The 127,851-nt window shown below is 39.2% G+C and overlaps 7 protein-coding genes, 3 long non-coding RNA genes and 2 pseudogenes across 19 annotated transcripts; 5 read left to right on the top strand and 7 right to left on the bottom strand.

Annotated features, from left to right (window-relative positions):
- Positions 1–5,931: 5,931 nt before the first annotated feature.
- Positions 5,932–6,717, bottom strand: LOC121051162 (secreted RxLR effector protein 161-like). Its single transcript, XM_040513219.1, has one exon. It carries the CDS (start codon positions 6,715–6,717, stop codon positions 5,932–5,934), a length of 786 nt encoding a protein of 261 aa, XP_040369153.1.
- An 11,736-nt stretch (positions 6,718–18,453) lies between these two features.
- Positions 18,454–41,041, top strand: LOC112183601 (annotated as a pseudogene).
- A 9,500-nt stretch (positions 41,042–50,541) lies between these two features.
- LOC112183600 lies at positions 50,542–51,330 on the bottom strand. The gene has a single exon (XM_024321973.1). It carries the CDS (start codon positions 51,328–51,330, stop codon positions 50,542–50,544), a length of 789 nt encoding a protein of 262 aa, XP_024177741.1.
- An 11,057-nt stretch (positions 51,331–62,387) lies between these two features.
- LOC112186052 lies at positions 62,388–62,932 on the bottom strand. Its single transcript, XR_002930610.2, has 3 exons — positions 62,860–62,932; positions 62,554–62,649; positions 62,388–62,475 (listed from the first exon to the last, which is right to left on the bottom strand). It is a non-coding gene; the product is annotated as an uncharacterized LOC112186052 (long non-coding RNA).
- An 8,283-nt stretch (positions 62,933–71,215) lies between these two features.
- LOC112189807 lies at positions 71,216–74,517 on the bottom strand. 2 transcript variants are annotated; one of them, XM_040514800.1, is made up of 7 exons: positions 73,882–74,517; positions 73,167–73,695; positions 72,777–73,040; positions 72,574–72,665; positions 72,382–72,474; positions 72,206–72,273; positions 71,216–71,673 (listed from the first exon to the last, which is right to left on the bottom strand). In XM_040514800.1, exons 1-7 carry the CDS (start codon positions 74,389–74,391, stop codon positions 71,490–71,492), a joined length of 1,740 nt encoding a protein of 579 aa, XP_040370734.1. In that variant the 5' UTR covers positions 74,392–74,517; the 3' UTR covers positions 71,216–71,489. The 2 variants fall into 2 exon arrangements, with proteins under 2 accessions (XP_040370734.1, XP_024184935.1); XM_024329167.2 differs by having other exon boundaries at positions 71,216–71,653.
- A 12,113-nt stretch (positions 74,518–86,630) lies between these two features.
- On the top strand, positions 86,631–87,872 carry LOC112183599 (annotated as a pseudogene).
- A 3,560-nt stretch (positions 87,873–91,432) lies between these two features.
- Positions 91,433–92,470, top strand: LOC112183598 (serine--glyoxylate aminotransferase). Its single transcript, XM_024321971.2, has one exon. It carries the CDS (start codon positions 91,433–91,435, stop codon positions 92,468–92,470), a length of 1,038 nt encoding a protein of 345 aa, XP_024177739.1.
- A 1,195-nt stretch (positions 92,471–93,665) lies between these two features.
- Positions 93,666–96,283, bottom strand: LOC112183597 (disease resistance protein RPP2B-like). Its single transcript, XM_024321970.1, has 4 exons — positions 96,182–96,283; positions 95,936–96,083; positions 95,429–95,502; positions 93,666–94,772 (listed from the first exon to the last, which is right to left on the bottom strand). The coding sequence occupies exons 1-4, from the start codon at positions 96,281–96,283 to the stop codon at positions 93,666–93,668; spliced, it is 1,431 nt and encodes a 476-aa protein (XP_024177738.1).
- Positions 96,284–105,790: 9,507 nt separating this feature from the next.
- Positions 105,791–108,900, top strand: LOC112189745. Of its 8 annotated transcripts, none has more exons than XR_005806064.1 (6): positions 105,791–105,869; positions 106,437–107,408; positions 107,500–107,658; positions 108,148–108,274; positions 108,381–108,503; positions 108,627–108,900. It is a non-coding gene; the product is annotated as an uncharacterized LOC112189745 (long non-coding RNA). The 8 variants fall into 8 exon arrangements; XR_005806070.1 differs by having other exon boundaries at positions 105,794–105,869; positions 106,802–107,408; XR_005806065.1 differs by having other exon boundaries at positions 105,810–105,869; positions 106,236–107,408.
- Positions 108,901–112,399: 3,499 nt separating this feature from the next.
- On the top strand, positions 112,400–114,446 carry LOC112183595 (protein FAM9A-like). Its single transcript, XM_024321969.2, has 4 exons — positions 112,400–112,634; positions 112,720–112,851; positions 112,955–113,089; positions 113,459–114,446. The coding sequence occupies exons 1-4, from the start codon at positions 112,437–112,439 to the stop codon at positions 114,389–114,391; spliced, it is 1,398 nt and encodes a 465-aa protein (XP_024177737.2). The 5' UTR covers positions 112,400–112,436; the 3' UTR covers positions 114,392–114,446.
- A 557-nt stretch (positions 114,447–115,003) lies between these two features.
- Positions 115,004–118,299, bottom strand: LOC112183539. The gene is made up of 4 exons (XM_024321924.2): positions 118,231–118,299; positions 117,325–117,477; positions 116,331–117,055; positions 115,004–116,138 (listed from the first exon to the last, which is right to left on the bottom strand). Exons 2-4 carry the CDS (start codon positions 117,465–117,467, stop codon positions 115,078–115,080), a joined length of 1,929 nt encoding a protein of 642 aa, XP_024177692.2. The 5' UTR covers positions 117,468–117,477; positions 118,231–118,299; the 3' UTR covers positions 115,004–115,077.
- A 3,249-nt stretch (positions 118,300–121,548) lies between these two features.
- LOC112189528 lies at positions 121,549–123,938 on the bottom strand. 2 transcript variants are annotated; one of them, XR_002931957.2, is made up of 5 exons: positions 123,684–123,938; positions 123,563–123,595; positions 123,446–123,478; positions 121,928–122,131; positions 121,549–121,756 (listed from the first exon to the last, which is right to left on the bottom strand). It is a non-coding gene; the product is annotated as an uncharacterized LOC112189528 (long non-coding RNA). The 2 variants fall into 2 exon arrangements; XR_002931956.2 differs by having other exon boundaries at positions 123,570–123,595; positions 123,684–123,936.
- Positions 123,939–127,851: the final 3,913 nt, after the last annotated feature.

Below are 127,851 nucleotides of genomic sequence, written 5' to 3'. Positions count from 1 at the left end.
TGTATGAGACAGAATATAACTGTAAAACCAAATGATGCAATGAATCATAATTATAACATATCAATATCAAGTCATGAACTAATCCACGAGAACCATCTCCAGCCTTGTCTTAGGACATTACCATTGTTGTGAAGATTAATGCTGTGTCCTGCCATCTTAGCTATAACTTCAGCAACTAGTATCCTTCTTTTTTTTTTGGTCAATAATGAAATTTCATTAGGCCACACGGGCAAAGGAAAGGAACAATGGGAGACAGCAACTACAAACAGGGAAATCCAAATTACAACAGAGAGCCAAAAGAAGAGGACATATCCTCATAACTAGCTACAGGGAGGTCCTGGAAGACCGTCACTTCTGAGAATGGAGACAATAGAGGTTGGAGGCCTGTTGGCCCATTCCTGAGAGCGCAACCTCAATTTGGCAAGCTTAGCCGCTGCATCCGCAACACGGTTAGCTTCACGAGGGATCCAATTCCAATTGATCCCGGCAAACAAAGTTTTTAAATGAGAGATCTTGTCGATACTAGGGGATATTCTCCAGTTTGGATGGCAGGATGAATTGTTGAGGGCAGTTAGGACTTCATTGCAGTCCCCTTCAACAATGATCTTTTGAAGATTCATGTGTGCAGCGAGCTGGAGGCCTTTAACCACTGCCTCAGCCTCCACTTCAATGGCAGAGTTATGGCTTCCGAGGATGCTTGCTCCAGCCATAGAGTGTCCCCTGTGATTTCTGATAATGATTCCAACCCCGCTATGATGACTTTCTTCATCCCATGCTCCATCCACATTAACTTTTACAAAGGGGGGGTTGGAGGGTTGCCAACCAGGGTGGGGTTCTTGATTAATCACACCTTGTTGACTTTTGGTCAGCAAGCTTGACATGTTTGACCATTCAGAGATGCTCCGTTGAATATTCTCAATTGTGATGAAAGGGTTTGGTTGGCCATGCTTCATAACAACCTCACACCTGTGCTTCCATATTTCCCATAAGTGAATGAAGACACAATTCAACAAGTACTCTGACTCATCAGACAAGAGGGCAGCTTTTTGAGATATTTCCAGTAGCCATGCTTCCAAGGTGGTGATTTGTTGCTTATCTGGTTTGTATCCAATTGTGCCTCCAAACCACACTGTCGTGGTCCAAGGACACAAGAGTAAACAGTGCTCAACTGTTTCAGGATATTCACCACAGACTTGACAAGTGGGGTTAAGAGCCAGCTTCCTTGAGAACAAATTCCAACTAGTGGGAACGGCATTCGAAATAGCCTTCCAGAGGAAATTTGAAATCTTTGGGATGGAATGAGAATGCCAGACCAGTTTCCAAATTTTCGGGTTGACTTGCTTGGAAGATGACGGCTTGCATTTTGTAGTTGGTTTGAGAGAAGTCTTCAGTCTTTGGTAGCCACTTTTGACTGAGTAGCTACCATTCTTTGTATGCGGCCAGATAAGTGTATCGGACTCATCTGCACGTCCAATTGGAATGGCCTTTATATTCCTGATATCAGACGCTTCAAGAAATGGCTCAAGATGGCAGATGTTCCAATTTCTGTCCTCATCAATGATCTCTGAAACCAAGAGTGGAGTGAATCTACTAGAAGTGATTGTAGGTTTGATCAAACCCCCATTTTTGTTCGGAACCCATCGGTCACTCCAGACATCAATTGCTCTTCCATTTCGTACCAGCCATAAAGCGTTCTCATTAATTGTGTCTCTCCCTGCCAGCAGACTATTCCAAACCCAAGATGGACGGGCACCCTTCTTAGCCTTTAAGAAAGTGGTATTGTCAAAGTATCTGGCCTTCAAAATTTTACTCCAAAGGGAGTCCGGGTTTTTGATCAAACGCCAGCATTGCTTCGCCAAGAGAGCTTTATTATACGTCAACAGCTCTTTGAAGCCTAAACCTCCCTCCGACTTGCTTTTGCATAGAGAATCCCAAGCTTTCCAGTGGATTTTCCCTTTGCTCCCATTTGATCCCCACCAAAATTTAGCGATATCAGAGTTTATCGCCTTGCAAAGAGTGCTAGGCATCAGAAATACGGACATCGGGTAAGTTGGGACTGCCATTGCCACTGCTTTTATTAAGATTTCTCTGCCAGCTTGGGATAATACGTCCGCTTTCCATCCATCCAACTTCTTCGTGATTCGATCCCTGATGTAGGACAATGCCTTCTTTTTGGAATTTCCCCAGTGGGTTGGCAGACCAAGGTAAGTGCCAGGCTCCTTCGAAATAGGTATGTTAAGCACAGCAGCAATATCATATTGAGTTTCCAAAGGAGTATTAGCTGAGAAGAAGATTGAGGATTTTTCATAATTGACCGACTGCCCCGAGGCTACACAATAGGCATCAATGATTGAGCACAGGGATTGGCAGTTGGTCGCGGTAGCCTTCATGAAAAACAATGCGTCATCCGCAAAGAATAAATGTGATAAACCTGGGCAATTTCTACTGAGTTTCAGACCTTGGAGAGCGTTGGAGGATAAAGCAGTAGAAATGTTTCTAGAAAGGACTTCCCCAATTATAAGGAATAGATAAGGGGAGAGGGGGTCTCCTTGTCTAATGCCCCTGGAGGGATGAAACTTTTTGCCTTGTTTTCCATTAATCAACAGAGAGAAAGAGACAGTCGTCACCACATTCATTACCAAACTCACCCATTTAGAGTCAAAACCAAATTTCAAAAGAGCTGCCTCCAAGAAGTCCCATTCCACCCTATCGTAAGCTTTGTTCATATCCAGTTTCAAGGCAAGCTCATGATCAGATTTTGAGTGTTTCAACTTCAAATAGTGATACGCTTCATGAGCAAGGATGAGATTGTCTTGAATTTGTCTGCCCGGGACGAATGCGTTCTGGTGTTCTGAGATAATAAGTGGGAGAATTGGCTTGATCCGGTTTGCAAGAAGCTTGGAGAGGATTTTGACTGGGTTGTTGCAGAGACTAATGGGTCTAAACTGGTTGACTGATTCAGGAAGAGGAACTTTTGGGATCAAGACAATATTTGTTTGGTTTAGAATGTCCACAGAGCAATCCCCACTGTAGAAGCCGGAAACAGCTTGATTTAAATTATCTCGAACAATCTCCCAGAATTTGCTATAGAATAAACCAGGGAAGCCATCCGGTCCAGGTGCCTTGAAGTTTCCAAGCTGTTTAGTGGCCGTATGAATCTCCTCAAGTGAGAAGGGCCTGGTAAGGTTTGAGTTTTGTTCTGAGGAAATCTGTGGGACCACATTATCAAGAGTATTTCCCCAATTCCTTGGGCCAGAAGAAGAGTAAAGAGTTCCAAAGAACCTAGTGAACACCTCCCGGATTTGACCCTCCTCCGAAATCCACACATCAGAGTCAATACACAGACTGCTTATCTTGTTTCTTTGCCTTCTGTGTAAAGTGGATACATGAAAGAACCTTGTATTCCGGTCCCCCTTCAAAAGCCAATTGATTCTTGGCCTCTGCCTCCAGAAACTCTCTTCCAATTTCCAAGTTGTCTCTAATTCAGCCACAATCTCCTTCTCCCTAGTTTTCGCCTCGGGAGAAACATCTCCAGAATGTATGTCACTCAATTCCCAGCTCAGCGCATTGATCAAGGCTCTATTGTTTGGGTATTTTCTTTTGCTCCACTGCACAAGACTCCTCTTGCAGGCTAGAAGATTGGAGTCCCAACGAATGAAGGGATTGGAGTTGAGAGTAGAGGCCCAGTTCATATTGACTATTTCCTCACACTCCGGGTCATCCGCCCAGGTTGCTTCGAAACGGAAGAGTTTAGGGCCTTTTTTAACTCGAGGGTGAGTATACAGCACCAATGGACAGTGATCCGATCCGACTCTTGGCTCATGGTGGACGATGGAGTCAGGCCATGTGCTTACCCATACATTGTTTCCAATAGCTCTGTCTAGCCTTTCACGGACAACATCATTGGAGTCTTCTCTCTTATTCTCCCAAGTGAATTTGGGTCCCCTGAATTTCAAGTCAAAAAGAGCATTTTGATCCATAAAGCTTTTCAAGTACCTGGGTCGATTCCAGTGCCAGGGAACTCCTCCCTCTTTCTCGTCAATAGAGATCATTTCATTGAAATCACCAAGGCAAATCCAAGGAATATCCAGTGGATTTGAAAGAAAGGATAGAGATGACCAAAAACTATATTTCTCGTCCTGGTAAGGAGGGCCATAAAACCATGTAATTCTCACCCGAGAGTTCAAATTGGTGAAATTAACAAAAGTATCAATAATGTTCTTATCTTTAAACAGTACCTCAACCTCCACCTCGGGGCGCCACCACAGAGCCAATCCTCCTGCAGAATTAGGAGATGGATCTATGGTGGTACCTTTATAGAATTTGAGTTGGCGTCGAAGTTTGTTGATTCTGAAGCTTGGTTGTTTGGTCTCACAAAGGAAAACCAGGGACGGGGAGTGGGAGCGGATGAGCTCCCCTAACTTCTGGACTGTCAAGGCTCGCCCCAAGCCACGACAGTTCCAGGAAAGGAGTTGACTCATGACCTCCTTGTGGCTGTTGGCCAGCCACCACCGCCCTGGAGTATGGATACTTCCTCCAGATCCTGAGAATCATCTTGAATATTAGCACTGATTTCCGAAGAATCCTCTAGAATTTCAACTCGGATCTCCTGGACAGCTCCAAGGTTGAGATCAATGCTTGGGTAAGTCCCAAAGGAACGCTTTCTTGTTCCAAACCTGCTTCCACTTCTGCCCGAACTTGTCCCTGGGGAGTATGATTCAGGTCGTCCTCCTCTTCTTCCTCTACCCCTTCCTCTGGGGCGACCTCTACCCCTAGATTGAGTAGCTGAGTATGGGATGGGAATTGGGAGAAAGGTGTCACCCCCTCCATCTTGAGTAAGGTTGTGAGGCTGTTGGGATATGAGTCTGGTTTTGGCATGTCGGGGGCTTGTAGATGGGTCGGTTGATAAAGACAGTAGTAGCTTGACACCACAGCAGCTCCAGAAAACTCGAGCAACACAAAACAAAACAGTAAGGGAGAAGATCTTCTATGTTATACTACAAGAGCTTTCAGAATGGGACTTATCTTAATGCAAGTCGTAGTTAATATAGGGACTTTTCCTGATATATATAGAGGCCTAAACTGACCTTGTGCTCATCCCATAAAGAGCCCAAGGTTTGCATAAGAGTTTATCAGCAGAAGCTTAATGTTTATCACATACACTCGATGTCAATCAGGTTATTTGACAGATAAGATTCCTACTTCAATCGAGAGACATATACCTTAGTTTGATAACAGGATAGAGTCCTAGATATGTATTTCTATTGTTCAATTTCCAGATTAAATCAAAGCTTATTAACTTAATGCATTTTAGATAATGACAAGTCCAAAATGTTTTCCAACATTCTCCCACTTGGACTGACAGTATCTTTATGCACAACATTTGAACCATAATGAGAAAATTAAACAACAATGAAGTGTGCACTGAAATACAAGAACAAAACTCATGTCTTATCCAGCTTGGTCAATGCAAAGAATTAATGTAGAATCAAAAACTGATTTTGATCATAACAATCAAAACTATTGAAGATCACTCACACAGATTTCTATACATCACATAAGCTCAAAATGATAAACCAAAGAGCAATTAAAAATTTAATATGTCTACCTGCAAGTTTCATTGCTTAGAGTCCAACAACATGATTTTGAAGAGTTTCAAAATCTCATCAGCAAGTACTTGAAAGTGGTGAATCTCTTACTTGCTACTTCACCTGAAATCGATTCACTTTATAATACACATAATCAATAACTCAATAATTCCAGAAAACAGAATTTTTGTACCAGAATACAAGCCATAACTGGAAATCTTACTTTTATAAATAACTTACAAAACAAAATTACAATAAAATTGATAATTGGAGAAGTAGCTATGAATTGAAAGTTTCTTACAGAATAATAAATTCTAAAAATGAGAGGTGACTCCCACTAAGCTCAAGCATCCAACTGAGATAAAATTCCCAAGTTCTTGATGCGTTTTTGAAAACTTGCAACTGTTAAAGCTTTAGTGAATGGATCTGCAAGTTGAGCTTCTGTATCAATGTTCAAAACTTCTATGTCACCAAAATCAACTCTTTGTCTCACACTATAGTACTTGAGATCAATATGCTTAGAATTATTCGATCTCTTGCTGTTCTTTGCAAAAAAGACAGCAGCCTCATTATCACAGAATATTTTGAGTCCTCCTGAGACTATAGACTTAAGGACTTTAGTTTGCATCAAAAAATTCTTGATCCATAAGCCTTCACAGACTCCCTCATATACAGCTATGTATTCTGCTTGCATTGTGGAGGTGGCAATTAATTTTTGTTTCATGGTTTTCCATGCTACAACACCTCCAGCAAGCATAAAAACATATCCACATGTGGACTTCATAGAGTTGGGATAGTTACCTACAAAATCTAAATCAGTGTAGCCTAACAGCTCCAAATTTTCCACTTTCTTGTAGACTAGCATGTGAGACTTAGTTTTCTGTAAATATCTAAGGATCTTCTTGCCTGCAACCCAGTGTTGGTCAGTAGGGTTTAATTGAAACCTTGAGAGAATGCCTAATGCAAAAGATAGGTCGGGTCTTGTACAGACCTGTGCATACATCAAACTGCCAATAAGCCTAGCATAGGGTCTGCTTTCCATGTCACCACTCTTCCCCCCATTTTTAGAATTCTTAGTAAATTTATCTCCATTAGACATAGGGACCTCACCAGTTGCACAAGATTCCATGCCAAATCTCTTCAAGACTTTACAGATATAAGCATGTTGTGACAAACCTAATAAACCCTGTTTTCTATCCCTCTTAATTTCAATTCCCAAAACAAAAGATGCTTCACCTAGGTCCTTCATATCAAAATTATTTGACAAAAAAGCTTTAGTGTCTTTTAATAATTTGATATGAGTGCTAGCTAATAGAATGTCATCTACATACAGTATAAGGAAAATGAAGTTATTTCCAACTGTCTTTAAGTATACACACTCATCTACAATGTTTTCTGTAAAACCAAAAGATGAAATTACTGAATCAAACTTTTTATACCATTGTCTAGAAGCCTGCTTAAGTCCATAAATTGATTTTCTAAGTCTGCATACATGATCTTCTTTTCCAAGTTTTACAAAGCCTTTAGGCTGTTTCATGTAGATTACTTCATCTAATTCTCCATTTAAAAAGGCTGTTTTCACATCCATTTGATGTAGTGCCATATTATAATGTGCTACAAGAGCCATTATAATTCTGAAGGAGTCTTTAGTGGAAACAGGAGAAAAGGTTTCTGTATAATCTATGCCTTGTTTCTGTGTAAAACCTTTAGCTACAAGTCTAGCTTTATGTCTTTCCACATTTTCTTTTTCATCTCTTTTGGTCTTGAACACCCACTTACAGCCTATAGCTTTGTGTTTTGGATCTGGTTTCACTAACTCCCACACTGAATTTTGACTCATGGAATCCATTTCGGCTTCCATGGCCAACTGCCACTGCTGAGATTCAATGCTTTCAGCAGCTTGTTTGAAGGTAGTTAGATCATGATCCTCTACAAGAATATTATCAGTTTCTTGCAAATACACAACATAATCACTGTTTTCTACAAAAATGGGTTTTCTTTGTCTTTAAGATCTCCTAGGTTGGGGGTCATTAAACTCAGGTTGTTCTAAAACTGGATTCTGATCTAAAACCATGTCATGGGGCATCTCAGCTACCGGTTCTGCTAATGACTCATTTTGTGGTGCCTCACTTATTGGAGCAGCTAGATTTTGATCTAAATCTATATTTTCTATGGTTTGAGCAGCCACATATTGGTTCTGTAGTAAGGGTAAAAAAATTTCTAAATTCTCATCAACTGAAATTTCATCAAAATCTGCAGACAAGTCTTCAAAAGATGAATTGCACGCTACTTTATCCAGGAATTTTGCTTGATGTGTCTCAAAAATCCTAGGTGATGAGTTGCATAAAACTTTAAACCCTTAGATTTTTCACAATATCCATTAAAATTGCAACTCACTGTTTTTTACTCTAATTTCTGTGTTAGTGCATTTGGTGTTTTTGCTTCAGCCTTGCATCCCCACACATGGCAGTGATGCAGGCTTGGTTGCCTACCACACAAAATCTCAAATGGTGTTTTCTTTACAGCTTTGCTAGGTGCTCTATTGCAAATGTAATTTGCAGTTCTTAAGGCTTCACCCCACAAAAATTTTGGCAACCCTGAGGTGCACATCATGCTCCTTACCATGTTTAAGAAAGTTCTATTTTTTCTTTCTGCTACTCCATTTTGTTGTGGATTATATGGAGTAGTATACTGAGCTTTAATGCCTTGTTCCTGAAGGTATAATGCAAAAGGACCCTTTTGCTGGCCTACCTCAGTATACTTTCCATCGAATTCCCTACCCCTGTCAGATCTCACAATCTTAATTTTAGTTTCCTGCTGCAGTTCCACTTCAGTTCTAAAGATTTTAAAAGCTTGAAGTGCTTGTGATTTTTCTGACAGTAAATAAATGTAACAATATCTAGAACAATCATTTGTAAATGTAATGAAGTATGAGTTTCCACAGATAGTTTTATGCTTAAAAGGTCCACAGATATCAGTGTGTATAAGTTCTAAGAGTTTTTGACTTCTTACTGCATTTTTCTTTCTTGAGTTAGTCAATTTTCCCTTATAACATTCTATACAGTCTGCAAGATCATCAAAATCTAGTTCTGGTGAAATTTTGTTCTTAATGAGTGTCTTAATTCTTTCCTTAGAAATATGCCCTAGCCTTCTATGTCACAGGTATGTAGACTTGTTATTGAATAATGATCTTTTGACACCAATAACAGTGTCAGTACTTAAGGAATTTTCTCTATTTTCAATTAGCATAATTTCTAGTTTTGCAATAGAACAATTTAATTTTAAATAGTCATGCATAAAAGTACCACATCCAAGATAATCATGTCCTTGAAAAACTTTTATTCCACTAAAGTCCATAACAAGTCTGCAACCAAGCCTAACTAGCAAAGAAACCGAAAACAAGTTTCTTTTCAAAGAAGGAATGAAATAAACACTATCTAAAACCAAAAACTTTCCTAAACCTAAGTCCAACTTTAAGGTACCAATGGCTTTGACTGCTACCTTCATGCCATTGCCAACATAGACCGAGTCTTCATGCTTCCTTGGAGCTCTCCTCCTTGTTAAACCCTGCAAGGAATTGGTTATATGAATTAGTGAGCCTGAATCCAACCAATAAGTATGTGGTTCAACATTTATGAAGTTAACTTCCAAGGAAAAAACTGAATTTGGAAAAATAGAATCTGAATCAGAAAATAAATTCTTACCCCCCTTTTTTATTATCCATTTCTTGAAACCCTCACACTGCTTCTTCATGTGCCCATACTTCTTGCAGAAGTAGCACTTGATCTTCAGTAGCTTTCCAGCTGCAGCCTTTTCAGTGGGTGCTTTAGTGATGGACTTCTTTGGTTTGAGTTTGTTCTAATATTTCCCTTTGTTTTTCCCCCATTAGGTTGACAGTAATAGTGGGTGTACTCTCCTTCTTAATCCTCTCTTGCTCATCTACACAGATTGAGATAAGCTCATTCAGTGTCCATTTTTCCTTTTGCGCATTGTAGGTTGTCCTAAGATGGTTGTAGGCATTTGGGAGGGATTCTAAGGCCACATGCACCACCTGTGCATCATTCACTCCCATGTAAAGTTCTCTCAGCTTATTGTTGATGTCTATCAGCTCCATGATATGGGTCCTTACACTTCCATTTCCACTGAACTTAAGGTCATTGAACTTCCTAGAGAGTCTGGCACCTTCAGCTTTGTCACTTTCTCTGAATTTCTGAGCAATGGCTTCCAAGAAGTCAACTGCATACTCAGGTTCTTCGATGCAACCTCTCACTGTATCCGACATAGTAGACCTGATGACATTTTTTGCCATCTTGTTGGCTTTATGCCAGTCCTTATAGGCTTTCTTGTCATCTTCAGTGCTTTCTTCATCCAACTCATAAGGTTGTTCATCTGTAAGGCATAGGTCCATGTTTTGGTGCATAGCTAAGTAGAACTCTACTTGGTTTCTCCATTTTCTATAGTTTCCTCCACTCAGCACTTGAATCTGCCCTAGGGTGACAACTTCAACTCCTAAAGCAAAACAGAAAATGAAAATGTAAGTACATGTGTATTATTTATTCTGCAGAAAATATGTGTATCAACCATCAGTAACAAAATGTATGGCAGAAACACAACTGAAGCAATCCCACGTTCTAAAGATATATCAGATAACACCTTTGTGGCATAAAACCTGATAACTAGATTACATACATCATTATCCAATGTTTAATAATTTTACATACATATATTGAAAGCAGTCAACATCTTTGGATATAGAAAAGTTTCAATATAACAAAAGATAAAATTATTAAACACATATAGTGTTGTTACTAATTTTAAACTTACATACATGAACACTCCTTTGGGAGCCAAAATAATGCAATTTAACAATAGCAACACAATTTGGTCTTGTTAGGCATTTTCTAGAACCAATAGTGAAAAGTTACTTTGTGTAACATAATCGACACAATTTCCAGAACCTCATATGACCATAAATTAGAACTGTAAGTTCTATTCAATTTCAATTCCACTGTGAAAATTAATAAGCCTGCAAGATCTAAAAATGGGAGATATAGGTGCTTTGTCTAAAATCACAGTATCATGAACCACTAACATCCATACATGTACGAGTTCAAATGCATAACCAAAACGTGTGTGTGTATATATATCATATACGAGTTCAAATACATATCAATCAATACAAGTTCCAACAATCAACAGATACCAATTTGAATATGAATTCTCACATAATACTTTCCATGTGCAGATCGATGCAAGTTGATCAATTTATTCATAGGATATATATATATAAGTTTGCTCAGGTGCGGATATCCGCACCGAAGAAAAAGGTGCGGATTTCCAGTTTTGACCCACTTTCCGATTACATTTTTACATCGTAGCCGTTCAGTTTTTAGATCCTAATGTATAGATCATCTCTGCAAAATTTCAGCCAATTTGATGATCGTTAAGGCATCCAAATTGCAATTTACACGAACGGACAGAATCTGTCAAACTAGAACCGTTCGTATTTATAATGGTAAATTGCAGTTTTGGATGCCTTAATGATCACCAAATTGGCTGAAATTTTGTAGAGGTGATCTATACATTATGACTTAAAAACTGAACGGTTAAGATGTGAAAATGTGATCGGAAAGTGGGTCAAAACCGGAAATCCGCACCTAAGCAAAAAGTGCGGACGTCCGCACCGGAGAAGCGCTGTATATATATATATATATATATATATATATATATATATATATATATATCAATACAAGTTCCAACAATCAACTGATACCAATTTGAATATGAATTCTCACATAATACTTTCCATGTGCAGATCGATGCAAGTTGATCAATTTATTCATAGGGTACATACCTGGGCCTTTCCAAGATCAGCACAGATTAATAGCGGAAGCAAAAAGAGAATAAAACAAACAACAATCTCAACCCTCACAGATGAACCAAAAACTGAAAAACCCCAAATTTTAGAATCATTCTCAGCCAAAGACTAACTCTATCCGATTTATAAAATATGTCTTTAATTTATTTTATTTTTATTCTGAATTCGGGTCTTGGGCCTGGGTTAAAATACAGGCTAAAACTAAAGGCCCGTTTTACTGAATATTTAGAAAACATTTAATTTTCCAGAAAATGGTATTTCATTTTGTTTTTCCAAAACCAAATCGTATGATATGAATTTTATAAAAACCATGCTCTGATACCATTTTTGTAAAACCAAATGATGCAATGAATCATAATTACAACATATCAATATCAAGTCATGAACTAATCCACGAGAACCATCTGCACAATCAAAGAACTTGAGTCTCCAGCCTTATCTTAGGACATTACCATTGTTGTGAAGATCAATGCTATGTCCTGCCATCTTAGCTATAACTTCAGAAACTAGTATCCTTCTTCACAGCAAGATAAAGATAGTAGTAGCTTGACACCATAGCAGCACCAGAAAACTCGAGCAACACAAAACAAAACAGTAAGGGAGAAGATCTTCTATGTTATACTACAAGGGCTTTCAGAATGGGACTGATCTTAATGCAAGTCGTAGTTAACATAGGGACTTTTCCTGATATATATAGAGGCCTAAACTGACCTTGTGCTCATCCCATAAAGAGTCCAAGGTTTGCATAAGAGTTTATCAGCAGAAGCTTAATGTTTATCACATACACTCGATGTCAATCAGGTTATTTGACAGATAAGATTCCTACTTCAATCGAGAGACATATACCTCAGTTTGATAACAGGATAGAGTCCTAGATATGTATTTCTATTGTTCAATTTCCAAATTAAATCAAAGCTTATTAACTTAATGCATTTTAGATAATGACAAGTCCAAAATGTTTTCCAACAATAACACTATAAGAGATCAAATGCAAGAAAAGAGACATCATAAGATATGCGTTTTGTCCAATCACTCTTGTCTATATGTTTCTCAAGCTTGAAGCTTGTACTTAATGATCTTAAAACTCGTCTAAATCATGTAGAAATTTGCTCCTACAAGAAGAGATCTCCTACAATAGCAGCTGAATATTTTGTATGAAATGGCTTCCTTCAGAATCTTACAGAAATGATTTTTAACTTTAAACGGGAGAAATATTATTGCTCTCATTTTCCTTCAAACATCCATTCATTTAAGTCTAAATCTCCCAAAAACAATTTCAAAACTTGAATTTAATGAGATTTTAGCATCTCTATCTTTCCTCTCTTTCACAAGAAAAGGATGTACCACACTGATCTATACAAACATTAATCCTGGTGCTGTGGTTGTAGACTTCAAGCATATCCAAAATACGACCATGATAATTTAACATAGAAACTTACAGAGTATAAGAAATTAAGAAATGAAAGCATCGCCTTCATTTCTTAATACCCTCAAAGTTATACTACAAGATATGTAAGGTTGCTAAGGACACTAGAAAACTAGGAAAGTTAAACATGTAACCATCAATGGATCATTTGTAAAAGACCAAGAACAAAGCCTAAAGAAGAGACAAAAGTCAAAACAAAAACAAACCCCGAATGAAACTTAAACAGAAACAACAACCACTTCCCTTTGGAGTTTGGACTTTTCACAACACAACAATGACAACCGCATCCAGAAGGCTCAAACATAGAAAATTCCTCTCATATTCCTCTAGTTTCACGGAGACTAACCAAAGCACATACAAGCAGATCCAAATTTCTGATGAAGTTGTGAGCTTTCTGTTCTAAATATCCAATACAAAAGAACCTATATATTTGGGGTTTGTGTGCATATTGAATCATTAACAAAGAAACGCACCAGCTAATAATTCTCAAAGTCAAGTCTTTATTCAATAAGAACTAGTAATATGCTAAGCCTAGCATTTAAACCCGTAACCCGCAAACCCGCACTATACTAGCACAAACCCGCCCGTTTATTAATCCGGGCTAAAAAAAGCCCACACGCAAAAAACCCGCAAATTAAACGGTTTTGCGGGCTAAACCCATTGGAACCAGTTGGAACCCGTTAACTCAAAATCCTTCCTAAAAACCCATTTCTCATTACCCATACGGGTTCCCTTTTTTTTTTTTTTTCAACCAGGACATTTTTATAATTTTTCTTATTCCCCATGAGGATCCGACAGTTGGATCTTCGTATAATTGTGAAAAGACGATTCAAAAGGAGATCCGTGAGGATTCGACTGTTGGATCGTAGTATAATTTTGTGCGGATGATTTTAAAGGCGATCTGGGACGATCCAACCGTTGGATCTCCGTATAATTGTGCAAAGATGATTCTAAAGGCGAACCGTGAGGATCCGATGGTTGGATCATCATATAATTTTGTAAGGATGATTCTAAGGGCGATCCAACTGTTGGATCTTGGTATAATTTTGAGAGGATGAACCTAAGGGTGATTCGTGAGGATCTGACCGTTGGATCATCCTATAAATCGGTAAAGATGATCCTCTAGGTGATCTGTTAAGGTCCGACCGTTGGATCGTCGTACAATTGTGATTTGTGAATTATTTTTTGTCAAAAAAGGAAAGGAAAAAAAATCTAAAAAGATAGAAAATAAAAAATTTCAAAATAGAAAACCAAAAAAGTTCATATAGAGAAAATGGCAAATGAGGGGTTATGTACATAACTCTTAATTGGTTTTAGTTGCTTTGATAAAAAGTTTTTAAAAAAATTAAAAAAAATGTTTACGGGTTTTAACTGGTTCCAATGGAAAACTCGCAAACCCGCTGGGTTTGGCCCGCGAAACCCGTTAAGCTAACGGGTTCCTATCGGGTCGGCCCGTTAAGAACCCGCATTGTACCCGCACGTTGCCAGGCCTAAATATGCTAAGCAACCAAGCAAGCATCAAACTATTACCCCGACCCCAACCAATACTAGCTACTTCCTTTCTTTCTTGTTTCAAATCTCACTTGAGCCTTTCTGTATAATATGGAATCACTAACAGAGAAAACCCACAAGCTAGTAACTCTCTTAAACCAGGTCTGTATCTAACAGATACGTCTAACATGCTAAGCAACCGATAAAGCATAAAACTTTTAACCCAAATCCCAAAACCCAATTCACTAATTCAGAAAACCAACAACACCAAGCAATCAAAATCCAAATTAATTCAAAACCCAACAAAGAATAAAGTACCAACTAACTTACTTGGCAGGAAAAACCTCCTCAAGCTTGTCCATGGTGCCCAAAGGCTCTTTCAACGAGCTCTGAACCTCAGTCTCCTCACCCTTCAACGACCCATTAGACACGTCACTGTTATTACCAACCGACGACGACCTCGAGCGACTAAAGTCCTCCTCCAACTCTAAACGACGATCCTGACCAAACCCTTTAGGATTGTAGATCAAAATAATCCCATGGATGAACGTCCCGGACCATTGGATCATACCATTCCCACTATTCCCATTTCTGTCCAAAGCAATAGACATAATGTGGGTTTTGGTTCAAAGTTGAGAGCTTCGATTTAAAGACTGAAACTTTGGATTGAAAAACAGCAAAGAGAACAAAATGAATGGAATTGGGAACTAATAGCTAGTTTCAAAGATTGAGAGAAGAGAGAGAAAAAAAATGACTGGAATTGGGTATTAATAGCTGGTGAAGGAGAAGACCCACATGTTTTTTTTTTTTTTTGGATAAGGAAAAATGAAATACAGAAAAGAACTTACAAAGAATCTTCCCAACAACGACCTAACTCATGAAAATTAAAATTAAAAGCACGAAGGACAGTAAGAGGAAGACCATTGTTCCAATTGGATACATTTAGTACTGTGAGACCCAAATTAGCTAGTGCATCCACAAAAAGATCCACATGGGTTGGAGACTTCGAGTTTTATCTGAATCGAATTCAAGGACTTTAAGGTAATAAGCAAAGAGATAAGATCATAAGAGGAAAAGAAACACTCAAAGGCTGTGTTTGTTTCACAGAATCTGGACATTGGGAAAGGAATGTCATTCCTTTCTTTCAGTTTCCTATGATTGGGATGACAAAGGAAAGGAAAATGATTCCCAAATGAAAGGAAAAAGAAGAGGAAAATGGTTCGCCTCCCACCCATGCACCCCAGGAACCAATTTCCCTATTAATTTCCTGCATTTATTACAACATTATATGACTAAACTACCCCTGCTCAAAATCATTATTTGCTAGTTTTATCTATTCTTCTCTCATTTATCGGTTAATTGTATATGATATATTCATGTAAATTCATCTCATTTCTTTCTTCTCTTATATATATATATATATATATATATATATATATATATAATAGGAAGTTTCTATTCATACCTCCAAAATTGGTATTTAGACCTCCAACTTAATTTTACAAATAACCAATATGCTATCTACACCTCCCTAATTTTCCCATAATACCAATCATCCAATAATATCAATAAAAACCTTTTTTTTAGAGTGTTCTAGTCATATACCTCCAAAATCGGTAGTTGGACATCCATCAATTTTTGAACATGTCACAATATTATTTTACTCTTGATACAACTAAGCTGAAAAAAAAAAAAAAAAAAAAAAAAAAAAAAAACCTTTCAATTGATAGTCCCCCCTTCCCCTGGGGGATTTCTTATTGTTGTATTTTGTAGGCATATGCATCTTTAGAGGCCAAGAGCAGTTCATTTCTTCAACTTCCTAAGATTCCCTCAGTTCATATATTTGCTCGATGAGAACAGTACACTCCAATGGATAAGTATGATTTTAAGAGAAAGTGGTCTATTGGTGTTTTGGTTAGAGAATATTGCATATCCGAAATTGACTCAAGGAACTGTAAAGTAAGGAATTGGTCTGTTGATTTCTCCCCTGCTTGGTAAGGATGAAGACCATAACAAAAGCAAAAGGGAAAAAATGGCATGAGGATGACCATTTGTTGATTTCATGACCTCTAAAAGGGAAAATACTTATTTTATTTTATTTTTCTTATGTGTCTTTATTGGTAATTTGACATGAGTTGACAAAGTCAACTATCACTTGAAAAAAGAAAGAGGTCCAAATGTCAATTTTAGAGGTATGAATAAAAGCACCCTATATAATATGCAGTGTGCGTTTAGTTTTTGATTTCATCTGCTTTTAATTATTGATTTCATTTTTTTTTTAACTTGAACAAGATGGGCAGTTGCTAAATTGATATAGAATACTCCATAGATGTGTCGTCATGATATACATTATGGAGGATTCTTCTAATGCTGGACAATATTAAAGATTTACTTAATTTTGTTGCCATGATATACATTACGATGTATATCATTGAGGAAAGACATAATTGAAAGATACTCTACAAGACTACAAAAGACCAATTGAAAGCCCCAGTATGAAATAAAACTTATAAAAGAAAGAAAAGAAGGTAAATTTATGAATTTGAATATCAATTTTGATTGTGTTCTAAGTTTTCTCATTAGTATGAGGGTATTATCGAAAAATTGATAGGATTTGTTTTATTTCCTTACAAGAACCAAACACTGCAATGGAAACTAAAAAGTGTATTCCGACTACATTCCTAGTTTTCCCAAACATTGGAAAGGAAAATTAATGAGAATTGCAATTTCCCATGTCCATGGAAAAAACAAGGAATTGATTTCCTTTCTTTCCTTTCCGCAAACCAAACGAGGCCAAAAAGGTTAAAAGAGAATAAATTTGGGGAGGCCAAGGCCTTATCCTGGTTGAACCAGGATAGAACTTAAAATATTCAAGTATGGCCTGTGTAGAACAGTAAACTAAATTGTCTGTTTCTATTTTGCTTTTATCGAAATTGTTTTTTTTTTTTTCCCCTGTCCCGAATCCTCTATTCCTTCCCAAATGGGCACAGGTGATTTCATCCCGAGGGTTGGTACTGTGTGTGGGGGTGGTCCCGGGGAATGCTGTGGTTTGTTTCCGAGGTTGTACAAGGATTTGGTCGAGTATGAATGTGAATTGTGATGGGGATGTTTCCTTCTACTGGTGATTGCCCTACCGTAAGGGAAAAAGGACGATAATGGGGTCCCAGCCAGGCTTATCATATTGTGTTCCGTTTATGTTTATTTGCGGGTTTCAGAAATCAGAACATGGTTTTTCCATACCATAATATCTACGATCTTTCTGGATTTCTTAATTGGCAGTAGCAAATGTCTCTGACCTAGTTCAAGTGCAAAATATTAAATGAGTTCTGAATATGAATATCAATCCGTAGCCGTATATTTCACTTAGGTTGTTGAGTTATTCTATGAACATTGAATAAAGTTCGGAATATGTATATAATCCATAGCCGTAGGTTGTATTTAGGTTGTACGTTCTATAAGAGCAGCTCCACGTTTTTGTTTAAATTTTATGATGAGAAATAGGTGGACTGAAATATTGCATTTGGAGAAAAACATACAAAAAGTAAAAGTCAAATTTTTCTCTAATTTTATTTGAAATTTTCTCCGGCTAGATAAGTGGTGACGTATGATAATTTTAATTGATTAAGATGTTTATATCGGTGAAAATGTACTACATCTCTTTAAACTCTCCAACTAGAGAATCCCAATATGGGATCAAAGTGATGAGCAAACACTAAACCCATTTCATATCAAGCTTTGGGGAGACTTGGTTTCTAAGGGGGGTGTATTCATTTAAGAGTCTACAAGATTTTTTTGTATTTTGAAAGTCTATGGGTATTCAATTCAGATTTTAAACAATTCTTTAAAATCTTGATGTATTCAATTCAGATTTAAAATTATCCATTCAAATATGCAGATATTCAAAAGTATACGGATTTTTAAGAATTTCATTAAATGTTGGATTTTGGAGGATTTTATAGTGTTTTTTATACATATCAAAACTCAAAAACAATCCAACCAGTTTCCAAGAGATTTTGATGGATTCTTTCTCACTCAAAAAATGAGGAAGCTCTTCACCAAAGTTAGCCTCAATGCATAACATTACTAATCTGGAGATTGAATCGGATTCGGCTGTCCTGGTTCAACTTATGCAAAATTCTGACAATTCTCTGCATCCCCTTGGTTCTATGCTTGCTGGCTGTGATCTACTGATGGCCAAGTTTCAGAATGTCAAGCTGACTCACATCTTCAGAGAATGTAACAGGACTGCTGATGCCCTTGCCAAGAATAGCATTTTTCATGAACTTGGATTGGTCACTTTTGACAATCCCCCTGCTCATGCTGCCCAAACCTTCTTGGATGATTTGTCTGATGTAACTAGAGCTAGGAGGACTGGTTTTTGTTCCAGTTCTTAGTTTCTTTTTTTGCTTTTGTTTGGGCCTTTTAGGTCCCGTTTGTAACCAAAAAAAAAAAAAAAAACAAAAGAGAAGAAGAAGAAGAAGCAGCTCTCAATAGGTAACACTCATCAATTTTGTTTTAGACCTATCTTCCCACTATCCTCCTGTGCCTCTGCCCCAAATCTCATCTAATAATTTTTTTTTTTTTATCACTATAGCTCTGGAAGCCTTAATCCTTCTAGATAATTAAGCTCACTTTCAATGGTATTGTTAAGATGATACATACACACATGTTTCTTTTTTTCTTTTTCAAATCAAACTCGAAGCCGGGTGCCGATATATATACATATATTCATCTAAAACCATAACAGACCGTCACATACACACATGCTTCTTTTGTAAATAAGATATGAAATAAATTATGTCATTAGTTTACTACTTTATTTTTTGTGTAACATTTTGGTTGATTAGTTTTCTCTTATTATTCATATATCATTATACACAACATAAAGAATGGTTATATATATATATATATATATATATACACACACACACACACACACACACACATACAGATCCTATCCAGAGCGGAGCTCCGCTTTGAAAATTAATGTGTGAAGTTCGAGTTTTGGGTCACTTTTCGATCGCATATCCACATCTCGACCGTTCAGTTTTTAGGTACTAGTGTATAGATCGTCTCTGCAAATTTTCAGCCAAAATGATGATCGTTAAGACATTGATAATTGCCTTAAAGCTAGTACGATTCAGGTTGACAAATTCAGTCCATCCATTCGTTTAAGCGAGTTAGATACTTTAACGATCATCAATTTTGCTGAAAATTTTTAGAGATGATCTATACACTAGTATCTAAAAACTGAACAGTCGAGATGTGGATATGCAATCGAAAAGTGACCCAAAACTTGAACTTCACACGTTAATTTCAAAGTGGAGCTCCACTTTGGATAAAATCCATATACATATATATTTTTTGTCACTGATATAGCATTATAGTTGGATCCATACATCCATTGCTTTTAAAGAAGAAGAAAAAAAATTTAACCTACCAAAAACATCATAAGAACTTGTAAAATCTAAACAAATACTAGTAAATCAATCCCTTAGAATCAATCAGAGTCCATATAGAATTTAAACAATCTGTGGATTAAGTAAATCCATGAATTATAAAAACTCTAATCTGAATTGAATACACCCCTAACATAACAATGTCCCGAAAAATCTGTGGGATAGAACTACTTCTGATTTGAAAACAGTTAATTATGCAATCTTTTGTGCAACTTTTTGTTCTTTGGCAAAGCCAGAAGCACAGAAATTAAAAGTTGGGCGTCCAGTTATTAAAATACTCGATCCATGAGAAGGGGAGAAATATCTTGGATTTGATTCTTTGAATATTTTCAATAAGCTAACAACTTGGCAAGTTCATTGCACGTGTTAAGTTGTAGGAGCATAAGAATTTAGAGGACGTAAGAGATGATGGCACCTCGCAACTTAACACATGTTGTGACATGTTGTGATCGGCAACATGTTGGTCTTATTTACAATTGGATATCAGGCCGGCAACCTAGTCCTTGGGGGTGGACCAGTAATTCTTCTGATAAAAAGAAAGTGTATGTCTGCTTTTGTGATTGATGCACGGGCGTAGCTAGCTTATTGCTAGGAGGGTCACTTGACCTTCGCAAACCCTCGTCAGTTCTCATGCCACAGCTTCGGGACAGAGAAAGCCCCCAATGCGCTGCAAACAAACAAGCCCAACCCAACGTAAATTTCAGAAGACAAATTTTACAAGCTCCACCAGAGTCCTCTCGAACCTCCGATACATCCTACTCCTGTCTCGCTCAGCTTCCAAACAGGCGCTGTAGCCGTCCCCTAATTCCCAGGACCCTGTTTGGTTTCCCAGAAAATTAAAGTTTCAATCTGTAACTTTTTTTTTTTGGGTGAAAAATTTCAATTTTGGCGAGTGGGCACTGGGGTTTTGTGAAGGAGTGTTTGACAAGGAAAATCCAGGCATCATTGATCTGCCTAACCGTCATTGCAGTAAGTCACGCTCCGTCAAGCGTTGAAAGTCATATGAGATGAGCTATAAACCACTAGCAATTATAGGCACAGCCGTAAGAAACGTTTTTCTCTAATATTTCGTTTTTTTTATTGATAACTTGAATAAAAATTACAATTTAAGAGGTACCTTATATAAGGTACATAGCATAAACCTAATACAACTAGAAAACATAAAGAACAATTTATTATAGACTAAAACTAGAAAATCTAATTAAACCTGATTAAATAAAAATCGGAAATAAAATCCTAGATACTAAAGAATATTACGCTTTGAATCTCAATCAAGATTTTGCTTGAGAATCCCGATATATCCAAAAGAGTCATTTATGATTAATTTCATCATTAAGAAGCCTATTTGAATACCAATTTCCAATATTCAAATTATTCTTCTTAATGTGAAGACGCTTCTTTCTTTTCGAGATTTTTGGTTGAAATTGACTAAAATTTTGTCCTACATCAGTCTCCTCCACTTGAAAAGAACTCGACCTCGAGTTTCTCTTGTATGCAGCTTGATCACTAGTAGGAATAAAACATGATAAGCCATCAACTTCAATATTCTCGAAATTAAAAAGTATCACCATGAATCCAATACCGTAGACAAGTTTAGAATAAGCATCTTGAAACTTGAACTCCTCCACTTGATAAGGAATGGACATTGACTTCTCCTTGGGTTAATCTTGAACACAATTAGGCATGCATGACATGGGTATCGATGTGATGAATGAATCAGCTTCCTTGTCTTTAATGAGTCTCTTCAATCTTCAAAGTAACTTCTTCATGTTCCTTTTCACATACCTCAGGATGGTCATTCTTGATGTTCTTCCTTCCAGGCTTGATTTTAATTTTGTGCAACTCCCACCTAAATAAATATGTGTTGTCTTTGCAATAACCATCTTTGACGCTTTTATGCCACGGTCTTCCAAAAAGCACATTAGTGTCGTCCATGTTAATCAAATGACAAGTAACCTCTTCTTTATAAAATTTTCCCATAGAGACAGGAACTTTACAAACCTCTGTTACTTGTGCATATTCATCCTCCCCAAATGGAATCCAGTATGGATCACTCAGCTTCACTGTCGGTAATTGAAAATAATTCACAATTTTATTTGCTACAAAGTTCTCTTGTAGACCACTGTCAATTATTACAGAGCATACATTGTCTTTGATGATACATGTAGTTCGGAAGTCGTCGTAATCCGGTGTTGTGAATATCCAACGTTCCATGTTTCTTCTTTTTCTCTTTTTTTTTTTGGATTGATGAGGTTGTCCTAGGGTGAATCCCATGGCATGTTCCTCTTCAACGAAACTTTCTTTAATAGATACTCTACGACCAGCGTCGTTGAGGTTGGTGGTAGTGAACTTCTCCCTTGGATCATCGTCTGCTAATGAGCGGGCGATACCCGCTCTGATACCAAATGATGCGGGAAGGGTGTACACGATAGTAAGAGGCTCCGTCAAGCGTTGAAAGTCATATGAGATAAGTTCGAATCCACTAGCAATTACGGGCACAGCCGTAAGAAACATAGAGAAACTTCTCTAATATTTGTTTTTTTTTTTATTGATAACTTGAATAAAATTATAGTCTAAGAGGTGCCTTATATAGGGCACATAGCATAAACATAATACAACTAGAAAACATAAAGAATAATTTATTGTAGACTAAAACTAGGAAACCTAATTAAAACTGATTAAATAAAAATTGGAAATAAAATCCGAGATACTAAAGAATATTACGCTTGGAATCCCAATTAAGATTTTGCTCGAGAATCCCGATATATCCAAAAGATTAATTTATGATTAATTCCATCATTAAGAAGCCTATTTGAATACCAATTTCCAATATTCAAATTATTCTTCTTAATGTGAAGACGCTTCTTTCTTTTCGAGATTTTTGGTTGAAATTAGCTAAAATCTTGTCCTACATAAAGGTTCGACAATTTTCAGTAGTTTTTGTTGATTTTACAATCTTGTGCTGCGTAAGTGTAATATTCTATTTGGCAATATACATGATAGCAACATTTAATTATTAGATTCAGATTGTCATGCGTACAGGTTTGGTCAATAACATTTAATGGCAATCTAGTAGCATTTCATTGATATGTTTTCTTCATTTTGTTGTTTCCTTTTCAGTTGCCATGTCTTGATTCGGGGAAATCTGAAATCCTTTAGAAGGGACCTCACTGGCCGACTTATTATATGTACCACGGAATTTTCCTTCATTACAGTCTCTGGAGGTAATATTGTTTTTCTAGTACAAATGTTCTTTTGTGGGACATTACATTTTGATATGAAAGCATAGGCTATTTTGAATGTAAACTTGTTTGTTATATAGAAGTTTTTTGCTTTATAGGTGGATATTCCTGGCCCTTTTGGAGAAAGTGATCTAGATGTTTTTGAATCTCTTCCTAATCTTTCTGTACTGAATCTGCACTGAATGGTGTCAATGCATCAAAGATATTTGAAACTGAAACTGAAACTGAAAAGCATGTGGTTGACACGGCGCTTCTGCCACGTCTTTCGGAGTGGACTGCTGATGAGTCTTTTGCCGATCGTGTTATAAATGCAATGCGGCAATATTTAATGACATATAGAGTGATTATAGACTGGCGGACGAAGAGAAGATAGACGAGACCACTGTATTTTATGTTTAATTTCTATATCTTTTTTGGTTTATAAAACATATAGTTTACATGAATTAACAAACAATTGGTACTTTAAGCTGATGATGCTTTGTTTTGGAGTTCCTTGTAGGTATGTGATGGATGAGCTAGGTTCAGCTCTGAGCCAAATTTCAGAGTATCTCCTTTTCTCTTTATGCCAGAGGGGCCATTAGCATCAGCTGTGAGGTTGTCCTTTGTCTTTCTTCATTTATTTTTCTGTTTTCTGAATAGTCTAAAATTCCTATTCTGTTTTCTTTTTTCTTTTTTTGGAAAACTAATTATTGAATTTGTTATTTTCAGTTTCTGTATATTATGGCCAATCAAGAATGTTGAAAAAGGTAATGAATGCGTTCCTGATTATCTTTTTGGTATTGGGGAGGACGAGCAACGTTCTGCCAGATTTACAGCTACACCAGAGAAGTATTTTATTCGGGTATGGTTACCTATTCAAACACTGCGTTTGGGTCAAAGCTATAATTTATTTTAGATTTTGGCTTTTTGAAATACTTGATATTAATTCATATTCTTGGAGCAGGAGTATGAGAAGCACTTGCAAGCAAAAAGTTTTAACTTCTCCTCCGCTGGTGTCATGTCCAACTAAAAGTTTGAATCAAACTGGAAAAAACACTTGACGTGTGTACTTCGATATACCTCAAATTGAAGAACTTTTGACACGTCCAGAATTTGTATTTAGTATGTATTGCAGTTCAATTTTTGTACGACTTGCAATTCTTAAGTTCAAGCTTAATGCGATTGTTCCTTGCTTAATTTTTTAATATATAATTTAACATGCATCTTATTTACTCTGTCTATAACATTTTATTCATTAGATCTATGCTTGTTTTCTCAAGTGAAAAAGAAAAATTCTCCCTGGCTATGTACTTCTTCAAGGACTCTTTCAGAATACTTTTACTCTCTATGTTTTGAAGTTTATATAATCTGACAGTTCTTTCTCTCTGGGTGCTGCATACAGCACCTGATCCAAAGGATGCAGAAATCCTACGGACAGGTGACCAAGTGGATGAGGATATGAAGATTGAAGAAAGCTGTGGGTATAATAGACGATCAGTTCAGAAGGTTAGTAAATACTGTTCAAAAGGTTAGCAAATCAGTCTCACATTGCATTCAAATGCTAGTGTTAATACTAATTCAGTTGATCACTTATTAATCATCAAGGTTCATCATCGTGCTGAACTGCTGATTAATATTGTTTTCTGAAAGTCAAATCTCATACTCTTCTCACCCTACCCCGTAGTGCATACTCATAATTTTGAATTTTTTCCCCTATTACCTGACACTTGGATCTCCTTAGTGGATGCAGCCAACCTATGATCTGGAAACACATCTATCCCAACTTATTGGTGACTATTTTGTATGTAAAAGGGGCTTAACAATATGTGGATCTTAAAAGTTTGGAACATGGCACGAACTATTGATACAACTGTCACTGATAATTTATATGCTATTATTCGGCTCATGGAGACTGGACCAAAGATATGTCAGAAGTATATTGAGCACCCCGCCTTGTTCAAAGTGAGAAAATTTGGTATCCGCTACATAGTTTTACGACAGAGTTTGAACCCTACGAAAATATTTCTTTCTGTTTGTGGCAAGATCCTTTGGTGGATTTGAGTCAGTGGGCCGATACCTGCAGCCTAAAAATAAACTTACTCGGGTTTGGGGCATAGTTTCGCCCATTCCGTAGTCCATAAGGAGAACGAGACCTTATTGGGATCGAGTAGCAGAGATTGAATAAGAAACTTCAATTAATGATCCTTCTAAGGCAAGGAGCAGTCGAAACCCTAGGTGTATAAATACAGGGTTAAGCGGCAAAGTTAAGGACCTCTCTCTCTAATCAATCAATCCCAGCGATTACAAAGTCTCTCCGGAGCAAACCTTCAACCTCGTTGAAACCCGGCGACCGTACTTCCAGTCCTAGTCTCCCCGCGAGCCGACTACTAGTGCTACTGCCATCGATACTACCAGCGAAGCAAGGGTAACGCCCTCGCAACCCAGCGAAGCTAAAGATATGCTTTAGCAAACCCCGTGCTTTCTCATAACTTCCCAGTGATTGCTCTACTCAACCTACAACATTGAGTATCGATTTGGTGACCGAAGAGATCACAGCCAAAGTCTTTATCCGTAAGGCAAAAGTCCTTTCCCGAAAGGCTAGAGAAGAATCCTGTGGCGAGGTTGGTGCTCTCCTCGTCCACAACGCTTGAAGAAGAAGTCAGGTCAAGGGACTACCCCGACGACTGCACCCCACGGTGCTGGCATGCCTGCGCACACGCTCAAAAGAGACAGTTTGCACACCAACTGGTTTTGGAGCCAAACATTTTGGCACACCCAGTGGGACCTGCAATAGTGTCTTTTCGTGAATGTAACCATTGGGAAGTCTAGCGAAAACCCTTACCAAAAGGTTTACGCTAATTGCTCAAAGCATAAGACCTCCAGTTACAGATCGCATTCTCGCGCGGACTGTCGTGGTCTTTCTGAAGAACAAGTGACTCAAAGATTCTCTCGTCAGTCCCAATCATCCAATATGTCAACTGAACAAGGAGAGAATCACCCGACTGTTACTGTGGGTCAGAGTGTTAATACTGATCAAGCCAGCGAGCCTGTTATCCCTACCACTGTCACCACTGTAGTGGAGAGTGGAGAAAGAGAGGTTTTCGCTCCAAAGCCTATTCCAGAAGGAGCGACCTCCGAGGTAAGGTTTGCGATCATCATGGAAAATATTGAAAATCATCGCAAGAAGATAGCCGCTGATTTTGAGAAAGAGACTGCAAAGACAGATAAGCTCATACGCGAACTAGATCAGCGCATTACCCGACATGCGAAGGATACTAGATAACAGATCGCACAATCAGAGAACACAATAAGGGCCTATGCCGCGAGTATTGCTAGCGAGCAGAATCAGTGTGAAAGAGAAATCATGGAGGCGATCACGAACCAAACCAAGCAGACGGCGTCAGTTATGGCGGGTCTTCGCAAAGATGGTGCTAAACTAGCAACCGAGGTGGCCATGCAAAGAGCATAATTGACCCAGGCGAGAGAAGTGTTGAACAAAGCTTTAAGGGATCCTAATGCTATCCTTGGCTCTCTTGGCCAGCCATCCGGTTCAGGCAAGTATATGCCACCAAATCAACGTGAGAAGACTAGCAGCAATGTTGTTTCTCCCTCAGCTACTGTTGCTACTACACCGCTGAAGAATAAAGAGCAAGCGCTAGTTATTGGCGGCAGCAAGGAAAAGACTGCCTCGTCAAGTGGACAGGCCACCAGACAGAAGCATCAGGCCTCGAAAGTCGTGGGAACTACATCTAACTCGGCTACATTCGTTCAGTACGACAGCGATGGGGCAGAAAACGTGTATCAGGAACTGCCAGGGAGTTATTATGGGATTGATCATACCAGCAACCCGATTAAGATAACAGCCTTGTCAAAGGAGACGCCTATGCCAATAGTGACTCTTCAGCAGCAGGCTACTACCCGCATTGTACACGTCGGAGAGGGACCGGCGACTGTAAACCAAACAATACCTGTGTAGGCTACTCGCCAGACTGTGGTGACACCACCTTCTCCTCCGGGTCTAGAATACGTAAGACGTGATGAGGTAGAGGAGATGATCAGGTTGGCTAACCCTAAGGCCCAGCCGGATGGGGTCTATGAGGGACCTTTCCCACCACATGCTCGCACCTTTTCCCAGGGGTTATAAGAATATCATATTTTCTACTTTTTTAGGGGAAGATACCGAGGATGCAACGACACATCTGGCCAGGTTTAGGGTACAATGTGGCTAGTACCAGAATGATGATATCCTTAAATGCTGGATCTTTGGTATTTCTCTTTCAGGAGCTGCCTTTAGATGGTTTTCCAAGCTCCGACTGGGAATAATGGCAGATTGACCCACAATGGAACTGCTTTTTCAAGAAACTTTCGGAACCATCGAGCCAGAAGTAGACCTGGCTTCTCTCACCCAGATGTCCCAGCAGCCTACAGAATCAGCGGTGGCCTACCTTCAACGCTTTCAGATCCAGAAGGCCAAGCTGAACGTCATCCTGCCCGAGAAAGAGTTAGTCAAGCTGGCAGTCAAGGGTTTGGAACCACGTCAACGGAAGAAGCAGCATGGCAGGATGATCCAGTCGATGGGAGAACTCATCATAGAGGTGGGCAGCTTCGAACATCTCCTCAGAGAAACAGATGAAAGGAAGAATGCATCCAGGGGGACATACGTGCCTGGAAAACATCGTACCATAGCAGCCCTGAGCTACCAGCCGGCTACCTACGACCCTTACTACCATCATAACAATGAAGAAGTGGTCCAAGATGACGACGAGGAAGAGGAGAATGATATCGCTGCCTACGAGCTAACCGAAAAAAAGAATCTAGCCTTGAAGTAACTGAAAATTTCCAAGGAACCTGTTAAGCTCAAATCGGTGGCTTTCACCAAACCTGAGTTCGCGACATATACGTATGATGCCAACAAGGCGCATGAGATTCTTGACGAAATGATTGCCGTGAAGATGGAGAAGACTGATTTTGGACCTTTTCCTCGACCAGAACAACTGAAAGGGAAGAAGCACTGCAAGTTTCATAATTTGTGGAATCATAACACCGCGGACTGTGTGAAACTCAAATACCAGATTCAGGTATGGCTTAACAATGGCAGTTTGCAGGTGGAAGCTCCGGTCATGGCGGCAGCGCTAGTAGACCTAGACCCCTTCCCTGATACTGGGATCAATATGGTCTATGTGAATTGGACCAAGCAGAGGCAGAGGAAACCGACTTTGGATTTGAGCTCAAAAGAGCGAGGTGAAGAGTCCGCTGCGGACGAAACACCCCCAAAGGATAAAGCTAAATCAATCAGTCGAGCCTCGCCCGTGGTCCTGTGCTCGCGATGCAAAGAAGAATGCGGCATTCAAGTATCGCATGAAGAGGTCGAGCAAACATATCGCTTTGGCTCTCTACCGCCAGTCAAGTGGGCTTCGTCATCGCGGAACTATCAGCCTTCTAGCCCGAGAGAAAAGGAGAAAATGGGGTCACCACCATCCCCAAAGGACTCCAATTTGTTTAGGTAGCTGAGAGCGGCCGCGGCTGATCAGAAGCATGAGGAGAAGACCACGAACAAGTGCAAAGATGTGCTGACCAAGCCTTACATCCCACCGGCGCCAACCGCCACCATCAAGGAAGGAAAATGGCACACCACGGAAAAGGGGAAGGCAGTGGAAATAAGCACTTCCAAGAAGAGGAAACTGCAGTACAGGTTTGGGGAAGCTAAACATGCTCTAAAGGATATGGACCAGGACCTGATTAAGCCTTCGCAACTAGTCAAGTCACCTGAGCAGTATCATAGAGAAATGGAGGCATTAGCTGCTAAACCGTTGAGGTCCCCGCAGCTTTAGCAAACAAGCGAGTTCGCTAACAGGGGCATCTAAGCCCAGTGTTTTTTGCAGGATTGCTGAGGAGCGGACATCGCCGAGCGTGCGAAAGGAGAGTTCACCAACTCGGCGACCACATGTCAGGCGCAAGTTATTTCGCGAAGAACCGGAAGTCAAATCTTCAGTCTTTGAGAGACTGAGGGGCAAGGACAGGACTACTGACGTACATCTTACAGTGGAGATCCAAGAAGGTCCAGAGTATAGTCGTTACTGCCCCAGATGAGTGCATGGCAAGGGAACCGAAACCAGCAACTCCTAAACATGCTTCCGTGGTACAAGAACATGAGCAATGCGAGGTAAAGGGCCTCATAGAAGGATCGCTGGTAGATTGTTTGGCTAAGCAGTTCCAGGCTGATACCCCTATTGAGGAACCTAAGCTTAACTTGGAAGATGACATGGAGGAGACAGATATGACTGACACCTCTTGCAATATGGTTTATGTGCTCCCTGCGAGGTATGCACTACCAGTCGCCGCTCAGGATTGTGTGGAAGCTGAAGGAGAGACTGCGCAGTCATTGCAGGTCACATCAGCGGCCGCGACACCTGTGGAAGAAGCTGTCTTTTGTGAGACAAAGGAGGCTTCGAACAAAGGGCCCTTCATGAACTTTTCCAGGCCAACGCCAGCTATGGTCCAACACATGAGACCACTATATATCACAACAGAGGTTGGCGGTACCAAAGTTAGTAAAATCATGATTGATACCAGAGCCGCTATTAATGTCGTCACTACCAGGACCATGCACTTGCTCGGGATCAAGAGGGAGAAGATCCAGTCTACATCCCTTACGCTCAAGAATTTCGCGGGAACTGTGACGAAGACCTTAGGGTTACTGTTCTTACGCATTAAGGTTTGCCCAGCGGAGGGAGTGTATGCTTTCTTTGTGACAGATTGCTATGCGGCCTACAGTGCTATCTTAGGTAGAGACTGGATACACAGGAGTTACTACGTACCATCAACACTTCATCAGGAGCTGGTTATGTGGAACAGAGAAACAGACACAGTTGAGGTGATCAAAGCGAACCCTCATCCATTCCCAGTCTCCACGAACTATGTAGATGCTAGGTACTATTTGGAACCCATCACTCCATTGCAGGTTAGTGGCATCGATGATAAAGGCCGCCCCACAGGGGTGATGGCCTCTGAATTGGCACAGTGGGGGCTTACGCTCGCAAAAGAAGGCCTAAAGAGGCCTGGCCATGCTGTGCCCAAATCCTTGAATGATTAATGGATTGCGACCTCTCAGGGGAGGAGATAAAGGCCTTCCACTCTCTATACGAATGACTGTCATCATACTTGGTGGAAAAAGAGGCTTACTATCGAATCGTGACCTTGGAGGTCGTCAATGAAGAGCTTTCTGATCAGGAGCGAGAGGATGAAATAGATATTCAGCTTGCTCCGGCAGCACTGGACGATACGCCTCCCAAAGTCAGAGACCCTAATGAAAAAGTTAATCTGGAAACAGTAGACGAGCCTATGGAAGTGGCTATCAGTGCTTACCTAGAGCCTAGCGAGAAGCAGAGGCTCACCGATTTGTTACTAGAGTTTAAGGATTGCTTTGCGGAGAAGTATGAAGACATGCCCGGCCTATCACCGGATTTGGTTTGCCATCAACTACCAACACTCCCGGATAAAAGGCCTGTGAAATAAGAGCCATGAAGAATGAATTCAGAAACTCAAGTTCTCGTCAAAGAGGAGGTCGAAAAAATGCATAAATCAGGCATTATCAAGATCGCCAAATACAATCAGTGGCTATCTAATATAGTGCCTGTGCGCAAGAAGAACGGCAAGATAAGGGTCTGCGTGGATTACAGAGACCTCAATCGCGCTACACCTAAAGATGTCTACCCCATGTCGGTCGCGGACATGTTAGTAGACGCCGTAGCAGGACATGAATTGTTGTCCTTCATGGATGGCACTGCAGGGTATCACCAAATTCCGGTCGCTGAAGAGGACAGACACAAAACCGCATTCCGGTGCCCTGGGTTCGCGGGTGTTTTTGAATACGTGGTCATGCCCTTTGGACTGAAGAATGCTGGCGCAACATATCAGAGAGCCATGAACCTAATCTTCCATGATATCCTGGGGAAGATTTTAGAGGTATACATCGATGACGTAGTTGTGAAATCTCGGAAGAGAGGGGACCACATCGCAGGTCTCAGAAAGGTTTTCGAGCGAATGCGACGACACAAGCTCAAGATGAATCCCGCTAAATGTGTTTTTGGGGTTCAAGCAGGAGATTTTCTGGGATTCATTGTCCATCAGCGAGGAATTGAGGTTTCTGAAGATAAGGCGAGTGCAGTCAGCAACGCGTCTCCCCCGCGAATGAAGAAAAAATTACAGCGTTTGCTGGGTAAGATCAATTTCCTGAGACGCTTCATTTCTAACTCTACAGGTAAAATCCATCCTTTCTCGCCATTGCTGAAGTCGCAGGGACAGAATGAGTTTGTATGGGAGCCTAAACATCAAAAGGCTTTCGACAGAATTAAGAATTACCTAGCAAGCCCGCCAGTGCTGGTTCCGCAGAGGGCCGAATTTCCATTGAAGTTATATATCTTCGCGGCCGAAGCTTCCATCGGCAGTTTACTCGCCCAAGATGATGAAGGGGGTATCGAGCATGCTATATTCTACCTCAGCCGGACACTGACAGATTGGGAGACAAGTTACACTCCTATGGAAAAACTGTGTCTTACTTTGTACTTCTCAGCGTGCAAGCTGCGGCACTACATGTTATCCTTTACTACCTGCATCATCGCCCAAACTGATCTGGTCAAATACATGTTGTCGCGACCTATTTTGAGAGGCCGCATTGGCAAATGGGTACTGGCCCTTTCTGAATTTTCGCTACAATACGTACCTCAAAAAGCTATAAAGGGACAGGCCATCGCGGACTTTCTGGCACATCATCCTACGTTGGAGATACCCGCAATGAAGGAGCTAGAGATAGCTTCCGCCAATACATCTTGGCCAGATTTAGCGCGCATCCCAGAATACGCAGTGTGGTATCAAACCACAGTCTCCTTGCAGCCTTGGGTATTATTCTTTGATGGCTCAAGAACTGAAACGTTAGCAGGGGCAGGAATTGTTTTGGAGAATCTAGCGGGCGATCGTTTCTCTTATTCTTTCCAACTGGAGTTTAAATGTACGAACAACCAGGCAGAGTACGAAGCTCTTATTATCAGGCTAGAGATATTACTGGAGCTGGGGGTGAGGGATGTTCAGATCCGCGACGACTCTCAGCTTGTAATAAATCAGCTTTAAGAAAAATATAGATGTGTAAGTTGGTTGCTCGTACCATATTTGAATCGCGCCATTGAGCTTCTAGATCAATTTGATGACGCCGATTTGGAATACATCCCTCGCGAACCCAATTTTGCAGCCAATGAGCTCGCTCAGCTGGCCACAGGCATTACATTGAAGTATGGGGTTCGCGAGTGTATTCTGAAAGTCGAGCGTCGCACACTACCTTCTTGGCTCGCACGACCTGATCCGCCCGATGATCCAATTGTCGTAGTGCTAGAACTTATTGATGTTGATTGGCACATCTCGCTGATCGATTACCTCAAGCGACTAGGCCCTACAGTGACAAGAAGATTCGCTTTCTCGCCTTGAATTACTTCCTCAGGGGTGATGAGCTGCGACAACGTGGGGAAGATGGTATAGACTTCCGGTTTGTCTATGGCCGCAAAGCAAAACGATTAATGCGTGAAGCGCATACAGGGGTATGCGGAGCCCATCAAGCAGGACCTAAGATGCGCTAGCTCATTAGGAGGCATGGCCATTACTGGCCCAGCATTTTGAAGGATTGCATCTCATTCGCCAAAGGATGTGAAGACTGTCAAGCACATGGTCAAGTCCAGCATGTCCCTAACATTCCCATGCAACCTATAATTAAGCCTTAGCCTGCGCGAGGCTGGGCATTGGACTTGATTGGGATGATTCACCCCCACTCTTCTCTCCAACATAAGTTCATCATCGTGGCTACTGACTTCTTCACCAAGTGGGTTGAAGCCGAACCTTTGAAGGAGGCCTCTGGTGCCACCATCTACCAGTTCATTTTTTGTAACATTATCTGTAGGTTTGGTATCCCCGAGGTGCTCGTTTCAGACCGGGGGGCAGCGTTCATGGGAGGTCCTGTCGAGCAGCTTTGCAATGATTTCAGAATCCAGTTTATCCACAGCACTCCATATTATGCTCAGTCCAACGGTCAAGCGGAAGCTAGCAACAAGATTATTATTAACCTGTTAAAGAAGATGCTGGTAGAGAACCCTCGACAGTGGCACGATATGTTGTATGAGACACTCTGGGCTTATCGTACGTCCAAGAGGAATCCCACCGCTACGACACCATTTGCACTCATGTTTGGTCATGACGCTGTTTTACCCTTGGAAATCAACGTTCATTCCCTACTCGTACAAGAGCAGCATCACTTGATCGCTGAAGATTACGTCCAAGCAATGTGGCAAGAACATGAAGATTTGAGTGAGCAGCGCTTAGCGGCTTTGGATAATTTGGTAATGGAGAAACAGCGTATCGCCTACGCCTATGATAAGAGGACGCGTGGTCGTAGTTACAAATGAGGAGACCTGGTTTGGAAAGCGATCTTACCCCTTGGCGAGAAATTAACCGGCCGCGGTAAGTGGACTCCGCGATGGGAGGGACCCTTTGTTGTTCATCGTATCCTGGAACGCGGGGCTTTTCACCTCAAAGACGTGGATGGCGACATCCATCGCAACCCCATCAACGGGCAATTTTTGAAGAAGTACTACCCTAGTGTTTGGGAGTTCGAGGATCCACCTGATCAACCTTCTCCCTAGACAAGGGGTCAACTATAATCTTCATCAGTTCGCGTCCATTACCCTTGTATTTCTTCAAGCTTTTTCTTGAGGCCTTCGACTCATGTATTTGCTTCCCCGATGAACATTGGGGGGCAACTCTATATATATTCAGGCCTATACATGAGGCCATATGTTATGTATTCATCAGACATAACATCAGATATTTTTTTTTAAGTCTATATTCATACTTGTTTATCCTTGACAATTTATGTGTTAAGAATGTACATGGTGGCCTATACATGAGGCTTTATTATTCAGGATAATAATTTTTGCAATTTTTCATTCATAAAGTGGCTTTGCGGCCAAAGGCATACAAAAAACAGATCGACATGGTTACACTTGCAATTATAAGGCCAAATGTGGCTTTGAAAATCTTAAGGAACACAAATTTTAAAAGTTGCTGGATCTGGTTACGGCAAAGGGGATCTGGGCAGTACCGCCGGTGCTCTTCCTCTCTTCACCCAGATCATCCTCCGATCTAAGTCGCAACTACTATCGTCTGTACCGAAGGAAGAGGGAAAGGAATAATCCATCATACCCCTTCCAGGAGACTGTCCTTCGGGTTGGAGATGGTATCCAGAGCGAGCCCGACTCACAACCACATCTACCTCCAGGGGAAAAACATAAGCCTCGTAGTCGAACCCCGGAGGTAGACCGCGGAGGAAGAGTAGTAGGCCTCAAAGTGGCCTTCCGCCCTTCTCCCTCCTGCTCCAAGCGGACAATCGGAGGAGACGGACTCCTTAGAATCTGGTTCTGCCGCGTTAGGAGCGTGGCATGTTCTTCGGTTTAACTGAGACCAGCAAGTTCATCCGGATTCCCAGAAACCAAAGACATGCCACTGGACCTGAGATTAGGCCATGAGGCCTACCCAGGTCTTGAGATTAAGCCATGAAGCCTATGAATTTGTGGCTAAGGGTGAGATCATGGGAAGAAGATTTTAGAAACTGAAGGAAGAGTAGCAAGCCTTGCGAGGCTATCTCTGGAAAAGACATAGTTGTTTGGCTTCATGCTTTCCCTAGGGGCGGGTATTTATAGTTCTAGCCACAATAATCTCAGCAGCGTGATGAGCAGTTGAAGTACTTTCAACGCCATCAATGAGAGAATCAATGGAATTGAATGCTAGAATCTCATAAATGAAAGAAATTGAAACCGCGTGGGAAGCGGGGAAGTCTTCAAGGAGAAAACAGCCCAATTTGGAATTATCTTTTCAACAGTTTCGATGTTAATAAAGAGATGATAAGCTACGGAAATGTGAAGTAATATTTGGGCCAAACATAGTGGGCTAAATATTTAACTTAATGATAATAATATTGTTTGTACAAAAAGGGCCTAACATAAGAGGCCTAAAGTTTTCGGCCCGCATGGGTCAAGCGAAGTAAATGTTCATCCAGGCGGAAGTTGGCATTGGCAGTAGCTCGCTCCGCTTGCCGGGCCGCTTCGCGAGCTTGAGCCAGGTTTTGAGACAATGCTTCAAAGGCTGCTAGGGGTTGTTCCAACAAGGGTTCCTCATGCTCAAGCCGGGCCGTCACCGCAGTCAATTGGGCTTGAAGTTCCTGGATTTGGGTCCAAAGGTGATTTTGCGTAACCCGCAAGTCTCTAACGAGGATAGCCCTATCTCCCAAGAAGTCACGGGATGTATCTGTTTGTTATGCGAGTCCCCGATAGTGGGCTTGAGCTTGTCTGGCTTGCGCGGTTGCGGCCGCTCGTTCATTGATCCATTGGGGAAGATTCTGTAATAGCTCATATATCTCGGTGAACTCAGCCTCAGTGATGGATCGCTCGCGGAGAAGAACCATTAAGTACTCCTAAGCTCTGGCGGACGCGCCCAGTAGTAGGATCTCGGGACTCAGAAGGCGTTGTAGCCCATCCCTCGCCTCATCTATAACTCCGGGAGGGGCCACTTCAAGTACGCAAACTAACCTTTCCAGTCTGGAAAGGGGCTCAGGCAATGGACCTGGAACAGCAGCAGCAGCGTGGGCCTCATGAGGCTCTATAGAAGGGGCCGCTTCCGGCTCCGGTTCAACGTTCACTCATTCTCCCACTTCAGGATCATGGGGGGCAGGCTCCTGGAAAACCACGTCTTCACCGACAGGGTCGGCAGGATCGGCGACAAGTGCCTCCGCAGCGATAGTTGTTTCCCCGACAGGATCAAGACTCTGTGGTTAAGGAAGAATTATTAGAGTGCACAGAGAGTACAATAAGGACTAAGGCATTATACTCAGGAAGAGACTATACCTCTATGGCCGGAGGCTTGCGAAGAATTGCTATCGGCGCAGGCTCTTGAGTTGCTTCACCGGGAATTAGGCCAGGCGCTATCTGTGCTAGGGGTTGCGCGGCGATCGGTTCCTCAAGCGGTGCATCTGAAGGGGCTGTTCCTTCTTCCAATTCAGGTGAGCTATCGTCTATGACCTGCACCGGAATTGACGCCAATTGTGCATCGCTCGCGATGCTGGCAAGAGGTGGAGGATTACCGGAATCAGTGGGCGCTTGGGCCTGCGACGCAGATGTCCCTTCACCAGTGGCCGAAGAACCTTCCCCAGCTTGTCTAGAGGACCGACGACGAACCTGCGAGCAAAGACAGTTATAGGAATTGGACTGAAGGGGCCAATAAATTCTAATGTAGGTTTCTCGTTTCTTACCAGTCAATCAGCAATTGGTACATCCTCTTCCCATGGGTCAGTGCCAGGGTCCGAGCGGTTGCGCTTGTAAGCCAAAGCAGCGGCAACCTGTCAGATTCAAAGGATTAGATTTAGCTCACAGAGAAAGCACAGTCCTAAGAACAAAGGGTTCTTACTGTCTGCGGATTATCATCATCAGAAGAAGAATCTTCAACTTCGGGCTCCGCGATCACCGTCTTCTGCTTTCCAGACTGGCCAGTGGCTGGGGAAGCGCTGGTTGCGTGATTGCCAGAAAGTGGCACATTTCCCTGACACAGCGAAGAGTGAGTGAAAGGAAAGGAGTAAAAGAAGATACAAAATATGAACTAAGATACTTACTTCTGAAGGGGGCTCGCGGATTACGATAACAGCCTGGGCTTGACGTGGAGCTCGCACCGGTTGTGTTGCTGGAGGAGGCAGGGATCGTGCAACATCCTCAGAGAAGCGAGCGAGCATTTCAATGTCGGCAGTATATAGGTTTCTCAGTTCTCCGAAGATGGCTGCAAAGAGCTCGTCATCCCGCTGAGTCCAGCAATTGACAGAAACCTCTTTCCACTAGTCTTCGTACCCTTCCTCAGTCCCCTCCACAGCGTCGATGTCTGTAGCCCAGTCGGGAAGATCAACTAGCGCGAGCATACTTTGCGCCGGCACAGGCCCAGTTGGGGGCCCGAATCTACGCCAAGATGTGTTATAGTTCCTAGCGTCGTATAGAGGAAATGGCAACAATTGGACAAGGCCAAATTGGCGGGCGAAGTGGTTAGGAGCGTAAAGCTCGTAACTAAGTTCTTCAGCAGTGATCCTGATATCTGAGCAGGAGATCGTGCGGTGAAAAGCCAAGCGCGCGCAATCAATGTAGCGAGAAGCGCCGAGAAGAAACTCGTTTTCAAGCGGAGGCGGGAACCTTCTCCCCAATATTATATCACAGTATGGCATCTCATCCAAAAGGTACAGATAGGTAAAACATTCGGAGTAAGGAGGGGATGAGTACCTTTCCTCACGGCTGAACCATTGACCCAAGAGTTGGTCAGCCGGTGGAAGCAGCGGGATATCATCGCGGCGAAAGAATGGAAAATAAGTCTGGATCCAGAAGTCCAAAATCCAGAAGGGGCCAGATATGCTAGTCTCAAAGGGATGCATAGTGGCCTGATATAAAGTACGATAGAGGGCACCTAGCACTGGTTGCCCGAGCCCGACGTTGCGGCCGTTATAGAGGGCTATCGGCAGGAGAGTCCAAGTACCAGTGGGCTTGCAAGAGGAAGTGCAGAAGATGAATTTGCAGAGCCAATACTCCAAGAAAGCGATTCCGCCGGTCGCATTGTGCTCCTGACTGTAATATGCCAACCATCGTGGGTAGGAGCCACTATGAGCGCTGCAACCATGTTGGGCCATGGTCGAGGTGAAGGTGACATAATCAAATTGACCATGTAAATAAGGTTCGCCATCGATGGGTAAGCCAGTGATGGTAAAAATGTCCTGCAAGGTGATGCCCATTTGGCCAAATCTAAAATCAAAAGTGTTTATGGCAGTATTCCAGAAACAAAGAAAGGCAGCGAGCTGCGAACGATTGCCGCCACGTGGAAGACGAAAGCATAGATCAATGGTATGTGTAATACCTGCTGCATTCCAGCGAGCCAGATCTCGCACCCATGTTTCACGATACCAAGAAAGTTCTGCTGGGCTAATAGAGGACGGCCAATGCCCTATTTTGGCTCGGTGGTTCTGGGCACCCCAACTACTGAAATCTCCAGGAGTCCTTCGGAGGACTGGAATGGGCCGACGGACAGGTAGGCCATAGAGAGCGATAGCGTCAGCCGGAATAGCGTCTTGCGGCGCTGGCCCTAATCCGGTTTGATGGTCGGAGAATTGAAGGAGCAAGGGCCGATGGATGGATGTGTGGAGATGAATGCGGGTACCGATGTTGGTTCCCCAAGTATGAGCAACCTTTTCATTCAATTCTTCCTCTTGATCGATAACTATCTTCTTTGGGGGAGCCATTTATGGGTTTCTGCGAGGGAGATGTTAGAGGAAAATGGGTTTCTTCTGGGTTTAAGAGACTGAAAGGGTTTCTGATATGATGGGTCCTATGCGGTCGAAGGTTTAAATAAGGAATTTTTTGAGGGAAACGATACGACAGAAAGGCGTTTTGCAAACGAAAGGACACGACCTTCATTAATGACATCGTTTCAAGCGACCGGTGCGTCGTTTTAGTCCCCTTCAATCAGTTACATCTTCGTGGGCCTGATTTCGGGGCCTGGGGGGCAATGTTTGAGCCCAAAAGTATTTTTAGCAAGATCCTTTGGTGGATTTGAGTCAGTGGGCCGATACCTGCGGCCCAAAAATAAACCTACTCGGGTTTGGGGCATAGTTTCGCCCATTCCGTAGTCCATAAGGAGAACGAGACCTTATTGGGATCGAGTAGCAGAGATTGAATAGGAAACTTTAATTAATGATCCTTCTAAGGCAAGGAGCAGTCGAAACCCTAGGTGTATAAATACAGGGTTAAGCGGCAAAGTTAAGGACCTCTCTCTCGAATCAATCAACCCAACGATTACAAAGTCTCCCCGGAGCAAACCTTCAACCTCGTTGAAACCCGGCGACCGTACTTCCAGTCCTAGTCTCCCCGAGAGCATCCTGCTAGTGCTACTGCCATCGATACTACCAGCGAAGCAAGGGTAACGCCCTCGCAACCCAGCGAAGCTAAAGATACGCTTTAGCAAACCCCGTGCTTTTTCAGAACTTCCCAGTGATTGCTTTGCTCAACCTACAACGTTGAGTATCGATTTGGTGACCGAAGAGATCACACCCAAAGTCCTTATCCGTAAGGCAAAAGTCATTTCCCAAAAGGCTAGAGAAGAATCCTGTGGCGAGGTTGGTGCTCTCCCCGTCCACAACGCTTGAAAACGAAGTCAGGTCAAGGGACTACCCCGACGACTGCACCCCACGGTGCTGGCACACCTGCGCACACGCTCAAAAGAGACAATTTGCACACCAACTGGTTTTGGAGCCAAACACTTTCAGACACTTTCTGTGTATGCACTATGCACACTGTCGATACTGAGTAGATTCTTTCTCAATGCCAGTCATATGAATGTGCTTATTTAACCGCGCGTCTGTAGAGTTTGTCTGCGAGTTACCTTCTTAAAGTCTATCTATGAGATGTCTCCATTAAAGTAGTTATTTTCATTTCAGGTTAGACCGGCAAACAACCAATAATATTCTTTAGACAAGCACAGTTTTTTTTTTTTTTTTGAGTATGACACTCACTTTACTATTATGGTATGTCTTGCAAACTATGTTGTAGATTCAAAGAGTACACACTTTGAAGTTTTCTATGTGTTTTGCTTCATAATCAATTTACCATGTCTTTCAGAACTATCGAGGGACCCTTAATCATGTGAACACGTCGGAATTTGTGATAGAATTTGAACAGGAGCACCAAGGTATGAATGTATGATCACCTGTCTAGTTTATTTCATTACTTGCTTCTCTCCGAAGTGAAAAGGTTTCCACAATTTTTAGCATGCTTACTCTTATTTTTATTCTTGTGTTTGCTGTAGTTAAATGGTCTGAATAGGGATGACAATAATCCCAGTCGAGTATTCGACCCTAATGGAGAGAAATTTGGGGGAAATCGGGTAACGGGGATGGGGACCCCCAGTATTCGAATTCTGAAATCAGGTATGGGGCGGGGATGGTATTTTGATTCCCATCCCCATACCCACCCAATAAGAATTATCTAAAATATATATATACATTTTTTTTTGATATTATATATAAATAAATGTAAACTTCATCTTTTTGTCAGTATTTAAATCCTGTCAATATATTTTTGATATTATTCAGTTCACCTTGTTGGAGTTGTTAAGTTATACTAAGCAGTTGATTGTGGAATTTTTTTGTCAAATGCAGACTTTTATTATTCTATTTTAAGCGAGACTTATATTTGTTTTTGTTTGATTGAAATAAAGAATTTATCTTATGTTGATGTTTGATTTTAACTTCCTACTTTATAATCAATAATTATTTGTATAAATTTTTATATAATAAATTAGTAATATTGTAAACGAGGATTGGGGCGGGTACGGGGACCTAATTCCCCATGGGGAAGGGGACGGGGAATCCCCAGTTTCTTATTACGGGGATTGGGACGGGTAAGAGGATGGTGAATGAAGTCGAGTATGGGAATGATAATTTAATCTCCTTACCCTACCCTCTCATTGCCATCCCTAAGTCTGATATTCACTCTAAAGTAAAAAAATAAAAAATAAAATGATCCGATCAGTCTTTGAGGCAGCTGCAAAAGCGCACCTTGAGATGCAAAGTCCAACGACGAGGGCCATGAATGGTGTGGATGTCATGCTTGATACTCCTTTCCAGCCAAAGTTACTGGAGGTTTGTATTGCCACTTGCCAGCAATTTCTTGTCCTTCATTTTCATTATCGATGACAATGCTTTGAAGTCTAAGCTTTTGCAAATTGAGGATTTGCTGTCTGTTTTGTAGGTGACTTACTGTCCTGACTGTACAAGAGCATGCAAATATGATATGGAGGCAGCTCGTGACTTTTACATCTTTGGTTGTCTCTTTTTGAATGAAACCACTCATGTTCATTATAATTGAGCTATAGAGCAAGAGTGCTATTGTCACAATGGCATACGGGAAATTTTAGGTTATCATCAAGCCATATTATTACCAAACTTGCTGTCCTATGGAAAGTTTTTAACAGAATTGAGCTTTTAGATCTATCATATCATTTATGAGATGTCACTTCAGACTAAAAAGAAATTGGGATGTATATATTTGAACAAGTTTGGGATTCAATCATTATAATGCTTTCAATTTCGACTGCTGTTATAAAATGAAAGCAAAAGTGTTTCAGAAAAAGAGAGAGTTTGGACGCACGGAGATAGTGTGTCTATTCATCTCACCATGAGGGGGTTTATATAGGAGTACATGATGTATACAAATAGGCAACGTTTAATAACAACGTCAATTACTCCTATTCAGAATTCTATCAATCACTAATCTATAGTGAAAGGCATATATGACTCTCCATCTATTTACATGATATTAGCCATAACTATTTACAACACTCTCCCTTGGATATTTCATGTCAATAGTTTTGCCTAGGCTGAGCGCTTCTAAGTTGCCTCGTCAAAAACCTTGCCAAGTAATAAAAACTCTGTGGGAGAAAAACAACCTTGGTCGAATGAGAAAAGAGCACAACGCGCGTGAATGTGGAGTAGTCGTATCACAACAGAGATAGGTGAAGTCTTCTTATCAATATCATAAGTAGATAGTATGTCTACGAGAGGTATGCATTAGAGTTGCTACACCAAAACCATGCCCGGTAAACCTAGTGGGAGAAACCCGTGGTCGAAGGGAAAAGATGAGCAAATGCATATATGTCAAATCAAAGCATCTTCAGGATGCAGTAAGTGGGGTGACCATGCTAAAGATGTGCCTCGTCAAAACCTTGCTAGGTAACAAAACCCAGTGGGACAAAAATAACCCTGGACGAAGGATGAAAAGAGTACACGATGGTCAAGTGAGTATGCTTCAGGATACTCCCCCCTGATTTCGACTCCCCCTGAAAATTATATGTTAGGTAATTCAGATAGTTTACGTAGACCAATACCTTGAACATGCTTCTGGAATGTAGACTTTGGTAGTGACTTGGTAAAGAGGTCTGCACGATTGTCTTCAGATCGAATCTGTTTGACTTCAATCTTCTGATGCTCTTGTTGTTGCTGATTGAAGAAGAATTTCGGTGCAATATGTTTGGTGTTGTCTCCTTTGATGAAACCCGTCTTCATTTGCTCAATACAAGCAGCATTATCTTCGTGGATAGTGGTTGGTTCATCAGTAGTGGAATACAGTCCACATGTGCTTCGAACATGCTTTGTGATGGCTCTCAACCATATACATTCACGTACTGCTTCGTGAAGAGCTAGAATCTCAGCATGATTCGAAGAGGTAGCAACAAGAGTCTGTTTTGTAGAGCTCCAAGAAATTGCAGTATTCCCAATAGTAAAGACATAACCAATTTGGGAACGCGCCTTGTGCGGTCTGATAGATAGCCTGCATCAGCATATCCAACAAGGCGAGCATCATTCTGAGGATCAAGGGGATTTGATCCATTTCTTGATGCTTAGGGATGGAATAAGCCCATATCGGTCGTACCTCTAAGGTAGCGAAAAATGTCTTTTATGCCATTCCAGTGGCAGCGTATTGGCGCAGAGCTATATGTAGCTAACAAGTTCACAGAGAATGAAATGTCTGGTCTAGTGCATTGAGCCAAGTATAATAATGCGCCTATTGCACTTAGATATGGGACTTCTGGTGCTAATATCTCTTTGTTATCATCTGCAGGACGAAACGGATCTCTCTTAGGATCTAGACTTCGAACAACCATGGGAGTGCTTGAGGGCTTTACTTTATCCTCATTAAAACGTCTTAACATCTTCTGGATGTAGTTTGATTGATGAAGTAGAATGCCATCAGCACGGTGCTCGAGCTCCAGGCCAAGGCAGTAATTCTTTCTCCCAAGATCTTTCATCTCAAATTCAGACTTCAGGTGCTTTGCGGTTTCTTAGATCTCTTCAGGAGTACCAATCAGATTCATGTCATCGACATAGACCACCACAATTGCAAATCTAGAACTTGTTTTCTTAATAAACACGCATGGGCATAGTTCATTGTTTACATATCCCATCCCGATCAAATATTCACTTAGATGGTTATACCACATCCATCCGGATTGTTTTAATCCATAAAGTGAACGCCTCAAACGAATGGAGAGCGTGTTCCGTGGTCTAGAATTATTTGCATCGGGTATCTTAAGTCCTTCAGGAACTTTCATGTATATCTCTGTATCAAGATCCCCATAAAGATAAGCTGTGACCACATCCATTAGCTGCATACTCAGTTTTTCAGAAACTACCTGTAGATACCTCTACTAGCAAGGCTAGTTTGCTACCTCACCAAGCATAAACAACACCCTCATGGGATCAAACCACTACTTGCAACTTGTACCCCTATGTTCAAGCTACGCTACGGTATCCGGAAGTCGCAAATCCGTCGCCGAGAAGCCACCTTTCCGGCCTTGCCAACATGCCCTCACAAATAGGCTTTCTAGACTAGAAATGGTGGTTGCTTGTCCCACATCGAAAACCATGTAAAGGAGATGGCTTCCTTCACCTATAAAAGGAATGCCTCCTCCCACAACTCAAACAATCCCATTACATCTCTTGTAATCTTGTTAGGCTGCAAGGCTCGACACACTAGTGCACATTCAAGTGGACGTAGTTTCCTGCTAAGGCGGGAAACGAACCACTATACATCTTGTGTCAATTTCTCTCTCTCTCTCTCTCTCTCTCTCTCTCTCTCTCTCTCTCTCTCACACACACACACACACACACTAAAGCTAACTAGAGATCCCACGGATCACTAACGTTAACATTGGCACCGTCTGTGGGAAGCCGACACACAAAGGCTTCGTCACCTACCATGAGCTAAGTCTGCTTAGCAGAACTCAAAGAAATTCTTCCCTCCTTCTTTGAGCCATTTCAAATTCATTGGTCACCCGTTTGTCTTTAGTCATTCTTGAGTCTTCATTAGTTCCCAGAGAGTTCATGTTTGAATTTGTGCTTCTTGGAAACATGATCAACATTACTTTAGCGGTAAAACCAGAGCAGAAATTCTCATCTTAAAGGGCTAGTCAACACCGGTCAACTCCCAGGGGATGGTCAACGCTGGCAGAAGCTGATCAAAACACCAACATATGGGACGGTCAAGGCTTGGTCAACGCCCATTAAGGCTGATCAATGGCTGGTCAACGCTGAACCACAAAAAAAAAAAAATTCTATTTTACTCTGGACACCCAAGAATTTGCTCTTGGTACCCAGCCTTCTTCGATTACATCCAACAACCAAGCATCCGCTAAGCTTCATCAGCGGCAAAATTCCTCCGCTAAGCTACATCAGCGGCATCGGCAAACTTTCTCCTAGAATCGGCATTCAAATCACCCTGCTTCGTCGTTGATCACCACTCTTTGGTGTTCACCTCCCTCGCTGCCCGCACTTCGGCGGCCGCTGCACTTCATTCGATTAAACCAAACTTGAGGTCATCTTAGTTGATCAACCAGCCCCAACTATCCGTGCAGGTCTCCAGCCCAGAGTTCCTCTAGCCACCTCACCGCTGGCCACATCGCCGCTGGGCTTCACCGCTAGGAGTCACAGCTGACCAAAGCTCCTCTATCGCCAGTGCACCATTAGCTAGCGAGCCTACCTCCAGCGAGCCATCCGCCAAAGTGCCAATCACCAACAGACCTGTAAAATGTAGCAACTAGCTTCAACGAGCACACCCCTCCACCGCTAGCCCTGGCCCGAACAGCCTCCGCTAGCCTCAGCTAGACACAGTTCTGCCAGCCACAACCGCCAGTAAAGCTCCGCTCCGCGAGCTTCACAGCTGGCCAAGGCTCCGCCGAGCTTCTTCCACTAGCAACCTCTGCCGGCAGAGCTCCGCCAGCCACAACGCCTCTAGGAGCAACCGCTAACCAAAGCTCCGCTCCGCCGAGCTTCACCGCTGGCCAGGGCTCAGCCGAGCTTCCACTGCTAGCATCCTCCGCTACCCGCCATTGACCCCACAGCTCCTCTAAGAGGCACCGCTGACCGAGCAGTTCTACCGCCGGATTGTTCACCGCTGACCCCCAAGAGCATCGTTGCAATTCGACGATCATCATCGAGCGAAATCTAGTCTGGTCCAGGTCTCCACCAAGTTCCCGCTAGGAGACGCCGGCGGCAAAACCTCCGCCAGCTGCAAAACCAACGGTCAAAACTGATCTAGCGTCGAGCACCTCTGCTCCACAGTCCAGAGTCTCCGCCCAACTCCGAGGCTCCGCACCTCTGCTGATGTCCCAAGGCTACCGCTGGCCAAGAGCTCCGCTGTCCAACCTCCGCTCCGGTTGGACAAATATTGCTACAGCTTGACAACTCTCTCTCCACACCCAGAAAACTACTCTGGGCATCATGGCAACTCTATTATCACCGCTAAACAATCCATGTCAACTCCGAGCGTTCAGGCAATCGATCAGCGGTATCTGGGCTATATTCTTCACACCCAGTCATCGAGCAATTTGCTCTGTACACCGACAAGCTAAGTTTCCCATCGATTGATAATCTCCTCATTACTATATAAGCAACACATGCTTCTGCCTTTTGCATAATTTGGGCGACACCTGCCTGCACTGCTGCACATGCATTTCACACATATAAATGTTTATGTATGGCCCGCTTATGCCTCTCCCTTCAGCTATTGACACATTCACTTCCTATTAAGCTACGTTTCAAATAAACAACTATATGTTTAACTTATTTGCCATTTATCTCCTAGAGAGATGTGCACTGAGCTAGTGCGTCATACGTCATAAGTCTCAAGTCTCATGACTGGTCTTGTCATACAATTGCATCTAATACCATGGGCTATATATATATATATATATATATATATATATATATATATATAGTTGTGGTCCAACTTGATTAAACAGAGCATGCCCACAGACGGACTAGCTGCGGAAGTCAACCAAGCATATATGGCTGGGTCAAAATTTCAAACTAATGTGCATGCAGAGCATATCCACGTTTAATTAAATTGCAAACTTTATCAAGCTTTATCTTAAAGCCCACATATGTGCACTATGCTTAGATCACCTCAATCTTGCATATATGGCTCTACATCCCACTAAAATGGCACTCTAACATTTCAAAATAGCATGAACTTTGGTCCATACCCAATCTAATCAATCTATTACAATGCTTCTTTGACATTTCACTATCACTTTCAAATCCACATTAGCGGCACACCGTCAAATATGTCATTCGTTATCATTACCACTACTTGGCTTATACACTTTGCTTACAATTTTATCAAAGTACATATGCAAATTGCTAATGTGGATTTTACAAATCCGCATACTAATCATCTATTTTTGCAAGGAAATTCAACTATTTCTATCAAGCATTCAAGCGCAACTACGAGTTGACGTACATTATCGGAGTACTTTATCCGCCACAAGCAATGAACCTCAAATCGGCATAAGATAAGTGCCTTCCTCTTATTTTTACGCTCTTACAATTTGAGCTACCGCCGATGCCATGACTATACATGTCTCTATAACCCTTAAGCATGCCTACAACATGTTAATAGCAACTTTACTACAAGTACATGGTACACACATACATGCTTAAATGCACTTTCATGTGACATGCATCTAGAAACTTGTGACACTTACAACTTAATTAAACATGCTCGGATAAACGACTTGCTCGGGTTACGACTCGCTTGGCTATCGAGTATGGCCACGACTTGCGCTTGGGCCACGCCTCGCATGCTCGCACAGCGCCTACACACTCAACTACACCCAACTTTCTCGAACAACCCAACTTTCTCGATCATGTCCAACATGTTTTACTTAAGCCCCAAGTTCACAAACGCTTCATTCTATGTCACCGGGCCTACTCCCACAAAATTACTTTGGACACCCATTACACTTGCCACTATCTATTGTGCATGTTATATGGCCATAAGATCCACATATGCAACTACCAATATTTTATATGTTCATACACATTAATGGAATATTGAGTTCTTCTACCATTTGTTGTTCGCAACAAAATGAATTCTTTTCGCATTCCATTAATACTAGCAGTAACCAATACAATAAGCATTCTACATATGCGCGTTTTTGTCTCATTGTGTAGGTTAAAAGAGTCCCTTCTCGCTTACAGAGCTCGGGGACTTGTAGGGGCTAGGTGCCTCTCGGACATTGTTTATGCTTGATGACTTCATGATTATAACTCCCTAACCAAGAAGCTCCTCTTACTCGGGGACTTGTAGATACCTCTACTAGCAAGGCTAGTTTGCTACCTCACCAAGCATAAACAACACCCTCATGGGATCCAACCGCTACTTGCATCTTGTACCCCTATGTTCAAGCTACGCTACGGTATCCGGAAGTCGCAAATCCGTCGCCAGGAAGCCACCTTTCCAGCCTTGCCAACATGCCCTCACAAATAGGCTTTCTAGACTAGAAATGGTGGTTGCTTGTCTCATATCGAAAACCATGTAAAGGAGATGGCTTCCTTCACCTATAAAAGGAATGCCTCCTCTCACAACTCAAACAATCCCATTACATCTCTTGTAATCTTGTTAGGCCGCAAGGCTCGACACACTAGTGCACATTCAAGTGGACGTAGTTTCTCGCTAAGGCGAGAAACGAACCACTATACATCCTGTGTCAGTCTCTCTCTCTCTCTCTCTCTCTCTCTCTCTCTCTCTCTCTCTCTCTCTCTCTCTCTCTCTCTCTCTCTCTCTCTCTCTCTCTCTCTCTCTCTCTAAAGCTAACTAGAGATCCCACGGATCACTAACGTTAACACTATCAAACTGATAAGGTAGCGGAATGTTATGACGTCCATTATGAGCGAATATGTCTCCTCATAATCAATCCCAGGGCGTTGAGAAAATCCTTGCGCCACTAGACGAGCCTTGTATCTCACAATCTCGTTTTTCTCATTACGCTTCCTTAAAAATACCCATTTAAATCCTACAGGTTTAACATGGGGAGGTGTGGGAACTACAGGCCCAAACACCTTTCTCTTTGTCAAGGAATCTAATTCGACCTGGATTGCTTCTTTCCATTTTGGCCAGTCATCTCTACATTGACATTCATCAACGGAGCGAGGTTCGATGTCATCACTATTTATAATTTCGGTAGCTACTGCGAATACAAATATATCATCGATAATAATCTCATTCCGATTCCAGATCTCACTGAAGCATGTATAATCTACCGAGATTTCTCTATTCTCGGGAGTGGGTTCAGATGTTGGAGCGTCCCCCAACGTCGTCTCTTCTAGGACAGACCCATAATCCGGAATTGTCTCGTGAGATGGATCAGTTGAGATCGCGATGTCTAGTGGATTGGTTTGTGCCAGTTTTACCCTCTTCCGGGGATAAGAATCCTTCGAACCTAGTGGTCTACCTCGCTTCTGGGTAGGGACATATGACTGGTTAACCACCATGGTCGTACCTCGTCCATTTGGGGCGACGTGTCCTACAGGGACATCTATCCTTGCAGGCATATTTGCAGAAGGTATATGTGATCTCGTCACTTTAGCCAGATCAGAGAAAGCGTCTGGCATATTTTGGGCTACCCTCTGTAGATCTAGAATTCTCCGCACTTCATTATCACATTGTGCGGTTCGAGGATCAAGATGAGACATAGTGGGGACATTCCACGTCAATTCACGTCGTTCATCAGGAACGGTAACGTTCTTATCTCCCCCTAACGGCGGGAAGACTGTCTCATCAAAGTGACAATCCGCAAATCTAGCGGTAAAGAGATCGCCTGTCAAGGGCTCTAAAAAGCGTTTAATGGATGGGGATTCATAACCGACATATATGCCCATCCTTCGTTGAGGACCCATTTTTGTACGTTGTGGTGGCGCAATTGGCACGAAAACTGCACACCCAAATACGCGTAAGTGCGAAACATCAGGTTCGTACCCAATAACCAATTGTAACGCGGAATAAGGTTGGGTGGCAATGGGCCTCAGTCGGACCAACATAGCTGCATGCAAAATTGCATAGCCCACGCAGATACTGGAAGCTTGGTGCGCATTACCAAGGTCCGTGCGATCATTTGTAATCTTTTAATGAACGCCTTTGCGAGACCATTCTGGGTATGAACATAGGGAACTGGATGCTCAACATTAATCCCAAGGGACATGCAATAATCATCAAATGATTTTGATGTAAACTCTCCAGCATTATCAAGTCTTATAGACTTTATTGGATAATCCGGGCGGTGAGCCCTTAATTTAATAATCTGGGCAAGGAGTTTAGCAAACGCAGCATTTCTTGTGGACAATAACGTAACATGTGACCACCTTGTCGATGCATCAACCAAAACCATGAAATATTTAAATGGTCCGCATGGTGGTTGGATAGGTCCACATATATCCCCTTGTATCCTTTGTAGGAAAAGGTTGGAGTCTTTTTCAGTCTTTGTATATGATGGTCTTACATTTAATTTTCCCAATGAGCATGCTTGGCATAATGTGTTACTATACACAAGATCCTTATTGGTAAGTGGATGCCCATGGGATGAATTTAGGATACGGCGCATCATACTTTGATCTGGGTGTCCCGAACGATCATGCCAAAGTAAGTAGTTGCTCGAATTGGTTAGCTTCTGGCTAGTTATGTGATTTGCCTCAATTGATCTTATGGTAGTCATGTAGAGACCACTCGAAAGGCATTTTAGCTTCTCCAATGTACGCTTCCGGCCGTACAAATTGGAGGTTATGCAAAGATATTCCACTCCTTTTTCCTCAGTTGTTTCAACGTGATGACCGTTGGCTCGAATATCCTTAAAACTCAATAACGTTCTTCTGGAACGTGGAGAATATAAGGCCTCATTAATGGTAAATTCAGTACCATTGGACAACATAAAATGGGCTTTGCCATGGCCCTCTATTAGATTGGACTGACCTGATATAGTTGTCACAGAGGTATGAGTAGGCAATAAGTTTGTAAAATACTTCCTATCTCGGAGTATGGTGTGCGTAGTAGCACTATCAGCCAGACAACAAACTTCCCCACAAGACATGCCTATTCATAAATTTAATTCAATAGATCACATGTATGAAAATAAATAACTTTATTGAATTAAACATCCAAGTATAACCAAATTATAAAACCAATATCCCAAAAATCACCAAAGATAATCCAAAGGAAATATAAACTATTATTCATAACAATAATATAGATATGGCACAAGTGCCTATTATGTCCATGTTCTCTAGTTTTCAATCCTCGATGTATCCATTGGCTGCTTGGAAATCAGTAATCTCCAAGGTGGTATCCATAGGAACTGACCCTTCCACAAGGTTGGCCTCTCGAGTTCCGCGTCTGGCGTGATACTCTCCTATCTCTTCATTTGTTGCACGGCAGGTGTGAGACCAATGGTCAGTGCATCCACATCTATAACATAGATTATGCTGATTCTGAGGGTGACGGGCCGGGCCAACATTCTCTCTAATTTGAGCTTGTTGGACCTAGGCATTTCTGTTTCCACCACGTGGGCCTTGTCCACGTCCTCCTCGACCCATTGGGCGATTACCTTGGTGGTCACAGTCATATGGGGCATTTCTGGGCCTATTTCTCCTTCCATGTCTCAGACGTTCAGGCCTCCTTCCCTTTCCACGACCTCGGTTTCTCCTTGCGCGATGGGCAATAGCATTTGCTTCAGGCAAAGGAACTGCTCTGGTACCGGTGGGCCTTGCTTGATCATTCCTCAAAAGTAAGTCGTTGTTCTTTTCAGCGAGCAACAAGACGGTGACCAATTCTGAGAATCTAGCAAAGTTTCTCTCCCTATATTGTTGCTGCAGGACCATACAGGAAGGAGGGAAGGTGGAGAAAGTTTTCTCCAATAGATCATCTTCTGTGAGCTCTTCTCCACAGAATTTTATGAGTGACCGAATCCTGCAGATTTCGGAGTTATACTCATTGACAGTCTTGAAATCCTGGAAACGTATGTTCTGCCAGTCGTGCCTTGCTTCTGGCAAGTAGATAGTCCTCTGATGGTTGAATCGCTCTTCTAGAGCGACCCACAGGGACCGTGGGTCCTCTTCAGCTAAATATTCCACCTTGAGTGCTTCCTCCATATGTTTCCTGATGAAAATCATAACCCTTGCCTTCATATCTTCAGGGGCGATGTTGTCAGCATTAATCGTTGATCTCATCTTATTTGTAGTCAAATGGAGCTTGACATCCTGGCTCCATTTGAGGTAGTTCCTTCCAGAAACTTCCAAAGCAACAAAGTCAAGCTTGTTGAGATTTGACATTCTCTACAAGGATTCAAAGGATAATTGTTAGTGCTATGGGTAATAATTTCCACAAGCAATCAATAAGAACTTCAGGTTCTATAACATGGTATGAAAATTAGGATTAAACATGTATGGTGAATTCATGAATGAAACTTCAATTTCCTTATATGACATTATCGAAATTACAGATTCGATATTCATGAAATGTTATATCTCAACCCTTTTGGTAACTCCAATTAAATACGACCAGGTAAGAGTATGAGGTTTGGGTGGAGCGAGGCTCTCTTAAGTACACAGCCTCATTGTATCTTGCCTAGACATCGCATCGAATTGGGTGCGCCTACTTGGAAAGATTCATAACCTTTCAATGTTATCGAAACTACGGGTTCGATACGTGTGAACTTCTGGTTCAATATTTATGTATGATCTTTTGGTTCAATATTTATGTGTGAACTTCTGGCTCATTAAGTACCTGCATTCTATTCATATATATTCTAGTGCAAGGAAATTTTTTTTAAGCCACTAAAATATTCATATAATTAATATGAGCAAATAGATAAGCAAGAAACACCACAAAATTATTATAGTAATAAACGCAATATACATTATTAAAATGAATAATGAAATAAGAAAGAATAAATTATGAAGTGATTGTGGTAATGAGCATAAATTACTATAGTAATTGCTTTGGATAGAAATCAATCAAAATCAAAACACGGATTAATCAATCACCAATTAATTGGCCTCAAATCTGCTTCTGGCAGAATTAATACTAAATAGTGTTAATACATACTAACTTTCCATAGTGGTATAGCGGACAACATGTTGAGTTGGTACCTATTTTTAGCTGGGTTCGAATCCCAGCAACTGCACAATCTGTTTTTTTTTGCTTTCTTGTTGAATTGATGTTACTGATATTGATTTGATACTACTGGACCAAGTACTAGAGATATATAGTTGCAGTCCATAAATTTTTCTCTTTTCTTTTCCAATCAAACAATCCCAAACACATGAACAAATATATACAAATATGTATACCAAGTAAATAAATCATGTAGGATTTGCTAGAGTTCATGCATTATGGTGATTTTTCATATTCAGTCAATAGGCACAATAAGCAAGAAGCATGAATATAAAATTAGGTTTTGGAAAACATTACTTGATGACGGATGGATGAATCTTCAGCTTATGTATGCAGAACTGAGAAGGTTGTCTTCTCAGCCAATCCAATAGTTATTCGCCTCTTCTGGACAGCTCTCACTTCGAATGGTGTACAGGTCTCAAAACAACTCTAATAGGGCTGAAATTTGGAGGGCAGATAGAAGAGGCAGAGACGAAAAACTTTGATGAAGGAAAAATTTTAATCTGAGGTCCCGATCAAGATGTTTCGAGGCATGCAAACAGGCTGCAGCAGGGGGTTTTTTTTTTCTTGGCTAGGGCTTGGGTTAGAGCTTTGTGCTAATAACGTGTTATAAAATGAAAGCAAAAGTGTTTCAGAAAAAAGAGAGAGTTTGGACGCATGGAGATAGAGTGTGTCTATTCATCTCACCATGAGGGGGTTTATATAGGAGTACATGATGTATACAAATAGGCAACGTTTAATAGCAACGTCAATTACTCTTATTCACAATTCTATCAATCACTAATCTATAGTGAAAGGCATATATGACTCTCCATCTATTTACATGATATTAGCCATAACTATTTACAACAACTGCAAGATAGCTAGGGTTGATCTCATATATGATGAATGTCTTGTTTTTGGTCATAGAGATCATTACATCTCATTTCTTTACCTTGTGTGTATTGTCCCATCTTTCATTAATCAATACTAACCGGGCTTTGGGGTGTTATAGAAATTAAAGATCAAAGAGACTAGAAGTACTGGTTGGCTATTAGTTACAAATTTACACGTGTATATCATTTCGTTCCTCCCAAGTGATTATGAAAGTTATGATTAATGGAGAAGAAGAACAGAGGAAAACCGACTAACCGATTGTAAATAACACAAACATCATCATTAAGCCCAAACACAGCTTAACTCTCGAGATTACAAGGCAGACAGACAAACTATTACATAATTAGGAGAAAAACAGCTGAAGTCTAGAAGGACGAACATCATTAAGGCCTAAACACAGCTCGAGACCTATGATTACAATGAAAGCAGACTAACAAACTCTTACGTAGCTAGAAAAGAAAGTAAAATACGATCTAAACTAAAACAAATATAAAAAAAAAACATCTGAAAGCTTCTCTAGTTGACAATGATCATCATCATCCTAAACCCTATAGCCATACCCAAATGCCTAAAGTCCCCAACCTTGGTACCCATAGTCATACCCAAATGCCCCAACAGATCCAACTGCTTGGCCTTGCCGATAGCCATACCCATATGCCCCAAAATGCTAAACTCCTTGGCCTTAGTACTGGTCGTCATCCTCATTATCACCACCACCACTATCACCATCATCATCAACATCACCATCACTATCACCACCATCATCATCTCCATCCCCTTCATCCTCATCCTCATCATCGTCACCACCACCACCACCACCACCACCACCACCACCATCACCAACTCCATCATCTTCTTCTTCATCTTCGCTAGAGCTAGAGCTAGAGCTAGACCTCCAGTGATCAGGCGGATAACCCTCTCTTCGAGAATTGTAGGCATCCATTACTCGGAGCCCAAACCTATCATGCTCCTCATTTACCCACTCACACTCTGTCCACCTCCCTCTAAATCCCATCACCAAGCCCATATCGGCATGGTCCCCCTCCGCCTGGAAAATCTGTCAAAGTAGGCCAAAACGGAGAAAATTAAATTCAAAACAAACCAAAAACAGAGAAATATCAAATATGCATGCATGATATTAAATACACTTACCCTTAGGTTTTGGCTTTCATCTGGGTTTTGCAACTCCAACTGAGTGGTGCAAAAGTTATCTTCTTCATCGTAGCAATACAGATTGTATAAATAGTCCACGTTCTGTTCGCAGTTGACCAAAAAAGGTCCTATGACCTCTACGTCCAAAATCGGAGTCGAAATACCACCGGCAATCGTGGGTTCCCGTCCCCTCCTCAAAATCCTTACCTTGCTAGTTAAGCCACATTCGGGGCATGCCACAACCAAGTGGTTTAATTTGCCGTCATCCGCATCAACAGCTGAATGGCTGGCCTTCAAATGATCAACATTCAGAAAATTCTGGCCATGATTGATGGCATCTAGTTCGCATGTGGTGCACCTTAGAGCAATGGCGTGTCCTAGATGAGGATCACTCCAAGTTTCATACATTCCACAGCAGACTTCCTCTTCTCCTTGCTCATTCAGACTGCGAGGAACAATTCGGATGCCTAAAGGCACATCCACCACGGAGTACATTAAGACATAGCGCTTTTTTAGAACCGTACTCGCATCTGAGTCTTGACTCCCTATCGCAGAATGTGCTGAGCCTTCACTCACAGTAGAATGTGCTGTACCTTGACTCATGGTTAATTAGGATGAGAGAAATCAGATGGCAAAACAACGAAGTGTATAGAATAAGAGACTAGCTAGTTGAGACGAGTGATTCTTTTTCACTTGTAGTCGGAGTTATACTGGAGAGTAGTTAGACACACTATCTTTGTGAGCTAGTTTTCTCCCATTTGGAGATATATATATATATCTGGCCTTCAAAGCATCAATTCAAAAGCAGTACTGGAAAGAGCAAGTACTTCTCGGTACTTCTGCATATAGAAAAAATGAGGACCACTTCTAAGAGTTGAACAATCTTACCAACTACACGATCAATATAATTTGGTAAAATAGTTGCGAATTAGTTAATAAGATAGAGAACTTCCCTTTCTACATGCTTAACTTCCGAAGAAACTAGAAGTTAGCTCAAATGACTCAATACACAAATCTTGTGTGATCGAGTCTGTGTTTCAGTTGTGTGATATCACCAATGTGTAATGATTTATATATCAGCTATCATAGGCTTATTACGTGTATTTAATGATTTATTTATTTAGGACTTTTTTTGTGTTGTGTATTATGGTCAATTAGATGTACTGGGACGCAGTTGATCGATGATCAATAAGGGTTCATAATTACTAGACTAATTATCATCGGTGTTCGATTTATGATTCAAGAGTACTTCGTATAGATTAATAAGACTGTAAACTATTTTATCTTTTCCTTTTGTGATCAGGTAAGTTGATCTCCAACAATTACTATTAAGAAAGCAACTATTATCTAACAGTGGTTCGAATTGAAGACTGAAGAGGCTTTATTTCTAGCAATGAAAATCAGTCGAACCACATTTCAGATAGACCTGCTCATTTTTATGCAACAATTTCTTCATATACAACAGTTGTGGGTATGTCTGTGAGGGCAGCACAGCCCAGTACGCAATCACTCAAATGGTAAACAAATTGTGGAGCACAACCAAAAGCCAAGCAAGCAATGAATGATCACTTTATTTCGATCTCAGGCCTAAGACGTACTTGGCTATACAGGCGCTGGCTATAGTCAATATCATTGCACCTGCACAACCATCAGCTATTGCTTGCTCAGTCCAACTGTATAACTTTATCTCACCGTAATTTTAATTACGGTCTGATACTTCTTTGAATTCTCTATAGCTGTGGTAGGTGTGGGGGGTTTAAAATTCTGTGAGATCAGCGGCATGTGCTAAGTACATTTAGAGTAGAATACTGGAGATATATATATATATATATATATATATATATAATGTTAAAAGGAGGGTCTTGTATTCTCATAAAGGGGACAACCCACTTTGTATCTGTTAATTAAGAAGTGGGGTTGCCAAATATTCATGGTACGTAGGTACCTATTGAGAAGTGAATTCTCGATGTCTTGTTTCTTTTAGACCAAATCCTAGCTGAGAGACATAATGGATGTTCAGACTTGGAGTCCTTTTTTTTTTTGCTTCATGCGTATAGAGAACCTTGCTATGGAGATTGAGGGACTGAGAGGACAGTACGTGGTGATCAACAACGGCTAGTTGCGAGTCCTTCTGAACATTAACTCATATAAGATCTTTGTGGCTCAATCCTAGAGAGTCTCAGAGAGAGCATGCATGGGTAGCTGGATGGTATAAAACCAAACCCTAGCTTCATATATATACCTCCTGCATTCTTCTTTTGCATTAATATATGCAGGCCTGTGCAAAGAAACTCAATCTTCAAGATATTCAACTCTTACAAGTACAACGATCTCGATCATTGCCATATTAGCCAGATATTTTGTTGCCAGATCTCGATCATTGAAATATTAACTAATTAGGTTGCCAAATCTTTGATGGTAGCTAAGTGCATATATTTAGGAAGAAAAATGGACAAAAGGACAGAACATGTACATAACATTCAAGAATTATAGAAACCCTTTGCACCCACGAGTGTATAGTGTTCTTTTTAATACTACAAGGAGTAGGGAAACAAAAGAGGTCGCTGGAACATATAATTGATCAACCAGAAGATCATTTGTACAGAAAAAATTGAATCAAACGGAGGGTGGAGTTCGATCATACTTCAGAACGTGCATGTTAACGTTATTTAAAAATGAAGGACCACGAACCATAACATATCTATGAATGTATGATGACTGTTTCAAATCTTATAAAGAACCCTAGCTAGTTTCCAGATTGTGGGAGAACTTGCCTCTTGAGAAATCTAGTAGGGAATCTTATGCGACAAGGATCATTGCAAGAGTGTCAATCGATCGAGAAAGGAACATGTAACTAGCTAGAGTTTATACTTAGTTTCTCAGATATGTGTGTGTGTACCGTGTACATCTATATGTACGTGCGTGTATCTAAATTTTATTTTCGAATCCTAGGTGTCATATTGAAAAATCAAATTCACTCAAGATGAAGATTTTGGCAGGTATATATATATATATATATCGATCAACCAAATATTGATTGAAGATGAAGAAGAGGATTCTACCTACCAAGCTTCACCCATTACTCAACATTACTCTTCTTGTACCAAGAAAAAATATAAATGTATCTCAATATAAAACCCTAAACTTTTTCTGACTTAATTAATTTCGCTGCCAACCTTTCTCCTATTTTCAAGAGATTTAATCCCATTTTGTACTTCTTCTGATGGATTTCTGCAGAAAATCATATCATAGTCCCCATTGGCCTCTTTATAATAGGTAAAAAAACTAAAGTAAATATCCGGCTAATTTATATGGCACTTAATTTCTACTTTCTCAATCTCTTCATTTCTTCAACTGGGGCCATGATGATCTGATATCTTCTGGGGAAATGGAATTAATTCTCCTGGAAAAAGGAGAAGATCTGGCAGCGAAATTAATGAATCAACTTAACTAGCAGCTTAATGGTAAGACCCTATTTCAATGGATATTAGCTAATTTTGAACATCTATTTGCATGCCATTTAATTTGTATTGTTGTACGGCTAGACTTGCCACAGAAGTGATACCATTTCAGTTTGGGATAAAACAAAAAGTATATATTCAAAATTCTAAATCTTAAACTTAAGATTAGTCGACTAAACAGATTCGATATTGGTCTTAATTCGAAAATCTCAATGAGATCTTTCTGGTGGTGCCTACAATTTATGTTAATGATGCGTGTATGTATAAAAATTTAGATTGATGTTGATGTTTACAACAATTAACCTTGAGAAGGGTAGAATAGAAAACTCAAAAGTCTTGAGTTATTAAAAACAAACACCAAAAAGGGCATATCAAATTTTTTTTTGCCAGTTTCCTATATAGGAAAATTTTGGCGGCTAATCGGCTGTGTGGTCCTTTGATTTGAATTGAGGTTTGGTTCCAAATATTAGCTCGATCATATAAAGATCTTTGAGGTACTATGATCGGGAACTTGATTTCACAAGTAAAGAACTATAGTTATTGATCAGAAATAACTATAACCCTAATAAGTTTTACATATGTACGTAGGCACGTATATGAAAATTAACTAGAAGCTTAAAAATAAGACCCTATTTCAATGGATATTGCCTAATTCTGAACCTCTATTCCGTGCCATTTAATTTGTTTATTCACTCAAACCAATTTTTAGCCTTTAATCATGCAAGATATACACTATTTACATGATCAAGTCTAAAAATTGACCCAAAGTGGGCATGCATTGTCACTAATTTATGAAGAAATTAAGGAATTAGTTTACTAATAGTTGTGATTGATCATATTAGAGAGTATAAGGGCATATGTGATTAAATTAAAAGTTGGGAAATACAGACAATTTCAGGCATAAAATTCAAGGAGGTAAAATGAACTTAACGCATAGTTTCTAATGTTGGACATATGCATGGTATACTACAACACTTTCGGTCCATGCTAAAACACTTTTATAATTAGCTCGTGATCAGGAATTAGTCCGAATTACGGTCGACACTATTTTAACAAAAAATATCTGGTTCACAATACTAAGTGGGGTCTGTCTTTAGGAAAATTCTAGCATATGTTGACGTATGCCATACATCAAGTTTTTTGAATATTTTAGACCTTTAGATTTAATTAAAAGTTGAATATATCTGATGGTCAGAAATATTCAATAGTGGTGACCTGCTTACCAGGTAGCCTTTATAAACCTTTTCTTTTTTTTTTCTTTTTCAAAATTCTGAATTACATATCTACAATGAAATTTAAAAAATAAAAAAATAAATTAAAAAAAAAAAAAAAAAACCTAAATTGAAAAAGAGGAGAAGACGAGGAAAAGAGGAAGAACGACAGTTTGTTCATGTACAAAGCGAGAAAGAACGACCACTACAATTGGATGTTTCAATCAATTTTCAGGTACGTAGAATCCTTCAATCATTAGAGGTTATTGATCAGATTAGGGCTATTGGTTTCTGGGAAGTGACGGCGATACTTTAATGATTGGATTAGATCCTCTGAATTTAGGACGTTGTAGTCTTTAATTGAGAGCAGGGACTTTTAATCCACGTACAGAGGAGGGAAGTAATGTTAGGCTGGAATTAAAATCGGGATTATTGAATCGAGGGGAGAATGAGAAAGGATAGAGCTTTATATACAATGATAAAACAGTTTCGAATTCATGAGGCAACTCTCGGCAAGAGGTCTTTATTCCCAGGCGATCAATGCCTTGAGTGGTCAAATATTGTTGCTTTTATATGTCCTGGCATGTAATTTCCCCAATTCCATGTACTGGCTGAGTAACAATCAAGAAAAGCAAGTTTATGTCACTTATAGACATTTGAGCATCACCGTTGTAAGGTCTACCTCTTGATATTAGATTTCTGTCATTCCTCACTTGTTGCTTGTTATTTTGCAGATGGTGTTGGAATTAACCCTCAGCAAAGTGCAGGTATGCCGATGCTTTATCTCTATTGCTCAAAATTTTAGCTGCATTGTATTTCCCTACCATAGCAACTTCTTCCTCAAAATTAGGCTTTGATATGACATAGTTCAATTTCCCTTGCCACAAAAGGAGTGTACCTAGTATCTTGAGAAAAATGGGTGCGCTATAGTATGATGGAAATGGTTGTTGCTACACATACCTACACCCTTTGATTTGAATACACAGACAAATATCTAAAGGTATCCAGGCTCAGTCTACAATCAGAAATCTCATTTAGCTGTTACAGACTTACAGTTAGCTTTTCATGGAGTCCACACAGACAATATCATTTATAATTTTCATACCCTTCACCAGAGATGATATCTTTGTATGATCCTACGCTAACATGTAGAAGAAACTAAGCTTTAAGCATTCACCTCTTCAGAGCATCAAATGCTAGTTCTTTCCCTCTACTATAAGTAACCTTCTGTGAAGTCGACTTTGATGCTTTACAAATGCCAAAAACATATCCTTCAGCAACTTAGTTGTCTCATACTCTTTGTATTGTTATTGGTTCAATAGATTACTTTGTATCCAAAAAAAATGTTTCTGATGGTTTCAACATTTGTCAAGCTGAGTGAGTTTGAAAATGTGCAACTTCTATTTACATAAAGAAGTGAGGAATGTTGAGTGGACTAGTCAAAAAGGTAAAGTTGATGAGTAATGGATGGATGAGCTATACTGCATTTTTAGTAAGCTATTGGTATTAGCCTAATGAAATCCTTAAAGTAAAACAGGGTTCTACCATTATGGGATTAGCACCTAGCTACCATATTACAGCTGAAAGTTTTACACAATAATTACACATGCAAGGTAACTGTCAAACTATACAGGCCCTTAGTTATAACAACAAAAGGCCAATACCAAATGTCCAAGTAGAGTCAATTATATAATCCATAGACAGTGAAACACAGATTAGTTTGTCATGGTTGACCAAAAAAAAAAGTATTAGTTTGACATTCTATACCCCTCCAAGAAAAATAGCACACCATATATGAAGTAGTTATGAAAATAACATAACGTTTTTCAAATTACTCCATTCTTTCGTTTTATTTTTGTAATATGGTTTACAATGAATTGACATGATAATATAAGCAACTTTAAACTATAATGTCATTTGTTTGGAGGTCATAAGCTCATCATGTCTGAGGTTTTCCACTTCAATCTTCACAATCACATGTTCGGTTAACAAGAGAGATGGAATAAATTAACAGCAACCAAGAACACCAGGTCCTACCAGCAATTTGAATCCAACTATAGCCATGAAAACGTTAGAAAGTAAAGCAGGTTTCAGCATCATTTTTTCTTTATTCTACCAGTCTGGCCCCAAGTATATGCTAGCCTCTACCACATTTTGAAGATTTAAAATGGAGTAATTCAGTTTTATCTTGTCAAACATAATCTAGGAGAATGGTCCGGGCTAGGAAATTAGACCAAACATAATGTCAATTGATTATGGTTTGTTAATACTTGGGTAATATTTTCTTTGTTTCAGGCATGGATGGATCGTGTGAACCTTCAATATATGATATTGGTTTGGTGTCCCAAAGTTCAATAAATGGAAGTGACTGTAATGAAATGCAATATAAGGGAGTTCGGTATGATAAGTTGTCTACAGAAGATCTTAAAGGGCAGGAGTTTAAGACTGTGGAGGAAGCTGAGTCCTTTTACAATGCTTATGCAAAGGCTATGGGTTTTGATGTTAGAAGCGACTACAAGAGATTAAGTATACGCATAACAGGGAGAGTCACTTCATTGCGGTTGGTTTGTTCTGCTCAAGGGAAAAGAAGAGAAGAGTACATTTGATTGTTAGAACTGCATTTCTTTGGGTGTCACTTTAGGTTTTGATGGTTTAACTTAACTGCTATGGATGATGACAAACTAAAAGCCTTGTTGATTAAAAACAAAAAAAATCTACTTGACATATTGCTTGATATCTGCATACAGTTTTCTTATTTACTATATTACTTGTTCTACTTAATATGTGCTTATTTTAGTTTTTTTCTTTAATAGCTTGTGCAAATGGGCCACGCTCGTTCACTCATAAATCTTTCTTATCTACCATATTACTTGTTTCAAGTTAATACATGCTTATTTTAGGTTTTTTCCTCAATAGATAATAAACAGCCTTTGTTATTGTAGATATTGTGTTTGTCAACCGCAAGTGTATAGAAGCTAAATATCATAATATTTTGCAAAATATTTACATAGAAACGTCAACTTGTCTATGACGTATATTTTTTTTTTTCATTTACCTATTTTGTTTGTAGACCACTTATAACATAGTACAATATAAAATGCCACACCTCCAATGGCTCTGTCCAACTCAAAATTACAACCATAATCCATGTATCTTAAATACAAACTAATGCTCAATCTCTACTAAAAAAGATATCAGCAAGAGAGATCGCCAGTTGCCTTGTATCTACTGCAGCTCAACCTTGATGGTTGTTACTCTCCTCTACTCGATCAGTTACAAACAATTCAACATTACTGGGCAAGAGCTTGCACCTATATTCTTTCTCACATAGCATTCTTACATCAGATACTGAGGAATGCACTTTCACATGCTCATATATTGTCCTGCGTAAGCTGCACCTATATTCTTTATCACCAACATATAGTCCTGATACATCAGAGGTAACAAAAATTAATTGCTTTGATTCTTTGAATTCCTCAGAGATACGAGTTTGATACATTTGAGGCTTTCTAGAATGTATCTCCCTAACATTCATTTTCATTTCACGGAGAAGAAGGTAGAGGAGGGATGTTACCATTCCTGTTGTACAGAAAACAATAACCTGATATGTAAAACATTAGGCCTCTACTAGATACAGTATAACTAATTATTTGAAACAAGATACTATAACAATATTAACCTTATAATCAGGTGACTGCCAGATATGCTCCTTCAAAAGATGGTGAACTATTTGAAAATGCAAGTCATGTGGTGCAACAAGATATGACTGCTTAACCTGCACAGCAAGTAGAGATGGGATCATGATGCCCATAATCATATCCTGGGTTTAATGAATTTTGAGACCAATTTCAAATTATCACAAACATACCAACAAAAATGCTGTAGAAACCAGCATTTTAGTTCAACAGAGATGTAAAAGCAGGACTTCACATATTATCCAAAATGGAAATTAGTCAATTTACCACAACTGGTCAATGTTCAATACCTTAGCATGAGTTTCCACACAGCCCAATCCCACTGTATCAATGAAAGCATGATCTTTTTTCAAAACAAGTTGTTGACCACGAGACGACGTTGACGCCAAGGTTGTACCTCCGTATGAGCCACGAGGCGCCTTCAACTTGGTGCGGCTTCAGCGTCGCCATCACACCGAGCTCTTCAATCTACAAATTTGATCGAAGCCTTGTACCCTTTCAATTTCTGCTATAGAATCACATTCAAAAACCAAAGAAATAACCAAAATTAACTCCAATTTACCGAAAATAGACTGCAAACATATACCAAAAAGCAAGAAATACCTAACGAGCCGCAAGATTTCAATTACTAAACAGAAATCGAGTGCGACAAGCAACTGATTGCTAAGCAAGAAGTCGAGAGAGCAAGTGAGATTGGAGGAGGTTTGGGGCTGAGGTGTTAGGTTTTTTGATTTGGGTATTACGGATTTTGGGCCAAGATTGGTTTCATAGAAATTGAAGCAGGATGTGAGAGGCTAAGAGAGAAGGATGACGAAACGGATGGCGAAGATGGATGGCGAAGGTACAATTCAGATTTGGTTGTTGGTGTTTGGTATGTTTTTCGATCTAGTTTTTTAGGGTGAGAGCGACTAGAGGAGAGATGAGGAAGTAAAAGATAGAGAAAGAAGAAAAATGACAACAAAAGAAGAAAAAAAGAAGAAGCAAATAATCTGAGAGCCAAAGATTAACTATGGACCAAGATGGAAGAAAGAAGAACTAAAAAGGATGCTGGAAGAGAAAGGCAAATAGAGAACCCAATCCTCAGTTCGAAAAAAAAAAAAAAAACTTAGTTCACTTTTTAATACTTCATTATTACAAGTTTTCAGAACCACTTTACTAATAAAACAATGAATGTGTTGCTATAATAGTAAAACTTCATATATTTAAGTAAATTTGTGGTGAGTCCTTTATGGTGTAATAAGGTTGTCTATTTTGTAATTACTGTCCTTTAGGAGTTATTTACTTATTTGACAATGTTTTTTCTAGATTTTACGGCAATTGAGGTCCAAAGTAATAACCAAGGTTGTATTTGTGGTAATTCTTCAATATTACAAGTTTGACAACGAATTGTTGTAGAAGTAGTAATCAAACTCTTATTTGTGGTAATTTTTTATACTACAAGTCTGAGAACCATTTTACTAATGTGATAACGAATTGCTATCAAAGTGGTAAAACTTTATGTATATATTGTAAATGAGGCGCGAGTCCTTAATTGTGTATTAAAGTTCTATATTTTGTAATTAATTCTTTTCTTGTGTAAATCTCATCATCCGTGAGAGAATTATTCGTTTGACAATGCATTTTACTATAGATTACAACAATTGAGGTATAAAGTGGTAATTATGGTTGTTTTTATGATAATTACATGAAATATGATCCATTTACAAAAAAAAAAAAAACGATCCACTTACCAATGCTACAACAAATGATTTGTTTATATGGTAAATAATCATATTAGACCTAAAACTTTTCAAGTCCTTATTCTTGTAATCCAGTTGTTCTTTTTGTAATTAGAGTCCTTTCTTTGGTAAATTATATCATCGATGAGGCATTTTACAACAAAAGACCACATTGGACGTATTTAATGATAATTATAGTTGTAATAAAAGTAATTACTATATTTACGACATTCATTACAAGTTTTTGAACGATTTACGTACAAATAAATAAATGAGTAATTAGTATGGTAATTTTTTTTTTTAAGTACACATGTCAAATTATAATTGGATAACTTGTTGACCTGTACAACAGGTTTTACCAACTAATTTAATTTAATATATATTAATTAAAAAGTTGATGTATGACAAACATCAACACACCTTAAACTTCCCCCTGTCTTTATAGTTTGTGAAAAATATAAGGTAGATTCATCTAATCCACTCATACATGTAGCCTAAATATCTTTTGGCTTAATTGTATCAATCCTTCGATAACTGTTTTCTTCTATTGTTGCTTATTATCTTATACTCCATTATACATATTCCATTTGCAAGCTTAAAGGGTTACTCAGTAGAGATATTAATTTATGTTGTAGATGAATCAACTGTAGTCTGAGCTAAGGCTTGCTCGGTCTTTGATAGCTGAGAGGGATACTGAATAACTGAAATCCAGTAAGTTCGAATGAACAACAGGCAGGTCTCTTTAAAATCATTAGAAATATTTCAATGTTTTCTCGAGAACCTGAAATTTCTGCTAATTGATCCCACATTTTTATCCCTTTAACTGGAGTATACTAATACTTTAACAGTACCGTGGAGGAGAATGAAAGATTGAGAGCTATATTAAGAGAATGGAGTACCCGAGCAGAAAAGATGTTGTTATCGATCTGTACTATACTTTAGGTGGATGACTATCAACTTTGAAAAATCTACAATGTTTGCCGACTTAAATTTTGTAATTCAAGATATTAAAGCTTAAACGAGCATTAGAAGCTGAGCGGATGTCCAATCTTGAACTACAGGAGAAGATCAACTCTCATGATAAACCAATTACAGACGTCAGCTGAACCAACCAAGTAGCTTCGAGCTTGATCACTTTTTGTAATCTTGTATCTGTTTAGTTATTTAGATTAGATAACAAAAGTTAGGAAGGAAAATGGATATGAGGAACAAAACATGCACATAACATTTGCGAAGAATCTTAAAAAGATCTCGGACTTCTTTTTCAAGTAAGAAACCCTTGCATCCAAGAGTTTTTAGTTTCCTTTACTCACTCGTGTTAAGGTTATTGAAGAAGAATGTCAAGGCTAGGTCAAACAGATTTGTCTCAGACTGAAACACGTGTCGGTGCATAAGGGGGAATCTTCAGCTGTTACACGGTTACTCATTAAAAAAAAAACACTAAAAAAATACAAAGAAATTTATGTTAAAGAAGTATATATGAACCTGCAAAATTACCAGAGAAAATATCAACATAATTAGATTCTTCTTCTTCGCGCTTTCGTTGTTTGGCTATTAGTTCTTCATTCTTTTTCTAACTTCATCATCATCAAAATCCTAGCAGCTCGGAACATACAGTTGATCAACCAGAAGATCATTTATGCAGAAAGAATTGGCTCATATTTATGAAGGGTGAAGTACGGTCATACTTCAGATACATGCATGATAACTCTATTTAAAATTGGAGAACCACGAACCTTAACATATCTATGAATGCATGTATATGATGACCGTTTCAAATCTTATAAAGAACCCTAGCTAGCTAGTACTACATTGTGGGAGAACTTGCCACGCTCTTGAGTAATCCATCAGGGAATCTAGTGCGATAAGGATCATTACAACAATGTCAATATATTGATCAAGAAAGGAACATTTAATTGTTACTAAAAAAAAGGAACACACCTGATATGATAGATAGGAATTGGGGAAGAAAGAAAGAGGGGCTCTGAGAATTTTATTAGATACAACCAAAAAAGAAAAATTTCCTAAGAATAATCGGTTCACCTTACATAGGTTTACACAATCTGCTAGCTAGCTTGTGCTTCAATTTGGGTTAATCTTAGTTAGTTGGTAAACTTGCTATGCACATGCATGCTTAATTAGCTCAGCTGTAAGGCAGTGACATCTACTAAAACTCAGTTCGTCTAGTCATTAGGGTTCATAATTACTAGACTATTAAATTATCATTGGTGTTGGATTTATGCTAGCTTCAAGAATACTTCGTATAGTAATACACGACTGTGAAGTATAAATGCCGTAGCCTTTGCATCCGAAACTGGAACTGCAAGATGAAATTAGCTATAGCCTATGGTAATGAAATTAAAACAATCTCAAACCACATACGTGCGTGATTGACTTTATCTTTTTCTTTTGTGATAAGGTAAATTGGCCTCCAACGATTAATATTAAGAAAGCAATCATTATCTAACAGTGGTTCGAAACTTCGAATTGAAGAGGCTTCATTGCTAGCAATGAAAATCAGTAAAACCACAATATTCCAGAGTTTGTCAAATGCAACAAGAAAGGTATAAAACTAGAAACAAAACGAAAGATGGTTTACCTTTAGGAAATCCTGCTTCTTTTTTTTCTTTTTTATTGGGGCAAAGTGTCTAGTCTGTTTTTGAATATTATGGGAAAACCCAAAAGACCAAGAGAGATATAGAGTCTACTTTTTACCTGTTTATATAAATATAGTTTATGACCTAGTCTGCTCATTTTTATGCAACAAGTTTCTTCAAATACAGCAGTTGTGGGTATGTCTGTGATGGTAGCACAGCCCAGTACGCAATCAGTCAATCACTCAAATGGTAAAAATAATAAAAAATAATGAATGAATTAATTATGAAATACAGTCGGATATATACTTCTTTTTTGAGATTGATCCGACTGATGAGAGTTACCCCAGTAATTTTATGACTAATGCAGCATCATTTCCCAGAATTGCACTGGAATGGCAAAGAAAGAGCAGTTGTGCGTCTTGGGCAAAAAGAGAAATCGAGAAGCAGAGAATCAAGGAAATGGAAGTGCTTAATTAATGGTCAAGGGAGCTCTGGTAACGGGCAGAGTGGGTTTTGTGTAAGAGTGAGATTAATACTATTTAAGAGTGCCTTGATGGGATGGTGTCATGGGGATGGGTAGGGAGTCCAGATTGTAAAGATCTAGATTTGTTGAATGGGGTTTGGTAGAATGTTAGAGGGATGAACTTAAGATGAGAAAAGCTGGTGGTCGTGTGTTAAATACTGGGGTGGTTGTAGCGACTAAGGTAGGGAGGAAGATACACTCACGGGAACTGAGACATGCTCAGGGAGAGAAAACTTGGATTTTGTTTTCACAAAGATAGATGTTTTCTTGTACATACAAGAGCATGCAGATACCTTATGCATGGAGGAAATAGTTGCGGGAGGGGAAGTACGTAGTCAGAGCTCGCTACTTTTATAACAAAGTCTCTCTCTCTTTTTGAATGAGACCACTGATCATGTGAGTCCATTGTAAATTGTAATTGAGATATAGGGCAATACCGCAATAGTACTATTTTTAAATGTTATGGAAAGCCATAATACTAATGTACAATTGCGTATGAATAATATTATTAGCCTATTAGGTCATCTTCGGCCCGCCAAAACATGATGTATCGATCCTAACTGTAGTAAACATATGACTAAGTTTTTGAGAGAATCATTGGCAAATCATGCTCATCGTGAAAAGTACATAACACCTAAATAAGTTTCAAAAAGATAACATTTTAGATGGTGGTAATCGTGTCTTATTATCTAGACTTAATCTCAAATCTCAAATGTATTGATTAATTACTTGCTCCTTTGACGTACGATGCAACAATAACTAAGAGTGGTGATGCATGCGACCCAAACAGCGTGCAGACCGGGAAGGCTGTGCGCATATATATATATATATATATATATATATATATATATGTTATTATAGACATTTTGTTGGCGTTTGAACACTGAATAAACTACAACACCCATCTACCACCATCTTCTCAGAATTGAGTTATTATTTTCTTTTGTACATTCAGATGCTGACCTGATCCATATATAATAGTGCAGCTGACAGTAGCAACTGATGAACTTTTAGTGCATTATCTTCTGTTCAAAAAGACAGTAGCAACTGAAGCAATTTATTCATCATGAGCTACCTAGGAGCTCCAGGCCGTAGGTGTAGCTCTTGCAAAATATATTAAATTTAAACCTAAATTCTACTCTCTTTTTAATTGTCATATAAGATTCACCACATCTGAGCCTACTAGTTCACTCTTTTTCACTTTGTAAAGCTTATTATGAGCAGAATAATAAATGTAAATTAAGTTTCTAGAAAAATATATAGTTAACTTAGGCCATCAAATTTAAAATTTCAGGCTTCTTCATTGTTCGATCAATTTTGCTTAGAACAGTTTCGGAGAAGAACCCTAGAAACAAATTGATCCATCCTCCATTTACTAGACACTTAATTAAGTGTTACGACTACGTAATCACTCAAATGGTAAACCATAAACAAATAATGAAGCAAAACCAGTTAGTTTATTGTAACAGTAAATATTGGTCTTATTTTGAAGATATCGATGATATTTTTCTAATGGTGCCCAGCATAAGTTTTGAGGATATAAATTTAGATTCATGCAATTACAGTTGATTAAGGATAGGGGACAATACGAAGCTCAAAGCTGACTTAATCTATAGTACCAAAAAGGGCAAAGAGAGATATTCACTCCAGTTCTTATATAGGAACATTTTGAACTGACAAAAGTCAAAGATTTTGTGGTCCTTAATTTCTTTGTTGTTTAGTTGGATGATATAAATCAAACCCTAGCTAGCTTCATATATATACTTCCTGCTTTCTTCTTTTGCATTAATATATAGGCCGGGGAAAATTAACTCAATCTTAAAGATATTCAACAACTCTTACAAGTACAACGATCTCGATCATCACAATACTAGCCAGATATTTTGTTGCCAGATCTCGATCATTGAAATGTTAATATTCCAACTAATTAGTGTTGCCCAATCTTTGGTGGTAGCTAGCTAAGTACATATATTTTTTGTTTCGAAGTTCTTTCTCATTGGTTTTGGATTCCTGCTTCAAAACTTCGATGTCAATAGACTGTAAGTTGATATATACACACACACATATAGGGAGCAGTACCAAAGGCATAACATGAGGACGCCAAATTAAATATACATTTTCTTAGAGGGCCATCGATGTAGCATTATATAATGGCGCGCAAACCCTACCTATATATACGAGTTTGAATGTGAATTGTCAGGGTCTCAGGGATATCAATCATGACATGGTATAAGAGCTATGCACGCAGAAATCCAGTTCAGGTAGACTTACCACATAAGCGATACAATTAAATGGGAAACCTAAGCTGGCTTTTCTTATCTGTAGACCAAAAAGGGCAAAGACAGATACTCACGCCAGGATAATTTTTGACTAACAGAGTAAAAAAATCGTGTGGTCTTGAATTGGGTTTGTTTCTAGACATTAACTCATATAACATCTCTGTGGCTCAACCCTAGAGAAATATCATCATTATCTACCTACATGCTATTAAATAGTGAATTTATGCAGATCTTCTAAACCCTAATTAAGTTAGTGACTGAGAGACAAGATCAAGGAAAGATTTTTTTTTTCATAATTTTTTTTGTTTACAACTAATCTATATGTTTCTCGTCAATAGATAAGCAAAACACAGGGATAAAAAGTGACGAAGACTTCAATTCTCATTTGTTATGCAAGCCAATAGAGTATGGACTATTAAAGCATCCTCTGCCTCCTATTCACTGTTTTCAGTTTTTACATTCAAAGCGTAAAAAGCCAGTTGTTAAACAGAGTCCGGTGCAAACAAATAATATGAAACTGCATAGCAGCTGTTGGGTCGTTCAAATGCATCTGATAATAAACCAAAAGTGACTGAAGCAGCTAGAAATTAAGAAAGAAAGATTGACAAGGTAACATGTTCTTATGTGCATGACCTTCCCCTCCCAGCTTGTATCACTGGCCACCATAGATTAGTACCTAGCTAGCTTCCTCACTAATTAAATCCACTTGCAATCCACAATCATCGAATTCCCCGAGAAGCAATAGATTGATCAGTCAAAGCATCAATAAACTAGCAACAGCCTAGCCTTCTTGATCGGTTAAGTATAAGGCCATATACATGCAGCTTTTCCAGTGTATGTTGGATAAACGATTTAATAAGACACCATCTGGATTGAAGTCGCAGTAAGAAATAGAGGGGAACTCAGTTTGAGCTGCTACTGGAGAGCTCCAGTATGTTCTGAGTTTATTACAACACCAGCAAAGGCATGCATTTATAGCTAGGAAACATTAAGATGTAGAGATTTCATTCCTAGTTTCAGTACGCATCAACTACTCTGGAGATTCAGTAAACTACTTCTGCAAGTTAATGTAAAATCAAATACTATTCCAGCCATCAACTAGTTACCGAGGTTGCTTTCAACCACCTCAGTCAGCTGTAGCATATAGTTTGTTTGCTCTGATTATGGTATTGTAAAAAACATTCCAAGCATCACAAGATTAGATTACTAATCAAACCTTACTCCAACACTTTATGTCCTTCCATAAGCTTTAAATTGAAATGATTTTCATTAAATAAGATTTGAAGCGTTCAATTGCACTTGCAACCTAGCTAGAGATACCTCGCAGACATGATGCAGCAACAGTGTCCTAGAAGATCAATGAGAGTGTGTTGGAACAGATTTTCGTGCGTTTCAAAGATCTTATACAGTTCTCTCACAAAGGCAGGGTATGGCATAACACCGCATCCATCAACAAATTCTCAAGCATGCTATTTAGGTTTACTCGCATAGTCGCATGGTAGTCTGACTCACTTTCACTTGGTTTCATATCTCAGAAACTATTGTTATTTGTACAACTTTCCAACTAAACATCAAATTATGTTAAAAAATATGCGGAGTTTCTGTTTTCTCCTATAAACCCTGTTCCAATATTGTATACAAACAAGCACACCACTCTAGACTTCTGTTGGATCAGACTCAACATCAGGAATCAGAACATAAACGTGGCCTACAATAACAACTTACCTTCGTGAATAAGTTAACTACGTAGATAAGTATATAAACTGTCTTGAACTACAAGCCTCTAGAGTTTAAGCTTCTTTGTCATCGCAGCTGCACCCAACATCCTTCGTGCGGCAGCACCCTTGGCAATATTCCTAGCACGCCATTCCCTGAACTCTCTATTCCAGGCCTCATACTCAATATATGGGTCATCCATCTCCCGTTTTGAATTGTTACATGGTGCTTTATCATACGCTTGATTGTTTCTGGTAGTAACGAAAACAGTTTGTTAATGCAAACAGAGAGTAAGTTAAATAGATAGAGAAGAAAGCAAATGAACTGTGCACATGCGAAGATAGAGAAGAAAAAAGTAAGTTAAATAGATAAATAAAGAATGTCGTTTGGAGTCTTCTCATCTATTCCACATTTTAATTTTTTTAAAGACCACTCACCATTTATCCAGGGTTTACGGTTGCTTGCATATGCTTGGATTCTATTTAGAGAAAGATAGGGCGAAAATATGCTCAATGAGTTATACACCAAGAAGCACATAGGGCATTTAGTTTCAGACTTTCAGTGTGTTCCATGAGTGCAGCTCATTGTTCAAAGCCGAAAAGGAAGATGGATATCACGCGTGAAAGTTAGTCTTGTTTAACTCTGTCCTATTTGAGGCTAGAGGCTATCATGTGTGAAAGTTAGTTTTTTTTCAACTCTATCCTATTTGAGGTTAGAGGCGAAACAATCCTTTAATAAAACATAACCACGATGAAGATAAGCGAGTTCTTGCAGGATGAAAATCTGACTGAGAAAGGTGATACCTGACAGTAGTTTCTGTGGACACATTAGATCTCGCCTCCACAGATTTAGAACCCAGCTGTTCATAGATCTGTTTTTAACCAAAAAAAAGAACAAAGAAATATTAACAATCTATAAGATAGGAAAAAGTATTGATAGCATGAGAAATCTCATTCTAGCAACATGTTTCTCAACAGACCTCTGCAAGCAGTTCCATGTGTTCTTGAGGCAAGACAGCCATTATAGCATCACGCCCCCATTTCTCAACAACCACTTGTAGAACAAGCTTGACCTGAAAGAATTCAGGTTTGAGTCATTAATCTATTAAAACATAATACATGAAAAAGTGATAGTAGCATCCTTAATCTATTAATAGATGAAAAATAAGCACCTCCTCCTTGAAACGGAACTCTTGATCAGGCAACTTCTGCATGTCTGCTAAGGTCTTCAGTGTACCCTTCATCAAATAAGAAGAGTATACCCCTGCACAACAACAGCTATCACACTTATTAAAACAAATGGAAAAAATAAGCGCATGGAAAGTTTAAAGTAGGTTAAGTAATTTTAAATATCTACAAGACAGAAAACACTAACCTAGTTTCTTGAACATTGTTGAGACAATTTCAAAAGCAAGGTACAAGATAGTAGTGTCGGAATAACCAAATAAGCTTTGAATAGTAGCACCCAATTTTTCAATTATAGTTGGCTCAGAGTTTGTTCTGTTATACATATTTGCATTCATCAGAATACGGTCAACTCCCTGTTTGATCAAGCTTTCATCGATGCAAGCACGAATTAAACACTTAAATGCCTGTGCTGCATGAGCGATGTCTTCTTCTTCAGGCTTTACCATTATAACTGACAAATGCAAAAGAGTCTGTCACTCAAAGAAAGGCAAATCTAATGTATCTGGAGTTATGGTGTATGCAAGTCTGCAACAAAAGTTAGTTAATAGTAGAGTTCATGGGAGAAACAACTGTATACCTTTGAGTGCATCAAACACAATAGGGAGCTTAGTTTCGCAGATTTTCCTGTTCAAGGAATAGACTTTTGCCACTCCAGTAGCCAGCAATTCAGATATATTTTTCACAATATAATGTGTCTCATGTTTGGAGACAGAATGACATATCGAGCATATTAGATCGAGCAACAATTCAGGAGAAACGTCTGGAGATGGGTTGAGACAAACTCTATGCACACCATTTATTATGCGAAATGTAACATAGCCTTGTTGCAGTTCAAACAGAGTTTTATAGTAGAAGAGCACAGCAGTTCTGTCCTGGGTTGACATAACGGGAAGAAGTACTGCCACAGCATCCAAAGCAAGCACGGCCTTAAAAACTTTGCGTTGAACTACTTGACTCTCCTTGCAGATGTCTGGTTGGATTGCTTGCTGCGGCGGAGGATACTTATTCAACAAGTGAGCAATCTGTTTGCTTGCAGGGTCAAGCAGCGGCGTGCCTTGAAAACATTGTAGTACATGATGAAGACTCGAACACGCTTCGTCTGTCACCTGTTTCCAAATCCAATTAACACACATTACAATTCCCCTTCCAGTAAATCAATTATCAAGTCTACACGGATGAACATCAACTAATCAATTCTTAAATAGCTAGCTAACCAAACAAGGGACTGAAGTGTATCGATAATCAAACATTAATAGCTAGAAACAAGCTAGACAAAATAAAGAGTAATGTACCAGGCAGGTGCCAGTCATGGTAGCGAAGGTGAGTAAGAAGCTGTAGAGTTCGGAAACATCTGACCAGCTGTTGAAGCGTTTTGTGATAACGATGATCAAGTGAGCAAGGCATTTAACTCCTAAGCAGCAGGTAGTGGCGTCCAACGGAAACGGAAACTTAGACCGGAGAGGTCGCCTCAAACAAGCAACGATCAACTGGAGATTGCTCATCAGAAATCTGGCGGGGGCTTTCGGAATGACGATGGAGAGAACTGTGAGGTGGGCGTCGATGACGTCAGTGGGACGTTTGGGGTTGGAGACGTCGAAGGTGGAGGCGACGAGGTCGAGAGAGGAGCAGGTGGAGCCGAGGTAGGCTTCCGGCGTCGGAGCGGCGTTGTGGTCTCGGAAGAGCTGGGCCATGACGACGATGAGTTTGCGGATTTCGAGGTCGACTTGGTTGTTGGGGTCGGTGAAGCGCATCAGGATTGAGGTGCCTATGTTGCCGTCGTCTACGGCGGTTAGGGTTTCCATTGCCTTCAGTTGCACAAAACCACCGTAGAATGTGACGGAGACGGAGATCTAGAGAAGAAGGTGGTCCTTTTTGAGAACAAGGTGGTCCTTTGAACTAGTTTATACTGGCACTTGATTTATTAGGAGTAGAGATGGATCGAACTCTGGTTTTTATGTCATTTTCATAGTTGACCTTGTTTTTTTAAGTTGACCCCAAAATCTTCTTTCTTTCTCCAATCGTTCCAAAACCAAGATTTGAGTCCCCAGCTGACCCACGATGGGTTGGACTCGATCAGTTAGATCTTCTTCGGCCCACATGTATGACCCACGTACACGATCTCCTTTTCTTATCTTGGTTTTAGGAAAATGCATGGGACAGAGATATTTTGCAAGGACTGAAAAATCGAAAAAATCGGCGAAATTTCACCGAAAATTTCGTTTTTTTGGAGGCCCGATATATCCATAGCATACCATGACAATTTCGGTCGAAATTTTCGATATTTCCCGATACATTCCATCTCCAACAACAATTCTCACATGCAAAATCAATCTCCGTGGGCCCAACACGTGTGGTGGATGAGTAGTTGACATAAAATTCAATCCAAAAAATCAACAACAACACCAAAGATCGAACCTTGGTCATCCCACTACCCTTTGAGAGGGTTTGCTAACTCTGCTGCACAAACCTTTATCTATTAATCACAACATTCTAATATATATTGATTTGCCTACAAATCTGAAAACTTAGATACACGTCCAATCAATAACTAACTTGAAACACTTAATTACTATATTGACTTTTTTTTTTACTAAATGTTCAAATATTTTACAACAACATTTCAAATTATAACTTCTATAAATAGTTTAAAATAATCTTCATACCTTGTACCTCATAGGTCTTTTACGTGGTTCTAAGTTACTCATGTAATTCAAGGTGTAATGTATGATATGTACAAAAAATGTATATAAGGCGTGATGGCTTAGCCTCCCATTAGATTTCTAGCCATAAAAAAAAAAAAAAATTAGATGTTTATTTAAAAAAATTTCAGAGTTATCGGCGATTCAGCATTTACCGTTTCATCTTAAATTATTACAATTTACTATATAAACAAGGTTTATTCAAGGTTTTCTTTCTATATATAGTAGATAATTGATAAAATAAACATATCTAAAAGTTTCACTTAAAATTTCCATGTTTTTCTTCAAATTTCCATCATTTTTCTTGATTATTTACCGAAATCGATATATCCTCGATATTTCCGTCGAAATTTCCGTTTTCGGGACCATCGATATTTCCTCGAAACTCGATATTTTGGTCCTTGATATTTTGAACAAGAAACTTAATCCGCTACGGGAGTTTAAGAGCATCAATCAAGAGTTTGAAATCGCCGTCAACAATCAAAGACTGGGAAGTGAAAGTGGAGAGCCGCTAGCTGCAACCCATCACGAACTACACCAACTACTGCTCGAGGTTCAATAAGTACTAGTTCAGCAAATTAATTATATGTAAAATCAAATAATAACCCGGCCATCAACTAGTTACCAAGTTTGTTCTCACTGGTTATGCTATTGTAGAAAACAGCGAAAGCATTACAAGATTAGATTGCTAATCAAAACGAACTCCGACTCTAGTATGTCCTTCCACAAGCTTTATTAAATTGAAATGACTTTCAGTTAATTCTGGCAACATTCCATTGCCCTGCTTGCGCAAACCTAGCTAGAGATCCCTCGCAGACATGAAGTAGCAACAGTCTCTCCTAGAAGATCAATGAGTCTGTTGGAGCAGATCTCCCTACACTTCCAAGATCTTATACAGTTTTCTTTCACAAAGGCAGAGTATGGCATAACACAGGTTCCATCAACTAATTCTCAAGCATGCTATTTAGGTTTACTTGCATGGTAGTCATGACTCACTCTCACTTGGTTTCATATCTCAGAACTATCGTTATTTGTAGCATACTTTGCATGACTTTCCAACTAAACATCAAATTATGTTTGAAATATGCGGAGTACGTTTCCGTTTTCTCCTATAAACCCTGTTCCAATATTGAATACAATACAAACCACAACACTCTGGACTTCTGTTGGATCAGACTTAACATCAGGAACCAGAACATAAACGTGGCCTATAATAACAACTTACCTTGGCATGTGATTAAGTTAACTACGTAGATAAGTAAGTCAAATAGAACAAGGTTGAGAGAATGAATTTTTTCTGATATACATTACACCCATTCTGTGGTGTATATAAACAGATTACAATCGTACTACAACGTACTACAACTATTGTGTACTACTGTACTACACAACATATATAAGGTAAGTAGTTACAACAATATATTCCATTGTTAGTCTATTCCTAATAGGGAACTATGACTCACACTAACACTCCCCCTCAAGTTGGCGCATATACATCAACCATGCCCAACTTGCTTAGTGAGTCATAAAACGCCTTCCTGGAAACTCTTTTGGTAAGTACATCTGCAAGTTGCTCTTCAGTTGGAACAAAAAGAAAACTAATAATTTTGGCATCCAGCTTCTCCTTTATAAAGTGATGATCAACCTCCACATGCTTAGTACGATCATGCTGTACTGGATTCTGTGATATGTCAATGGCTGCCTTGTTGTCACAATACAACTGCATGGTACTCTTGAGTTTGAAACCCAAATCACGTAACAAATTTCTCAGCCACAGCAATTCACACACTCCGTGAGTCATACCCCTATACTCAGCCTCAACACTAGATCGTGCCACAACTTTCTGTTTCTTACTCTTCCATGTAACCAAATTACCTCCCACAAAGGTAAAGTAACCCGATGTTGACCTCCTGTCTGTAATGTTTCCAGCCCAATCTGCATCTGTGAAGCCACAAACCTCAAGAATGTTGTTGTGTTTAGAAAACCAAATTACTCCCCTTCCTAGAGCTGACTTTAAGTACTTCAAAATTCGCATAACAGCATCCATGTGACTCTCACTCAGGTTATGCATGAACTGACTCACCACACTCACTGCATATGCAACATCTGGTCTAGTATGAGCCAAATAAATCAAGCGCCCAACCAACCTCTGATAGCTAGCTCGATCAGTAGGTACCTGATCTGGATACTCAGCTAAACAATGGTTATGCTCAATAGGAGTATCAACAGGTCTACAATCCAACAAACCTGTCTCTGTCAGCAAGTCAAGAACATACTTCCTCTGGCACAGATAGATTCCTTCTCTCCCCCTGGCTACCTCAATTCCTAATAAGTACTTAAGTTCACCCAAGTCCTTCATCTCAAACTTAGAGGCTAGCTGTCTCTGCAGTCTATCTATCTCAACAGTATCATTGCCAGTGATTACCTTATCATCCACATAAATAATTAGAGCTGTTACCTTCCCTTGTTGATGCTTAAGGAATAAGGTATGGTCTGAGTTGCTCTGTCTGTAACCAACCCTCCGCATGAACTATGAAAATCTTCCAAACCAAGCATGAGGTGACTGTTTAAGACCATACAGAGATTTTCTCAATCTGCATACAAACTCACCAGGAGAAGCAACTACATACCCAGGTGGAAGGCTCATGTACATTTCCTCGGCTAACTCTCCATGAAGAAATGCATTCTTGACATCAAACTGTCGGAGTGGCCAGTTTAAACTAGCAGCGAATGAGAGCAGAACCCGAATAGTGTTCATCTTGGCGACAGGAGCAAACGTTTCATCGTAGTCTATACCATACGTCTGAGTAAACCCCTTTGCTACAAGGCGTGCTTTGTACCGATTCACTGATCCATCTGCATTATGCGTCACGGTAAATACCCAACGACAACCTACAGCCTTCTTGCCTTGTGGTGGAGGCACAAGTTGCCAAGTATTGCTCTTCTGCAACGCCTCCATCTCTTCCTCCATTGCCTTCCTCCACTTTGGATCCCCCAATGCATCCAGCACTTTGTTAGGTACTGATACAGCAGATATTTGATTCACAAAAGATTCATATGACTTAGACAACCTCCTAGTGGACATATAATTGGCTACTGGGTATTTTGATATGGCAGTAAGAGTAGGTTCATATCTTTTGGCTGATTGACCCCGAGTGGTCCTATTTGGTAACACATATTGCCCAACATTAGACTCATTACTACTAATACTAGTGGGTGGACATACCTCAAATGAGTGATCTTCAATACCAGGAAGCTGTGGGTCAGGGGTAGAAGCAATGGTAGGAGGGACAGTTATGTCTTCAACATTATTTTCGGCCATGGAGACTGGTGCTTTGATGTTTGGAGTTGTATCTTCAACATCATTTTCGGCCATAGAAACTGGTGCTTGGATGTTCGGAGCTTCTACTTCTGGAGGCGGCGAGCTAATGGTCTCAACTGGATCCGTCAAAATACCACCTGCTTCTTCTGCTCCTTCTGATTCCTCCCCCTCTCCATGATACAGCTCTTCAAAAAATGAATTCTCCCCCTGAAGAGCGGTATCTGAAGAGGAAAAATAACTCATGTCCTCAAAGAAAGTAACATCCATAGTGACATAGTACTTCATGGTAGGTGGATGAAAGCACTTGTGCCCTTTCTGATACCCTCCGTAGCCAACAAACACACACTTAAGTGCCCGGGCATCCAATTTAGACCTCTGGTTCTTAGGAACATGGACAAAAGCAACACAACCAAAGACACGAGCTAGAAGATTATGAAATGAAGGTAAGGAGAAATGAGATGCAAGAACCTGAAATGGAATTTTTCCCTGAAGGACACTAGATGGAAGACGATTGATAAGATGGGAGGAAGCATATACAACATCGCCCCAAAGATACTTAGGCATATGGGCACTAAAGAGAAGGGCACGAGCCATATTAAGTAAATGACGGTTTTTCCTTACTGACACTCCATTTTGTTCAGGTGTTTGTGGACATGTAGTTTGGTGAACAATCCCATGGGTGTTAAAAAAACTCTTGGAAAATATGATTAACATATTCCCCCCCATTGTCAGAACGAAGGACTTTAATGGTGCTATGGTACTGTGTTTGAACAAGAGTACGAAAAGTTTAGAAAGCTGGAAAGACTTCATCTTTGGTTTTAAGAAGGGCAACCCATGACAATCTCGTACAATCATCAATAAACAACACAAAATATCGCATACCCGATACAGTGGGCTCTCTAGAAGGTCCCCAAACATCAGAATGAATCAACTCAAAAGGAATAACACTTTTATGAGACACTGTAGGAGAATAAGTAGCACGATGACTCTTAGCCAAAACACATGTTTCACAACATAAAGCAGACTCATTCACACCAATAAACAGAGTAGGCATGGTTGTTTTCATAAGACTAAAAGAATGATTCCCTAAACGGCGATGCCACAACCAAATTTCACTTATCTTATCAGAATTCGAAGTCAAAGCAACTCGGGACTGTGGTCCTGGTTTCCCTCCTGCGTATGTCTGATCCAGATGGAACAAGTTGCCCCTCAGATACCCCCGAACGACTATCTCCCTGGTGAGAAGATCCTGAAAAATCACATACATAGGATAAAAGGTTACGGAGCATTTAGACTCAGTATTCAACTGTGGAACAGATATCAAGTGATGAGACAAGTCAGGTACATATAACACATTATGAAGCTCTAAAGTGGGAGTAATACGCACTGACCCTGACCCTGACCCTAACAAAGGAAAAGCCTCACCATTGGCATTGGTGACATAGGACAGTGGTGGGGAAGACAAGTCAGTAAAATACGATTTATCATAAGTCATATGATCAGAGGCACCAGAATCAATAATCCATGTGTTAGAACCAACAAAGTTAGAAACCTTTAAAGCCATACCAATCTTACCACAACCAGCTATAGAGGCCGTAGGAGCAGCCTTACCTGCAATATGATGATCATGTCCTGCTACGCCATAGAAGTCGGGTTCTTGAATTAACTAAACCGCAGCTGCCTTTGCCTTAGGACGATAACCTTTCTTTTTGGGGTGCCCATTCAGTTTCCAACAAGTCTCCGGAACATGTCCAAGGTCATTGCAATAAGAGCATTGAGGACGAGGGCGGTTGGTGAAGCCTTGTGGGACAGAAACCTCAACCTTCTGGACCTCATGGATCTTGGAACTCTGACCTTCACTGTCATCACCACCCATTGCCATAGTACAATAGCAAACAACACACAAATCCCAAAGTATACAGTGGAAAGAAGAAGAACAGAAGGCTCCAAAAATACTAGCTGTTTTTTTTTTTTTTGGAACCTGTTATGTGGGCTGACTGAGGTTGACCGAGTGAGGCTAGTTGACCGAGTGAGCTGGGTTAGGAGGGACGCCGACTTAGGCGGGTGACCGGAGAAGAGAGCACGCCGACGGAGAAGAGAGGACGCAGATGGTCTGATTTGCGACGCCGGTCTGAACAGAGGACGCCGACAATCTGGGCGACGTTGGCCGAAGAACGATGTTGGCTAGACTGCAACTGGACTGGGCTGTGATGAATTGGACTGAGAAGAGTGACGGCGGTCTCTGAAGACGAAGCCGATCGAAGATGAAGCTAACCGGATTGACCGAAGAATGAGACGACCCAACTGGAGAAGAGGCGACCCGACAGGAGATAGAGCAGACCCGGTCTGATAGAGCGACAGGTATGAACTTACAGCGACGCCGGATGCAGGTCTGGATCCTTGGGCCAGTCACGACCTGGAGTTATGGAGGTCTGGAAAAGGCGACGAATCCAATCTGGAATGGATGAAGGATGACGTCGTCCCTTGGAGAGAAGTGGACTGAGACGACGCCTATCTGGAAAGATGAAGGCTGACGTCAGATTGGAGATAACACCCAAACAAATGGGATTAAAAATATTTTCCTCTAATTAAGAGAAAAAAGGAGAAAGAACAAAGAGACAAAGTCTTTTTCGGATCTTTGCTCTGATACCAAGTCAAATAGAACAAGGTTGAGAGAATGAATTTTTTCTGATATACATTACGCCCATTCTGTGGTGTATATAAACAGATTACAATCGTACTACAACTATTGTGTACTACTATACTACACAACATATACAAGGTAAGTAGTTACAACAATATATTCCCTTGTTAGTCTATTCCTAATAGGGAACTATTACTCACACTGTGGCTGGGACAATATCGGTACAATGGTGGGCCACGGGCCACGCTTGTCGTTGTTTAACATGGTATCAGAGTGGGTCCTTCTCCAATTGCGTCTCCACGTAAGCACGTATCATGAGCTAAAATTGGGGTTCCTTGTATTGCCATTGAAATTACCAAGTGTCCAATGTGGGTCTTGGATTGTATTGACAAAGTCTCCGATATGAGACTTGTGTCCCAATTTCCAATGTGGGAATTGGATCAATTAATTGCACGTGCAGACCTAGAGTTAGGTTGCACGTGAGGGGGCGTCTTGGAGAGGAAAGATCCCACATTGGAAAAGTGACAAATAAAATATAACTTATAAGTGGGTGGATCTCACCCAATTGTACCGAGGCCTTTTGTGATTAAAACCCAACACTTATCGGGTGGTTAAGTTGGGACAATATCAGTACAATGGTGAGCCACGGGCTACGCTTGTCGCTGTTTAACAAAGTATACAAAATATCTTGAACTACAAGCCTCTAGAGTTTAAGAGCATGCATTCTTTTCGATAGCAGCTACGCCTGACATTCTTTGTGCTTTAGCGTCCTTATTCAAGCGGTCGCAGCAGAGGATACTTATTCAACAAGTGAGTAATCTGTTTGCTTGCAGCCTTGTAGGGTCAATCAGTGGCGTAGCTTGAAAACATTGTAGTACATGATGAAGACACGAACACGCTTCGTCTGTCACCTGCATTTGAATCCGGCCAATTAACACACATTACAATTCCCTTTCAGTAATCGATTTTTAAATATCTAACCAAACAAGGGACTGAATTGTATCGATAATTAAACAATATAAACAAAGACAAGAGTGTAACCCAGGGCCGTCCCAATATGAAACGAGGCCTAAGGCGAAATGTTAGAAAGACATGCATTCTTTACTCATAAGAAATTTATCCATTGTGTTTCAAATATAGAAAAATATATATATATATATATATATATTACCTGCGCCTGAAGAAAGAGAGCAGGCTAAATCATAGGTTAATATTTGTTGTTTATCAATCAATCATTAGTTAGAGCCTCAATGTTGTAATTTTGATTCATATATAAATTGTAATTTTAGTTCAAGTAGATGTATAATGAGTGTATGATAAACATCACAATATCATAACTTGTTCCTTTCAAGAGTATGTTGATCACACTCTCCCTTATCATCCGGATGAATATGAGCCCCTCTATGATGAGGCCCCTGAGCCAAACAAGTCATATCCACATTATGAAAAGTGATATGTCCTCATGTACCGAGTTAAGGAGATTAGAGGTATTCAGAGATTTTTTCCGGTGAACACCGTGAAAGACAACTACTGTGAGGTTTACAACACATGTGGGCCAATCCTTACATTGATCATGAGATTACCATAAGTGCAATAGATGCACTTTTCAAGAGGCAACCATCATTAGAGTGTGTTCCGAAAGTTCTTGTTCAACACCGGAGATGAGGCCGGATGAACGACCTTTGTTTCATAAGAGGATACAATGGGACAAGTGCAACCTGGAGGCCACCATGACCATTATGAGGATGGGGTCCAAACCACTCCAAGTTGACAAGGAGGCATGTGTTTTTATGGAAATCGAGATGACAGATCCTTTTGAGTTCGTACTATACTATTATTAAGAGAAGATATTTTGTTATCCAAAACTAAAAAAATGTAACAAAATAACCCTGAAATATTAATGAACTTTAAAAATCATAAAAAAAATAGGGACAATATAGTCAAATTATAAAAAGAAAAATAAGAAAAATAAAAAATAGGGAAACAGATAAGTACGTGGGAAAACTATCAACCATATGAATAACTACTCATTCAATCCGTTTTCTCTACATATTAACTAGCCACTATAGTTATCTGCAATCTGCATATAACTTTCTTTCTTTTTTTGTACAAAATGAAATTTTTTCTCATACATGTAGAGCCAGTGGTTACAGACTAGTATTAATAAATAAACAATTGCATTAGGGTACTAAAAGGAACGAACATTATAAACACACACATTTAGCCTAACTTAGGAAACCATAAACTACCCAATATAGTTATTTGCACATAACTTTCTTTTTTTATGTTCTTTTTTTATCTTTTTTACAATGAAATTTTTTCCCATACATGCAAAGCATGTGGTTTCAGACTAGTATTGGTAAATAAAACAGTTGCATTAGGGTACTAAAAGGAACGAACATTACAAACACACTCACTTAGCCCAACTTAGGAAACCATGAAACAACAAAGCTAGAAACAGTGGGCGGTTAATTACTACTTACTATCTAAGCTAAGAAATAGGAATACTGCCTGAAACATAATACAAACATTTATCCATTCAAGTCCACAAACACTTCACTTAGGTCTCAGGCCACTAAGTCATCATGATGCAGGCTCCTAGGCACTGGACTCGCAGTCTGATGGAGTATGTAGCCCGCTGTAATCATGATTGTCATTACTGCCATGATCCGCAATCCCCTGGCAGATGATGCCTTCTCCATCTTCCCCATCTTACCTATCGCCCTCGGAAGTCCAGTCCTGAGGTGGCCACCTTTGCAGAACAGCATTGTGCTTATCAAGAATCCTTAGCCCATACCCATCATATAATTTGTCCCCCCAATCAGCTTTCTCCCATTATCCTTTGAAGCCCTTGACAAACCCAAGCCCCTTCTCCACCTAAAACATTAAAAAGAAGCATATCAGTCAAATAACCAAATCTTCCAATTACAAATGGATAGCAGTTGTACACAAAACATATACAATATGTACATGTCCAACTCAAAAGTGTGTGTTTTCTTACCAGAGATTTAAAGACAAGACCACTTAAACTAAACTGAACCAAAGATCAAGTAATAGAACTAATTAAGCCTATTAAGTAATCCTGACCTAATAGAGGGTATAACTTGTCTCATTCCAGAGTGTGTTGATCACACTCTCCCTTAGCATCCGGATGAGTATGAGCCCCTTTATGATGACTTAATAGAGGGGCTCATACTCATCCAGATGCTAAGGGAGAGTGTGATCAACTTACTCTAGAGTGGGACAAGTTATGTTATTGTGATATTTATCATACACTTTCAGTGCCTGGGCCCAGTACTATGAAATTCGGGCAAGAGAATGAAATGGAAGCACGTTCATAACCACTGTACACCTCAAAATGAATGAAACATCTCAGTATGTACTTAATTTACAAATATGACAGCAAAATTTTTGTCATTGTGGTAAAGTAAGTCCTATTTAGTGTAATATTTATGGTACACCAGCTCCTACCTTATTACAAGTTTTTGAACAAATTTGTTGTCAATGTTGTTATTTTGGTTTAATTTTATGTAAATAGTGTAAAAAGATGAATTGAACACTGGTTCAACTAGATGTAAAATGATTGTCTGATAAACCTCATAGACTCACAATACCATAGCTTGTCCATTTTTAGAGTATTTGGATCACACTCATCTCCTTTGTCATCCAAATGAGTATCGGCCCTCTATGATGAGGCACCTGAGCCAAAAAGTCATATCCATACTACGGAAAGTAATCTGTCATCTTATACCAAGTTAAGAAGATGAGAGTTATCCGGAGACTTTTCCCAATGAAAACAGTGAAAGACAACTACTGTGAGGTTTACGACACTTGTGAGCCGATCCTTGCATTCATCATGATATTACCATAATTGCAACCTTACACTAAGTTAGGGAGATGAAAGGTATTCAGACACTTTTTGCGGTGAAAACCGTTAAAGACAACTACTATAAGGCTTACGGCACTTATGCGTCGATCTGTGCATTGATTATGGGATTACCAAAAAGTGCAATGCATGCACTTTTCAAGAGGTGACCCTCACGGGGTGCGTTCTGGAAGTTCTTATTCAGTATCAGAGATGAAGCAGGAGGAACAACCTTTGTTTCATGTTTCATGTTTCATGAGAGAACACGATGTGACAAGTGTAACCGGAAGGCCACCATCATGAGGATGAGGTCTGAGCTACTCCAAGCCGATAAAAGGAGGCTTGTCCTCTTATGGAAACCGGAAGGCTACGAGAGTTTATTAGTCGAGATGGAATCTGGTTTGACTTTCAGTGCTTAGGCACAACACTATGAAATCCGGCCAAGAGATAAAATGGAAAGCAAGTATGTAGGTACTGTACACCTTAGAATGAATGAAACATCTTAATATCTACTTACTTTACAAATGTGACAACCTAATTTTTGTCATTGTGCCAACGTGAGTCTCATTTAGTGTAATTACTACAAGTTTTTGAACAAATTTATTGTCAATATTGTAATTTTAGTTTAAATATATGTAAATAATTAATGTAAAATTAATGTGGTATCCTTGTTCTCAATGTTGTAACTTTGATTCTTATAAGTTGAAATTTTTGTTCAAGTAGATGTAAAATAACTGTATGATAAAAAAATCACAGTACCATAACTTTTTTCGTTCTAGAGTATATTGATCACACTTTTCCCTATCATCCGGATGTATGACCCCCCTATGATGAAGCACTCGAGCCGGAAGAGTCATACTCCACACTACGGAAAATGATATGTCCTCTTAAGTTCATGTTCTTTTCTTCTGTTGAATTGGATCATGAATGCATGATACACTTTTACCCTTATGCACCACAGTTGTGCAGCACGCAAATTAATGTGACACAATTAAGCATGTGGTACTTCTTTGGTGTGGTAATTAGTATTTACTACTAGCTAATAATATATATATAAAAACTTCAGATACCAATTATTTCTACGACTTGAATTATAAAAATTATTAGTGGATCAAAATTCAGATACTATTTGTGATTTTTTTCCTTTGTAAAATCATTATCAAGAGATTGTAGAATGTAAAATTTGGAATGCAGATTTCACTCCCCTAATTGAAGCCTTCAACTATGTAAGTACCCTCCAACTCCAAGGCCATCTCATACTCTCCCCAACTATAATCACAGTGCCCAAAAATGGAGTCTCTTTCTTGTGCTATTTGCCTATTTCAACGCTAGCAGTAATCTTTGCTACTCTGACCTTCCTCTCAAAAGTTCTCTTCCCCAAAAGCCACAAACTGAATCTGAAATTTCCACCCGGTCCAAAACCCTGGCCGATCATTGGCAACCTCAACCTCATTGGTCCTCTCCCTCATCAATCCCTTCACAAATTATCCCAAACTACTTATGAAACAATAATGCAGCTTAAGTTTGGCTCCTACCCAGTTGTTATTGCTTCATCTCCAGAAATAGCAAAGAGGACGCATGATCATGTGTTTGCCTCCAGACCCCAAGCTGCAGCTGGCAAGTACACCACTTACAACTACCTCAACATCAGTTGGGCACCTCACGGCCCATATTGGCGCCAAGGCCGCAAAATCTACCTCTCCGAGCTATTCAACTCGAAGAGACTAGACTCTTTTGAGTACATTCGTGTGGAGGAAACTCGCGCTTTCCTCTCGCAGCTATGTGCCTTGTCAGGCAAGCCAGTCACCCTCAAGGAGCACCTCTCACGCCTCACTCTCAGCATTATATATAAGTAGGATTGTGTTGGGGAAGAAGTACTTCAGCGTGTCTGAATCTGAGACTTCGATTGTGGCACTCGACGAGTTCCAGCAGATGCTGGACGAGTTGTTCTTGCTTAATGGGGTGTTGAACATAGGGGATTGGATACCCTGGCTCGAGCTTTTGGACTAGCAAGGTTATGTTAAGCGTATGAAGGCTTTTAAGAAAAAGTTCGACAGATTTCATGACCATGTTTTCGGTGAACACAGGTCAAACAAGGAAGGTGTAAAGGAGTTTGTGCCAAAGGACATAGTAGATGTACTATTGAAGCTCGCTGATCGATGATCCTAATATTGAAGTTTAGCTGAACTATGAGAGTGTCAGGGGACTCACCCAGGTACGTATGTGTTTGTGTATATACATATATATTCTAGTAGTTACTTCTTCATTCATCAATTAATTTTGTTTAATTGAATGATGAGACATTTATTTATTCAAATATAAGTTTATTATGAACCTTATTTATTTCTAAAAGAAATTAGAAACCGACATACATCTTGACACATTGTTTATTTGAAATCAGGATTTAATAGCGGGAGGCACAGATACCTCAGCGACCACTGTGGACTGGGCAATGTCCGAACTGATGAAACAACCACACCTCATCCAAAAAGCGATCGAAGAACTTGACAGAGTGATTGGGAGAGAGACATGGGTGGAAGACAAAGACATAGCACAACTTCCTTGCATAGATGCGATCATGAAAGAGACAATGAGGAAACACCCTGTTGCCTGTAATGCTCGCACCACATCTGGCTCTTGAAGATTGCAATGTGGAAGGTTACGATATTCGTAAGGGGACAAGAGTGTTCACAAACACATGGAGCATAGGGAGAAACTCATCAGTGTGGGAAGCACTGGAGGAGTTTAATTAAACCAGAGAGCTTGGTCATTAGTTTTTGGGTCTGACCTGATCAGAGTCGTTTGCTAGGAATATTTAAGTAGAGTTGTGTAAAAGGAGTTTGGTTGGTGTGGCTTAACCTCTTAATCCTGGTCCTTTTCTTTTCTTTATTAAGCGTTTTCATAACAAACGAAAAAATGGAGGAAATCTTAGAAATGATCTTCACAAGTCAAGATTCGAACTACAGAGCAAAAACGAAATGCTTCCATATGTTTCAGATTATGACATGGAGACTTTGTTGGTACTAGATGTTAGTCATGTTACACAACTAAAATTAGTTATTTTGACACTTAACGTTTCAACACATTTACCACTGCACTCTGCAGGTAAATTAGAAGTGTAATACAAACATAAAACTGAGTGTCATAATCACTTTCCAAGATTATAGTCTTTCAAAAAATAATCAAGGTGAAAGAAACTAAAGTGAGGTTCCATGTAAAAGATGAGGCAGGAGAGCTCCATGATAAAGTAATCTGGGGTTCACATCAAAAACCAATTGGCAATGGATGGAGTGGCTCAAACCCTTATAAACCCACTAGCAAGGTCCTATTTTTTCCATGTGGGATGTATATATTCTCAACACGCCCCCGCACGTGTGGCGAATTTTCAAGCCATACACGTGGACAACTTTGGGTGACGTAGAACCCGTGTGGCCGTTAGGCATGCACACGTGGGTAACCTCGCTCTGATACTATGATAAAGTAATCTGGGGTTCACATCCAAAACCAATTGGCAATGGATGGAGTGGCCCAAACCCTTATAAACCCACTAGCAAGGTCCCATTTTTCCCATGTGGGATGTATATATTCTCAACATGTGTTAACCTTCATACAAGTCAACGTGCAAAAGGTCTTGACCAGTATTATGGACTACAACTATTCTCCATGTAGTGGTGACCTGTCATGGGGTCATGTTGTAGGTGTCATGCTGACATGATTTTATCCTAAATATTTTCTATTTTCAGTTGTAATAATGGTTAGGGTGTTTACCGGACTATATATAGGGTCTTGATGTAAGAAGTTGGGTGTGTTGCGTTAATTGAAGAAACTCAGAAAACAATTGTTCCAGCTTTTTCCCTCTTCTCTCTTTCTTCTCCTCCATTGTTGATAGCTTGAGATCTTCAAGGTTTAGTTATGGCTGCCATGTTATCATGGTATCAGAGCTATGGCTCTTGATCCTGTGGACTATTTCTGACTTTAGAAGTGTTCGTCTAGTTCTAGCTTCCGCATTTGAGCTTCGTTGTTCTTCATCAGTCTCTTTAAGTTTCATCAAGGTGAAAACCTAGATCTGTGATTCGATGATGAAAGTGACTCATAGCTTGCTTTTACAACTGCGTGAGCTCTAAAAATCATGTTCTACGGTTCCGCATCATCTCAATTCAGCTCATACTCTGCATTTTGTGCCCTAATTTCTTCAACTGTGCTCGTCGACTTCAATTGGCAGGTTATTGCTTCACTGCTACAATTTCTCAGCAAAATCTTGTACTCATTAAATTTAGAATTTACAGTATGCTTAGATCCTCCTTTTGGTCATGTGATGATTATGGATATCACTTAATTGTCCTGCTTTTCGTTTGACTAAACATTGCTTCTAGTGGTTGCCCTGTACACATTTGATTTTGGAATGGATTCTGGGGGCTTAGTTGTCTGACTTTCAAGTTGAAGGGTTGTTATTCTATCTGGCTTTTCATCGAACTTTTTCTGGCAAATTCACAGTATTATCTATTAAGTTCACCTAGTTTACTGGTATTTGGAGTATCTACACTGCTATACATGTGTGTTGTTGCTGGATGCTTCCTACATATGATGGATGCTGCTATGATTGAAAACTTGCATTATATGAAGCACTGAAGGTTTTGGAATAATAAACAAAGTTATGTTGCTTAGTGATGTTACTGTGAGTTGGATGGTGATGTTTAAAGACAAAGTCTTGAATTAAACAAAACAAAGTCATGTTGCAAGCCATATGGTGGCTTTGAAAACAAAGTTTTCATAAAGTTTGGTGGTAGTCAAAAACAAACAAAAGTTTGGCGATTAGTGAAATTGGAATTTCATTGATTCATTTTGGAGTTGGATTATTTGACATACTTGGTGTCAGCAAACTCTGGTTAGAGTATATATGGCCTCTAGTCAAACTTCATTTGAGATTTATATGTTGCTTGATATGATGACGAGAAGATTGAATTACTATAACTTCATCACTTGGAGCTATCAATTTCAAACTCTTTTAGAGGGACATGATCTCTTCGGTTATATTGATAGCAACACTCTTTGTCCTACAAAGTATGCGATCACTGATAGTGAGGAAGTAACATGTGAGATCACAGCAGCCTACAAAATGTGGAAGAAAACAGATAAAGCTTTGCTTAGTCTTCTTATTGCAACTATGGATGATGAAATAATGGACATTGTGGTTGGAAGCAAGTCTTCAAGCGAGGCATGGCTCTGTCTACAACAGAGATTCTCACCTGTGTCTAGAGCTGACATAATGCAGCTCAAGACTGACCTTCAAACAATCAAGAAAGGAAATGATTCTATTGAGAGGTACTTGATTCGTGTGAAGCATGCTAGATATCAGTTAGCTTCTGTTGGGGTTACCATCTTAGATGAAGACATAGTTGTTGTGACTCTAAATGGGCTCCCTGGAGAATATGCAATGATTAGAACTGTCATTCGTGCTCGGGATACTCCCATCACTCTAGAAAATCTCAGGTCTCAATTGTTAGCTGCCGAGAGAGACATTGAAGGCATTTTCCAAACTCATCCTCACATGTCAGCAATGGTAACAAGAAACAACTCTCAGAGAACTCATTTCTATGCTTCTGATGAAGGAGATAACATAGGGAAATACAAGAAGAACACATGGTCTGGAAGAGGAAACATAAACTATGGTGATTATAATCATGGCAGCAACAATTGGTTTGGAAACAATAGAACCTTCAATGCAAAATGTCAAATATGCAGCAAGAACGGACATACAGCTGTGAACTGCTTTTACAGGAATGATATCCCACCTGATCATCCAAGCTTGACTGTTGTGGTTTGCCAAATCTGTGGTCTGAAAGGACATGTTGCCTTTAACTGCTATCACAGGTCAAACTATGCCTTTCAAAGAGCCAAATCACCTTCTACTCTTACTGTAATGATTGCATGTAATACCAATGGTGCTCGTTCTTCCGGTGCTTCTAGTGCTTCTGCTTCTGCAAGTGGTTTTTCATCTGTTGTACCATCTGTTGGTACTGATTCTTCCTGTTCTTCTTCTCCTACTTTACACAGCATGATGCCTTTTCTTCCAATCAGTTCTGCTTCGAGTAACTCTCTTGAGACCCACATTGGAGTTTAGCCTGCTGTGGCTGATGGGGGAGAACAGAATGTGACAAATAATGATCACACTGATGCACTATTGAAGTTGCCTTGTGAACCTCAAGACCTTAGTAATTGTGCCTGGCATGGAAGCTCTGAATTTGCCATTGCTAATGTTCCTGCAAATTATCCGTCTTCATACAACACTGGTGTAAGCTGCAAGAGTGGAAAAATGGACAATGTTTATGCACCAGGAAGGAACCATCTCTTTGTTCCAGGGCCAGTCAATATCCCGGAACCCGTCCTTCGGGCAATGAACAGAAACAATGTGGACTATGGTTCTCCAGCTGTTTCAGCAATGACAAAAGTCCTGCTCAAGGATGTCAAGAAGATTTTCAAGAATACTACCAGAACTCCATTTATGATCTCTACCATAGGTACTGGTGCATGGGAGAGTGCACTTACAAATACATTGTCCCCTGGAGATCGGATTGTGTCTTTCCTGATTGGCCAATTCAGTTTGCTGTGGATTGATCAACGGCAGCACGTTAATTTCAATGTCGATGTTGTGGAAAGTGAATGGGGCCAAGGTGCCAACCTTGACATTCTAGCATTAAAAAGTGTCGATGCCACTGCACACACTATAAAGGCAGTATGCATTGTTCACAATGAAACGACAACTGGAGTTAACAATAACTTGGCTACAATGAGAAAAATACTTGACCACTACAGGCATCCGGCTTTCTTTCTTGTTGATGGAATGTCTTCCATATGTGCTCTGGATTTCCGTATAGATGAATGGGGAGTAGAAGTAGCCTTAACTGGCTCCCAGAAAGCTCTTTCCCTTCCCACTGGCATAGGGATTGTGTGTGCAAGCCCCAAAGCTCTTTCCTGCCCATTTGGTACTACTTCAACTCCTAATCCTGGATATGTGTTGAATAATGGTATTGGTAATGATATTCTTGCTGGAACTTTTTCTGCTCAAGATCAAGCATATAATCAACATTCCATGCTTACCAGAGCCCAAAATGAAATTGTCAAGAAGCTGACATTTCAAGATTTTTGTGCTTATGATGGGTCTGCGTACTTCAATGGCTTTACTTGTCAAGAAAAATATGCACAGGATTTGATTCATAGAACTGGTATGGATACAACAAGAGCTGGTACGCAAAGCTTTTTCATGTTGTTAGAGAGTGAGTGTAATGGTATGCTCTGTTCCTTCATTATGTTCCTTCTTCTGAGCATACTCCAGCTTTTGAGTATACTGTAGATGGTCTTACGACGGGGTTACACTAGCTCAGTTGTCAGTACACATTGCTCCAAACTCAGTTTGGTTAACCCCAACTGAGATTGAGGGGAGGTGTTAACCTTCATACAAGTCAACGTGCAAAAGGTCTTGACCAGTATTATGGACTACAGCTATTCTCCATGTAGTGGTGACCTGTCATGGGGTCATGTTGTAGGTGTCATGCTGACATGATTTTATCCTAGATATTTTCTATTTTCAGTTGTAATAATGGTTAGGGTGTTTACCGGACTATAGGGTCTTGATGTAAGAAGTTGGGTGTGTTGCGTTAATTGAAGAAACTCATAAAACAATTGTTCCAGCTTTTTCCCTCTTCTCTCTTTCTTCTCCTCCATTGTTGATAGCTTGAGATCTTCAAGGTTTAGTTATGGCTGCCATGTTATCACTCCAGACAGTAACTAATGCTGATTGCAGAGGTCCAAATGAAGAGAAGAAGAGCCACTGACCATTCTGCAATTCACCAATGGAATATTCAACGGTTCTTTAAGGTGAAAGTGCTTCAATCCTGCTGTTGGAGTGAGTCATTATTTTGATCATCTCTTGCACATCTTGTTCATATATCGAACGGACACCGCATCTTTTCACCTTCAGGCCAGGCCCTTTGGTTTTAAATAAGAACTCAATCTGATTGCTAGTCTCCCACTCTGTACCAAAGTAATAATCGCAGGGATTGCGAACATAGAATAGCCAAATGTGATGTGACTCAACCCGGCAAAATTCTTCACTAAAGCGAAACGCTGGCTGTCTGCCACACACTTCTAGTTCTCTTCCATTGACTTTCAGGCAACATACCAGATGATGTGTAGCTTTAAATGTCTTGAATTGATCTGTGTTGAGTTCATTAATGTGATGGTGCTCATGGAGTCTAAACACAACACAGAGAGCAAAACCCATCAAAGATTTGGTATCCCAGCAATCGAAATCTGGACTTCGCCATAGACTTAACGAAAATCCAGGCCTTTCATGGCTGAACCAGCTGGGAATTTTGAATTTTCCTTCCAGGAAGTACAACTTGAAAAGTTTGCTCTGCAATAGAGATGCCCTGTGTCATGTGATTCATGAAAATATAGGACGGTAATTGATTAATACAGGTGTCGTTTTGGTCAATAATTGATTAATGTCGGTGTCTATATATCAATATATATGTGTGTAAAAACACTCACACCGGCCTACAAAGAAGAGATAGAAGTACATGGCAAAGGAATAACTTCAGTATTTCAAATGATATGCTATTGCAGCCTTGATTGTCCTTTATTTTGAAGCAGTTGATGAAATTCAAATATGATATGTTCAATCTATCAAAATTGAATGCATGAAGCAACATTTCCAGTGAAGAACAACCATCTGCTCTTATATCCAATGTACTATTTGAAGGAAGGCCTGACAACTCTTGAAGATTCATGCAGTTCTCCAAGTTAATCTTCTCTAGTTTCAAACATGATCTGATGCCTGGGGGAAGCTTAGAAAAATTATTTCCACTGAGATTTAATGCCAGTAAAGAGGGAAAGCATCTGAAGTTGTTGGCAAATGCTGTGTCACCAAGATTGCAGTTACTTAGGTTTAGATCTGTTAAATTACAAAGACCAAATAAAGGCAACCGCTTGCTCAGTGATCTGTTCATTCTTTGCTCTGTAGAGCTACACAGATCAGATAAAGACAACGGCATACTCGTTGGCTCTGTATTGTCGCTTTGCATCCATACAGAAGACAAGGACCATGAGAAATATTCCCAAACCACTTCACAACCATGTGTTAGAATATCGTTCCATTCTGTTACACTTGCATGGCTTTGGCCAAGTTTCAAGCATCCAGAAAGATTAAGCTTTTTAAGAGACTTCAACGTATTAATTGTGCTCGGAAGTGAAACAAGGTTTATGCAGTTGCTTAGATCCAAAGAAGCAAGGCCACTGAGGTATTCAATCGAGGAAGGTAGTTCATTTATGGCAGTCTTCTTGAGACAAAGCGTCGACAAATGTTTCATATTCTCAGCAAACTCAGGGATCTTCTTAACCTTTGAGCAGCTAGAAAGAATAAAAGTTTCAAGAGACTGTGATTCGATTTTACCTGGCAGGCTCTCAAGACTTTTGCAGTCTTTAAGATTCAGGACAACCAGCCTCTTGAGAAATCCAAGGGATTGATGAACTCGGGTCAGATTTATACATCCTTCAAGATCTAAAGTCACAAGATTTTGAACGCCCGTGAAGTCTGGCGTTTTGACAATGTTATGGGAATGGCAGAGTTTGATGAGCTTCAACTTCTCCAAACACTGCTCACTAAACAATTATATACAAACTATCAAAACTATGACTTACCACGGATAAATCAAATTGCTTTAGAATATAAAATAACAGTAAGCTATTGCTAACAGGCATACCTCCTTTTTCCCTTCCAAAGCTGATTAATGTTGCTGTGGCACAAGTTAAGTTCAGTAAGTTCATCTAGTTTGAAATTTTGTGGGAGAGATCTTAAGGGGTACCCAATCCATTCCACAAGTCTCAAAGAACCAGACAGACAAGCAAGGTTCTAAAAAACGCTAGGCGCTAGTCGGGCGGTAGCTCGGGGCCTAGCGCCCAGAGGCCTAGGCGGGGACTAGGCGGTTTTTTATTATTACTTTATTTTATATATATATATATATATGTGTGTGTGTGTGTGTGTGTGTGTGTGTGTGTGTGTGTATATTAATATATATAAACAAGTGTGTGTTTTTTTTCTTTTAGTTTTAATTATCTCACTCTCTTATTAGAGTGTTATTGATTGTAATTATATTAATTAGTGTGAGGACATAATTGTCATTTTCCAATTAAGTGTGATTAGAAAAATCTGCCTTCTTCTTCTTCTTCTTCTTCTTCTTCTTCTTCTTCTTCTTCTTCTTCTTCTTCGTGAACTCTCCTATTTTCCTCTCTGCAGTCTCTCATCTTCTACCTCTCTCAGTCTCTCGTCATCCTTCTTCTTTCTCTCGCCAAAATTGACAACCAAGCACCTAAGATCTTCGCTGCCTTCACCAAGGAAAGCTCCAGTCATCGGGTTCAGACTCAAGATTTGAATTTTGGTCTCTAGCTTTCTCTCTCATCGGATTCATCGCCGGAACCACCACTGTCAATCAAGTCGCCGGCGTTGGGTTGTCAATTTTGAATCAAGGGTTTAGTCGAGGACTGGGCTTCAGTTCAGAGGGTAGCTCTAAATGATTTTGAGTTTTGAATCTTCTTCTTCATTCTTTTGATACCTGGCTAGAATCAGAAGAAGAAGAAAAAATTCAGCGCCCAGCCCTGAACAAGTCCGCCTAGGCCGCCTACCCTCTGCCTAACCCGCCTAGGCGGCCGCCTGGAGGCTCAACGCCTAACCACTTCGCCCAGACCAAAATCGGAACGGGATGCGGACGCCTAGCGCCTAGGCGTCGCTTAGTCGGCCGCCTAGGCCGTTTTTTAGAACCTTGCAGACAAGTGAGGCTCTTCGAGAGATTCACATTACGAATATGGAGAAGAATAAGTTGAGACAAATTTGAGAAGGCTTCTGGGTGCCAATGAGCCATTTCTAATTCCGGCAAATCCATTACCATGCCTTGAATTGCTTCTGTTCCCTATTTACAAAAGAACAAGCATAATAAGTGAACTGGATAATACGAAGAATACCACAGGACATAACAGATTAGTCGAATAAAATGAAACTATCTCTTACCTCATTTTTCTTCAGCACATTGTGTATGTCTTCATGTGACCATAATCTACTACGTTTGCTTGGCTCTTTAGGGGACTCTTCACAAACTATTTCCCTTCCCATTTATTGTAGCAAATCATGCATGCAGATTTCGTTGTTTGAAATAGTAATGAGAGATTTATCAACAAGAACACTTGAATTAATATCAGGGTGAAGCTGACAATAGTCTAGTATTTCTGTCACAAGATTCCTATCCTTGCCCTTATAAAAACAAGTGATATGTAGGAATACTGTTTAAGAATGTTGACTTTAGTGTGCCTTGTCAAACCAGGATTAGTTCTATAGTTATAATAGGAGAGAATATTCTAGACTCCTAGTTCTAGTTAGAATAGGAATCCTTGTACTCCAAGAATATGTACTTGTAATCCCTATATATAGGGCCCCTATTATCAATGAATACACACAACTATCCTCCCAATTCTCTCTACAATTCTCATTTCCTTAAACACGTTATCAGCACGAGCCCTAACCTTAGCTTCAAGAAGCTGAAGTCCCCGTTTGCTGCGCACCTACCTCCGCCAAGCACAGCGCCCCTGCGACATTGCTTTTACCTACCTGTGCAGCACCTGCACGCCTAGTGTATAAGCCCGCCTACACACACCTAGGATTGAAGCTCGACTGCAATCCCGCTCTTGGATCGAAAGCACACCAGCAATCTTGCACGTCTGCAATCCTACCACGCAATCAGCATCGCGAAACAGCCTGCGATCCTACTTCAGGATTGATAGCAAGTGGCAATCCTAAAAACCTACACATCTGCATCAACACGCGCGTGTATTGAGAATTTCAAGCTCTGAAATTCACAAATAAGTTTTCCCCTTTTTTGAAATTTAAATTCTTTATTTTTCTTCGAGGACATACAAAATCCCTTCTCCTACATCCCACCTTTCTTATAACATGGGTTCAGGGTTCGATTCACAAAAGCAGAACCATGGGGAGTTCACGCTAAATTCGAACTAAGAGCATTCGTAAACCATGGACTAAGAGCTTTCGTGAGCATCAAAATATTACAGACTAAGAGCGTTCATGAGCATCAAAATTTGACCATACAAACGTCATTGTTTTCAATCCAAATTCAAATTTTGGAAATTATCAACAAAGACAGCGGTTATAACTCTTTCTCACTAGGCTCACCCAATTAATTGTAATGTCTAGGAAAGGTTTGAACTGAGAGAGAGGTTTTAAAAGTGAGTATAGCTTCACCAAAATCTCTCCTTACCTTACTTAGTCACAACCAAATTGGATTTACCGAAAGGATTGAGTAACTACTACTTGTCGAAGCTTGATTATCATTTTTGGATTAAATTTTGATTTAGAAACTTTGACGTAATCATTGGTTTTCATTGAAATAAAGTATCGATTTTGATTCAAACTTTATTCATTCAAGTATGTTTCCCGAAGAGCTAGAATGCCTCGTGGATAGTGTTACAACGCACACCATACTTCGAAATAGGCAGTTATTTCTTGAGATGACACCTACTCGATCTTCAGTGACTACGATGGCAGGGTCATCTAAATTGATTCATGGTCCAGGACTAGCTTAATTCTTGTTGCCAAATGACACAATCAATAATGTCACTGAAGCTCTCTGCGCTCCTAGGGCCAGAAGAACCCTTTTGAGCTTTAAAGATATAAGAGCCAATGGTTTTCATGTGGAAACACATTGTGATAATGGACAAGAGTTGCTTTGCATCACCTCTAATGACTCCTAACATAATGATAAATGAGTATTAGAGAAACTTATGTGTAGTTCTAGTGGGTTGTATGCAACCACTATTCAAATCATTGAATCTAATCATGTCATGCAAGATGACTTATGGGATTCCAACACATATGCTTTGGCATGACCATTTGTGACACCCAGGTCGTGACATGATGATCCGTATATTAAAGACTTCACACGGACATCATTTCTTCATAAAGAAGAGAAGTACGAATCAAAAGTCGATTCAAAGAGAGCATTACACCGCCGCCGCACCTCGGGGCGCCTTCGCCGTATACCACCGGCTAGCTAACGCCGGCGCCGTGATCCCTTTAAGGCAAAATCATGGCTTTGACACCATGTATGGAGATTTGGCTCCCCTCTCTACTTCTCAAGTCAATTGTGACTTCATGGCTCAACCAAAATCCTCATTGGTTGCTTCTAAAGCCCATTTTTCATTCTGCAAAGCTTGCTCTTTAGAAAAATTAGGATCGAGACCATCCTATACAAATGACACTAAGAAAAATATCTCATTCTTACAAAGAATCTAAGGTGATATTTGTGGACCTATCCAACCATCTTGCAGACCATTTCAATATTTTATGGTGTTGGTTGATGCATTGACACGTTGGTCACATGTCATACTTTTGTCCACTAGGAACGTTGTGTTTGCTAAACTCCTAGCACAGATTATTAAGTTCAGGGCTCACCACCCTGATCATCCCATTAAGTCAATCCGTCTTGATAATGTTGGGGAGTTTACATCAAAAACATTTGCGGTGCGTTTGGATGAGAAAATTATAAAATCCGTAGGAATTTATAAATGATGGAATCTTTAACTCCATCAATCTAAAATTCCATTAATTGCAATTTCTATTGTTTGGTTGCATCTATTTAAGATTTGAAATGTGTAATAAATTAAGAAATTTTAAAACGAATAAAAAGATAAAATAAAATAAAAGTCTTGTTTTGGAAATAAAAATTGAATACTGCAAAGGAATTCGTAAATGACACATATTTTAGTGGAAATTGAAGTAAGGAATTTAAATAACGAATTCCTTCATTTTTTTACACAGATAAATTTAAAATTACCAATCTGATAATGCCAAACGAGGGAATTGACTTTTAAGAATTATGAAATCCTCACTTTCAATTAAATTCTATCATTTTTTCCCTCATCCATACACACTCTTGATGATTATTGCATGTCCATTGAGATTGAAGTTGAACATCCAGTTCCTCATGTTCACACCCAAAATAGTCTCGCAGAAGCTGCCATTAAAAGACTTCAAATGGTTGCTAGAGAATTGATAATGTGCACCAATCTCCCTAGTGGTGACGTTGTGACTAAGGTCATGGCTCCCACCAGGAAGCGCGGAAGGCCTATAGATTCGATGGATTCTCGCCCAAGAAAAAAGTGAGTTTGGCACAAAATGATCCATTAATCATTGGTATATAAATAATCCGTCTTATGAGAATATTCTGGATTATGGTTATGTCCAAGAGACATCATTGGGGGACGCTCCAATGTCAGAACCAATTCTAGAGAATAGAGAGATCACAATGAATTACACTAGTGTACATGAGACGTTGAATAGAGACTCTAATACTATTGATGATGCCTTTGCACATTCTGTTTCAAAGGGAATTATAGAGTATGATGATATTGAATCTCACTCTGTTGAAGAATGTTAACGAAGAGCAGATTGGCCTAAATGGAAAGATGCAATCTAGGATGAATTGGATTCACTAGCAAAGAGATAAGTATTTGGGCCGGTAACGCTGACACCCCAAGTGTAAAATTTGTTGGTCATAAATGGGTCTTTGTCAGAAAGCGTAATGAGAAAAATGAGGTTGTTAGATATAAAGCATGCCTTGTGGCGCAAGGTTTCTCACAACGTCCTGAAATCGACTACGAGGAGACACATTCTCCCGTAATGGACGTTATAACGTTCCGCTACCTTGTGCATGTCAAGTTTTTCAGAAACTACCAAACTGACAAGGTAGCGGAACGTTATAACGTCCATTACGGGAGAATGTGTCTTCTCGTATATATATATATATATATATATATATATATATATATGAAAGTTCCAGATGGACTTCAATTACCTAAATGAAGTGGCTCTAAATCACGGAGCGCGTTTTCAATAAGGTTAAAATGCTCACTATATGGATTAAAATAATTTGGACAGATGTGATATAATTGTCTAAGTGATTACTTGATTGGGAATGGATATATTCATAATGAAATATGCCCATGCGTGATCATTAAAATAACAAGTTCCGGATTTGCAATTGTAGCAGTTTATATTGATGACATGAACCTAATTGGAACTCTAGATGAGTATAAGGAAACTGCTAAATTCTTGAAATCCGAATTTGAGATAAAAGATCTTGGGAAAACACGGTCTCGGACTAGAACTCGAGCACCGTAGTGATGGAATTTTGATCCATCAGTCAGCATATACTTAGAAAATACTAAAGCGATTTAATGAAGATAAAGTGAAGCCTGTGAATACTCCAATGATCAGCCGTAGTCTTGAGCCCGAAAAAGATCCGTTTCGTCCAAGGGATGAGGACAAAGAATTATTAGAGGCCGAAGTGCCCTATCTAAGTGCAATAGGCGCATTATTGTACTTAGCACAATGCACACAACCGGACATCTCATTCGTAGTAAACTTGTTAGCTAGACATAGCTCTGCGCCAACACGCTGCCATTGGATTGGTGTAAAGACAATCTTTCGATACTTAAACGGTATGATTGATATGAGCTTATTTTATCCCTACAGAGAGAAAAGAAAGGACAAAAGAATGGATTTGGACTCCATTGGCCCGAAATCCACCATCAACACTGCGCGCCGCCGCCGTCACCCTCCTCCCTTACATCAAAATGATGGTGCTGTTTTGATAGGTTTTGCTGATGCAGGTTATCTCTCTGACCCTCATAAAAGTCGCTCCCAAACTGGTTATGTCTTTACCATGGGAAGCACTGCGATATTTTAGAGGTCTACAAAATAGACCCTTGTTGCTACTTCCTCAAATCATGCAGAGATTATTGCTCTACATGAAGTTGTGCGTGAATGCATATGGCTAAGGTCTGTAATTAGATATATTCGAGAAACTTGTGGTTTGAAGTCTACCACAGATGAACCTACATGTATTTATGAGGATAATGCAGCTTGTATTGAATAAATGAAGCTAGGTTTCATTGAAGTGACAACCCCAAGCATATATTGCCTAAGTTTTTCTATAATCAGTAACAACAAACACTTCTAAAAACTGAAGTGAATCAAATCCAATCAAAGGATAATGTAGTGGACTTATTCACTAAGTCGTTACCTAAATCTACATTTGAGAAACATGTGAAGAGCATCAGATTGAGAAAGTTATTTGAACCCATGATTGTAGCAATTAGGGGGAGATGTCGACATCAGGGGGAGGCATGATGTCCACATGTTTGATCTCGAAGAGTGAAGGACGTATTGTACTCTTTTTCTCCTCCTCGAGGTTGTTTTTGTCCTACATGGTTTTTATTACTCGAGCAAGGTTTTTAACGAGGCAACGATCAAAGCGTCATCATCAAGTTTGTGCGGCAAAAGGGGGAGTGTTGAAGAATGTTAACTTCAGTGTGCCTTGTCAAACTAGGATTAATTTTATAGTTATAATAGGAGAGAATGTTCTAGACTCCTAGTTCTAGTTAGAATAAGAATCCTCGTACTCCAAGAATATGTACTTGTAATCCCTATGAGCTCCTATTATCAATGAAAACACACAACTATTCTCTTTTCCTTAAACAAATATTTTTTTTTCTATTTCCCTTGGTCCATCAAAACTTATTTGAAGCACATCAGTGATACTTCTTTTAGGTCTTTTCTTGAGCATATCTATTGCACTAGCTTCTCCATTCATTGGTGCTTCTACCAAACAGAAAGCAACCCATAATTGCAAGAGCTAAAGGAAGTCCATGAGCACAGGCTAAAATGCTGTGGCATAGCTCCAAATAATTTTCAGGCGGGGAGATTTTCTTAAAAGCCTTTAAACTCAGAAGTTCAAGTACTTCATTAGGGCCTAACAGAGTAGCCTGATAGACAACATCAACACCATGTGCATTCAGCAAATGAATATCTGTGCTTAATTGTTATGATTATTCTACTGCCTGCACCGAACCAGTAGCTATATCTAGCTATTTTTTTAATTGCGTCAATTGATCAACATCATCAAGAACAAGAAGCACCCTTATTCTGCACATGCATTTTTCTATCATAGCTGCTCCGATATATTCATCCTCGACATTTTCAACTTTATCCATGATGTGGAAAAGAAGTATTTTTTTGCAAAGAAACTAGGCCATTCTCTTTACACATTTCTCTAGCTGTTAGAATTTGTGGTTTTGATACTGTTCGGCTCCAAAACCAGTTGGCGTGCAAACTGTCTCTTTTGAGCGTGTGTGCGGGTGTGCCAGCACCATGGGGTGCAGTCGTCGGGGGAGTCCCTTGACCTGACTTCTTCTTCAAACGCTGTGGACAAGGAGAGCACCAACCTTGCCACAAGGTTCTTCTCCAGCCTTCCGAGAAAGGACTTCTTGCCTTACGGATAAGGACTTTGGATGTGATCTCTTCGCGTCACCGAATCGATACTCAACGTTGTAGGCTGAGCAGAGCAATCACTGGGAAGTTTGGAGAAAGCACGGGTTTTGCTAAAGCGTGACTTTAGCTTCGCTGGGTTGCGAGGGCGTTACCCTTGCTTCGCTGGTTGAGAGAGTCTCGGTGGTAGTGGTACTGGCAGTCGGCTCTTGGAGAGACTAGGACTGGAAGTACGGTCGCCGAGTTAATCTGGTGATGCTGACAGTCGACTCTTGGAGAGACTAGGACTGGCGCGCGGTCACCGGGTTTCAACGAGGTTGAAGGTTTGCTCCGGGGAGGCTTTGTAATCGCTGGGATTGATTGATTTGAGAGAGGTCATTTTTTTCTGTCCTTAAAACCTGGTATTTATAACTAGGGTTTCGACTGTTCCTTGCTATAGAAGGATTATTGATTGAAGTTTCCTATTGAATCTCTGCTACTTGACTCCAATAAGGTTTCGTTTCCCTTATGGACCACAGAATGGGCGAAGCTGTAACCCAATCCCAAGCAGGCTTATTTTTGGGCCGCAGGTATCGACCCGCTGTGCTAAATCCACTAAAGGATCTTGCCAAAATTACTTTTGGGCTCAAACAGATACCACTATTGTAATTTGGTGCAGAAGCTTTAAAAGTAACGGGTTAGGACAATGTGTTCAGGACTCGAGTTTTAAGACCAAGAGTTTGGAAGAAGGAGTTTAGTAGGACACTTCGAAAAAGAGGCGAAGAGATTGGAACAGAGGAGGAAAAGCTTTTCACTTCTTGCTTAAATGTTTCTCCTTGATTCTTCTTCTTCTTACTGAATTACAAGAGTACATACACATGTATATAGGACATGTTAACCGACTTACACCACCAATAGAACCACCGATCGACATTGTTTTGTGGTTAATTAACTACCACACATTAGTCACTTCTAGACTTTACTGCACTTGATTACATTCTGACTCACATGATTGTTCTAGACGTACACTTGCTGCAATGACTTGATAATTCTAGATCAATCTAGTAAATCTTAGACTTCACTTGATTGCTCTAGACTTTTCTAGATTGATGTAGATTATTTTAAATGATCAATGTGCATTAACTTTCAACATTAACATTGGAAAGAAAGCATCTATGGTCAAAACATCGACAAATTTAATCATAAACAGCTCGGGCAAGTGTTGTCTTATCTATTCCCCGCGTCCTATGAACCCCTATAATACGCACAGCATCAGACCATGGACATATGTAATTATGTAAAAAATCATCAATGCGGGGATCCATTCCTACGAAGCCCCTGTCAATATTGAGTGCCTATAAGATACATGTTTTGCTGTCGCACACTCGCACTCGCACGAACAATACTTTCGATGACATCTGCCTCGTCCCTGATAAAAACAAATTCTTTCGCATGTTAATGTGTTATGCAAAACTAAAAGTAAACGAAACATTTTATCTGACTCTTAATATTTGAAATAGTTACTTTTAGATCATGTGACCTCTCAAGTTTCAACCGACTCTTTCTCATGTTAAGAAAAATTCTTCTTCTTTTATATGTCGGACAAGAGGAAGGAGAGAATTACTATATTCATACACATATATACTCACATGCCCTCTTGAACAACGAGGCCTGAAAGATTGGCCAAGTTGACAAAGCAGCGATCCATTGCTTTAATTTGCCCCTTTCCTCTTCTTCATGTCTGGTAAGACCTGCCAAAACTTTCCCTCATTCTTCTGCCTTAAAAAGTTATTCCGTACAACAGAAGGCTGCAGTTGGTAAAAGACTGGCATCACTACTTGTCCCATATATATCTTCTCTGCACTGAATCTTCAACTCATCCATGCACCACGTTGAAGTACCATAGTTTGGTGAAAGAATGACAATAGCGACTTTTGAGACCTCAATTGCTTTTAAAAGTTCTGGCAAAATGGATTTTCCTCTCTCAAGCCTTTTGTCATCCTTAAAAGGTGAAAATTCCATTCCGCTCTAATGCAGAATATAAGTGGCTCACAAAATTGGAGCGGGTGTCTGCCCCTCTGAAACTTAAAAAGACGTTGTAATTGTGATCTTGATGAGGACAGGGAGAAGAAGTTGACGGCCGAGAGGACTCCTCAGTAATGTAAGTGTGTAATACATGATCCATTCCTACCAAGCCCTTGTCAACATTTGAACATGCATGCTTTGCTCTTGCACGAATGATATTTTTTATGACATTTGCCTCGTCCCTGAATGTCAGAAAGAAAAACTAAAATCAAAAGGTTGAGTTAAAGTTTACGTACAAGTGAATGAATGAAATCTGACAGTCAGTTGATCACTTAATCCAGACCCAACAAGGATATCATTTGCTATATGACGTTCCATTTGTTTGTTTACCCTTCCAGAGCCTATATGACTTATTTTTCAAAATTAGAAAACATGTATAGATATAGGAGTGTGTACAAGAAAGGAGATGGAGAGCAGTTACTCACATTTCTGACAATGCTCCCTTCCTCCATATATATTTCTTCATGTTCGGTAAAGGCTTTCAAATATTTCACCTTGTTCTTCTGCCATATATAGTTGTGCCGTATAACAGAATCTTGTGCGGTGGAAAAAGTTGAAACAGTGGCATTACTACTGGCCCCATATCTTCTCTGCATTAAAGAATCTTGTGCAGCTCATCCAAGCACCATGTTGAAGAACCATAGTTTGGTGAAAAAAAGACTAGGGCAACTTTTGAGTCCTCAGAGACAAAAAGGAAAAAGAGAAAAAGAAAAAGAAAAAACCATGGAAACCTTAAAGTAAGTATATGAATATTGTTAAGATGATGATAAATTCTAAAGCTGATGCTAATGCCGTTGATGGTGATGCTCGTGATGTGGTCAAGCATAAAGGTAAAAAGAATGATTCTTGTGCTAGCATGGCTAGTAATATTGTTGCTATGGCTAATGAAGCAAAGCTTACTGAAAGGAATACGAAGTCAGCTCAAGACGAGGTTCTCAGTCAAACTAGTCAAGCCCCTACAAGTGATTCAAATTCAAGCTTACGTATCAGTGACTTCATCAACTCAATCACACGCTGAGCCTGACTCAACGTCATACTGATCTGTTGCATGAAGAGCGCATCCTGACCGCACCATGGTCTACACGTGGCATAATCCTGTTGACAATCCAGAAGAATCCAGCTTAATTAGCAATGTTGACCAACTTAATTAGTGTGTTAAGTTTACTTTCTGAATTAGTATAAATAGCTACTCTGTATTTCCCTTTCAATTCGTAGTAGAGAATCATTCTGTAAAAACCATCAAGTTTTCAATTCCAAGTTGCTTCTATTTCTCTCTGTGCTTCGTCTTCTACCTCAGGTTAGAGTTTCATTTTCTTCCATTGAAGCTTCAATTTCTAGTTTATGTGAGTTGGTTCATGAGTTTTAGCAAATATAAATATCTCAAAGACAGAAAACAGACCTAATTTATCGAACATTGTTGAAACAACTTCAAAAGCAAGGGTCCAGATAGTAGTGTTGCGAACTTGCGATAACCAAGCAGGCTTTGAATAGTAGCATACAGTTTTGACTGTTTTTCAATTATATTTGGCTCAAACTTGATTCCATCATCCATACTTGCATTCATCACCCCACGGTCAACTCCCTCTTTGATTAAGCTTTCACCAATACAAGCATGAATTAGACACTTAAATGCATGCACTGCATGGAATGTTGTTTGCTATAGGCTTTCCCAATATAACTGACAAATGCAAAGAATTTCAATCAGTCAGAGAAAAGCATATCTAACGTATTCGGAGTGAAATTATATGCAAACAAAGTTAGTAAATAGAAGAGTTATAGCGTGGGTGGAATAACTGTATGCCTTTTGAGTGCATCAAACACAATAGGGAGATTAATTTCGCAGACTCTCTGGTTGAATGAGTAGACTTTCGCCACTCCAGCTGTAGTTTTCAGGATGTGCATCATCTTATGTTGGGTGACAGAAAGACATATTGAGCGTATTAGATCGAACAACAATTCAGGAGAAACGTCTGCAGATGGGTCAAGACAAAGTCTATGCAAACCATGAACGATCCGCGCTGTAACAGGGATTTGGTTCAGTTCCAAGAGAGTTTTAAAGTAGACAGGCACGGCAGTTCTGTCCTCGGTTGACATAAGAGTATACTTTCACAACATCCAAAGTATACCAGGCCTTCTCTTCTTGGGAGAGAACAGATGCACTAGCATTTACATCATGGTTCCTTAGTGGAGAATACTCATTCAACAAGTCAGTAATCTTTTTGGTTTCAGGGTCAAACAGCGGTGTGCCTTGAAAACTTTGCAGTACATCAGGAAGACACAAACATATATAATTGCATTCTCACCTGTTCTGGAATCAGTTAGCATACATTACCAATCCCTATCAGTAAATTATCACCACTTTTAGTCCTTACCTTAAAAAAAGGACCTCTTTTTAAACCAGTAATTAGTATACAAGTATACGACTACTGAGTTTTGAGTTGCATGTAATTTGTGGGAAATTCTACAGTACTGGGGGGTATCCCATACTGTGTGTTTTGTGAATATTTGTGACCGTTGGATCAGTAATATATCCAAGGGTCATGGATATTCGAAACAAGCTGACCTATTCAGAAGGTATCCCGTTTCGCCGTCACTCTCAGTTCGTCACCGTGCCTCCAGCGTCGGGCCTCCGCTTCGCTGTGCCACCACGACTCTCTCTCTTTGCGCGACTCTGCCTCAGTCTCCCTCTGTTCCACCGCGCCCCTCCACTCCACTGCTCCTCCAGTCCTCTTCAGCCTCCAGCCCACGGGTTCTCTCTCTGCGGCATGGACCCTTTCCATCTCAGCCTCTCTCCTCGACGGCCCTTTCTATACTCGACGGTGACGGACTAACGGTGGTAAGTCAAATAGTTTATCGAAATTTCTGGGTTTTTACTTTTCAATCGATCTGTATCTCATGAACATCTCTACTACTTTCTGGGTTTTCAGTCGAATGGCCTTGAAGTCTCGAACTTGGTTGCTCTCTTCCTCAAGCAGCAAAGCAGAAAGCCAGAAACTGTTGGTTACACTCTGGATTCGGTTTCTGGGTTTTCACTTACATTCTTGGTTTCACTCTTCAAGCTTGGTTAGTTGCTGAAATCAAGCTTGGTAAGTTGCTGGGTATTGTATATTTGTATGAATGTATAATCAAATTGTATGATTAAAATCATTAAATTGATTGAGCTTCAAGTTGCTGCATTTCTGAATATCTCCATTAGTTGATCGAGCTGTTGCCTGTTGACTTGTTGATAAGTTGGTTTATTGGATGGACACAGTTTGGTAATTTGGATGGAAATTCAAATTGGATGGGAATTGCAATCAGAGTGTTCGAATGATTGTGGAAACTATTTGTAGAATTGTTTGTACTTCCATTACTGAGAATTATTTGTGCTTCAAGTTTTCTGGTCCTATTTTCAAATGGTTTTAGATAGATTACAAGTTGCATTTCTTTTTGAGTCATTTTTGAGGCAGATTATTGTTTTACTGCCGACATTTTGAATTGCCCAGTCTACTTTCATCTGCTGCTGATATATGGGTGTCAATTTATATTTTCTGAAGTCAAAGAATGCTTAAAATTTCTTTTCGTTTACATGGCAGCTTGAGGCCGTCATCTCAAAAAGTTTTATCGCTAGTTGCTGAGTTGAAAACACTTCAGAAGAATAATGAAACACTGGAGAAGGATAAAGAACATCAAAGGATCAATCTTCTTTCTGCTGAAGAGGAGGTGAGAAGAGCAGAACGTTTTCTAATATTGATTCTTCCACTTCCATCTCAAACCTGATATAGTGTAATGAACTAATGATATCCCATATATATTATGATGAATGCAGGTCAAATTGCTTTTCGAAGAAAACAAAGTGTTAGATGAAGCTAACAAAAGATTACTAAAGCAGTACCGCAAGGAAAGAAACAATTCTGGTTCTGATGGAAAGCATACTGATGTATCAACGAAGGTGAGAGAAAGGGAGAAGAATAGCTTTGATTGCATGTTTTACTATGCTCTTACACTTTCCTTGGCATTTCATGTCCATGAAATTGTAGTAGGATCTAATTTTATGCATTCTCCCCTTTTGCAGTCAAACAAGTGAAAATCTAGCTCTAAGGTGATGAGCAGCAGCCCGATTCAGGGGAAGATCGATTTCAGTGACCAAGAATCAGCAAGACAACCTCTCTCACCCTTGGCGTTGTAACTCCCCTAACTCAAGACTGCATAAAAAGCAATAGGAAACTTCCGAAATAGTCTGATGTATATCTCACCTCTCATTTGTACCTTTTTATGTACCCATCATATGGGTTGGTTGACGATACATTGGTCAAAATTTAATACCGGAATGGTTGCAGAGGTGCTCATATTTTTTTTTCAACCGATTGTTATTGTTCATTTCAATACTCTACGAGAACAAGCCTTGGAGGTGGACGGTAATCTAGAGTCTCCGAATGATCTATGTTTCAAGTCCTTGAACTCTAGAAACGCATGTTTATGTCTCTGGACCATTGTTGAGGGTAGTTCCGATCACCCCCATAAATGTACGTGTAAAACACTTTCACTTTTAGTTCACCAGACTTGCCACCACACTTCATGTAGGAAATAATTGAGGGGAATCATATATGAACAGATGAATGGTCACCTAAAATTATGAACAGATTATATGCTATTGGTAACGTCCGAGATCATATTGCTGTCTGCATCATTGCCATAATTGTCAAATACAATTGTACTCTGGTGTGTGACTATGATGATACACACAGCTTATTTCTGTTCTCGAACTAGGAACAGATGCACTTCATTCAGTGTGTTCTCCAACACTACACCAAAGATGCAGTCAGAGTGTTGAAGAGTTGGCAGTAACAGCCCAGCTTGCAGCAAGCACCCGTGCAATCAGCTTCCACAAACGGGTGCAACCCAGACTGCCGAGAGCTTCACCTATATACCAATTTCGACCAATCCTAAATCACGTAAATAGTTCAAGCGAACAACTAATTTCCACAACACCAAACCAAACCTTTAACTATAATTTAGTTTCTGCCAAACTCACCCGAATCTGCAACTTAACTCCAGAATAGGACAATTATACATATACCAACATGCAGTTCAATGGAATCTCAAAACCATACAAAGCCTTCAACATTCAATTAAGGTATCGACAATACTTTACTTCTACCATTATCCAAGTAAGGTCTAGCACACCTGGATATCCAAGTAAGGTCTAGCTCACCAGGATATCCAAGTAAGGTCTAGCTCACCAGGATATCCAAGTAACTTCTGGGAAGCAAGTCCCCCCTCTAACTACACTATTCCTGTTCAAGTCTTCCTTGTGTAATCTTCCTCATTGAGAAAATAATTACATCTCTGATAACGCTTATTACAAATATAAGGATAAATGATTAAAAATTTGTAATAACTGTCCTGTTTGTAGTAATTACAAGGTCTACAACAATATTTACCAATTTATGAACCATTTTACAAAATTGACGACAAATGTGTTGTATAAGTGGTAAATCTTCATATTTCATATCAAATACAGCAAGTGTCCTCATTCACGTAATATGATTCTCGAATGTGTAACTGGGTAGTATTTTGTGTAATGTTCCATATTGAGAAAATGGTTACATCTCTTGGATTGATTATTACGAATGTAAGGACAAATGATCAAAAATATTGTAATAAATGTCCTATTTTTAGTAATTACAAGTTCTAAGACAACATTTACTAGTTTATGAACTATTTTACAAAATTGAAGACAAATGTGTTCTACAAATGGTAAGTCTTAATATTAATACTAAATAGAGCATGTGTCCTCAATCACATAATTTACTTCTCGATTGTGTAATTGGGGTTGTACCTTGTGTGATCTTCCTCATTGAGAAAATAATTACATCTCTGACATCGCTTATTACGAATATAAGGACAAATGATTAAAAATTTGTAATAACTGTCCTGTTTGTGGTAATTACAATTTCTAAGACAATATCTACCAGTTTATGAACTATTTTACAACATTGACGACAAATGTGTTGTACAAGTGGTAAATCTTCATATTTTCTACCAAATAAAACATATGTCCTCATTCATGTAATATGGTTCTCGATTGTGTAATTGAGGTAAATCTCCATTTAAGAAAATATTTACATGTATATAGACAATATTACAAATTAATGACAAATGTGTTGTTAAATTAGTAATTTTATTTTTATTAAATGCCATGTGTCAAAAATTGATTGGGTAACCTGATGACCAATTCATCAGGTTACCATCATATTAAATTATTGTATATTAAAAAAAAAAAAGAGAAAATTACAGATAAGTGAATATTTCAATGTTTGTTTATCTTTAAGGCCACTAAATATTTTTTTTTCTCTTAAGGCCACTAGGTTAGAATTGGTGTTAAATTCTAAACATTAAAATTAAAAGAAATTACAGCTCTGCCACTGCTATCTAAACAGACCCAATTTCACATTCTAGGTCATTTGGAATCAGAAACCGCCTCTCTCTCTCTCTCTCTCTCTCTCTCTCTCTCTCTCTCTCTCTCTCTCTCTCTCTCTCTCTCTCTCTCTCTCTCTCTCTCTCTCTCTCTCGATCCCGATCTCGACTCGACTTGTCACTGCGGCGCTCTCTCCATCACCGGCGCTCTCGTCGTCGGTGGCGCTCTCTCAATAGCTCTCTCCTTCGGCGCTTCTCTCTCTCAGTAGCTTTCTCCGTCGGCGCCTCTCTCTCTCAGTAGCTTTCTCCGTCGGATCTCTCAGTAGCTTTCTCCGTAGGCTCTCTCAGTAGCTTTCTCCGTCGGCGCCTCTCTCTATCTCAATCTCAACTCCGTCGGCGCTTTCTCTCTGGTAGTAACATTTCTTGTGCTTTTTTCTCTCTGTAGCCTTAGTAGCTTTGTTTGTTGCTAGTAGGTTTCGTAGTTTCTGGTAGTAGATTTTGTGATTGTTGCTAGTAGGTTTCATAGTTTATGGTAGTATATTCTGTGATTGTTGCTAGTAAGTTTCATAGTTTATGATAGTAGATTTTGTGTTTGTTGCTGGTGGGCTTTTGCAGTAACATTTCATAGCTTTTTTTGTTGTTATTGTATCTTTTGTAGCCTTAGTAGTTTTGTTTGTTGCTAGTAGGTTTCATAGTTTCTGGTAGTAGATTTTGTGATTGTTGCTAGTAGGTTTCATAGTTTCTGGTAGTAGCTTTTGTGTTCGTTGCTAGTAGGTTTCATAGTTTCTGGTAGTAGATTTTGTGTTCGTTGCTAGTAGCTTTTGTGATTGTTGCTAGTAAGTTTCATAGTTTATGGTAGTAGCTTTTGTGTTCGTTGCTAGTAGGTTTCATAGTCTTTCGCAGTAACATAGCATTTTTGTTGTTTGTAATTTTCTGTTTGTAGCCTCAGTAGCTTTGTTGGTATCTACTTGCAGAAGGAAAAATGGCTGAACATAGAGACCGAACACCACAGTATAGAGCAAGTCTACAGTCATTCAATGACAAGATGAAAACCTACAAAGGGATGATCAGTCCAGATGTAATGTTGAGGTTGAATAGGACACCATTCTGGGAGATCATTTATGTCTTCCATCATGGGCTTTTAAAAGACAATGAATGCAGAAAAGTAGATGAGGACATTCATAGAATGGTCAAGACATACGACATCAATCAGAAAGGGTTTCTGCTTGGGGAAAGGATACTGAAAATAACCCGTGAAGATGTAGCTATCTGCCTTGGAATGTTATTGGAAGGTGTCACATTCGAGCTAAACAAGCATCACCAGAAGCCAACGAGGAATCGCATCATCGACAAGTATTTTGGAGATGCAAAGAAAGTGACAAAAGCGATGGTCGATAGTGCACTTTCCGAATCTTTGAAAGACACAAGGAATCAAGTCGCAAGTGAGGTGGCATCGCTAATCGTCATGAGTCTGTTCGTATCCTTCTTGTTCTGCACCTCAGGTTCTACATTGTCCTGGAAGTTGGTAGAAATTTGTACCGAATGGAATTCTTGGCGACGATATTCATGGGCAACCTTAGTATTAGACCACCTGCACAATGGTCTAAGTAAGAAGCAGGAAGACAAAGATGTCAATTTGTCAGGTTGTTTGCCGCTAATCATGGTAAGTAACGACTACTGTTAGTTTCATTAACATATCAGTAGATTTAGCCCTCAAAATTAATGTTTTTCTTATTGTTGTGTAACAGTATTGGTTAGCTGAGAAGACAAAGATGGGAGGAGCAATCAAGAGAAATGAATTAGGGTCGCCAAATTTCATAAGATGGTCACTCGTCAAGCTGCACAAAGAAATGGAGAAACTAACCAACGAGCAGATAGAGGTAAAGAAAGAAAAATAAAGAATAAATTTGCAATAAGAAATCAGTTTAGAAATATATTGTTCTAGTCTTTAACATTGTGTGTACTTTGTTTGATGAAAAATAGGAAATGTTTGACCGAAAGCTGACGGATGAAGACTTGGAAGTGGCAATGAATGACATCAGAGGAAGAAACAGAGGAGTAGCATCAGATGAAGAGCTGAGGGAGGAAGACTTTGTAACTCCAACTTTTGGAGATTGGGTAAGTAGCTTTCTTTGCCTAGGTTACTAGCTTTCTCTGCCTATGTGATGTATACCCAATTAATTTTCTTTGAAAATTTTAGTAGTTTTCTGTAACTGTTTGAGTAGCTTCTTTTAAGCTCATCAGTAGCTTTTTAAAAATTTTAGAAGCTTTCAGTTTCATGGATGAGTTAGTAGATTCGTATGATTATGTCAGTTCTTTAACCATTTTTAAGTATCTTTTTGTATTCAAATCAGTAGCTAACAAACTTTCAGTTTCGTTTAATCAATTTTGAGCAAGTTTGTATCTTTGTATAGCTATGTTAGTAGATTTTTATAACCACCTCAGTAGCTTTTTAATGTGTTTTTTATTTTTTATTTTTTGATACAGCACCAGAAAACCACCCAAGAACGGCGAAAAGAAGAAGCAGAAAGTCAGAAGAGAATGAAGGACTTAATAGGCTCGTTGGAAGAAGCAACAACTCAGATGAGTCTCTCACAAGAAGAAAACCAGAAAACTCAAGGCTTGTTGAAGAAGTTGACCGAAGAGAATGAAAAGCTAGCAAGGCAGAATGATAGATATTGGGAGATGTTGGACAAAGCCTTTGAGGAAGACAATATAGCAACAAGGAAGATACAGATCTTGCAGAACAAATTGTTGAAGAAGTGGAAAGTTTTTACAACCATTGAGAAGGAAAAAAAGAACTTGGAGGATGTCATTGAGCAGCAGAGACAAATGATACACAATCTGGAAAATGAATTGCTGGAAATGGAAAGAAAGCTACTGGAGAAAGATATGTTGGATTCTCAAGAGGATTTACGGAAAGATGATATAGAAAACAGTAACAGTGATGGTGAGGATGGTGAGGAAGAGGGTGGAGAAGGAGCTGATGGTGAAGATGGTGAGGAAGGTGGAGAAGGAGCCGATGGTGAAGATGGTGAGGAAGAGGGTGGAGAAGGAGTTGATGCAGAAGATGGTGGAGATGATGATGAAGACAAAGAAGAAGAACCTGAGGTGAGAACAACCAGAAAGAAGCACACATCAATAAGAAAAGATAAAGAAGGCAAGTCTTCTCAGAAACAGGAAACAAAGAAACGATCAAGGAGAATGGAAAGGGTGAAAAAAGCTGCTGCTGAAGAAGAAGCTGCTAATGAAGAAGCAGAACCTGAAGCGGAACCAATTAAAAAGATGAAGAAAGGGAAGAAGCAATCTGTAAAGAGAAATTCAATGGTGGATCGAATCAAGAACAAAAAAAGGAAGGCTACTGAAGACAAGGAGTTCACGTACACCTCTAAAAGAACAAGGAACGGCAAGAGGCGTTAGATGATAATCGGAAACAGTAGCTTTATGCAGTGCTGACAGTAGATTTTTTAGGCAATGAAAGTAGATTTTCATATGTGGACAGTACCTTTATGTTGACATAGATTTTTTTTTAGGCTATGAAAATGTCGTCGGGCTGACAGTAGTATTTTGAAGTACTGACAGTGGCTTTACGAACTGTTAACAGTAGCCTTATGTTTAATTTTCAGCTTTAATGTTGGATGGAAATTGATGTCTATTTTGTTACTTTCAGCATTAGTTTTCTTCTTTAATGTCCATTTCCAGGTTTGATTTGAAAGTTATGTCAAAACCATTAGACAAAATTTCTGTGGATGTAGAAATTTTTTAAGTTTCATGGATTGACACTCATAAGTTACACATCAATCTCAAAAGCTATTCTCAATGTTAAAAAATGCCAATATGGTAAAAGCTATTACATCATCACTAAAAGCCACTCCCAATCATATAAACAGATACTGCAAGGGTGATCAAAAGATACTGTTAATGTTGTATAAAGATACTCTGTTCATTTATAGTTGCCAACACAAGTAAAAGCTCTGCTCTGTAAAAGAATGACAGTATAGTAACAGCTACTCCAAATGGTATGGAAAGACACTCAAATTGTTATAGAAAACTACTGTTAATGTTGTAAAAAGATACACCATCTGTTCATGTACTACTGCCAGCTTTCAGATTGGCGCAGTACACGTTATCTTGTTGTGGCGCCCTAACTCACCACATCGGCCACACTTGATACGCCTCCTCGTGCCTCCTTCTGCTGCAGACTTCATTCGAACAGATTTTGGCCGGCCGGATGGCCTCCTAACCAATGGAGGCTTAACAACAGAAGTTGAACTAGCTGCATCTTCATAAAACTTCTCCATATTTGGTATAGGATGAATACCATGCGTGTAGGAATCCATGTAGCTTTGACAGGTGTAAAACGGCTCAATGTAACTATACACAGGTTCCACTCCAACCTTTTGGACTGCAGCAAGAGCATGTGAACATGGGAATGAATTAATTTGCCATTGACGGCAAGAGCAAGTGCTGTTCCCAAGATCAACAGCCACTGATTTATCAGAATGAACTTCAAAAACAGTCTCACTAGACATACTAACAGCCCAATGCCGCCCAATATCCATTGATTTCTTCAACAAAGCCTCCATTGGAGGACACAAAATAGTGGTCCACCTCTTGCATGCAACCTTCCTCTCAGACATATTCTCCATAACCTTAACCCTTAAGCCTTCAAACATCTCAAATATAGGAAGCTCACGCAAATCTCTAGTCCAATTGTTAAATGACTCGGCAACACTATTTGCCATTTCACCATACATGTTTCCTTTGAAAAACGCATTGCACCACTTTTCCAACGGCAAAGATCGCAGAAACTCTTCAATAGGCGGACCACCTTCTTTCTTCAAGTTGTGCAAGTTGAAGTTATAGCTTGCTAATGTAGGTGAATAAGCAACTTTCATAAATTCCTCTACAATCTTGTCAACAAAATAATTTCCAGATTGCTTTCGGTACACACCTCTAACATTCTCCTTAAGGTGGTAGTAGCAGTATGAATGAGGAGAATCTGGAAATACCCTGGAAACAGCATTCAACAGTCCGCTGTGTCGATCAGTAACAAAAGTCACATTTCTACCTTGTGGAGACAAGATGTTATATAGATGATCAAAAAACCAATCCCAATTCGCATGATTTTCAGAATCTACAACTGCAAATGCAAAGGGGAAGAACTCTGCAAAAAAAGATAAAACAAATAATTAGTATTTGAAAATGGAAACTGAAACAGAAGCTACTGACCCTTTAAAAGCTACTGATATAGGTACAGAAAGATGCTATCATAGGCATAGATATATACTATCACAGGTATATAAAGCTACCGTCCAAGATACTGAGCACAGAGCAGAGGACACAAAATAAAACATACCTTGGTTTCCATTCTTTCCAGTAGCACAGAGCATGTATCCCTTATACTTACTCTTCAAATGAGCCGCATCCACGAACAGAAGCGGAATGCATGACTTAAAACCCTCAATGCAACCAGAAAAACAAATGAAGAAACGTTCGAAACGATTACTTGAAGGATCAGTTTCCAATATGCAATAAGAGCCCGGATTACTAGATAAAATAGCATCACGATACCAAAGCAGCTGAGAATATGAGTCACCATCATGACCATGGACAGCTTTTCTAGCCAACTCCTTCCCATACCAAGCAGTCCTATAAGACACATCTAAACCAAAAGAATGCTTGAAACGAGACACAATCTCTTTAGGCTTGAGTTGAGGATTGGACTTCAACTCATTAGCAATCTCCGATTTCACAACATGAGACCCCAAAAGCTTACTCTTTTGCTGCCTAAGAACTCCTTTGCATGTGTGAACATTATTCAACTTCTTTATGTAGAAAAATCCATTCACTGTGTTCTTCAAAGCGCGAATAGACCATTGACAACCATCAGAATATCTCTTAGCACACTCTGCAATAACACGACTTGAGGTATTCCGTGTGTACTTGAAAAGAAAACCAGTTTCAATAGCAAACTTGGTCAACTTTTCCCTAAATTCTAACACTCCCCCTTCGAACTTTTGATCCTCATGCCTTATAAAGCCCTGCCACTCATGAGTGAGATAACTCTTTGGAGCCTCTGGCCTATAACACCCCAAGTATTCACTTGCATCAATAATATTGCTTGAACCCACTGACAAACATAAAGAAGCAATGAAAAATCATCCAAAGATGTTGTTGCAGAAGTAAAACTACTACTCCCACCACAATAAGGCACCAAAATGGTGCTCCCATTAGAATCCCTCACCAAAATATCAACAGAATTCAATTTAAAATCAAACATACACCTAAACATCAATTTCACATCCATATCACTTGATAACACACAGCTTTTATATCCAGGGAAAGAATACCTCAAGTAGAATGAACCAAGATTCAAATTATTAAAACCCATAGAGACCTCCCTCACAATATCATTAAACGTATGCTTCATATCAAGAACGAACATGATCGTCTCAAACATATACGTGCACCTCGCATAAGGTTCTGCATCCATGGCTAAGTTACTGCAATTACACATTAGAGGAAGAATAATTAGCTTCTATTCGCAATATCAAACAGAAAAGCTACTGGAATCAGATTGAAAATGAATACTAGCAGAGGAAAAGAAAACTACTACCACAGAAAGATAAAGGCACTATAACAGTTATACAAAGCTACTATATGTAATCAAAAAGGAAAAATGAAGACATGACAAAAATTGGTATTATAATGAAAAATGAAGACAGCAGCGTGCCGCTGCACCGCGAACCTATCAGTCTATCAATCAGCTTCTAGTTTTGATATGAATTAAAAGGCAAGAGGAAAAAACAAAGAATATATAACAAAACAGCAAATGTAGAATTATTTCATTTTGTTAGTTGCTTTTCTGAACTGTATCAGTAGCATTTACAAACTGCATTCGTAACTTTGACTGTACAAATCAGCTAAAACCTGCATTAGTTAACAGAGATAGCTATGAACAATCAACTTGCACAACAGTTTCATTGTGCAATCAACTTTCAACAAAAACACATTGATACAGTGATGAAATCACAACAACTACACATGATTTAACAGCTAATTAAACTATAAGCTACGCACAATTTAGGTTTAGCAAAACAAAAATGAAATCGCATTGATGAAATTTGAAATACAAATCAAGCTATACAAATTGTAGAGAGAGAAGGCTGAGATCGAATCAAAACAAAAACGAAATTACAGTGATGAAATCGAAGTAAAAATCAAGCTAAACAGAGTGCAGAGATATGGAATTAAACCTCAATGATCGATTAGACTGTTGCGAACTAGAGGGAGAGCTTCATCTTCGTTTCGGAGCTAGAGAGAGAGAGCGTCGTCTTCCTGAGCGAGCTAGAGAGAGAGAGAGAGAGAGCTTCACGGTTTGCTAGAGAGAGAGCGTCGTCTTCCTGAGCGAGCTAGAGAGAGAGAGAGAGCGCTTCACGGTTTGCTAGAGAGAGAGAGTTTCATCGCGGTAGAGAGAGAGAGAGAGAGAGACTGAGTAACTGAATCTGAAACAGAAATTTAAATATTAGGTAGGTGAGGGTAAAATAGGTATAGCATAAAAATGAGCTGATAGTTTTGGGCCCTAAAATGGCCTTATGTGTACAAAACAATTTAGGTGGCCTTATGAGTTATATAAGTCTCAAAGTGACACTTCTTTGTAATTTTCTATAAAAAAAAAAGGTATCTCATAGAGGGGGGTACGGTAGCCTGTCTCGTAATTTGTAGCTATCAACAATTGTGCATTGGTACTAGTGAATTTTGATTATATGAATTCTATCAATTGAAAGAACATAATAAGATCCCTTGCGGCCGTCAACTGTAGCGAAGCTGAGGAAGAAGATGTACAATTCCGAAACATCTGACCAATTGTTGACGACGTTTGTCAGTTTGTGATGGCAATGAACAATTCAGCTATTCATTTCACTACTAAGCAGCTGGTACTCTTGTCAATCGGAGACGAAGACAGGAAAGGTCGCGCTAAGGAATTAACCACCAGCCCTAGATTCTTGATCAGAAACGCAGCAGGGACTTTTGGGATGACGATGGACAGAATCGTGAGGTAGGCGTCGAGCACGAGACCGGAAGCTTGAGGCTTAGAGGCGGCGGCTATGTCGAGAGAGGTACACGTGGCGCCCAAGTAGGCCAATGGCGTCGGAGGTGCCTTGTGGTCTCGGAATATCCCGGACATGACGACTATGAGTTTGCGGATTTCGAGGTCGAGTTGGCGGTTGGAGACTTGGAGTCGGTGAAGCGCATGAGAATTGAGGCGCCGATGTTGGGGTCATCTCCGTCGTCTACGGCGGTTAGCTTTCCCATGCTTTCGATTCTGGGGGAAGTCAGCGAAGCCCTAGATGACCTAATTTATAAATAAATAGATGAGACAGACGGAAATCTGGTCTGGATTTTGGTCGGTTGACTTGTTTTGTTCCTAGTCAACACAACACACAATAGTCAACCAACTAATTGGAGTTTAAACTCTCCTCATTGGAGATCAGACAAATTTTTCATTGTTACTAATGTTGGACATGGTCACAACACTTTCAGTCCTTGCTAAAACACTTTCAGCTTGTGATCTAGAATTACGGTCGACACCTTCTACTAATATCTGGTTCACAATACTAAGTGGGGTGTGTCTTTTTTTTTTTTTTTTTTGAAAGGAAGTGGGGTGTGTCTTTAACTCTATAATTTATGAAAAGTATAAGGTAGATTCATCTTATGCATATTTCATTTAGAGCTGTCATTTGGTTTGGTAATTATCGATCACTGACTGAATATTAACCGATATTTTAAGTTTGGTAAAACGACTTTTTGGTAATCTAAACCGATAAAACCGAAATCGAATATCACTGAAAAATTTAGTTTGGTTTTGGTAAATACACACTCTACTGATTATTTAAATATTAGCTATATATACTTTAATTTTCAATACACATACATGTATATTAAGAAATACAAACATAATTATTTTTATAATAGTATTAGTATTATTACTAATGATACTAATACTATATTAATAGTACATGTATTTTAAGTAACCTAGTAAAAGATCGTTAATAACTAGTTTTTATTGATAATGACTAAACTTGATGTCATATATACTTAATAGAGCTATATAATCAGATAAGCATATGAATACATGGTTTTCGACAACTTATCAAATTAAAAAATCTAGTAATATTCATTCTAATTGATATTACAAAGAAATATACTTGTCTAAAAGTTGGTACTGTAAATTGAAATACCGAATTTGGTAGATATGATTAAAGAGACAAGCTATGGTACTTGTGGGTATCTCATACACTCATTTACAACTATTTGAACGAAAAATTACAATTATTTGAACCAAAATTACAACATTGAGAACAAAAGTTACCATATTCATTTACACTATTTATATATAGTTAAACAAAAATTACAACATTGACATCGAATTTGTTCAAAAGCTTGTAACAATGTCGTAAGAGGTGTAATTACTATTATTAGAACTAAGATTACACAAAATAGGACTCAACATTACCACTCTGACAACAAACTACAAGAGAAAATGTAATCAGCGACAACCCAAAGTTGTCGTAAAAGTCTAAATTTCTCGCTGAATTAAAAATGCGACTACTTTGGGTTGTCGCAACCAGTTGTCGCCTTATGTGTTTTACTGATTGTCAAAAGAGACGAAATTACACGGTTATCGCTTTTTCAATATGTGACACATTTGGTTCCTCGCATATACCAAATTGTGAGACACACAAGTGTGTTACTAGAAAGTATATGCGAGACTTTATTTTGTTGCTATTTTTAATATATGAGATTTCGTTTACGTCGCATATTCCATATGCAGGGCTTGGATGTTTGTTACATTTTCAATAAGCGACGCAATTTGTTCCTCGCGTATGACATATTGCGAGACAAGTGAGTGTGTTACAGAATGCAATAAACGAGACTTTATGTTTGTTACAATTTCTAATATACGAGACCTCGTTTACATTGCATATTCTGTCTGCGAGGCTTATATATTTGATCAAAAATTTGTATGCGGGACTTTTTTTTGTTGCAAAAAGTAAGTAACTGCGAGGTTTCATTTTTGTTGCATATATTAATATTTGACACATATTTTTGTTGTTGTAGAAACTTATAAGCGAGGCTTCATGTTTGTCTCATATAATTTCGTCGAGGAACTAATTGTGTTGCATATTGAAAAAATGACAACCCTGTAATTTCCTCGGTTTTGACAATCAGTAAAACACATAAGGCGACAACTTATCGCGACGACCCAAAGTCGTCACATTTTCAATTTAGCGAGAAATTTAAACAGTTTACGACAACTCCTGATTGTTGCCAATATCTTTATAAAGATATGTCAAATCAGCATAGTTGTCGAAAATATAAAATGCAAGACTAAATATTTATTGAAAAAAATAATAGGCGAGATCGCATATAATGATTTGCAACATATGCAAAAGAATCATTGTTTGTTGCAAATGACTTTAAATGAGGCTGGATTGTTTGTCTCATTTGATAATTATTTATTTAAAAATTTCAAAATAATTTGAATATTAAAAAAATTAATTTATTAATAATAATCAAAGACTTATTAAATCATAAATCAAATAGAGTTTACAAAATTCAACCCAAAAATAATAATAGCTAATAAAAAGAAAAATTGTTTGCCAAGACTAGCTAAATCCTAAACTAAAAATGACTGAAAATGACTTTTTGAATCACAATTCTTCCTCCAAATCCTCTGTTTCCGAATTATCTCCATTGTTTTGGACACCGTCTTCATCTCTTCCAAAGACATAATCAGATAAAAAGATAAGAAGACAGAAACTGAAAGTAACATATATCAAACCCTCGTTAAGGATAAAAAGATAAAAAGATAAGAAGACAGAAACTGAAACTAATATATATCAAACCCTCGTTAAGGATAACAAGTGACATATGTATTCACATCTTTACCTGAGTTGTGAGTTATAGGATGTTGATTGACTTGTGGCTCTTCAAATGGCAATTGAGTTATTGTGGCTGCTGCATTAGAAGTTGCTCTCAGGGCTGGTTGTGATGGTAGTTGAGAAGCAGATTTGGATGGTACCGTCTTGTTGTTGCAGTAGCAGGCTTCCTTATCATTTTTCCTCGGCCAAGTTGCAGAGATTGAGACGACATCTGCAACACATGACAAAAAGGAGTTGAAATAATAACATGAGATAAGCTAAAACAAATGATCTTGAAAACTACAGTACAACAGCAAGCAATAAGGAACATATTGTATTCAATGATCGAGAACTCAAGCTTTAGTAACATGAGTGAATTTCAAGCATATGTACTGGTGATCTAAAATAATAGTTCTTGAATTAATGTTGCAGATTTGAAGCTTAGGAATAAGAAGATGGATTGCCTTAGCAACGAACCAATCTCCAACTTACTATAGATCCTCATTCTTCGTTGTTTCATCAAGGACACAATGACACATACATACATACACATTAATGAAACGTAACCACAAAATCCATAATTAAATTCTAACGCTTAAGATTCTAAATCACATTAATGTTTATACACATTAATTCTAAATCACATTTCAAATGCTTAAGATTACAAGAACCTGAGAAGTTGGATTTTTTTTTGTTTTTGAACACTCAACATAAAAGCTCTGAATATAACAACAAAGCCACATTCACACAGGTCTAGTACAGGAACAAATATAAATACATCAGAGGTGCTTCAACTTTTCAAACTAAAATTATAGAAACACGCCACAAGCACATAGCAATTTTAAGAACAACAATCTAACTGGCTAAACATGGATGATATAGGTACTCAATACTCATCTAGAATACCAGTAAAGAAAAGAAATCAGGAAAGGAAAGAAAGACCAATAAGCATCTATAAACAGTAAGAAAATTTAAGGAAAAACCATCATGATAGTTACATAAAGAACTAGGCCTGTACATAAAACATTCGAAAACTTCTCTTCGAGTTAAAGGAGTTTACCTCACAAACTAGTAACAGCAATATCAAAAAGAAAAGAAAGGAATGGGACAGAACACTCAATTCATGTTAATAGGCAAGAGGCATAATTAGTTTTTAGTCTAAAGTCAATTATGCACAGACTAGAGTTTAGAGAAAAGAAAAGAAGATTTGCTTGTGATAATCCAGATCAAACAAACAGAAGGACATGCATGTAGGTGGAGATCGAGTGAGTCAAAATGGCAATAATTTTTCAGATTTTATATAACAAGAAATAAGAAGAAGAAGACTAAAAAGGGAGAGAAGGAATCTGGAATTCGAGCCAGATCGATATCACCAATTGACAAGCCAGAGCAGACATAATAAAAACTTAATTGAAAAATTGGCTGCAATCACATACAAAGCAGTTTTCTTGCTTCGGAAACATGAAAACCAGAAGGTTAGAAAACATTAATTTTGAACAATAAGAGACTTGGGTAGATCCAAATCAGACAATAAGAGAAAATCTACCGTTTTGGTGGATGTGTTTGAAACACCTTCAATCTGAAATTCCACAGAAAAGAAAGAATCAAAAATCAAAATCAAGAAACAAAAGAAATTCAAGATTACAGAAAGAGAAAGAGAAACCTGTTACCAGCAACGTCAGTCAAGGAGAAAGAACTGAAAACAAAGAGAGAGAAAGTCAGAAACAATACAAACCAAAACCCGGAAAGAAAGAAAAAAAAAAACTTGATAGTTTGCAACAGACCCTTGATCGAGATGAGGATTGAACAGAGAAGTTGATGTTCTGATGAGGCGGCTTTGTTCCCTTTTATATTTGTCCATCTCTTTTGGGTTGAGAAGAATCCTAAATAGGACTCCTCTCTTTTCTCTCAAAATCCCTCCTAATTTTCCCGCTTGTTTGAGAGAGAAGAACAGGAAGGATAGCGTGATAAAGATTTCTGTGAGCGCGCGGCGACTGTTGTACGAGAGAAGAACGGGAAGAAAGGGTTGAGTATGTTATCAAGTTCCTTTGAAGGATAAGAATGATTTGACAAAAAAGTAAATACATATAACCAAAACCGTAGTTATCGAAATCATAACAATAATTAGATTGATATCTTCATAATTATGGAATAACAAGTATAATTAATTTCTATATATATCTACGTAACAATATATATATATATATATATATATATACTATTATTAAGAGAAGAGGGTTTGTTAGCCAAAGTGGACGTGAAAATACTCAAATACCCTCACACCATAAGTTATATTAAATCTATACTATTATTAAGAGAAGAGGGTTTGTTAGCCAAAGTGGACGTGAAAATACTCAAATACCCTCACACCATAAGTTATATTAAATTAATATTTAATAAATTAGGGATATAAATGTAAGTAACAAAATAACATAAAAGTAAAAAAAAACAAAAAAAACAAAAAAAAAAATTTCTTCTGCAGATAACTACCCCTACCCGCTATCTGCAGATATGTAACACTATTTACAAATATTAATTTTTTAGTAAAAAATTCTTGCACATGCAGAGCATGTGATTGCAGACTAGTATATATATATATATAAACTGGACACGATTTTATTTAAAGACAAAAAAAAAACAGCAAGTTATTAAGAAAAATACTAAACAATATCTTTTTTCATCTTGTCTACTAATATGGAAAGCCACATTCTTTTAAAAAAATAATAATAATAATGGAAAGCCTCGAAAAAATTCAAATAGATAGTTTCTATTGGGACCTCTAAATCTGCTCACTTGACCTCACTCTACTATGAATTATTAAATGACATATATAACCTACTATAAAATGACTATTAAGGACAATAATTATACTAAAAAAATATTATATTTATTTTATGTAGACTTTCCAATTCAATAATATTATATTGTATTCCTTATTATTTTCCTTATCTATTTTCATTTTCCAATTTCACTACTTACTCATTAAAGCATTCATATATATATATATATATATATATATATATATAAAATAAGAATTAAAAATATGATTAAGATCATGTGACATAAAAATGTATAATATATATGTTGAACGCATATTGGTGAGGGAAAACAAAATAAATCCTCTTATGATTTATGACCTAAATCTAAATCAATCCATTATATATGCAAAAAAAAAACTAAAAATAGTTAAATAATTGATCATGTGGGTCAAAAAATACAGAAAAAAAAAATAAACATTAAAAAATGAATGATTTTTTTTTGAGAATAAAAACAAATGATTTCTTCATTTTTTTTTTTGCACAGCTAAAATAGAAAAAAAAAAACATAATAGTTCATGGCATTTTCTTATTGATTAGACATTAATTTTTGAAACTCAAGTTTGACTAAGAAATGTATATTTAGTTAAGATTTATAGAGTGATTAAATCATTGAAATGACTAAATTTTTTATTTTGAAAATAATAATTTGTTTGCAAATTATGAGTGAGGTTATTTGAGGAAGTTTAGTGAGGTTTAGTGAGTAAATTTGGTATTTGAAAATTTGATAAGAGGTGTAAAAAGCATAGAGGTCAAGTGAGTAAATTTGGAGGTTCCAATAGAAAAACTCATTCAAATAACTCGGATCATAAATTTAGTCACTATTTGTGTCACTATGATCACCCAGTAATTCTTCTTCACCAAGAGCTCTAGTATGCTCCAACATAAGATCATCATCCGTAGAATCATCGTCAATAAAGTCATCGTCATCTACTGCATTCTTTTCTTTATTTGTGTTGTTGATGATAATAGTTTCAGGTTCCACATCATGTCTGCGCAAAGATGTACTAGTTTCATCATCTTCTACGTGAACTTCCCATACATTAGCGTCATCGTCCTCGTCACCAGGGTCATTATCACAGACTACAAGATCTTCATCTTCTTCTCTTTCTGGAACATCCCACAAGTGCCTATATTGAATCTTCTGGACAACTTTCCAAGGATGCCCCAATTTCAGGTCATCAAGATAAAACGCCTTATGGGCTTGTTTTGCTAGCACATAAGTATCATGCTGGTACCATTGGTTTTTAACGTTCAACGACGTCAAATGGTAGTCAAACTTCATCTTTTTGGGATTAGAATTATACCATTGACATTTAAAAAGAATTGTACTGTACTGTTTTCGAAAATGTAATTGAACCACACTAACCAGACTCTCATAAAAGGTGCAAGGTTCACCATTATGGGACCCAATCGTCATAACGCCACTATCCTGTGTGGCGTGGTATTGCTCAATCCATTTGACGGACCACTAAATATCATTTGCCATGCACCCTGTATACTGGACACTGCGCGGGTCTGCACCATGTGCTAATGAATAAATCTCTTCAGAAATCAATCCTTCATCATATAATGTCTTAGCATGACTTAGAAACCATTGTTGAAACTCTTCCATATGTATCTGATCTATGTTTTCAGTACTATTTTTTTCCAGGAGTTCCACGTGCTCACTACAAAACACAATTGATTGTTAGTATTTTATTTATTACTTTTTCTTCTTCTCGTTTTTTCCGTTATTTATATTAATTTTTTTTCTTTCTCCGCAAAGCTGGAGAATTCCAGGTCGGCCAACATTCCTTTTCCTTTGTGAAATAGGTTTCTTAATGCAAAACGTATTCTCAGAGCTAATCTAGTGATGAAACATCCCTTCTTTTTTTCTTTTTTCTTTTTATCCTAAAGGGAATAAATCTGTTCCTTTCCTTTGTGAAATAGGTTTCTTTATGCAAAACCTATTATGAGAGTTAATCTAAATCTCGGACACATTCTTCTTCTTCTTCTTTTTTTTTCCGTAAGGAAATAAACCTATTCCTTTGTAATCGTCATTGAGGGTCAATATGATTGGCTGTTCTGCTAGCTGCTACCTGGTTCAATGATAAGATAATTGAGATTGTAGAGCATAGCTTTGAATTAAGGTGGACAAGGGGATGTTCATCAACAGAAACACAAAGCTATGTTTGGCTATACGTATATTTATGGGGAAGAGGTGGATGATGAATGGAATTAGCCGACCTGGTTGACTTGAGGGGATTATTCCTCACCCATGTTTATCTTGCAGGGATTTCTACTTACACAGATTTACCTTGAGGGAATTTTGCCTTACTCGAATCCGCCTTGAGAGGTTTTAGCTCACTCAGATTTGCCTTGAGGAGATTTCATCTCACCTAAATCCGTTTTAAGAGGTTTCACCTCACCCAGATTCGCCTTGAGGAGATTTTGCCTCACCTAAATCCGCTTTGAGAGGTTTCATTTCACCCAGATTCGCCTTGAGGAGATTTTTACCTCACCAAATGCTCTTTGAGTGGTTTCACTTCACCTATATTCGCATTGAGGAGATTTCGCCTCACTCAAATCCACTTTGAGAGGTTTCACCTCACCCAGATTCACCTTAAGAGAATTCCGCCTCACCCAAATCTGCCACATAATCATTAAGTAACAATCTGTAGAAGTCGTTGCCTAATTATTTTTTTGTGAGAGGTTATCACATAAGCATTAACTGACAACACATACAAGTCATTCTCTAATTGATTTTCAGCGAGGAAGTACAAGTTGTCACACAAATATTAAGCGATAACCTATACAAGTTGTCACTTAATTGATCGTTTGCAAGAAAATTAAAATTGTCATATAAACATTAATCGACCATTGAGAGAAGTCGTCGCCTAATTGGTTTTTAGCGATGAATTTCAAGTTGTCACATAAACATTAAGCAACAACCCGTTGAGCTCGTCGCCTAATCGGCCTTTTGTGAGAAAATTAAAGTTGTCAAATTAACATTAACCGATAACTGGTAGAAGTTGTCGCCTAATTTATTTTCAGTGAGGAAGTTCAGGTTGTCACATAGTCATCAAGCGACAACCTGTAAAAGTCGTCGCTTAATTGGTCTTTTACGAGGAAATTGAAGTTGTTACATAAACAT

Source organism: Rosa chinensis, chromosome 2 (genome assembly GCF_002994745.2).
Source record: "Rosa chinensis cultivar Old Blush chromosome 2, RchiOBHm-V2, whole genome shotgun sequence".
NCBI classification, from domain to species: domain Eukaryota; kingdom Viridiplantae; phylum Streptophyta; class Magnoliopsida; order Rosales; family Rosaceae; genus Rosa; species Rosa chinensis.
The sequence above is the reverse complement of the archived record's forward strand: the minus strand, read 5'-3'. Positions and strand labels throughout refer to the sequence as shown.

Bases quoted from the DNA above. Each gene is read 5' to 3' on its own strand.
- LOC112183598 (XM_024321971.2), top strand. From the start codon at position 91,433: ATGGACAATGTTTATGCACCAGGAAGGAACCATCTCTTTGTTCCAGGG.
- LOC112183595 (XM_024321969.2), top strand. From the start codon at position 112,437: ATGAGTCTGTTCGTATCCTTCTTGTTCTGCACCTCAGGTTCTACATTG. The intron at 112,852-112,954 runs GTAAAGAAAGAA...GATGAAAAATAG, and splicing joins TAACCAACGAGCAGATAGAG to GAAATGTTTGACCGAAAGCT. The intron at 113,090-113,458 runs GTAAGTAGCTTT...TTTTTGATACAG, and splicing joins CTCCAACTTTTGGAGATTGG to CACCAGAAAACCACCCAAGA.
- LOC112189807 (XM_040514800.1), bottom strand. From the start codon at position 74,391: ATGGAAACCCTAACCGCCGTAGACGACGGCAACATAGGCACCTCAATC. The intron at 72,666-72,776 runs GTTAGTGTTTTC...GTTGTTGTGCAG, and splicing joins AACAATGTTCAAGAAACTAG to GGGTATACTCTTCTTATTTG. The intron at 72,274-72,381 runs GTCTGTTGAGAA...GGTTAAAAACAG, and splicing joins ACATGGAACTGCTTGCAGAG to ATCTATGAACAGCTGGGTTC.
- LOC112183597 (XM_024321970.1), bottom strand. From the start codon at position 96,283: ATGGGAAGGGAAATAGTTTGTGAAGAGTCCCCTAAAGAGCCAAGCAAA. The intron at 95,503-95,935 runs GTTCTAAAAAAC...TCCTTGGTGAAG, and splicing joins GAGCCTCACTTGTCTGCAAG to GCAGCGAAGATCTTAGGTGC. The intron at 94,773-95,428 runs GTAGAAGATGAG...TTTAGTGAGCAG, and splicing joins ATGACGAGAGACTGAGAGAG to TGTTTGGAGAAGTTGAAGCT.
- LOC121051162 (XM_040513219.1), bottom strand. From the start codon at position 6,717: ATGGAATCTTGTGCAACTGGTGAGGTCCCTATGTCTAATGGAGATAAA.
- LOC112183600 (XM_024321973.1), bottom strand. From the start codon at position 51,330: ATGTCAAATCTCAACAAGCTTGACTTTGTTGCTTTGGAAGTTTCTGGA.
- LOC112183539 (XM_024321924.2), bottom strand. From the start codon at position 117,467: ATGGATGCAGAACCTTATGCGAGGTGCACGTATATGTTTGAGACGATC. The intron at 117,056-117,324 runs GTATTCTTTCCC...GGGGTGTTATAG, and splicing joins CTTGGTTCATTCTACTTGAG to GCCAGAGGCTCCAAAGAGTT. The intron at 116,139-116,330 runs GTATGTTTTATT...CTTTTTTTGCAG, and splicing joins TGGAAAGAATGGAAACCAAG to AGTTCTTCCCCTTTGCATTT.